This window comes from Lynx rufus, unplaced genomic scaffold (assembly GCF_022079265.1).
Source record: "Lynx rufus isolate CCGP_SWC_20201006 ecotype Redwood Valley unplaced genomic scaffold, mLynRuf1.p SCAF_3, whole genome shotgun sequence".
Classification (NCBI taxonomy): Eukaryota; Metazoa; Chordata; class Mammalia; order Carnivora; family Felidae; genus Lynx; species Lynx rufus.
Genome location: NW_025814845.1, coordinates 170,883,159 through 171,027,337, shown reverse-complemented (window position 1 = coordinate 171,027,337; position 144,179 = coordinate 170,883,159). Strand labels below are relative to the sequence as shown.

The window sequence follows — 144,179 nt, the reverse complement described above, 5'->3', positions numbered from 1 at the left end:
TTTCTCCATTCATGCATTGAAGGCACATTTAGGTTGTTTCCAATTTGGGGCTATTACAAATATGGCCACTATGAACATTTATGTACAATTCCTTGTACGGACATATAGTCCCTTTTCTCTTGGGGAAATACCTAGGAGGTAAATGAATGGATCATATGGTAGGAGTATGTTTAATATCTTGAGAAACTGCTAAAATATTTTCAAGAGTAGTTTTATAGTTCCGCAAGCAGTATTTGACAGTTCTGTTTGCTCAATAACCTTGTTAACACCTGGTATTGTGTTAATTTTAATTTAACTTTAGTTATTCTCGTAAGGGTGTGATGTTTCATGGTGGATTTAATTTGCATTTCTCTAATGATGAAGCCATTGAACAATTTTCATATGCTTGTTATCCATATATCTTATTTGATGAAGTGTCTGTTCAAATAATTTGCCCACTTTTAAAATTGAGTTGTTTTCGGTGCGCCTGGGTGGCGCAGTCGGTTAAGCGTCCGACTTCAGCTCAGGTCACCATCTCGCGGTCCGTGAGTTCGAGCCCCGCGTCGGGCTCTGGGCTGATAGCTCAGAGCCTGGAGCCTGTTTCCGATTCTGTGTCTCCCTCTCTCTCTGCCCCTCCCCCGTTCATGCTCTGTCTCTCTCTGTCTCAAAAATAAATAAACGTTAAAAAAAAATTTTAAAAAAAATAATAAAGTTGAGTTGTTTTCTTATTTTTGAGTTACGAGAGTTCTTTATATGTTCACAATACAAATATTTTTTCAGGCCTATGATTTGTAAAGATTCCCGCTCCCCCTCCCCCCGCCCCCATTACATACACTTGTCTGGTGTTTCTCTTAACAGTGTCTTTTTTTTTTTTTAATTTTTAAATGTTTATTTATTTTTGTAAATTTTTTTTTTTTTCAACGTTTATTTATTTTTGGGACAGAGAGAGACAGAGCATGAACGGGGGAGGGGCAGAGAGAGAGGGAGACACAGAATCGGAAACAGGCTCCAGGCTCTGAGCCATCAGCCCAGAGCCCGACGCGGGGCTCGAACTCACGGACCGCGAGATCGTGACCTGGCTGAAGTCGGACGCTTAACCGACTGCGCCACCCAGGCGCCCCAATGTTTATTTATTTTTGAGAGAGACAGGCAGACAGAGTGAGAGCAGGGGAGGGGCAGAGAGAGAGGGAGACACAGAATCCGAAGCAGGCTCCAGGCTGTGAGATGTCAGCACAGAGTCCGATGCGGGACTTTAACCCAAGAACCATGAGATCATGACCTGAGCCAAAGTCATACACTTAACTGACTGAACCACCCAGGCACTCCAACACTGTCTTTTGAGGAACAGAAGTTTTCAGTTTTGATAACATCTAGTTAACCAATTTGTTCTTTTATGTATTGTGCTTTTGATGTCATATCTCCCAATTCAAGGTAACAAAGATTTTCTAGTATGTTTTCTTCTAGGATTTTGATACAATTGCAGTGAATATGTAGAATGCCTTGGGTAGTATTAGCATTTTAACAGTAGTCTTCCAATCGTGAACATGGGTTGTCTTTTCATTTATTTAAATATCCTTTCGTCGTTTTCAGCAATGTTTTATATTTTTCAGTGTACAGATTTCTCACCTCCTTGATTAAATTTGTACTATTTTATTCTTTTGTGTGCAATTGTAAATGAATTATTTTGTTAATTTTCTTTTCAGGTTATTTATTGTTTATATATAATAAGACAGTGGATTTTTGTATGTTGGTCTTGTACCCTGCAAACTTGACTGAATTCATTTATTAGCTCTAGTAATTTTCCTTTAATTCTTTGAGATTTCCTATGTATAAAATCATATCATGTGACAGTGAGATAGTTTTATGCCTTCCTTTCTAAGTGAATGCCTTTCCTTTTTTTCTTGCCTAATTGCTCTAGTCAGAACCTCCAGTACAATGTTGAATAGATTTGGTAGAAGTAGGACTCCTTGTTTTGTGACTGTTCTTAATGTTAAGAATTTTTGTATCTACATTCATAAAGGATATTGGTCTATAGTTTTTTTGTGGTGTCTTTGTCAGCCTTTGGGGTTGGGGTAATACTTTCTTCATAGAATGAGGTAGGAAGTCTTCCTTCTACTTTTTGGAAGAGTTTGAGAAGGATTATTGTTTATTTTTCTTTAAATGTTTCGGAGAATTGGGTGCCTGGGTGGCTCAGTCGATTAAGCGTCCGACTTCAGCTCAGGTCATGAGCTCACGGTTTGTGAGTTTGAGCCATGCATCAGGCTCTTGGCTGTCAGCACAGAGCCCGCTTCAGATCCTCTGTTCCCATCGCTCTTCCACCCCCCCCCCCCCACTGCTCTCTCTTTCTCTGAAAAATAAATGAAAATTAAAAAAAAAAAACAATAAATGTTTGAAAGAATTCACCAGTGAGGCTTCTGGTCCTGGGTTTTTCATGTCTAGAGGTTTATGATTCTCTGTACTTGCTATAGGCCTACCTGGATTTTCTATTTCTTCTTGAGTGAGTTTTGTTAATTTGTGTCTTTCTGGGAATGTGTCCATTTTCATGTAGGTCTTATAATCTGTTGGCATATAATTGTTCTTAGTATTCTTTTACTATTCTTTTTATTTCTGTAAAGCCAGTAGCAATATCCCTAGTTATTTGCTTTTTTCCCCTTAGTTTAGCTACAGGTTTCTCAATTCTGTTGATCTTTTCAAAGAACCAACTTTTGGTTTCATTCATTCTCTCTGTGATTTTACTAGTTGTCTATCACATTTCTCTCTAATCATTATTATTTTTCTCTTCTGCTAGCTTTTGGTTTAGTTTGGTCTTCTTTTTCCAATTCCTTAAGTCATAAAGTTAGGCTATGGGCTTGCAGTCTTTCTTCTTAAAAAAAATATTTTTAATGTTTTTATTTATTTTTGAGACAGAGAGTGAGCAGGGGAGGGGCAGAGAGAGAGGGAGACACAGAATCTGAAGCAGGCTTCAGGCTCTTAGCTGTCAGCACAGAGCCCTACACGGGGCTTGAACTCCTAGACTGTGACATCATGACCTGACCCAAAGTCAGACGTCTAACCAACTGAGCCACCCAGGGGACCCTTTCTTCTTTTTTAATGTAGAGATTTATAGTAGTAAATTTTCCCCTGAGCACTGCTTTTGCTGCATCCCATAAAAATGTTATCCTACTGTCCTCTTGTCTCCATGGTTTTTGATCAGAAATCAACTTTTGTCTAGATTTATATTCTCTTTGTGTTTGGCTTTTGACAATTTGAATATAAGGCGTTGCAATGTGGATTTCTTTGGCTTTATCATTTTGGAGTTCATTGACTTCTTTGCCGGGTACATTTGTTCCTTTTATCAAATTTGGAAAGTTTTTGGCCATTATTTCTTCAAATATTCTCTAGGACTCCCATCATGCACAAGATGGTATTTTACGCCCTGTTCATTTTTCTTATTCTTTTTTTAATAGACTTTATACCAGATTTGGGTTCACAGCAATATCTAGCAGGGACAGAGATTTCCCATGTAACCCTGTGCTCACAGATGCATAGCCTTGCCCGTTACCAGCCTTCCCCACCGGAGTGGTACCTTTGCTACAATTGAGGAACCTAAACTGACACATCATTAGCACCAAAGCCCATAGCTTACATCAGGAATGAGTCTTTGTGTACATTCTATGGGTTTTGGCAAATGTAAAATGACATGTATCCATCATTATGGTATCACATGGAGTATTTTTACTGTCCTAAAAATCCTCTGCGTTCTACTTATTCAGCCTGCTCACCCCTAACCCCTGACATCACCACTGATTTTTTTTTCTGTTTCTATAGTTTTGCCTTTCCTGAAATGTCATATAATTGGAATCATACAGTATGTAGCCCTTCAGGTTGTTTTTTTTTTCACTTAGTAATATGGACTTAGTAATATGGAGGGTTCCTCCACGTTATTTCATGGCTTCAAAACTCTTTTTTTTTTTAAATCACTGAATAATATTTCAATGTGTGGATGCACTACAGTTTATTTATCAGTTCACCTACCAAAGGACCTCTTAGTTGCTTCCAAGTTTTGGCAGTTATGAATAAAGCTGCTATAAACATCTGTGTGGATTTTGTGTAGGCATAAGTTTTCAACTCCTTTGATTAAACGCCAAGAAGTGCAATTGCTAGATCATATGCCAAAAGTATTTAGTTTTGTGAGAAACTGCCAAACTCCCCGTGCAAAGTGGCTGTACCATCTGCATGGACATTTCCGGTTGATGAGTTGCACATCATTGCTACCATTTGTCAGCGTTTGAGATCTTGGCCATTCTAATAGGTATGTGGTGGTATCTCATTGTTGTTTTAATTTGCATTTCCCTGATGACATATGACATGGCGCATCTTTTCCTACGCTTCTTTGCCATCTGTGTATCTCTTTTGGTGAGGTATCTGTTAAGGTCTTTAGCTAATTTTTAAAAAATCAGATTGCAAGGTTAAAAAATTTTTTTTCTCGGGGCGCCTGGGTGGCGCAGTCGGTTAAGCGTCCGACTTCAGCCAGGTCACGATCTCTCGGTCCGTGAGTTCGAGCCCCGCGTCGGGCTCTGGGCTGACGGCTCGGAGCCTGGAGCCTGTTTCTGATTCTGTGTCTCCCTCTCTCTCTGCCCCTCCCCCGTTCATGCTCTGTCTCTCTCTGTCCCAAAAATAAATAAACGTTGAAAAAAAAAAATTAAAAAAAAATTTTTTTTTTCTTTTAATTAAAAAAAACAAGAAAGGGGCGCCTGGGTGGCTCAGTCGGTTGAACGTCCGACTTCGGCTCAGGTCATGATCTCATGGTCTGTGAGTTCGAGCCCCGCGTCGGGCTCTGTGCTGACAGCTCAGAGCCTGGAGCCTGTTTCAGATTCTGTGTCTCCCTCTCTCTGACCCTCCCCGTTCATGCTCTTTCTCTGTCTCAAAAAAATAAAGGTTAAAAAAAAATTTTTTTTTAAATCGGATTGCTTATTTTCTTACTTGAGTTTTAAAAAGTTCTTTTTTATATTTGGCCAAACTGCCCTTTATTAGATATGCCTTTTGAAATATCTTTTCCCCAGTCTGTGGATTGTCTTTTCATTTCCTTGACAATGTACTTCAAAGAACAGGATTTTTTTTTTTTTTTTTTTTTAATGAAGTCCAGCTTAGCAGTTAATTCTTTCATGGGTTGAGCCTTTGGTGTTGTAGCTAAAAAGTCGTTGCCAAATGCAAGGCATTTATATTTTTTCCCATGTCATTTTCTAGTTTTACAATGTTGTGTTTTAGATTTAGGTCCATGATCCATTTTGAGTTAACTTTTGTGGAGGATATAAAGTCTGTGTCTAGAATCAGTTTTTTCCACGTGGACATCCAGTTGTTCTGGAACCATTTGTTGGCAGGACTATCTTTTCTCCATTGGATTGCCTTTGTTCCTTGTCAAAGGTTAGTTAACCATATTTATGTGTGTCTATTTCTAGGCTTACTATTCTGTTCCATTGATCTATCTATTCTCTCACCAATTCCACAGTCTTGATTATTTTTGATTTTCAGTAATCTTGAAGTTGGCCGGTGACAGTCTTCCAGTTTTGGTCTCATGCTCAATGTTGTGTTGGCTCTTCTGGGGTTTTTATGGCTCCATATAAATATTAAAATGAGTTTGTCGATATTCACAAAATAACTTGCTGGGATTTTGATTAGGATTATATTTATTCTATATATTGAATGTATAGGTCAAGTTGGGAAGCACTGTATTCTTGACAATACTGTCTTCCCATCTGTCAACATCGAATATCTCTTCATTTATTTCGTTCTTTAGTTTTTTTCATCAGAGTTTTGCAGTTTTCTTCATATAGATCTTGCACATATTTTCCTAGATTGATACCTAAATGTTTCATTATTTTGAGGTGCTAAGAAAGGGTGTTGTGGTTTTAAATTTCAAATTCTTCTTGCTCACTGCTGGCATATAGACAGTGATGACCTTTTGTATATTAACCTTGTATCTCGCAATCTTGCTATAACTGCTTCTTAGTTCCAGGAAGTTTTTGTGTGGTTATTTTGGATTACCTGCGTAGATGGTTATATCATCTACGAACAAAGACAATTTTATTTTTTTCTTCCCAGTTTATATACCTCTTATTTCCTTTTCTTGCCTGATGTCATTAGCTAGAACTTTCAGTACAATATTGCCTTATACCTTATCTCAGAAGAAAAGCTGCAAATTTCTCACCATTAAGTATGATATTAGTTGTAGGGTTTGTGCAGATATTCTTTATGGAGCTGAGGATGTTTCCCTCTTTTCTTAGTTTACTGAGTTTTTATCACGCGTTGGTGTTAGATTTGGTCAAATGCTTTTCCTACATTTATTGATATGAGCATGTTATTTTTCTTCTTTAGCTTGTTGATCTTATGGGTTACATTAATTGATTTTCTAATGTGGACAGCCTTGCATTCCTGGGATAAATCCCACTGGTTTATGGTATATAACCCTTTTTATACATTGTTGGCTTTGCTTTGCTAATTTTTTTTAAAGACTCTTGTGTCTCTGTTCATAAGAATTATTGGTTTGCAATTTTTTTCTAATGTTTTTGTCCAGTTTTGATATTTGGCGTTTGGTTTTAAGTCATGCTGGCTCATAGAATGAGTTAGGAAGAATTCTCTCTGCTTTTATGTTCTTATAGAGATTCTAGAGAATTGATATGTTTTAAATGCTTCATATAGTTTGCGAGTGAACCCATCTTGGCCTGGACTTTCTCCTTTGGAAGGCTTAATTTAATTTAATTTAATTTTGTTTTGTTTTGTTTTATTTTTTATTTACAGTTTATTTATTTACTTTTTTTTTTTCAGGAGTAGAATTTAGTGATTCATCACTTACCTATAACAGCCAGTGCTCAACACCTCCCTTCCTCCATCAACCCTCAGGTTGTTCTGTATAATAAAGAGTCTCGTATGGTTTGTTTCCCTCTCTCTCTCTTTTTCCCTTTACCATATGTCCATCTATTTTGTTTCTTAAATTCCACAAATGAGTGAAATCATACGGTTTTTGTCTTTCTCTGACTGACTTATTTCGCTTAGCATAATCCACTCTAGCTCCATCAACATTGTTGCAAATGGCAAGATTTCATTCCTTTTGATGGATGAGTAGTATTCCATCGCGCGCGTGTGTACGCGCGTGCACACACACACACACACACACACACATACACACCACCTCTTCTTTATCCATTCATCAGTTGATGGACATTTGGGCTCTTTCCATAACTTGGCTACTGTTGATAATGCTGCTATATACATCGGGTACATGTACCCCTTCAAATCTGTATTTTTTGTATCCTGTGGGTAAATACCTAGTAGTGCAATTGCTGGATCATAGGGTAGTTCTACTTTTAACTTTTTGAGGAACCTCCATACTGTTTTCCAAAACGGTGCACCAGTTTGCCTTCCCATCAGCAGTGCAAGAGTGTTCTGCTTTCTCTGCATCCTTGCTAACACTTCTTGTTTCTTGTGTTGTTAATTTCAGCCATTCTGACAGGTATGAGGTGTTATCTCATCATGATTTTGATTTGTGTTTCCCTGGTGATGAGTGATGTTAGACATCTTTTCATGTGTCTTGTAGCCATCTGGATGTCTTCTTTGGGAAAATGTCTATTCACGTCTTTTGCCTATTTCTTAACTGGGTTATTTGGTTTTTGGGGTGTTGAGTTTGATAAGTTCTTTATAGATTTTGGATACTAACCCTTTATCAGATATGTCATTTGCAAATATTGTCTCCCATTTTGTAGGCTGCCTTTTAGTTTTGTTGTTTCCTTTGCTGTGCAGAAGCTTTTTATCTTGATGAAGTCCCAATAGTTCATTTTTGCTTTTGTTTCCCTTGCCTCCACTTACATATCTAGTAAGAAGTTGCTGCAGCTGAGGTCAAAGAGGTAGCTGCCTGCGTTCTCTAGGATTTTGTTGGTTTCCTGTCTCACATTTAGGTCTTTCATCCATTTTGGATTTATTTTTGTGTATGGTGTAATAAAGTGGTCCAGGTTCATTCTTCTGTATTTTGCTGTCCAGTTTTCCCAATACCATTTGTTGAAGGGAAGGCTATTAATTTTAGATTCAATTTCTTTAATAGACATAGGCCTATTCAGATGCTTTATCTTTTCTTGTGTGAGTTTTGGCAGATTGCATCATTCAAGAAATTCATCCATTTCATCTAGATTCTCAAATGTGGGCAGAGAATTGTTCATATTGTCCATTTGATGTCCATGGGCCCTGTGTTAATGTACTCTCTTTCATTTTTGATATTAGTAATTTGTGTCCTCTCTTGTTTTCCTTAATTATCTGGCTAGAGGCTTATTGATTTTATTGATTTTTTTCAACGAACCAGCTATTTGTTTCATTGATTTTCTCTTAATTTCCTGTTTTCAATTTCATTGATTTCTAATTTTTATTATTATTCTTTTGGTATAATTTGGGTTTAATTTGTGCTTCTTTTTCTAGTTTCCAAGGGTAGAAACTTAGATTATTTTTAATCTTTCTTCTTTTCTAATATGTGCACTCAATACTATAAATTTCCCTCCAAGCTCTGCTTTCACCATATACCACAGGTTTTGAGAACTTGTATTTTCATTTTCATTTAGGTCAAATATTTTTAAGTTTCTCTCGAGATTTCCTCTTTGACCCATGTGTCATTTAGAAGTGTGTTGTTTAACCTTCAAGTATTTTAGGATATTTCAGCTATCTTTGTTATTAAATTCTAGTTTAATTCCACCAAGGTCCAAGAGCAGTCATTATATGATTTCTATTCTTTGAAATTTGTTAAAGTATGTTTTATGGCCTAGAATGTGGCCTATCTTGGTGAATGTTCCATAGGAATTTGAGAATAATGTGTATTCTGTTGTTGGATGAAGTAATCTATAGATGTCCATTATAGCCAGTTGATCAATGGTGTTGTTGATTTCTACTCTGTATTCAATGGTTTTCTGCCAACTGGATCTGTCCATTTCTGACACAGGTGTGTTGAAGTCTTCAACTATAATAATGGATACATCTGTTTCTCCCTAAAGCTCTGTTTTTGTCTGATGTTGTTTGGTGCATATATGTTAAAGATTGTTATGTCTTCTTAGAGAATCAATTCCTTTAATACTTACTGTGTAATGTCCCTCTTTATCTCTTAAAACCTCCCTTTTTATGAAGTCTTCTCTGTCCGAAATTAATGTGGCTATTCCCACTTTCTTTGATTTAGAGTTAGCATGGTATATTTTTCTCCATCCCTTTATTTCTAATCTATCTTTGTTTTTATATTTAAAATAAGGTTTTAAAAATCCTTTTTAAAAAAAAAGTTTATTTATTTATTTTGAGAGAGAGAGAGAGCACAAGCAGGTGAGGGGCAGAGAGAAGGAGAGACCGAATCCCAAGCAGGCTCCGCGCCATCAGTGCAGAGTCCGATGTGCGATTCAAACTCACAAACTGTGAGATCGTGACCTGAGATCAAGAGTCAGTCTCTTAACTGACTGAGCCACCCACATGCTCCTAAAATAAGGTTTTTATTTTTTTAGACAACATATAGTTGGGTCTTGTTTTTTAATCCACTCTGACATTTGGCACATTTAGACCATTTATATTCAAAGTGATTATTGATGGGTGCCTGGGTGGCTCAGTTGGTTAAGTGTCTGACTTCACCTCAGGTCATGATCTTGTGGTTCGTGAGTTCAAGCCCCGCATTGGGCTCTGTGCTGACAGCTCAGAGCCCAGAGCCTGCTTCAGGTTCTGTGTCTCCCCCACTCGCATTCTGTCTCTCTCTCTCAAAAATAAATACACATCAAAGTGCTTATTAATATAGTTGGATAAATATTTACCATATCTGTTCCCTTTTTCTATTTGTTGTCTTTGTTCTTATTTTTTCTTCCAATCTTTTTCTGCCTTATGTCGTTAACATTTTTTTGTTTATTTATTTATTTTGAGAGAGAGAGAGCAGGAGAGAGGCAGGAGATGGAGAGAGAGAGAATCTCAAGCAGGCTCTGCACTGTCAGCACAGAGCCTGGCACGCGGCTTGAACTCATGAACTGTGAGACCATGACCTGAGCCGAAATCAAGAGTCAGACACTTAACTGACTGAGCCACCTAGGCTCCCCTCTGCTTTATGTCATTTTAATTATGCATTTAATGTCATTTCATTTTCTCTCCTTTTTTTAGCATATCACTTATACTTTTCTCCCCTTTATTCAGTGATTGCCCTGGAGTCTGCAATGTACACATACAATTAACTTGAGCCTACTTTCAGGTAACACTATGCTATTTCCCAGGTAGTGTAAGCACCTTACAATACCAAAATAATGCTAATTCCTTCATCTCTTCCCTAATATCATTGTTATAATTCATTTTCTTTATATAGAAGCATATCTATACATCGTTGCTTTTATTATTATTTCGAACAAACTCTTTTATCTGTTAGATCAATTAAACGTAAAAACAGTAACTTCTTATTTTACCTTCAATTATTCCTTCTCCAATGCTCTTTTTGTCTTTTAGTAGATCTGAATTTTTGACTCACATCATCTTCCTTTTCTCTCAAGAGACATATTTCTTGCAAGGCAGGTCTACCGGGAACAAATGCCCTCAATTTTTGTTTGAGAAAGTTTTTATTTCCTTTTCACTTTTTTTTTTTAATGTTTATTTGTTTTTGAGACAGAGAGAGACAGAGCATGAACAGGGGAGGGGCAGAGAGAGAGGGAGACACAGAATCGGAAACAGGTTCCAGGCTCTGAGCCATCAGCCCAGAGCCCGACGCGGGGCTCGAACTCACGGTCCGTGAGATCATGACCTGAGCTGAAGTCGGACGCTTAACCGACTGAGCCACCCAGGCGCCCCTCCTTTTCACTTTTGAAGGATAGTTTCACAGGATACAGAATTCTAGGTTGCTGGGGTTTTTCTCTGAATCTTTGAAATATTTCACATCACTCTCATGCTTGCATGGTTTCTGAGGAGAAGTTTTGTGTTTAGATGTATCTTTGTTCCTCTATATGTAAGGTCCCCCCTCCTCCAGCTTTCTTCAGGATTTTCTTTTATTTACTGTTTTTTGAAAATGAGGTACCCAGGTACAGTTTTTTTTAATTATTTATTTATTATTTGAGAGAGAGAGAGAGACAGAGCACGAGTGGGGGAGGGGCAGAGAGCGAGGGAGACACAGAATCCAAAGTGGGCTCTGGGCTCCGGGCTGTCAGCACAGAGCCGGTCGCGGGGCTTGAACTCATAAACCGTGAAATCATGACCTGAGCTGAAGTCCAATGCTTAACTGACTGAGCCACACAGGCTCCCCATACTCAGGTATAGTTCTTTGGTATTTATCATACTTGGTGTTCTCTGAACTTCTTGTATCAGTGGTTTGGTGTTTAGCATTAATTTGGAGAAACTCTCAGTCATTATTGTTTCAAATATTTCTTTTATTCTTTTTTCTCTTCCTTCTTATTCTGCTATAATCTTGTTATAAGCTGTATGTTTTACACTTTTTATAGTTGTCCCCACAGTTCTTGGATATTGTGTTCTGCTTTTTTCAGTCTTTTGTCTGTTGGCTTTGCAGTTTTGGTGGTTTCTATTAAGATCTTCTCAAGCTCAGAGGTTTTTTTTCCTTCAGCTATGCCCAGTCTATTAATAAAGCCATTGAAGGCATTCTCCATTCCTGTTACAGTGTTTTTGGTCTCAAGCATTTCTTTTTGGTTCTTTATGAGCATTTCCATCTCTCTGCTTATATTGCTTGCGTGCTGTCTACTTTATCTATTAGAGCCTTTAGCATATTAATCATAATTGTCTTAAATTCCCAGCCTGAAATTTCCAATATCCCTGCCATATCTGAGGTTGGTTCTGATGTTTGCATTAGTCTTCAAACCATGTTTTTTGCCTTTTAGTATGTCTTGTAATTTTTCTTTTTTTAACTGAGCATGATGCACTCAGCAAAAGGATTTGCTGTAAATAAGCCTTTAGTAATGTGCTGGTAAAGTGTAGGCAAGGGGAAATATTCTATAGTCCTATGATTAGGTCTCAGTCTCAGTGAGGCTGTGCTTCTAGACTGTAAGCTTCACACGTGATTTTCAATCCCCACTCCCCGTAGGTGAGACAGGATGGCTAGAGTGGGCTGAAATTGGGTATTTTCCTTCTCCCAAGTGTAAGTCCAGAAGGGGCTTGCGTAGTTCCCATCCCCCCCTCCCTTCCCTCTAGCCTCTATGTAGAAGACTAGAGTCATCCGGGATTGGGTAGTTTCCTTCCCTGAGGTCAATTAGGCTCTGATTAAAAAAAAAAAAAAAAAAAAAAAAAAAAAAAAGACAGATATAGGTTTGGTTAAATAGTTTCTCCAGAAGGCAGACCTTGTTAAGAACAGAATGGTCAGGCATATTCTAAAATGGTTCCTCCTGCCCCAACCCCTTTGCTAGGTAGGCACAAGTGGGTTTTCCTCCCATATTCACTGTGAGAACACGGTAGAAATCCAGGAGGTAAAACTCACATGTGTGAGGACCTCCTAGTGATTGGTTTCCCTGGGGTTTAAACTCTCAGACTGGTCCACACTGAGCCTTCAGCATTTCATCAATTATGGTCAGGTTTTCCCACCCCCAGCATTGGTTCCTGGGAAAGTTTTAGCTCATCAGTTTCTACTCCAGAAAACTATTATTCTCTGTATTTGGCTGCCAGTCTCTCCAATTTGGGGGGCAGCGGTTTACTCAGTGTTGTCACTTCTCTTGTGGATATAAGAATTGTTGATTTTTCAATTTGTTCAGCTTTGGCTTTATGATACGTATGGAGTGATAACTTCCAAGGTTCTTATGTACTGACCACAAACCATAAGCTGTGGGTTTTTTAAAATTGTTTTTTCTTTCTGTTCCTCAGGTTGGATTTCAGTTGACCTATTTTCAAGTGTGCTGATTGTTTCTTCCACCTGCTCAAATCTGATGATTCTTTCATTTCAAGTATTGTACTCTCTAGTTCCAGGACTTTTGTTTTGTTCCTTTTTATCATTTGTGCCTCTTTATGATTATTATTATTTTAATGTTTATCCATTTTTGAGAGAGGGAGAGCGTGTGTAAATGGTAGAGGCACAGAGAAATAGGGAGGCAGAGGATCCCAAGCAGGCTTTGCCCTGACAGCAGACAGCCTGACAAGGGGCTCGAACTCAAGAACTGCGAGATCTTGACCTGAGCCGAAGTCGGACACTGAGCCACCCAGGGGGTCCTAATTTGTGTCTTTATTGATATTCGCTATTCATTGAGATATTCTCCTTGTTCCCTTTAGCTCTTCATCTATGGTTTTCTTTAGCTCTCTAAGCATTATGTAAAACAGTTTATTTAAAATCTTCATCTAATAAATTCGATGTCTGTGCTTCCTCAGACAATTTTTGTTAATTTCTTCTGTGAATGGGCCATACATTTTCATTTCTTTATATGCTTCCTAACTTTTGTTGAAAACCGAACATTTTGAATATAATATGGCAACTCTGGAAACCAGATTTCCCTCCCATTTTAGGGTTTGTTTTGTTGTTAGTTGTGGACTATAGCTGTTTTTTAGTGGCCTTTAAAAACTATTTCTGTCAAGTCCATATTCTCTGTCATGTGAAATTTCTGAAGCCTCTGTTCCTTTAGCTTGAGATCAGTTGGTGTTTTGACAGCGATTTCTTTGAATGTCTAGAACCAACGAAAAAGAAAGAAAGAAAAAGAAGAAATGGGAAAAACATTCTCAGTATGTGTTGGGGGACATTCCTTCAGTGCTTTGACGGCCCATTTACAACTCTGAGCCCCTACTTCTTGCTTCTGCTGGGCCTAGAGATTAGCCAGGGGTGACAGTGTAGTGTCTTTCTAAGTCTTTTCTAAAAGTGGAGAGTCATTCTCATTCTTTTATTTAAAAAAAATTTTTTTTAATGTTTATTTCTGAGATAGAGAGAGACAGAGTGCGAGTGGGGAGAGTTAGGGAGAGGGAGACACAGAATCTGAAGCAGGCTCCAGGCTCTGAGCTGGCAGCACAGAGCCCAACGTGGGGCTGGAACTCACGAGTTGTGAGATCATGACCTGAGCCGAAGTCGGATGCCCAACTGACTGAGCCACCCAGGCACTCCTTCATGTCTTTTCTAGGCACACATCCTGCCTTGGGCATATGCATGACTTTTTCAGTTCCTCAGTATATGTAGTCACTTTTGAATGCCCCAATTAAAAAAAAAAAAAGCCCTCTTCCCACTTTTGGCACATCTGTTGCTTGCTGCAGCTGTAATCTTTTGTCCAGGCAGCAGCAGTTCATTTGCCTTGCAACGATTATAAGTTAATTCCCTCTATATAGCCATCTTTCTGCCCTGAATGATTTCCACGTCAGGGGAAACAAAGGCACTTTCAGGTAACCCCCACACAGGTTAAAACAGACAAACATATTTCTTCGAAAATACTGTGTGCTTTTCTCTCTCTGAAACCGAGGACCAGGCTCTCACAGTGGGAATGCAGGCTCTGCCACCAACAAGATCACTTTCGTGCCAGGGTGAGTAGAAATGCCACAAAGCTTTACTGCCATGTTTTGGTTGCCTTTTTCTAATTTGGTATTCCTTTGAATGCTGAGTATTTATTATTATCCAGAGTCCTGAAAATTTTGATTCTGACAGTTTTTACTTGGTTTTCCATTGTTTCTGAAAGCTATTTTTGCTGGGTATAGAATTCAAGGTTTACAAGTTTTCCCCCCCTTTCCTTTCAGTATTTTTAAAATGTTGCTCTGGTGTATTCTTGTTTGCATTATTTCCAATCAGAAATCTGATATCATCCTTTTCTTTGTTTCTCTGTATAATGTTGTCTTTTTTTTTTCACTGCCTTTAATATTTTCTCTTTATTACTGATTTTCAGCCATTTGATTACGAGGCACTTTGATTTAGCTTCCTTTATATTTCCTTTATATTTCATATGTGTGGGGCTTATTAAACATTTTGGAACGCTGTATTTATAATTTTCATCAAATTTGGAAAAATTTCAACCATGATTTCCTAAAAAAATCTTTTTTTGGTCTCCTGCTCTCTCTCCTTTCCTTGTGGATGCTATTTATCCATATATTAGGTTGTCCATATATGTCCAATATCCATATATTAATGTTGTCTTATAGCTCACTGGTGTCTTTTCATTATTTTTTTATCTTTCCTTTAGAATAATTTCTATTGGTATTATTTCAAGTTCACTAAACTTTTCTTTTGCAATATTTAATCTATCATTAATCTCATCTGGTGTATTTTCATTTCAGACCTTGTAGTTTCTAATCCCTAGAAATATGATTTGAATGTTATATCTTCCCTTAATTTAAAAAAATTTTAATGTTTATTTTTGAGAGAGAGAGAGAGTCACAGCATAAGCAGGGGAGGGGCAGAGAGAGAGGGAGACACAGAATCAGAAGCAGGCTCCAGGCTCTGAGCTGTGATGTGGGGCTCGAACCCACAAAGATCATGACCTGAGCCAAAGTTGGACACTTAACCAGCTGAGCCACCCAGGTGCCCCTCTTTTTAACATATAAAATACGGATTCATGGGTGCCTGGCTGGTTTAGTGAAAAGAACGTGTGACTCTTGATCTTGGCATCATGAGTTTGAGCTCCACATTGGGTGTAAAAATTACTTAAAAAATGAATAAAATACAGGTTTAAAAATTATTTTAATGCACTTGTATCTCCTGTGACTGTTCTTTGTTGACATCGGTTGGTTTTTCTCCTCATTATGGATTGTGTTTTTTCAACATTGCACTCCTGGTCTTCTTTGACAGGATTTCAGACACTGTGATTTTTGCCATAGTTAGTGCTAGATATTTTTGCATTCCTATACATCTTCATGATCCTTTTTCTGTGATGCCTGTCTTTAGTATCTATCATTTTCTGATCATTTTGCTCTTTTTCTTTCTAAATATTATACTTCTTTTCCTCTGAATATTTTATATTACAGGCAGAACCCTCCCCCCGCCCCAAAGATGTCCAGGTCCTAATCGCTCGAACCTGTGCCTGTGTTATATTACATGGCAAAAGGGACTTTGTGAATGTAATTAAGTCTCTAGATGCACAAACAGGGATATTATCCTGGATGAGCTGAGCTGGGTGGGCTCAATCTGATCACATGAGCACTCAAGAGTAGAGAATTATGTCTCTAAAAATGGATGAATCAGAAAAGTAAGTTAGAGAGATTCCAAACATTTCAGGATTCAACTTGCTATTTTTGGTGTTAAGATCTAGGCATCCATATGGGGAGAGTCCTCGAGGAGCTTAGGAAGGCCTAAGTTGCACAAGCAAACAAGGACCTGGATTCTCCCAGTAATCTCAGTGTATTTCAAAGATTCTTCTGAGAACCTCCTGAGAAGACCCCAGCCAGCCAACATTATGATTTCATCCTTGTGAGATTTGGAGCAGAGAAATTAGCCAAGGCCACGTGGATTTCTGACCTGCACAACTGTGAGATGATAAGTTTGTGTTGTTTTAACCCCCTAAGATTGTGGTGATGTGCTTGGAAGCAATAGAAAAAGAATTTATTCTACATCATGCCTTAATACGATTTATTTAAAAACGAAGAGATCAAAACTGATACATTAAAATAAGAAATGATGAATTTGAGGGGCGCCTGGGTGGCGCAGTCGGTTAAGCGTCCGACTTCAGCCAGGTCACGATCTCGCGGTCCGGGAGTTCGAGCCCCACGTCAGGCTCTGGGCTGATGGCTCAGAGCCTGGAGCCTGTTTCCGATTCTGTGTCTCCCTCTCTCTCTGCCCCTCCCCCCGTTCATGCTCTGTCTCTCTCTGTCCCAAAAATAAATAAACGTTGAAAAAAAAAAAATTAAAAAAAAAAAAAAAGAAATGATGAATTTGAAACTTTTGAACTAATCCCTCTTACTATATATCTTTTCCTTTATATGCTAGTGGTAACATATTACAAATTTTATTGTTTGTAAAATTTATTCAGAATTTCCACTAAAATATGTGGTCATCCCCTTGATTTTCTTTATGAATAAGACTTTGTATTTAAGTATCTAAATAGAAAAGAAATATACAGCAAAAGTTGTGTAACTATGAAAGACATAAGTAGAAACTGCATCACTGACTGAAGGGGTGTATAAAAAACTTCTAGACAAAGTAAGAACATGGGTAGAACTATTTAAGAATAAGTTGCCAAAATTACACAACTGTATAATTTCATCATTCTGTGCAACAGTGGCAGACACACAAATTAATTTGGCTTATTCAATTAATCAATTAAATCTGTTATATTTTGGAGTAGTCACTAGGGCAGGATATAAAATTTTAAAAAATTTTTATGAATCAAGGACTTCCACTCCCAGCTATCACAGAGTAGCAGGGACCAGACCTATCTTCTGACAATACACAACTAATAAACTGGATCAAATATACAGAACAATAATTTTCAGACATTGCTTAAAGTCCTATTGCACAATTGTATAGGACTTTGAAACATGAGAGACAGGAAACAAGTAAGTCCTGTTATTACCTTGGCTTCCCACTTGAAGGGAGAACTACAACAGGAAAGAGAATCGAAAGCAGAGCAAAGAAGACTTGATGAGGTGATGGTGATATTAACAGAGAGAGCTGAGTCCGGGGAGGTGAAATAACTGGCAGAGTTGGGCAGAGTTCTGAGAGAGAAAGGACCAACGCATGAAAAAGAAATCTGTGCATTGATCCCTTTTATTCTTTGCCTAATACCAAGCCATGGAAGCAGAGAGTGATACTCTATAAGCTAAGAATGTATGGGAAACTGTAAGCTGAACAATTTCCAGGAATGTAAATTACTCAGGAATAGGATGTATTTAGGTCCTGATAAGACAGACTGAAGAGTTCTCATGGAACACTCAGTAAAGACCCTAGAAAGGTCATGCCTTAGCGTAGATCTAAATTACCTCTAGAGTAAAAATATTCCAGGCCAGCAATTTCCAATACAGTCGCTATTAGCTATATGTGGCTGTTGAGTACTTGAAATGTGTCTAGTGGGGCTAGGGAACTGAATTTGTAGTTTTACTTAATTTTAATTCATTTAAATAATTTACATTGAAACTTAAATAGTCCCATGTGCCTAGGGACTATCATATTGGACAGTGAAGTTCCATGGCCAACCTCATGAACCTTCATAAAGATAAGTCTTGAGGAGACGAAATTGAGCTGCAAATAACTGCTTGCCAGAATACATCCCAACACTCTTTAAGAGAAGAAAACAAAATGTGAATGTCCAACAATATTCAAAACGTCCAAAAACTGATGAAAACAATTAGTAGCTATGCCAAGAAGTAGAAAAAATGTGAGCCATAACTAGGAGGAAAATCAATCAATAGAAACAGATCCACAAGGGACAAAGATGATGGAATGAGTAGACACAGGTGTCAAATTAATTGCTATAAATATATCCAGAGATTTTAAGGAAAACCATTAACATACTGAGAAGAAACATGAAAAACCAATAGGACCCTTAGGGATGAAAAAATGAAATTATCTTAAATAACAAATACATTGGATAGGTATTAAGGCCAATCATATATTGCAGAAGAAATGACATAAACTTGAAGAAAGCAATAGAACCCATTTTTTTTTTTTAATCCAGAGAATAAGGATGGGGAAAGGAAATGAACAGTGACCTAAGGGATTTTATCAGAAAGTGACATGTGCATAACTGGAGTCCTAGAAGGAGAGCAGAAGGAAGGACAGAGAAAACCATTAAAGAAGTTATTTCTTTGAAGAAAAATTTCCCAACGTGACACAAACTATGGTCTCATGCTTACAAAATCCTCAACAACCCCCAGCAGGTAAAACATGAAGAAAGTCCTACCAAAGCACATCACAATCCCATGGCAAACAAAACAAAAAAACACAACAACAACAACACACTGACAAAGAGAAAATCTTAAAAGGAGCAGCAAAAAAAAAACCAAAAAAAAACAAAAAACGACACCTAACTTACAGGGAGACAAAGAGGAGGATATAACAGACTTCTCACTGGAAACTATGGAACACAGAAAACACTGGAATCTCTTCGAAGTGCTGAGAGTGTATAAAAGCCAACCTAGAAGCTATATCCAGTGAAAATTTCCCTCGATAAATATGTTACCAAACACCACTTAATCACTGGAAATGCCAACATCAATATAGCTACTGTTTAGTGCCATGGCCTATGCTGGCTACTTTACGTATATTTACCTCGATTGATCCTCATTATTAGCATCACTTAACCAATGAGGGATCTAAAACTCACATCCGCGGGATAGCTTGGGCAAGGTTATAGAGGACAAATAAAAAGGCGACGATGTATTCATTCAGCCATTCGATAAATACTCTGAGTGTTTGTTAACTACCAGGCATTTGAGGTCCAGGTTACTACAGTTAAGAAGTCAGACAAGGCCTCTGTTTTGTAGCTGCCTGTCTCACCAGCGAGACAGAGAATGATCAAGGGAATGGCAATTCCAGAGAGGAACCAGTGCCATGGAGAAAAGCGGAGGCCTGGGGATTGGTGACCAAGGCTCACTGAGGGGGAGCCAACTAGGAGTTAGTCTGGAGAAAGCTCGAGAAGCAGACACTGAACTAAGACATGCAGGAGGCACGTCCTTGTGTAACGCCCTTTATTCTTGTGGCAAGAGAGCCTTGGCAGGCCCACGGACAGGGACAGAGGGCCCAAGGGAAGAGTTGAGAAGGAAGAAAAAGGAGCAGGAGACAATGACCTCCCATTTAGGGGTCTGTAAACAACAGCAGGCTTTCCTTGGTGGAGAGAAGCAGATTTCAGTGAAGGCCAACTGAATTACCGGGTAAAGCCTGGCTTTCTCCCAACAGACTTGGTAAATGTCCCTTTCCCAGGTTTATCCTTTTTTTTTTTTTTTAATGTTTATTTATTTTTTAGAGAGAGAGAGAGAGAGGCAGAGCTCGAGAGGGAAGGGCCAGAGAGAGAGGGAGACACAGAATCCGAAGCAGGCTCCAGGCTCAGGGCTGTCAGCACAGAGACGGATGCGGGGCTTGAACCCATGAACCGCGAGATCATGACCCGAGCCGAAGTCGGACGCTTAACCGACCGAGCCACCCAGGCGCCCCTCCCAGGTTTATCCTAATGACATAAGCCACATGCAGGCGAGATCCTAGTGAGGGGCAAAACACGTGGTCTGGCTGGCCCCACTTTGGAGGAAGGCCTGAGCCGGAGTCTGTAAAGTGTGTTCTCCTGAGGGGAAATTTGCGATTTACATATTGAGTTAAACTGGGTCTGGACGTTAGAGAGTTTGTGCGTACTACATTACATGTTATTTCCCCCAGTGCCTTTATTCAAAACGAATGAGATAATAAACCAGGTAGAAGGGGGGGGGGGTCAGACATTTATAATAGCGGCTGAAGTCCCTGTGCCCTTAATATACGCCAGACTCTGTGAGTACTTCATACAGTTGATGTTCTATGTAATTATCTCATGAGTTAGGTGTCTCTATTATTTTATAGGGAAGAAAATTGATACACGTGCAGAGTACCGCACACAAGATGGCAGTGACAGATATGGACTTGAATCCAGACCACTTGACTGCAACGCACAGACCCACAGCTCCTGGGCTCCCCTTGCATTTTAACACAAACGTGGAGAAAGCGACTCGTGCGTTCGACTCGTGGTCTGGTTTCTCTGCTTCCAAGGCACTGTCTACAAAAATGGCTCTGATTGGGCCGCACCCTTCTTTACCCAGATTCACAGAGATCCCATCTGGACCCAAGTTGAGTTCGCCATTTCACCTCCTTCATTTGTGCCGCCACGTTCACTTCCTTCAGAATCGCTCATTATCAGACTTCCCACTTTATTTTGGGGCTTATGCCAAGTGCAATCTGTGAGGTTCAATTATTTAACGTTTCTCTTGTAGGAAAAAAAGTTTCCTTTCAAGTGCTCAAAAAAAAAAAAAAAAAAAAGTGCTGGCTGTTTGTGTGGTCATCCAAGGAATGCTCTCTCAAATTTCTCCTGTCAAGAGAAAGGTAAGAGCCACAATTATATCGCGCAGAAAACGTTTTACCTTGATCTCTGAAATTTCATCCAGTTCTAGAACCTTGTACTTTTACTGCCCGCGGAAAAAATAAGGGCCAAACTTAATATAAATTGGAAAGGAAATGGACATTTTGATCCAAAACTTTGGGAACTGCTTTGGCACCTGAACACCGATGTCTAAATTAGGACCTTCAGCTTGTTTACTTTCTGACAAAGATTTGGCTACAACTTTTCTGGCAGTTTAAAGTAGTGGCCCCAGTTTAATTGTGTGGCCCAGGCAAGTTACTTTACGAAAATTGGATGAGTTAATTTATGTAACATCTTTAGCACGGGGCGCCTGGGTGGCTCAGTCGGTTAAGCATCTGACTTCGGCTCAGGTCATGATCTCATGGCTCGTGAATTCAAGCGCTGCATTGGGTGAGCTCAAGGCCCGCTTCAGGCTCTGTGGGGACAGTGTGGAGCCTATCAAAGAGGCAGTGTGTACATTACACAAACAAAACAAAACAAAACAAAAAACACAGGGGACCGGGAGTAAGCAAAACTGGGTCTGAGCCCAAGCTGACCAGTGGTGAGATTTTGTGCAAGTCACCTCCTCTGAGCCTGATTTCAAGGGCCAAATGGGGAGAGTGATACTCTTTCGCCATTTCAGAAACGTAGTTGGGATCAAGTGAGAATTTTTAAGAGGACTAAAGAAGCCACGATATACCCTGCAAAGTATTTTATTATTATATTGAGTGTTGACTTAGTATCATATGCAATTACAAGTAATTTTGCCCTAATTCTAACGCAGGTGAGGTGCAAACTCAAAGAATTACAGAAGGAAGGGAAGTAACTAGACGTTAGTGGAATGAATGAAAGAGTGCGTGTTGGATGCCATTCTCATCTGATGACCACATAAACTTATCCGCAAGACAGGTCAGCACTTGGCCACCAGTTGAGGGAGTGAAGAAAGGGTAAGAGGAGGAAAACAGTTTATAAGAATATTTTTGTAGTCTGGCAGGGTCCCTAGTGTGGCATCCCATCACATCCTAACTACGTGTTCTTTGCTGCTTAGGATCACAATTCTATAATCTCATCGGTAGATCTTTTCAGGCATTACTAAGTGAACTGCTGGGCAAAGAGTTTGATCTAGATTAGGGCCAAGAAGCAAAACGTCACCAGCCAAAGTTCAAATTACGGTGCTCCATTCTGCCGACTGCTGGGCGATTCAGAGAACAAAGCAGGAATACATTTCGATTCCCCCACAAGGGACATATATGACAGTTGTCTTTGTAGAGTGACTCACAGCCGTGTGACTCTTGACAGAACAACTTTATATCTGGCCATTTTTCAAATGAGGAGGTTGGCTTAATGAGGTCTGAGGTCCCTTTAAGCAATAAAGTACTTCTTAATTGATGTGTAAATCAAGATTACGCTCATAGGGCATATTATTTGGTAATTTGGAGCCAATTCTTTACCTATAATCATTTTAACTACTATAACCTCGATGGAGTTCAGAATTAAGATAAGAAGGACCTTTTGGAGAAGGAGTGACCACCATAGAAATATCACCTTACCTCTTGCCGCCCCACCCCCACGCCACTGGAATTACCAACAGCACTCTTGAGTAAAAGAAGCAAAACCAAGGTAAAACACTGAGAGATGAGACCATCTCGTTTAATTTTACGAAGCTGGCCCAATCCTGACAAAATCAGCCACACGCAAGAACAAAAGATCCATGTCCTCTGGTATACAGAAGTGAAATTCCAAAAATACTATTCATCGCTTTAGTAGGGTCAAAGGGAATAAAAATAAACTCAATAGACAGCCACAGTATTTGATATTATTACATTAAAAAAATTAATAAAAATAGGACCAGGGAGATTTTCTTAGCATGGTAAAGAGTATCTCCAGCAACAGCACACATTATACTTAATAACAAACACCAAAGGTATCGCCCGAAGAAAGTCCCGAAGAAAACAAACAACTTTGTATCTTTTATTTACCATTATTTTGGAAGTTTCCGCAATTAAAGCAGAAGAGAAAGAGGTTTGAAAATAAAAGGTTTCGATATTGGAAAATAAATGAAATTATATGGAGACAATAGAATTACACAAAACGCCAAAGAGTCAAGTGACGTACAAAGTAGAATTACTTAATGCTCTAGTTAATGGCTACAGGTAAAATATAGTGAAATTAGTAGCTCTCATATGTCATCATTAATAGAAATGAAAATGCAATGAAGTAAAATGATTCATAATAAAAAGCATTTAAAAAAAATTTTTTTTAATGTTTATTTTTGAGACAGAGAGAGACAGAGCATGAACGGGGGAGGGTCAGAGAGAGGGAGACACAGAATCCGAAACAGGCTCCAGGCTCTGAGCTATCAGCACAGAGCCCGACGCCGGGCTCGAACTCACGGACCGTGAGATCATGACCTGAGCCGAAGTCAGACGCTCAACCGACTGAGCCACCCAGGCGCCCCAATAAAAAGCATTTTTAAGTGTAAAAGTGAACATAAAAGAACTTTTTCTCATTTTCTAACCCTAAATGAAGGGAAGGACTTTCTAACCATAAATGAAATAAACTCTTTGGTTTGACGACAAAAAAAGGGAGGAGGAGGAGAAGAGGAGGGGAAAGGGAGGGTGGGAGAAGGGAGGACAGGGACGGGGGAAGGAGGAATAAAAGCAAAAATAAGAAAAACCACAGTGTATGGTATTTTGTTATAGCAGCCTGAGCAGAAAAAGATAAACAGAATGTTATGAAAAACTATGCTCATAAATCCGATAACTTAGATGAAATGGACAATCTCCTTGAAAGCCAAAATGCTAAAACTGAAGAAATGATGTGTATAATTCTATTTAAAAAATTGAATTCAGATAAAAATCTTCCAGTAAGAGGCCCAAATGGCATCCACGTTGAATACTACCCAACACTTAGGGAAGAAACTATATATGAATTCTACCCACATTCTTCCATAGTATGGGGGAGGAGGGAAACTTATTTTATGAGAGCAACATTACACTGACCAAAATGACATTAAAAGGTAAGGAAACTACAGATCAATATCCCTTATGAACACTGAGGCAAAAATAACAAAATACTAGCAAAAGAATCTAACAATATTCTGGAAATGCAAGGCCGGTCCTTCAACAAAAGACATCGTTTCAGTAGATGCAAAAAAAAATCTGACAAAATCCAAAATCCATTCATGATTAACAGGTCTCAGAAAACCAGGAATAACACGGAATTTCCTCAGCCTGAAAAAGGCCATTTGCAAAAACCACACAACTAACCTACTTAAGGGTAAATAACACACTTAATGGTAATGGTAAATGAATGCTTGCCCCCTCACATTGGTGACAAGGCAAGGATGTGTCTGAACTGACCTCACCACTCCTCTGACCGTCAACTGGAAGGTCTAACCAGGGCAGCAGGACAAGGAAGAGAAAGAAAAGGCATCTGAAAGGAAAATTAGAAAGACTGTGGAGGAAGAAAACATTTGTTATAAATAATCTGCAGACAACATGGCTCAATAGAAAACTTCTAAAAATCTCCGTAAGTGAATTTGGTAAGATGTCGGGATACAGGGTCTATATACAAAAATCCATTCTATTTCTAGATGTGAACAATGAACAATTAGATATTGAAAATTTTATAAGTACCAATTCCCCAGCATACATACAAAAAACCCCATGAACTGGTAACAGTACTATTGTGCAACATCTGTACGCTAAAAACTAAAAACAGTGATAAAAGAACTCTGCAACCTACAGAAAATGGGACAATATGCTGTGTTCACTCAGATTGGAGGACAAACCCTAAAACGTCCACTCTCCCTGAACTGGTCTGTGCGTGCAGTGCCGTTATCATCCAAATCCGAGAGGGTGTTTTTGTTCGCAACAGGCTGGCTCTAAAACGTGTAACGGAAAGGCAAAGGAATTCAAATTGCAACACGTTTTTGAAACAGAACAAAGTTGATTTTCTGACTTACGGAAAGCGACACGAATCAAGGCAAGGCAGTGTGGATGAAAGCAGATACACTAATGGAACAGTTTAGAAACAGGCTAACACTGTGGCTGATTGTCAAGAAAAACTTGATCTGTGGTGTATAGGTTTTATACGTACCATACGTAAAAAGTAACTCAAAGGCATCACAGACCTAAATGTAAAAACTTAAAACTATTAGAGTTCTAAAGAAAAAAAAAATCTTTGTCACCTTAAGTTGGGCGGGTTTCTTGGATGACACCACAAGCATAATCCATTAAAGTTGCTAAAGTGGACTTTGTGAAAATTAAGAACTGCTGATGTTCAAAAAGCTGTTAAGAGAATGAAGAAAAGACTGGCTCAGAGTGGGAGAAAATATTTACAGAGTACATACGTGTCTTGTGTTATAGAAATGAGTTACCTGGCTAGAAATAGGGAAACACAAATTGGTGTACCATTTCTGACTTTTTCAAATTAATAAAACTGAAACATGAGATTTTGTAAGTGTGAAGATACGGGTAATCCCACATACTAGCGATGGAACTTCCATTTTTGGAAGGTAAATCTGACAACATGTATCGTATCTTAAATATATCCATAGCCTTTAACACAGTAACTGTGTTTCTAGGAATGTATCCTAAAAATCGTACCCATCAATACTTCTATTTGCAAAAATAAAAACAAAATTCAGCCCTCACAACAGGGACCAGTGAAATAAATAGTGGATGATCCACAAACGTGAGGCTTTGCAGACAGGGAAATCTCGTATCTGATCTGGGACACTGCTCGGCACAATGTTGAGCAGAGAAATAGGACATTAAACCGTACACATGATTCCATTCTCTATGGAAAGAAAAAAAAAAGGCAACTATGTTTTCCCTGCATGGTAAGATTACTGGTGGGGTATTTTTTCCTTCTGTACTTTCTGAAAAACATGCATTCAGGGTCTAGAAGGTTTTTGTTTGTTTTTTTAAAGAAATGGTGGCCCAGAGTTAAACCAACATAAAACTCCTGGTCTCCTTGTAAATAAGAAAGCGAACATGGCACTTAAGGATCTGATTTTGCAAAGGGGTAGCCAGACTGTGTAGGCTAGGATTGAAATAAAGGAGCGCTTGACTCTTTCGTAATTTCACTTTTGCTGCTTCCTCAGTAAGAAAGGATCACAAAAGACCTCATAAGTGACATGTGGGATCCATCCTCTATCATTGGGCCTGTTAATAAGTACTGCTAGGTCATGTTGAATACTGGTTTTATTTGGACATAAGTATACCTTGGGCTTCCCCTTTATTTGGTTCCCAATTTAGTGTTTGATAATTAACCTCTTACAGTATAGGAATAGAATTCTCCTGTTAATGAATTCTTAAAAATACCTGGTAAATGCTGTTCAGGACTTAACCATTGCCCCCTAGTGGGAAAGCCCTCGAATAACTTGTTGCTATTCACCTACTACTGAGCAGAAGCATAGAACTTTAAAAGAAACAAGTTTAGTTCTTTGCTAAATTTCTCCTTTTGGAGGCATCTTTGTAGTGCCTTCAGTTTGACAGTTACTGTGCCAAAGAGGAAGTTTTGGTGGGCGTGTCTTAATTCTTACATAGAGATAGATTAAAAAGTCTGATACCACTATGCAATAAAATGGCAAGGCGACAAAACTAAAGTTATCACCAGCTTAAAAAATTACCTTCGGCATTTGAGAACACCCCCAAGGCTTTGTAAGCTCACCAAGCATTTGAGAATACTAAACAGTGAGTGAGGATGTTTTGACCTCATACGCAGTTCTACAAAATGAAGCAGGGTCAGGTTCTAAGGTTTGGGGAAAAGGTGTGTGAAAAACTTTTAGTCACGGTCACACACACACACACACACACACACACACACACACCTTATCAACCAACTGAATAAATAAGACCCAAAAATAGTAATGTTCTCAAATGCTAAAGTACTTGATTCTTGATTACCTAGCATTCACCTTTTCTCTTTTCTAGGCTTGGTTTTGTTCTTCCAGAAGTGTAGATTATCTCCACTTGAATTTAAGTGTGATTTAAAGAAAAAAAAAAAAATGCTGAAGCAGTGTTCTCCAAGAAGGTAATGATTTGTATTTCACTAAAAACACTGATCAGTAGTGTTTAGGTTTCACATATAAATTTTCCAAGACCAAAAAGATATTACTTGAAATAGTTACACACTGCAAGAACCTGTTCTCATACTTCTCATTTTCTTTAGGAATATCTGTAGCCAGAATCCTCACATTTAAGGTTTATAAAGATCCTCACTAAAAAACAAAAACAAAAACAAAAACAAAAACAAAACCGGAACAAAAAAACAAAACTTCAATTTGAAATGAGAAAAAAGTGCATGGATGTCTTTTTGGTTTTTTAAATAGGCTCCATGCCCCGCGTGGAACCCAACGTGGGGCTTGAACGCACCCCGCTGAGATCAAGACTTGAGCCGAGATCAAGAGTTGAATGCTTCATCCACTGAGCCACCCAGGTGCCCAGCATGGAGTCATTTATTCCAAAGGACTAAGGGCTTCACAGAAGACAGTTTAATGTCCAGTAGTTAGTTGTTACATGAACAGCTGTTCACCTAAATACAGAGATTTATAAGATGACTACTGCCCAGCCACTAAAGAGATCAAAGGAGATTAACAGAATGCAAGTTCCTTTTCCTACTGTAATTTTAAAAACAGGTTAAGACAGAAGGGATAGAATATGAATGTTTGTAGGTGTCAATAGAATACAAGCAACTTGACAAGACTAAGTTTATTCTAAGCAAAATTTTTATTAATAAAAAGATTAACCATGACCATATGAGATGAGTGGCTGGGCTTCTAATTTGCTACATCAAATAAGTAAAAATGGATACTTGAGAAGATCATTACAATTTGTAATAGCATTCCTTTATGGAGGCATTTTAACTGTAGTAATGTTTCTCTTAAACATAAAAAACTAACCCTTAGTGTCATGAGCGAGAATCATTATAGCTATTGCTGAATCCAAAGAGAATTTCCAAGAGCTGTTTGGTGGTATTAATCTTAAGATCTACACCCAAACTTTAGGGAAACGATCTTCCGCGTAGATCTGGAAAGCTGCCTGATCAGAGACGAGCATCAGTGTTTGATACAGTGGCAGGAGAACATCCCACTCCGAGTCAAGTGTGAAGAATAAATAACAAATTAGGAATGCACCCAAGATCCCCAAATAAGTTAGTAAAAGTGCCATTACTTGAAGAATTTCCAGACATAGAACGTGTTTAAATACAAATTCCAATTTGTTAAGTCCAAAAGATACAGTAATTTTATTACATAAAATTTCTCCTGTGTGCTAAAAACGTTGACTTACAAGACATAATATTCGTATAAGTATAGAGGGAATTACGGTCGAATTGCTTCATCATCTTTCATTGATGAGAATAGAACCATAGGTAGTGGATATATATATATATATATATATATATATATATATATATACACGAAGCACTCAGAGTCCTCTAAAATTCTAGGTTGTCTATTACTGCTCATCCAAAACATCCTAACCATTCTCTAATAATATACATGCCTACTCAATTTATAGTTTTAAAAATAAAGTCCATTTTCTTCTCCATTAAAGCTTCTGCAAGACTGACAAAGGTACATTCTACCCATTAAAAAATAGGAGTACTCTTCATCTTTGGAAAAGGTATCACCACTTAAGGAAAATGTAATCATTTACAGATTACTAAATTTTTATTTGAGGCAGCTGTTGGGAGTCCATTAAGCACTTTCTGAACACTGAACCTTTAAAGTTTGTCTTTAATATTATTAATACTTTGGAAAACCAAAAATAGAGGAAAAACATATCTATGGCAAAGTACATTTCATTCAGATCTGATAGCAGGAAAATACAAAAAAAATATTTAGTGCAGTGTCAATTTTATCTATGTAAATCACTGGAGGATAGTTTTATGTCATGTCTTATGAGTGAATGACGAAAAAAGTTTTAACCTGTTAAGAAAGTTTTTTAAACCTTTAACTTTAGTAAGGCAAAAATGAAATTAAGCACTGTAAAAAGTCTTTAAAAATGAAGTTCTACAAATTTGGTTCCCATTTACAACAATTTCATTAACAGATGAGTTAAGTGTAGATACAATGTATCCAATACTTATAACCACAGGTAAAAAAAAAAAATCTCTAATAGCAATTTATAGATTGTGAAATCCTTAGTAATACCAATATATATTCAAAACATGTTCATACAGAACCAAGACCCCTTCTTCTCCATGTAAAAGAACACTTGTTAAAAATAGTTAACAAAAATACCGATTAAACAATGGAAACTCATTTCATTTCACTGCGCCCAAAAGTATGACACAAAATATTGGCTTAGAGAGGTAGATTAAAAAAGAAAAAGAAAACCAGATTCTCCATTCTTTGTCACTTTTATTCAGTAGTAGTATTTTTTTTTTCCTTATTTTCGGTGCCAGACACGGCAAGGAGTGATTACAGCCAACTGTTATTTAAAACATTTGTTCGCAACATATACCCCCTTTACCACTGACCCCAAACTGACTCATTTTGTGTGCTTTCGTTCTTTCTTTTTTTTAATATACCACCACCAAGACTGGGTGGAGGGGCAGGGGTGAGAGAGACGGAGGGGAAGAGTCCAGGAGGCCAGAAGAGGAGGAATGCTACAAGCCACAGTAAGAATGAGCTGTGTTTAATTTAAAAAAGGGGGAGGGGTGTACCCCACAAATGATACAGTAATGAGGATACACAATTAAATCCCATAAGCATGACTGAAGGCTCTCACTGTGTTTGACGTCATCACAATGGAAGGCATAAAAAGTGGAGGAAATCAATGTTGACACAGTCCAATCTAGTCCATTAGGCAAGATGGTGCAAGAAGTCATTTAAATTAAAAGTGCCCTACCCTTACCTACATGGCTAGCAGACATGGAGAACACCGCGGTGAGAATCCACAGAGATTTCTCCATGTAGCTATAAAAAATGTGTTGTCGAATGGCACACTGTCAAACACTGGAAAGGGGCGCCACAATGGACCTCTCTCGTTTTTAGGTACGAATGCTAGATTCAACTATCTCAACTAAGCAGGAAGTGGGCTCTTCGGCTGGGAATGCCAACCCTAATTCACTTTGTCTTGAAATATATACAGATTGTTTGTAGTAGCTACAGCAATGATATTTTCCTTGGGGTGCCAGGCCGTATGAAGTATTTTCTTGTTGAAGTCTAGGCTGTCAACGCTTATTTCATCTTTCTTTCGCTTGCCACTTGCACAGACTTTGCGTGGCTTCAGAACCGTGCGAGGTTTATTGTTTTCCCGCGACGCTTCTAGGGTTATGTCTCGCTTTGTGTTCCTGTCAAACATTCTGAAGAAGTTATTGTAAGATCCGGTCATGACAACACTGCAAAAGCAAACAAGTGTGCAGTCAAATAAGTGAAAAGAGTTTATTTCCAGTACAACGGTTCAGGGATGAAACCCAGTCCAGTGTGCTCCACAGGAAATAGGGACTTCGAGCACATCTGGATTTAGGAAGAGGGCTGCTGACACCAACCCCGAGACCATCCAAACAAACTGGTACTAGTCTGGGGCTAGGGCTAGGGAGCTTGGTTTTCTTTCATCGACTCCTTTTCATGACTACCCAAACCACCACCAACGCGGGAAGCATTCTCAAGGGCAGCTTCTGATTACTAGTACTGACGTCACCTTTGTCGAACATTTTTGCCACTACAGACTGTTACGTGACTGACCAAACCTGTAGCTTTCTGAAGTACCAACCGTGGGACCACAGGTTCTGAAACCCCCAAACCCCACGGTATAAAACCGCTCATAAGAAACCAACGCTTTGTTTTGTGATTTAAATGATAAACTAGAGAACTTGTTCCCAGGATGCTGTCTGGCTGGGATCATCCTAGCTTATGAATGGTTTAAGAAATCCGCTTCTGAGAATACTGAGTAGCATATGAAGTTTTTATGAACAGAAAGTCGTTTTACCTATAACATAAAATACATCTGAAGCACTTTTTTTGACCAATATATATTTTTTTTAATTTTTTTTTTCAACGTTTATTTATTTTTGGGACAGAGAGAGACAGAGCATGAACGGGGGAGGCGCAGAGAGAGAGGGAGACACAGAATCGGAACCAGGCTCCAGGCTCTGAGCCATCAGCCCAGAGCCTGACGCGGGGCTCGAACTCACGGACTGCGAGATCGTGACCTGAGCTGAAGTCGGACGCTTAACCGACTGCGCCACCCAGGTGCCCCATTGACCAATATTTTTAATAGCAGCCGTTTAAAGGCCTGCCAAATTTTAATCCTACCCAGGGTAGCTCTTTGTCAGTTCAACCTTCCATCTATCACCGCTCAACACTTACTAAGTTTTAAGTATCCCAGTAAGCAAAACCTAAGTTTGAAACCGTTCATTTGGAAAGGGTCTGGTGCTATTATTACTTCCCCCATTCTTCCCACATGGTTTAAATTATTATTGTAAATAAGATCACAGGTTATCAAGGAACTGTTTACCACTTGAAAACAACTCTGAGTATTTGCACATATTGTACGTTACACAGTACTGTCAATTCCCCCAAAGGACATTTGACAACATTTTAATCAAACTTAAATAGGTGCATATACCTGAAGGTACTAAAACTGTATTTCTTTTAAAAGGATTTATGTAATTTAGACCGGCATCCTTGTATTATTTGAATCTGTGAGGTTTTAATGGATTAGGACACGCAGGTCTATTTAAAAGGTTTCGTTAGGCCAGCATTTCTGTGGTATACCTGCCAAAAATGTGTCACCTGAATCAAGTCCCGAGGAAACATTAGACAACACTCCAACTGAGAAACATCCTATAAAATCACTGGCCTGTTTTTCAAAAATGCCACAGTTGCAGAAGACAAGGAAAACACGAAGAACTACTGTTCCAAATTTAAGAAGACTAAGGAGATAGGACAACTAAATGTTACATATACCTTTGGATTGGCTATTTGATCAGATTTTTTCCTCTGCTAGGAAGGACGTGACTGAGGAAGGCTGGGGCGGGGGGGGGGGGGATTTTTTTTTTTTAATTTTTTTGAAGTTTATTTTTGAGAGACAGAGAAAGAGAGAGTGCAAGAGCGAGCAGGGGAGGGGTAGAGAGAGAGGGAGCCACAAAACTCAAAGCAGGCTCCAGGCTCTAAGCTGTCAGCACAGAGCCCCACGCAGGGCTCGAACCCAAGAACTGTGAGATCATGACCTGAGCTGCAGTCAGAGGCTCAGCTGACTGAGCCACCCATGCACCCCGAGGCTGGGGAAATTTTAATGGGCTCTGTGGATTAGACAGGAGGACTGCACCAACGCAAGTTTCTCTGCTTTAGAGGACTGCCCTGCCATCACATGGGAGAAACTATTATGTTTTAGGAAATACTTATTAAATTTAAATACTCATTAAATTAAATTTAAGGGCAATGGGGCATGTTTGGAATTTACTCTCAATTGGTTCACAAATAATGTGCGTCTGTTTAAATGTCTTTTTTTTTTTTTTTTTAGTTTATGTTTATTTATTTCTTTTGAGAGAGAGAGAGAGAGAGAGAGAGAGAGAGAGATCCCAAGCAGGCTCTGCACTGTCGGTACAGAGCTCGACGTGGCACTCGAACTCACAAACCGGGGGATTGTGAACGGAGCCGAAATTCAGCGTCAGACGCTCAACCAACTGAGCCACCCAGGAGCCCCTACCTGCATGTCTTTAGAGAGAGAGAGAAAAAGACCCAGCAAAAGAGAATGACCCAGCAAACAGTACCAGGAGAACCTGAGTAAGGGCTAAATAAGACGTGTCACCCTTACAAGTTTTCCGTAAGTTTGAAATCATTTCCAAAAAATTATTTTAAGGTTAAGGGAAATCAACAATTTAAACCGTGTGAGGAAGAACTAGTTGTAGCAGTGTGCCGTATTCTATTCTATCAGTGTCTTCTTTCTCTTCCTACTTGCTAATTTCTCCTTTCCTCTTCTTTTCTTTTTCCACACTTCTCCATGCCTCGGGGTTAGTGCATTCAAAGGCAAAGCTTGCTTATTCCTAGTCTAGGTGTACTCTGGTCAGCCTATTACTGGGTGTCATGTTAGAATCAGATAAAAGTACTTTTAAAAGTCATACCAAAGACAAATGATCTAAGTTCTATCATCCTCTTTAACACATTAATACCACGAGACTCGAATTTTATCAAGCTTCACCGATTAAACTAAAAGTACCTCTAATTACCTTGAAGGCAAGTTTAGGTAATCCCCAAATTATGTTTTCTTGTACCATGTTCTGTTCTATTGAAACTAAAACCTGAAAGATTAAGACTTATTTATCCCTGGAAATAATGATACACATATTCGTGACATGGTAAAAATGAAGCATACCATGGCAAAGTTGTGGATTATAAAAATCCTAATTACTCATGGTAATATGGTTAAAATTACAGATGATAATTACCACTTCCATGAGATATTAATGTAGTGTCTGGAAAAACTGGTGTGTAGCATTCCAAACGAAATATTCACTGACTAAATATTTCTAAAAACAGTTTCATACTTGATGAACAAACTGAAATTTCACCATTTTAACTACTGGCATGTCAAAAATGTCATTGATCTGGTTCACAAAGGGAAATATTTAAAGACATTTAAGTCATAATTTAAGATCCTGAGACTTCTTTGTGCATTTTCATATTTATTAGTGAAACAGGTTTAATTTTTTTCTGCTGTTACTGCTATAAGATTACTGAATTTATTTCAAGGAAACTGAAAAAAAATGAAGTCAGGATTTATAATTTGTGTCAATCTAAAAGAAGTTGTATTTTTAGTGAATGTGGCAACCATAGAAGCGAAATAGCAAATTTCTTTCTTCTAATGAAATGCACAATTGAATGAGAAGTTCAAATTAAAATCAATTACCTGTCAGATCCGTTCCAACAACATTCAAATTTGTCAAATATGCAGTCATTTTCATACAGTGAACAAAGTTTACTTCTGAGGTATTCATGAACCTGAGTTTTAAGTACAAATGCATTATTACAGATATATTTATTTACATCTTAATATCTGCTGATTGATATTAGGAAAACAATTTAAATCCTTGTTTTTTTAAAAAAGAAATATACAGAGATACATACACACTTTATTTAATCTTATTAAAATTCAATTCTCTTGGTAACGATAAAGGCAATAATTTTATTCTTTTACAAACAAATGAGCCCCTTTCCAAGAACACACATTTTCCCATTGTAGGACAGAGAAAAATACCCTTTGGGGCATGGCAAATGAACACTTTATAGGCCTGACTAATTATTCAGGCTAGAGAACATTTGAAAATGGTACAGATAAGAGAATGATAATTAAAGACTATTATTATTATATCTGTAGTTGAATATGTTAACACTTGGTTTTCAACCAATAAATTACTGATAAAGAACTCAGTATTATGTTTTACTTCCTTTTTAAATAACTACTTCCTGGGCATAAATAACTGAAGCCCTATATTGTCATTACATACCCATACTATGCGCAGCATATGTGCCCCTGGTTTGGTGATAAATTATCAAATGACCCTTGAACACCATGAGGATTAGGGGTGCTAATCCCACTGCAGTCAAAATCCATATAGAACTTTTGACTCCCCCAAATTTAACTACTAATAGCCTACTCTTGGCTGGGGAAGGCTTACTGATAATATAAAGTTAACATGTATTTTTTTTAATGTTATATGTAATATGTATTATATACTGTATTCTTATAATAAACTAGGCTAGAGAAAAGAAAATGTTATTAAGAAAATCATAAGGAAGAGAAAATACATTTATGGCACTATACTGTTTTTATAGAAAAACAGTCCACGTGTAAGTGGACCCACGGAGTTCAAACCATGTTGTTCAAGGATCAACTTCATATAGTTACTCGAGGTATGCATCACTAAAAAAATTGGTTATTACTTGATATTCCTTATGGAGTATCAAAAACTAATGAAGAGGTACTGGTTTTCTGAAGTATAATTCTGTATTTTACTCACTAGTATCTCACAAGGGGATAAGCCAGAAAAATCATTAAATCTGGTATTTAAAAAGTATTCTGAGAAATGATGCATTTTTCTCAAATTAACACCGTTAAATTACAAAGGACATTCCAAAGCTTTTGTTGTGACCAGAGGGAGGGAAAAAGGGGTCTCTATCTTACTGACTTTACTTAGAGAGCCTTATAAAATAAATAATGACAGAAAAGAGCAGGTACCTTCTAAATGCTTAGAATTCTCTATTCTTTACCAAACAACCTTAAGTCACTTTAAGTGTCCATTTCAATTAAGTATAGTGGAATGATTCAGCCATGTCTATGTGACATTAAGCACAAATTTGTTAACACAGAAGAACTGTAACTCATGTAGAGTTAGAAGGCAAAAAATTAATAAGCTCAAAATACCCTTTAGTCACACAGCTCAGAAAGAGGATTATACAAATTCAGTTAAGAGTTGAATCTGCATACATTACATTTGAGTATAATGTGACTCTACTCTGAATCACTAATTCAGCATAAGCAGAAAACCTGCAAATCTGGTAAAACAAGGTAAATCCTAACAGTCCAACAAAGTTTTAGAATGCACATATAAGGGTTTCTCACCAAACAATTTTAAATGTATGAAGTTAAGGTTCAAATCAATTACTCTCAATGGCAATGGGGTGGTGGTGGTGAGGAACCCCAGGAAATAGATTACAATCTTGCAGGTCACACAAATGTAACGTGAAAACAAAGCAGTATGTATTTGCTTTTGCTTCAACATAGCATTTATTTTAAAATTTCAAATACCATTAAGAAGAGTCTTAAGTAGTTTACGTTTGTCAAAGAGGATTAAAAAGTTAGAGAAACGTTGTTCTAATTTTATGGAAGACATATAACATAAAGAAGGTACCGTTTATAAGTTCTCTATTCATACAACAGTGTTAAGTGTTTTCTACACTGTAGCCTAGGGCTTCACCCAGGTTTCTGCTTGCCCCCCACCCTGTTCCCAGCTGTGCACACCTTCGTTCTCTTCTCTAGAAGAGACAGGGGATCAATGGTAGTGGCTGGCTGATGAGAAGAGAAACCAGACCTAACATCCTACAACAGATAGGCAACACCTAGAGCCGTCTGCTGGGCTTTCAAGCCCTTCTCCTTTAGCTTAAGACAACAGTTATCAGCCAAAAGGCAGAACGCCGGTCCACCTGACTGGGCACGCCCAAGTTCAGCTTCAGTTTTAAACTACTACTGTGCACACTCCAACCAGGACATCTCCAGTAGGACTGGCCATTCTCCCCAATCCTCTTCCCCACCTAGACATTAATAGAGAGCTTGCTCTCCCCTCCTCACTTTAAATGTAGACAGGGGTGGGGAAGAAAAGTTGTTACTACTGAACCAAACTGGTAGCAAAATCACACTTTAACTGAATAGACAACACAACCTACAAAAGTATACATAAAATTAACATTAGGCGAAGCAACGTACTCAATGGATGTCTGAAGGAAAAAGCCTATGGGCTGACCATGCTGTACTGGGAGTAACATGTAGTACAAAATCCACTATAAAGACTTAGAAGTAAACAAGGTATATGCTCATTGAAAGAAAAAACTGCAAATACCTGGTATGTTTCCACAGGCCTGTTTTCCATATTTAAGTCCCAAATTTTGACTGACAAATAGTCTCTAGTCATCATATATCGACCACTATGGCTGAATTTTACATCAGAAATAGAGGAGATGATTTCAGAAAAAAAAGACCTGTTACTGGGATCTTCAGGTTCTTCAAACACTAAAAACAAGCAAAAAAGGGCAAATTGTATAATATTCTGGCTCGGACAAAGCACTTGCTGAGACAACCATTCACAAACTTCCTACAAGTGAGTCAGAGTGACAGGCTAGTATATAGAACTGAAAAACCTCTCTCTGGCTACAAGAACATAACCTCCCTGGAGGTTTCTTAGGAGTGATTTAGTGCCGACGTCGAAGACGCCCAAGTACATAGCGCACACCCAGAGCCCTACGGCTGGTTTAAGGGAGCTAAGCTCCCCCCAGGGCTTCGGGCTCCAGAGTGCACCAGGTCTGCGGGTTCCGCATCCTCCACGACTGCCTGTACTGCCACCGCAAGAAACACACCGTCCAAATTCATTCCAGAGTCTACTGTTTTAGTGGCCAGGTGAAACTGTTTTGATAACAGGCACGTACCAAATGAATTTCACGTCTACAGTAACATGAAGACAATAATAATGTAAACCCTTAATTTTTTAACCTGGCGCTTTTTCATTTTTTTTGAAACCAAGGAAAGCTCTTCTCAGAAAAGTCTTCCGAGAAAACTCAAAATAGAAAGTGACAAAGGGAGGGCAGGGGGAAAAGAGAGAAGGGAGGGGGGAAGGGAAGGAGGAAAAAAAAAACCAATTACACTTGAATACAGAGTTGGAGAGCCTAACCCCAGGTTCCCAAAAAATCATATTCCATTTAAAAATATATCCACTGGGACATCGACAGACATGCTCCCAGGAGGGCCTTCACGTTGTTCCAGTGGAGTAAGCTCCAGAGCCTCGTGTAGAGTCAGGCAGCTTGGCAAAAGGCACGGGAGACCCTGGGCACACAGATTCCCAGACTTACAAACCTACGTAAATGCAGTCACCACATCTGACACTAGTTTCAAAAAACCAGAAAATGTTATCATTTGAAAAAAAGACACAGTAAACTTACGTTTAGAATGCCTATCACAGAGGGCAGAGGCCCTCATGTCACATAACCGAATAGTTCCTTTACTGCTGCTGTATACAAACGTGTTGCAGCTGTTCGGATGGAATTCTGCTGCTGTGATCACCTCTGTTAGCTCTTCCATATTGGCAGGCTTGATATCCACAATATCTGAATAGCATTTTATTAAGGAATTTCCACTTAGAAAAAAGGGCAAATATAATCTTGCAGTTCTCAAATCTAAAATTCATTCATAAACTTAATTAAGCACAAGTATTAATTCTGAATTGCATTCTACTCCTTAAAGGAGTATAAATCCCAGAGGGATTCTAACGCTTGGGGAAAAATCTTCGAAGAAACCATGGGTGAATTCTATATCCTGTTAGAATGTAGCAGGGCCTTTTTTTCCTGAGTGTGACACAAATCCCAGAAGCCACAAGGAACCGATTGATAAGTTATCTTCCTAAATATTGACAGGAGCTAGTGTACATTCCAAACAAAAGTAAAAAACTTCAAGGGGAACCTATCTGCACCACCAAAATGGAGCTGATGTACCTAACGTAAAAACTAGAAAAGAACAAAAAGAAACATAAATGGTTGATAAATAGTACTTTTCACTAACGAGACTGGTAAAGGGACTAGACTGGAGGAAAAAGGCTCTTTTATACAATATGGGTAGAGTATAAATTCCAGTAAGGTGTTAATTTTTCAAATGAGGTCTATTTAAAAATACATACAATGACACTCGCGGTAATAACTGCTAACATTTACAAAACCTTAAAAAATAAAAGGAAGACAAACTTAAATATATTTATATACAACCCTAGATTTGTATGCACATAGTATGCTGTGTATGCCAGGTATGTATAGTATCATACACTTGTACAGAAAAATCTCAGAAGGATAATATGAACAATGAGAATGGCGTTGGGAAAGGTATTTCTATTGACTTTATACCACTATTGCATCATGACTTGTATGAATTTTTTTCCAACTCTAGTGAGCATATTTTTATAATTACATTTTTAAAGAATAATACTGCACAAATTTGTTTTTTTACAAAAAACTCAACTATTAAAAACATTAATTTTCACAGGGACTGCAACAGTATTTAATATACACAGTATTATATAGCAAAGCACTTAGCGCTAATTACTGAACTTACTATACGTAATAGTACTTAAAATTCCAAGAATCCTATTTAAAATTTTTTTAATACTTATTTCTGAGAGAAAGAGAGAGACAGAGTGTGAGTGGGGGAGGGGCAGAGAGAGAGGGAGACACAGAATCCGAAGCAGGCTCCAGGCTCTGAGCTGTCAGCACAGAGTCCGACGCGGGGCTTGAACTCACGAACTGCGAGACCATGACCTGAGCTGAAGTCAGACGCTTAACTGACTGAGCCACCCAGGCGCCCCCAACAATCCTATTTTTAAATCAATACATTATGCCCTTTATCAAAGAACTTCCCCCAGTGTTTAATCACTTAAGCACAAAGAAGAAATGTTATAGGGACGCCTGGGTGGCTCAGTTGGTTGAGTGACCAACTCTTGACTTCGGCTCAGGTCATGATTTCACAGTTCATGAGTTTAAGCCCCATGTCAGGCTCTGTGCTGACAGTGCGGAGCCTGTTTAGGATTCTCTCTTCCTGTATCTCTCTCAAAATAACTAAATAAACTTAAAAAAAAAGTGGTATAGTAAGAAGCTCCTATAAGCAGAAAAAATAAAAATACATGAAGGAGAGATGAAGAAATAACTAGTGGGCACAACATGCCTTCTTTACCGAACACCAAAAAAAGAAACCAAATGGATACTAAAACTCCTGTCTGTAATCTCCAGATGCCAAAGATTAATCCGTAAATCATCTGCAGATAAATATGTTTCATAATCACTATTAATAGAAATTGAGTTGATGTGATATGTATGAGCATTGGCAAATATTCTTCGTGGACTGGCCTCAACCATTAGATCCATGGGCCTAAAGACTGGCACCTGTCAATACATGAAAAACAGTCATTACAAAATGCTCATTTATTTACAATGGCACTTAAGGTTCAGTTCTTTACTCCAGTTTTTGAGGGAACACTACAAATAGCACACAGATTTAGTTTTATACAGCAACTGATATTGATCCTTAAAGTGTTGACATGAGAAGAAAAATAATTTGGTCAATTTACCTTCTTTTATACTATTAGAATTTGATGTGTGTTCTAGTTCCAATCTTTTGCTTGAGATTTACAAAGCTAAACATTTTCCCAGTTTGAAATGGCTAAAAAGGAAATTGGCCCAGAGCACCTAATTCTTGGTATTTTTCAGCAGGAATCAGAATATCTGGTCCATTTCTGCTTTTTTGATCTCCAAAGAAAATTAATCTTGAAACTTAAGGTTGTGTTAGCTAACACTCAAACCATGAGAGCAAAAGAGTATGACATACTATAAAACAGTCTTGCATTAGGTCTTGGGTCAGCCCCCGGCACAGAGAGACCTCTATGTGGGACATGGTTGTTTAAAATGGGAGTTTTTAATGTCCTACCTGGTTACAGAATTATTGGGAGGGGGCAGATTACAGTTAATCCTATTTAAGTTCTGCTAAGTATCTAGCATATATAATATGAATACAGAACACTATTTGTCATACCATCATTCTTTCGTAAGTAGTACTTACTCGTAGTGTAGTGACTGTAGTAGGATCTCTATACCTTCCATCCTCCTCTTTCAAGTTATACCCTTCTGGTCTTTTGTCCCTTTCACTGATTTTCCATAATTTTATTGTTTTATCTGCAGAGAAAAATGAAAAAGTCCTCAAAAAAAGAGTAATACTAATGGAAGAAAAATATATAGGTACATTAAAACATGCTATTTCCGGGCACCTGAGTGGCTCAGGTGGTTGAGTGTCTGAATCTTGGTTTCGGCTCAGGTTGGGCTCTGCACTGACAACGTGAAGCCTGCGTGGGATTCTCTATTCCTCTTTCTCTGCCCCTCCGCCCACTCAGGCCCTCTCTTTCTCTCTCTCAAAATAAATAAATAAACGTTAAAAACAAATTTCCTATTACCTGATGAATAAAAACACATATTCATAGAAATACAATACAGAAATCACAAATTTACGTTAATGGTACTCATAAAGTACCATTTGATATTAAAATCAAGTCACAGCCAGGTCCTTTATCTTTTAAAAATTATTAACGCTATGGGGTGCCCGGGTGGCTCAGTCGGTTAAGCATCCAACTTCAGCTCAGGTCATGATCTCACAGTTCATGGGTTCAAGCCCGGCATCGGGCTCTGTGCTCACAGCCCAGAGCCTGGAGCCTGCTTTGGATTCTGTGTCTCCCTCTTTCTGCCCCTCCCCTATCCACACACACTCTCTCTCTCTCTCAAAATAAATAAACATTAAAAAAATATTTAAAAAAGTAATTAAAGCTAGAGGGGAAAAAAATTATACATCTATGTATCTGTGCATGTAAACACATATATGTGTGTACATATATATACACATACATATATATTTACTTGATATTTAATTTTCAATAGAGAACAGAGTTAAGAAAGCTTATTATTTAGAATAAAAATGATAAAGGAATATCTATCTCCCTTTGTCCCATACTTCCTAGCAGATCTATCAAAGACTTCCCATGGGTGCCAGGGTGGCTCAGCCAGTTAAGCCCCTGACTTGATTTCTGCTCAGGAGCCTGCTTAGGATTCTCTCTCTCCCTCTGCCTCTCTCCTGTTCACGTGTGTGTGCGTGCACTCTCTCTCTCTCTCTCTCAAAAAAAAAAAAAAAAAAAAAAAAAGAAAGAAAAGAAAAAAGAAAAAAAAGAGAAGAAAGACTCCACAAATTCCTTCACAAGACTGGATGCCTTTGTTTAAATCTATCTTCTCCCTGCTGTACTAGGGATTTAAGTCAAGTTGTTAACAGGACTGAAAAAAAAAACAAAAACCGACCAATTAAAAGCTATGTCCCCAAGTTCTTCAAGACAAAATTCCTAGGTTATCAAGAACATAGAAAATAGTATTTTTTAAATAAATGCTTATTTTAAGTTCAGAGTTACAGTAAAGTTGCAAAGGTAGCACAGAGTGTTTCCATTATACCCTTCACCCAGTTTCTTCTAATGTCAACAACTTATGCAACCATGGTATTTATGCAACATCCTATTTAACCATTTGTTACAATTAAGGAATTAACATTGTACATTACTATTAGCTTAAACTCCAGACTTTACTCAGATTTCACCAGGTTTTCTACTAAGCCCTTTCTACTCCAGGATCCAAACAACACTGTATTTAGTTGTCAACTTTCCTTGGTCTCTCTGACTTTAACAGTTTCTCAGACTTTCCTGATTTTTCATCTTCCTGACCATTCTGAGAAGTAGTAGTGAGGTACTGTAAATGTCCCTCAGCTGGGTACGTCTGTTTTCTTTTCTCATCAGACTGGGATCACTGGTTTTCAGGAAGGTACCCGAGATGAAGTAAGGTACACATGTATACATGATATCAACATGACTTTTCCACTGGTGATGTTAGCTTTACTCACTTGGCTAAGGCAGTATCTGCCAGGTTTCTCCACTGCAGTTACTCTTTCCCCCCTTGTCATACTCTATTCTTTGGAAATGAGTCTCTAAGTCTGGTCCACACTTAGAGAATCAAGTTACAGTTCCTGTAGGGAGGAGCATCCATCCATATATTTGAAATTCTCCTGTAAGAAGTATCCCCTCTCCCTGCTTATTTATTTGACCAATCATTTATTTAAATCATTATGGACTCAAGCACGTTTATTTAATACTTCATGTTATAATCCTAAAACTGCATTCATATAAATGTATCACATTCTTAATGGTCCTTTCATAAACAAATGGGTAAAACAACTTAAAAAAAATAGTGTATGGGGGCACTTTATAAAATTCTGTCACATACAGGGGTAGCAGGGACTCTTCTAGCCTCACCACCTCTCTCTGCCTGGTAGGGAAGTGTGTCAGTTACCCCTGTGGATGCCCTTTGCAAAGATGAAGTGTAAACAGAAAAAAATCGCTAATTTTGCTAACTTGTAATCTAATATTTCATCTAAACCCTAGTAATGTTTAGAGTTATCTTGCAGTTAAAAATTCTCTATGTGCTATGTGTAAAATATATATATACTGTATATAACATATAATATATACTATATATAAATCTTATGTAAAGATTTATATATTTTAGGATATTTTACTTGTCCCCAAATGCATGATATAAATAAGTCAAGCCTAAACTCTTCATTTTTTAAAATTTTATTTATTTATTTATTTATTTATTTATTTATTTATTTATTTATTTATTACGTTTATTTATTTTTGAGACAGAGAGAGACAGAGCATGAACGGGGAAGGGTCAGAGAGAGAGGGAGACACAGAATCTGAAACAGGCTCCAGGCTCTGAGCTGTCAGCACAGAGCCCAACGCGGGGCTCGAACTCACGGACTGCGAGATCATGACCTGAGCCGAAGTCGGACGCCCAACCGACTGAGCCACCCAGGTGCCCCTAAACTCTTCATTTTAGAAGAATGAAAAGCTTCCCCTCACCAATTCATAACTATCGTATGGCCTGTTCAAATTCACCATCCTTACTAGAGATATAAAGAAATCACAATATATGTATCAAATTTTTCAAATAAAATGTAGTCTGTGGTTCCTTGTAGTGTTTTAGGAAGAAAATTATATTTTAAAAAATCATGAAAAACTGGGTAAACAGATTTTTAAACATTAAATTTCAACATTTTTTAAGTGATATAAATTTGTCACTTAAGAGGTTAAAAAAGTTTTTAATTAACTAATTTAGAATAAAAATGATAAAGGACTATCTCCCTTCCTCCCATACTTCCCAGTAGATCTATCAAAGACTCCACATGGGTACCAGGGTGGCTCGGCCAGTTAAGCAACTCTTGATTTCCGCTCAGGAGCCTGCTTAAGGTTCTTTCTCTCCCTGTACAATTTGAGTGCAGTTCATGGGAACAAGGCAGTCAGAAATAAAGTATTTTAGGAGCACCTGGGTGGCTCAGTTGGTTGAATGTCCAACTCTTGATTTTGGCTCAGGTCATGATCTCGTGGGTCGAGTTTAAGCCCTGCACTGGACTCTGTGTTAACAACGGGGAGCCTGCTTGGGATTCTCTGTTTCCCACTCTCTGCTCGCCCCTCCGCTGCTCACTCTCTCTTTCTCAAAATATAAATACATTTTTTAAAAAAGAAAAGAAATAAATACTAAAAACATTTTTTTAAATGTTTTTATTTATTTTTGAAGGAGAGAGAGAGACAGAGCATGAGTGGGGGAGGAACAGAGAGAGAGGGAGACACAGAATTCGAAGCAGGCTCCAGGCTCTAAGCTGTCAGCACAGAGCCCAATGCAGGGCTCGAACTCACGAACTGTGAGATCATGACCTGAGCCAAAGTTGGACGTTTAACCGACTGAGCCACCCAGGCGCCCCAAGAAATAAATATTTTAAATATTTTTAAAAGCTTGTTCATTTTTGAGAGAGAAAGTATACACGCACCTGAGCAGAAATCAAGAGTCGTATGCTTAACTGACTAAACCACCCAGAAGCCCCAAGAAATGAAATACTTTAATAACAATTAAAAAAAACCAGAAACGAAATTCCTAAGCTCTACAGTAGTGACTTTTCTAGCTGTAGTTTTTGGCCTACTGGAGGTATGAAACAATAATCAAACTCCATAGAGCTGCATGCAAAATTATTTAAATATATATGCTTTTCTATAAAGAGGATTATTGGATTCCTCAAAGAAATCTGTCTTTTCTAAAAGGTTAAGAACCACTGCTCTTTGGTGGTTCCCTACATTGTCAATACTAATTAGTAAAGGGTGTTCCAGAAATCCCCAAGTCCCAGTGCCCCTCTCACCATAAAAAGAGGGTTGGGAGAGGGAAGACCATGCTACCAAGTTTCCTTTGTGGGAATGCAGCTTTATTATTCAAAAGCTTCTTATTAACAAGCTGTTAAAACACTGTTATTTACTAGTGAACTCTGTACTACTCATATATTCAAGACTCATGGCCAACAGGTTAGAGATGGACATTTCTGCAACATGGAAGAATCGAGGAGAATTCAGAGAAAGCGAAACAAGATGAAAGAGAAAAAGAATAAAGTCACTTAAAGAAACATTAAAATGAACTAAAGTTATAAGGAGGGCACTATGAAGTGACTTAAGTAAGAACAATATGGGGAACACTGGACAGTGTATGATGGGACCATGGCAAAGCAATGCAAAGATGAAAATGAGATTACTTTGGGTCAATCAAAGCTGCGATATTTAGTTCTATTCCCTACCATTCTCCCACAGTAGTTTCTCATCTTTTAGGAGAGTAAAGGCCCATTACAAGTGGAGGAGGAGGAGGTATCATTATGCTTAATCTCACACAGACAACAATACCAAATTATATAAAGTTATTACTCAGAGTTGAGATGTTGACGTTCTCCCATGAGTACTTTCTTTTAAAAAGAATAAAGCTTTTCAGATATAGTTTAAGTTCTGCTCCTTCCATCCTTTTCCCATCCCACCACACCCAGACAAAGCAGTATGTGAAATTCCCATACCTGTTTTATCCTTCCACAGTGAGCTCTACTTTTTAGTACAAAAAAATAATGCATCCCCAAATAACTATTAGTACTCTTTAATAATAACGACAAAAGATACCTACAATGCACTGTGCAGTGCCCTTTAAAATAATGACTTTAAAATTTACACAGTAAATCTATTTGGGAGACACTTGATTCTACAGAAAAATACTACATAGAGTCATATTCCTAAGACCCAAACACTGGAATCCCCATTGGTCTCCCCCTCCACTGAGCCTCTGTAAAGTTTTCTGTCTAGGAAGGCTCATCTGATTATACACTGCTTTGCTTATTTCAAATCACAGAGAGTGCATGGAAGACACATGTGGATATCAAGTGAGAACTGAAAGATATTTGAGATTTATTCCATAAATGAACTGAAATGGGATTTGCTTCTGAACAATACTGAGGAGATGGAGAAGCAGAAGCACCTGAAAAAAACAACTGGCTATGAACTGAGAACTGCTGAAGCTGGGTGATGGGTATGCAGGCTCCATTATTCTATTTCAACTTTTACTTTAAAAACCTCCCTTTATAAAAGAATAGTAATTTATCCCGTAAGAAGTGAACTGCCAAAATTATTAAGAACAAATATCCCAATATATGAGGTATGTATGCCGCAGCACACTTACTTGGGGCATTTACTTCCAAAAGTAGAAACCATATAAATGATATGATCAAGTATTATTTTGATGTGAAACAGCAGTATCTGAAGTGCTGTTGAAATAACTTAGTTTACATCTAAATTTAAAGTGAACCAAGATTAGAAGCCAACATACAACATGAATAAACACATTTCCTTCATCTATAATGCCCTAAGTTATAAGCTTTAAATCATTTTTATTTCTATTTATTTTTCCTTTAATAAGGAGAAGAGAGGCAAATGCAGTTTATGTGAGAAGAGATGGGGTAGAGGGTTTCAACGTGCTGGTTGGGGAGAGCTTTGACGATCCGAAAAGTGGTCACCTAAGAAGCAGCAAACATTTATGGTGTCAGCTAATGGCATCATTTTATGGAATGTATTTCTAAGAACTTGATACAGTGGGTGATAAAGCCTAAATTGGATGAAAGGGTCACTCAGTAATCTCCACCACATCACCCCAGAAGTCTCATGACTTTATCATCTGCAAATGGGAAAGGACAGTAAGGTCTAGGTACTAAAATCTAATTTCATTAATAGTGCCATATACAGCCTCAAGAAAGTTTTAATTTAAATTTTTACAGACAATGGCTAACTAGAACCTGGATGTACCCCCCTCAATCACTCTTAACGATTCTCTTCAGACCCAAGCCCCCAAGGATAAACCAAGTCACAACAACTTATATAAAAAAAATTTAGAAGAACAAAAAGAGATATTCTTAAATTCTGGTAGTCATTACATAATTCTAATTCTTAGTTAATAACTTTTCTCGAGCAAACAAAATGGTGTAAGAAGAATCTTCTTCCATCCATGAGGCTTGTTGGGAAGAAGGCAGTATGTCGATTCCAGTTCGTGTCCTTAAAGAACAAGTATCAAGTAGAAAGAGTGCTCTCCCAAAAAGTATCCTGGAATGGAGACCATCCTTTGACAGATAGTGTGTATTTATACTGAAATACTCTTTGGAGAGCTTAGGCACACTTTAACGAGCACTCACTATGCACACTAAGAGTTATCACATTTACTACTCATAATGATACTGTAACATAGATACTCCTATCTCCAGTTTGCCCATGAGGAAAATCTGACTCAACTATTATGATCTGCTCAAGGCTACTTAAGCCAAGAAGTGGCACAAACGGTACCTGATCTAAATCTAATAGTAAAGTCTTTTTTTTTCTTCCCTACAGACTGTGTGTGTACTAAAAGAAAACTAACACCTAAAGGATCTCTTTCATGGAATTTAGAGAAACTAAAAGAGAATACAAAAGGGAAGACAAAAAAGAATTTACACATTCCATGTGGGAAAGACATATTTCCAAGTGTCTATTTGCAGAAATCTCTGAATTATTCTACTTTGTAAAGGTGAAAGTATCCTACAGAATAGGTGTACACAGTGGGCATATAAAAGGAAAAAATTTTAACACTTACCATTGGTAGACAATAAAAACTGAGCAGCATTTTTCTGGGGTAACCACCTAATTTTGTTGATCTTTTCTTCTATTTCTAAACTTTTCAAGTAGTCAAACTCTGGTTCATGGCTCTGAAAGGTGCTGTAAACATTATATTCTCCTCTGCTATGAGACTGGATTTTGTTCTAAAATGGAAACAAAAATATTTGGACGACTGTTGAGAAATATTTCAAAAAATAATCAAACATGTAATCAATTCCAACAGACCTTGCAAAATTCTGGTTAATTATCTGCATCTTACATACAATTGCTTTTCATGTTTAAGGTCTTCAAGGAATAAATAAAACAGCTTCACCAAAAAGGAAAAGCTAAAGACTAATAATTAAGCCCAATATAATTGGGAAAGGGTACGGATCAATCTGATTACTAATTTACCGTTATTTAGTAAATAATAAAGGACTACTGGTTAAAAAAAAAAAAAAAATCTAAGCATCCTTAAGGAGGGAGCTCATCCAAAAAGGGAAAAGTAAATAAAAGCTTATCAGAATCAGCTGGCTGAGGCACACTTTCTTTCTCTGCCCACTTTAGGGTCAATCCTCAGTTATTTAATATGATGCACTATTTTCCTCCTCCTCTTCTTTCTCATGCCTGCCTTTAGGTCATTTCACCACTAAAGAACTCATTAAGAGCTCTCATCAATGTCATGGCCACCACAACTCCCACCCCAAGACCACTGTCACCTGGCTCTGTTACTAAGTCCACATTCAGCATTAACCAGCAAACCACTCCCCACAAACCCATCAACAATTGTTTACGCTCCTTAAATTAGCCTTCTTATATTTATAAGCCTAGCACACACCGATGATTTATTTCATTTAGTATCAGTGAGTGAATATGGTTTAAGCTACTGGATAAAGAGACTGCTGGTGAACTTCTTTAGTTAACATTAACACCTTAGAAAAAGTCAGAGTTATAATCATGTTCAGAATTTTATCTTTTAACCTATTATCACATGATTAAAAATCTTTCCATCAAAAACACTGAAAGTTTAGTTCAAAGAAGAACCTATGGGAAAATAGTTCACAGGAACGATATTACTGATAGTCAACTATTTTAAGGTAAAACAGAATTATCAAGTGAAATGTTTAAGATTATCTAAGAATGGCTCATTGGTTATTATTCTCCATACAGAAAGAAAACCTTATTGAATCTTTTTTTTTAAATTAGGACATAGGTCTTCTTAAAAAAAAAAATTTTTTTTAATGTTTATTTTTGAGAGAGAGAGAGAAAAAGAGAGAGAGAGAGGGAGACACAGAACCTTAAGCAGCCTCCAGGCTCTGAGCTGTCAGCATAGCAACGCAGGGCTCAAACTCACAAACCACAAGGATCATGACCTGAGCTGAAGTCGGAGGTTTAAGTGACTGAGCCACCCAGGCACCCCTTGAATCAACATCTTAAAAGCCTGTTTTGGGTTGTTTTTTTCTGGTAGCTTTATTACCTGGATCGATCATTCATGGTCACAGTTGTCTCTGTACCCTCCAGTAGCAGTATTAAATTATTACTGAGTTTGCCAATATTAAGAATGCAGGGCATATGACAAAATATAATCCACATGGGGATTAGAACCTTGATCTCATTACCATAACCTTACACCAAATCAGATAACCCAATCCATTAAATAAGTATATGCTAATATCACTTCAGAAAAAAACATACATCCTCTACCTAAAATTACTGTTTCAAAAGGTCTGTCACGTTACTCTCCAAAAAAACTATCATAGCAATTCAATTTTTTTTTAAATGTTTTATTTTTATTTTTGAGACAGAGAGAGAGAGAGAGAGAGAGAGAAAGAGGGAGAGAGAGAGGGACAAGAGAGACAGAGCGCGTGAGCAGAGGAGGGGCAGAGAGAGGGAGATGCAGAATCTGAAGCAGGCTCCAGGCTCTGAGCTGTCAGCACAGAGCCTGATATGGGGCTCAAACTCACGGACCAGGAGATCATGACCTGAGCTGAAGTCGGACGCTTAACTGACCGAGCCATCCAGGTGCCCCATAGCAATTCAATTTTTAATATGAATGTGTTTTGAACTTGAGCAAGTGAAGTGCACATGTTTCCTACTACCTACAATAGAGAGATTTAATAACACAGATTCTCTACCTTCAAGTAACTTGTGTATGTGAAACTTTAGTCAAAAATAGAAATTAGGGCACCTGGGTCGATCAGTCATGTCCGACTTTGGCACAGGTCATGATCTCGCGGTTTTTGAGCCTGAGCCCCAATCAAAGCAGGAACCTGCTTTGGATTCTCTGTCTCCCCCTCTCTCTGCCCCTCCCCAACTTGTGTGTGTGTGTGCGTGCTCTCTCTCTCTCTCTCAAAAATAAACATTAAAAAGAGTTATAAAAAAATAATTTTTTTAAAAAGCAGAAATAAGGTCCATTTAATTCAGGTAAGCAATATAGAGAACCAAGGGCAAACACATACACTTCTATATGCAAAAACTGGGTCTCTATGGGTCACAATATATAAAATGATAAGAAAAGCACAAACAAACATATCTTCTAAAACAGGAAAAAAAACCCCATCATCCTAAAGACTCAGTAATTATTACATGGGTCTAAACATGATTACATGATACAAAAACAAAATCATGGAGATGACTGGCAGTCTTAATGGATTTCAAGAAGCATTTTTTCTTTACAACAGGCAAATAAAAACTACATCACACAAGAAGAAAGTCATGTCTACAAAGTTAAACATGGCAGGCTGGGCTCACGTCTTAACCATATTCCCGAAACTCCACTAAAATTACAGTAAAATAATTTTTTTAATTATTTATTTTGTGTGTGTGTGTGTGTGTGTGTGTGTGTGTGTGTGTGTGAGAGAGAGAGAGAGAGAGAGAGAGAGAGAGAGAGAAAGAGGGAGTGAGTGAGCGAAAGACTATGTGGGCATGCACACGCAAGCAGTGGAGGGGCAGAAAGAGAGGGAGACAGGACTTGAACTCACAAACCGCCAAGATCATGACCTGAGCTGAAACTGAATGTCTGATGCTTAACGTACTGAGCCACCCAGGTGCCTACATAGAAGAATTTTTAAAGACAAATCAACAAGAACAAAGAATAACAGCAGAGATGACAGCAGCAGTAACACACAGAAGAGGCCATAAAACAGATGCATGCACAGAAACTGACTTAGTGGATTCCAGAGAGCTGAATCTTTAGTGAGCAGTGAGATTTCCCCTAAAACTTGGGGAGGGATGTTTACATTATTATAATGATCATGACTGTGAGCAAGTATGAACGAAGTACTTTGAGCAAATATAAAGAAAAGGAAACATAATCCCCCTGTCCTCAACACTGTGACACTTGAACAAGAATGCATCAAAGTATGTCGTTTTAAAAATTAAAAAATTTTAAATTTAAAAATTTAAAGAGTAAAGGGGACTCTTGATTTCGGCTCCTACCCAAGTAGGAAACATGCACTTCACAAAAGATAATATCCAAATGACCAATAAACGCATTAAAAGATGATCAATCAGTGTTAAAAAAAGTATAATATGACATACACAAAATCTCCAAAATATTTGAAAATTTAAAAAGACCGATAATAAAATATTGGCAAAGACGTGAACAACCAGAATTTTCATGTACTGTTCATGAGGATAAAATCGGCAAACCACTTTTTATTGTGCTGTCCACCTCATGACATAGTAATTTCATGCATGACTATGTGGACCAAAAAACATGATCAAGAATGTTCAGCAAAACTAAAAGGCGATAGAATGGGAGAAGATATTTGCAAACAACATATCAGATAAAGGGTTAGTATCCAAAATCTATAAAGAACTCATCAAACTCAACACCCAAAAAACCACAAATAATCCAGTGAAGAAATGGGCAAAAGACGTCATGAACAGACACTTCTCCAAAGAAGACATCCAGATGGTCAACCGACACATGAAAAAATGCCCAACGTTACTCATCATCAGGGAAATACAAATCAAAACCACAATGAGGTACCACCTCACACCAGTCAGAATGGCTAACATTAACAACTCAGGCAACAACAGATGTTGGCAAGGATGCGGAGAAAGAGAAACCCTTTTGCACTATTGGTGGGAATGCAAACTGACAGAGCCACTCTGGAAAACAGTATGGAGGTTCCTCAAAAAATTAAAAATAGAACTACCCTACAACCCAGCAATTGCACTACTAGGTATTTATCCAAGGGATACAGGTGTGCTGTTTCGAAGGGGCACATGCACCCCCATGTTTATAGCAGCACTATCAACAACAGTCAAAGTATGGAAAGAGCCCAAATGTCCACTGATGGATGAATGGATAAAGATGTGGTGTGTGTGTGCGCGTGCGCGTGCACGCGCGCGCGCACACACACACACACACACACACACACACGGAGTATTACTCGACAATCAAAAAGAATGAAATCTTGCCATTTGCAACTACGTGGTTGGAACTGGAGGGTATTATTATGCTAAGCGAAATTAGAGAAAACAAATATCATAAGACTTCACTCATATGAGGACTTTTAAGATACAAAACAGATGGATATAAGGGATGGGAAGCAAACATAACATAAAAACAGGGAGGGGGACAAAACATGAGACTTTTTTTTTTAATTTTTTTTTTCAACGTTTATTTATTTTTGGGACAGAGAGAGACAGAGCATGAACAGGGGAGGGGCAGAGAGAGAGGGAGACACAGAATCGGAAACAGGCTCCAGGCTGTGAGTCATCAGCCCAGAGCCCGACGCGGGGCTCGAACTCACGGACCGCGAGATCGTGACCTGGCTGAAGTCGGACGCTTAACTGACTGCGCCACCCAGGCGCCCCCATAAGAGACTCTTAAACATGGAGAACAAAGAGAGGGTTACAGGAGGGGTTGTGGGAGGGTGGAAGGGCTAAATGAGTAAGGGGCATTAAGGAATCACTCCTTGAAACCACTGTTGCACTATATGCTAACTAACTTGGATGTAAATTTAAAAAAATAAATTAAATGAAAATACCAAAAAATAAAAATAGTGCTTGTCGAAATAGTAAAAATCCATCCAAATTAATATTTTTAAAAAATTTTAGATACCAACATAAGTGAATATAACTTATTTATCATATAAAAGCTCATTGGTTATCATTAGTCACATTGTATAGTATGGAGAACAGAAGAGAAAGTCGCAAACTAGTATGAGGAATATGGTCTTTCCTATTCCAGGAATCAATCAAAATTATAAAGGAAATCCTGCTCAATGTGGGAGGTTGTAGTCAATAGTTGGATAGAGACAATTTATCCAACTGGTAAAATAGCACTGCTTTAAAAGAAAAAGAAAGAAATCTTCTACCAATCAAGCTGTTTGTGAAAAACAAGCCTTCTCTTTGTACTGCTTATAATTCTAAATACTACATCAATTAAGGACAGCAAAATTTAAATTCCTTTCTCTTGATTACTGAAGTGAAAATCAATCTCCAGTAGTGATGAAATTGTTCTGCCCACCTAACTATTCAACACCTTTCACTCTCAAAATAAAAATAAAAATGGCCTTAAATTATACTTTAAAATGTTAATTGGGTGAGTTTTAGGCATCCACCATGCACATTTTCATATTTTTAGTAACACACTGCTTTTAAAAACTTGTATTTCTAGTAACATTTTAGTTTCTAATGTATCCCTGAGTTGCAGTTATTATGTAACTACTAATCACTCTGCTTAACTAACTTATTCAAGTCCACCTTTTCCTTCCCACCCCCCTTCCTTATATCACCAACATCTTAAAACAATTATCTTTGGGAGCATTTTTATTAGTGTCTAATTCCCTCGTAATTTTCAATGTGATCTTTGCTATATTTCCAATGTCATTCCTGTGATTGAATAAAATAGCCAGTTTTATTGAAATGTCTATTTTCAGACTCTCTGAGTTGTAAACATCCTCTACATTATTTTCTATAGAACAAATTTGTTCTTCATATAAAGGTGTCTCCAAAAATTTTTAAACAAATTCTGCCTTAATTGCATATAATTATGAAGAAAAAATATCAGACTGATAAGTTCAAATATATATATGGATTTGAGGTTCTTTTTAGTGTATTTATATATTTTCAATAAAGAAAATATGAAAACAAAACAAAAAACAAAAAAACCAAACAATAACAAAAAATAACGCTCATAGACGCATTATTCTTAATAGCCACAAACTGAAACAACCAAAATGTTTGCACCTACAACATAACAGATAAATTGTAGTAAAGCAACACAAAAGAACATTCATTACATAGCAATGAACATGAGCAAATTATATACACACAAACGTAGTATTGAGCAAAAAGGCCAGATACACCCTTATTATGATTCCATTTATGGAAGGTTCTAAAAGTACAGATCAAACTCAGTGTTAGAAATCAGGCTTATAAATAGACTTTTCTTTAAGGGGAGAAAGGAGAAATTAATGACTTGGAAGGGGAATGAGAAGGGCTATGTGGAAGGGTGGAAAGTTCTATTTCTTGACCTAGATGTCTGCTATGTGATAATGTACTAATGCTTTGTATGCTTTTGTGTATTATTTCAATACAGTGTAAAAAAATGTGGCACACAAAAGGTGCAGCCACTTTGAAAACAGTATGTGGGTTCCTCAAAATAGAACTACCCTGTGATTCAGCAATTGCACTTTTCAGGATATATTTGAAAGAATTAAAACAGGATCTCAAAGAGATTATTCACAATAGCTATGTGAATAGCAAACTAATAGTAGAAGCAAACTAAATGTCCAGTGATGGATACATGAATAAAGAAAAATGTGACATACAAACACACACGAATATTAGTCTTAAAAAAAGCCTATCTTATGCCACTATATGGATGAACCATGAAGAGATTAAGCTAAGTCAAACAAGCCAGTCAGAAAATGATAAATACTCCATGATTCCACTTACATGAGGTATCTAAAGTAGCCAACTTCATAGAAACAGCAAGTTAGAATGGTGGTTGCCAGGGGCTAGGAGGAGGAAGAGGGTAGGAAGTTGTTGTTCAGCGGGTATAGTGTTTCAGTTATGCAGGATTGGTGGGGGGAGGGGCCGCATGGGGGGGGGTTGTCTAGCAATCTGTTATACAACATTGTATATATGGTTGGTAATGCTGTATTGCAGACTTGGAAAACGGTTGAGAAGTTCCACCTTATATGATATTTTACCACAGTTAATAATATAGCACACAAAAAACAAAATATATATTATAAGAACACATTTAAATCGTTACCTATAGGGACAGATGAATATACCTCTATTGTTATCTACAGGGAAAGGTACATGAAAGCATGTGAGAAGCAGTGTATGTGCACCTGCATGCCTATGTGCACAGGTTTGGAGCTCATGAACTCAAGTATGCCCCTGAGGTTTAAACAAACCAAAACAAAATATAAAACCGTAATATTCAATGGTGTTAGAACCAACCAACCATTTGGAAAGAAGATTGGAACTTTGTTTCTTATACACAAGTAAACTCCAGAGGGAGCAATTAAATGCTCAAAAATAAACAAAAGCAACAAAAGGTAAGCACAATGGTGAATTTCTATATATTTTAAAGTGAAAAAGAACTTCTTACTATAAAGACAAAAGTAAACAGCAGAGAAAGACTGACAGCTAACAAGATGGCTAGTATAGGCCAGAAAATTATGTATTATATGAGATGTATTATAAAAGGTCCTTAAAAATCACTACGAAAGGGGAGCCTGGGTGGCTCTGTTGGTTGAGCGTCCGATTTCCGCTCAGGTCACGATCTCGTGGTTTGTGGGTTCGAGCTCCGCATAGGGCTCTGTGCTGACCACTTGCTCAGAGACTGGAGCCTGCTTCGGATTCTGTGTCTCCTTCTCTCTCTGCCCCTCCCCCACTTGTGCTCTGTCTCTAAATGTAAAAAACAAAAATTTTTTTAAATAAAAAAAAAATCACTATAAAAAAATATCAATACCTTTCCTTGAAAGATGACAAAGGTCAAAAGTTGGCAATTTATATAAAACATGGTCAGTAAATATATGTAGAACTGCTCATTATTGTTAGTAATCAAAATTGAAGAATAATGTTTGGTCCTTAGACGAATAAAAAATGTGATAATGACCATCGTTTTAATGATGAGAATATGGTTCAAGTCATATACTACCGGAAGAAGTATAAATATTTACACAGCTTCTCTGGAGAATAATTTGTCAATACTTATTGAAAGCCTTAAAAAATGTAGATATTCAACAATTCCACTTCAAAAGTATAACCTCATGGAAAACCATGCCTGCAAAGATGTATGAACAACTTAATGCATAAACAACCTCAATATCCATCAAATCAAGTGAATTATGAAATACTATAGAGCCAATTGCATTCAACAGCAGATCAGTGTGTCTCAACCATATTAACTTATATCAAGCACAATGCTTCCTGCTACTCGTCTTCTACAGCTCCCACAAGCTCCATGTTCATTTAACTTTTGTCACTTAAGTTATAAAAGCAGACTGGACACGTTCTTCCACACTACACATGCCCTCCTTTCCACTCAATTATTGCCCAGTTTCTTCACCTCCTTGACTGAAATTAACCTGATCAACATCAACAGATACAAAAACTTATGGAGTCGCATGTGCAACATGATTCTAATTCTGCAAAACAAAAACACCCAGAATGCACACAGACACAGACTGGTCTTTATTCATGAGATGAGATGATTCTGAATGTTTGCTTATTGGGGGGGGGGGGCGCTCCCAAGTAGTCTTTGTGTTGACAAGGGGCTCAGTTCCATCTCACAAACCATGAGATCATGACCTGAGCTGAAATCAAGAGTCGGATGCTTATCAGACTGAGCCACCCAGGTGCCCCTGAGATGGGATGATTTTGGATTTTTATCTTTTTCTTTGTGAAAATGATACAGTTTTCATACTTTTCATGATAAACCTATTAAGAATAATCAAGAATTAAAAACAATCTCTGAAAGAACATCATTTGACATTCTGTAACAGCTAATTCTAAATATAAATAACTGCACTGTGCTTTTACTAATAACTTCCTTCTTTTAAAAGAAACTTTATGAAAATGTAAGATTTACTTTGCTCACTGAACAAAACATAACACATTTTAGAAAAAATTAAAAATGTATTTTACTGTAATCTCATATAAGTGACAATGGATATTTTTTAAGCTGCTAAATAGAACACTAATAAAATTTAGTTAGTGTTTATTAATGATTCTTTAATCTTGTAATATATTTGCAACAAGCAAACATTTGCTTTTTATTTCAAAGTGGTTTAAAAGAGTTTGACTCTTGTAGGGTGGCTGGGTGACTCGTCGGTTAAGAGTCAGACTTTGGCTCAGGTCACGATCTCACCGTTTGCAGGTTTAAGCCCTACGTGGGGCTCTGTGCTGACAGCTCAGAGCCTAGAGCCTGTTTCTGATTCTGTCTCTTCCTCTCTCTCTCTGCCCCTCCCCTGTTCATGCTGACTCTTGTGTTCTCCCTCTCTCTTAAAAAAGTAAACATTAAAAAAACTAAAAGAAAAAAAAAGTTTGAGTCTTGTGAAATGACAGAAATGGTAGATATCTGATTAACAAACCACTATCAATGCAAATATATGGAACTTTCTAGAATAAAGCAAGATAAAACACAATCGATGTAAACAGAAAACAACAACAAAAGAAATTTCTATCATTTTCTGATCACAATGATGGTGGTGGAATATTTCAAGATTTTTCAGCTCTTATTAAATAGTAAGTTGTGACCCTTCGCTGAATGCCTATTATATACTATACTAAGCAACACACACTTTAGACAACTTAGACTCTTATGGAGTTGGTTTCCTCTCTAAACAAGATTAACACACAGATTAGTCTTTATTCATGAGATGAAATGATTCTGAATGTTTGTTTATTTTGAGAGAGAGAGAGAGAGAAAATGAATCCCAAGTAGGCTCTGTGATGACACGAGGCTCAGCTCAATCTCACAAACCGTGAGATCATAACCTCAGCCGAAATCAAGAGTTGGACTGCTTAACCAACAGCAGATGGACCCCACATCTTTAACGTCCAATCGATCCACATTATTTAGACACAACATGATATGGCTAAACATACAATGGCCTGCAATCCAAAAAGCCGAATGTTAGTTTCTCAAATTAGGAAACCTGCAACACCCTGTATTCTGACCAAGTTATTTATTTTGAAAAGAGCAAAAGGAGTTATTTGAGAAAGAAACCAACTTCAATAAATTCTGAAACCTGTATATACAATTCAATTACAATATGGAAAAAATAAAAAAGATTAGTTCAACACACTTAAGGTACTGAAAAAGTAAAATACAGTAAAGACTAGATATAACTCTATAAAATAATGTTCTGTCTGATACAGATGCATTTAAAATAGTCATTGTAAAAAGATTATCAGTATGTATGTTGGAATAACCTGCCTGTCAGTTTGGGGGTGGGGAGGGAAGGTAGAGGAGGGGAAGATCTCTAAATTACATAAAGCAGAGTAATAAATTTCAATCAGATATTGAATTGAAATGGGAAAATATGAAATATGGGTAAATGTCTAAATAATTTAGAGGCAGGAAATCAGCAAACACAAACAGAAAAAGTAAACGAAATTTAAAGGCAGCCAATCTACAAAACTGAGAAACACAGCCTCCTGAAAGAACTTACTCTCCTCACAATACATGGCCTATAACAAATCAATTTATTAAATACACCATCAGAAAAACAGGACATAGAAGAAACAATTTTAATTACTGGAAGTATCAAAAGTTTAGGTAAAACTAAAATCCGGTAAAAATACCTTTTTTAATCACCAATTTGTCGATTTTATTTCTTCTCTGTATTTAGAAATTTTTGGTTCAAGTATAAATTTGTAAAGTTTACTGGAAGAGAATTGGCCAATATAACTTAAAAATGCTCACAACCTTAGATCCAGCTACTTAACTTCTAGAAGGTTCTAAAGAAGTAATAGGTGCTTCAAAGTTTCAACTACAAGAATGTTTTTATAGTGTTATTCATAACAGAAAAAGAAAAAAAAAGATCAGAAAGCAAGAAATAAACAATCTAGGTAATCTCTAGCAATAGAGATTACATTAAATAAACTTCAATACATGTCTGTAACGGAGTATCATGTAATCATTAAAGATGAGGATTTAGAATCTTTAACAACATGAAAGGTCTTTACATATGTGAAGTATGTGAGGAAAAATAACATACCACCCTAAATATAATCTCATTTTAGAAAGACAAATCTTTAATACACACCAAAAGTGTTGGGTTTTGTTTGGTGGAGTTATAGGTACTTTCTTGCCCCCTGTCCATGTCTCCTAAATTATCTACAGTGAATATGATGTTTTTAATTAAGAGGGAGAAATTACTTGTGAGAAAAATACAATTAAGAAGTGTTGTATGTGTGAGGTTGAGAAGATGGCAGAGAGAAGAAAAAGTAAATTCTAAAATTCCTGGGTATTATTAGTTTCACAGATTTGGATCTGTTTTTTGTTGTTTGGATTCTGGGGGGACAATATAAGAAATATGGACAATTCAAATTTCTGGGCAACAGGTAAAGTGAAAAAATTACTTTAATATGTCAAAAACATCCTTTCAAGATCTCATCCAGTGTTACGAAAAATAACATTTAGAGGAATCCTACTTTAACAGTTGTTTAGTGACATTCATACTGATAACGCTTAGCAATCAGAAATGGTACTTTAAACTGATACTTCACTTCTGGAAAATATAATTCTTTTGAATTTTGAATTCTTTGAGCTGGAACCTCAAAAGATTAGTAGGTAGGTGACATGTGTCTGACAGCTGGTTGGATAGAAATGTGGACAATAGACAGCTGAACAAGAGAGGTGGCTGGATGAATTCATGAACAAACAGAAATGAGGTATTTAAACTCTCAATCCAAACTCTTTCTAACTTTTCCCTCCTTAAGCCTACCACAGAGAAGACATCATTCGTTAATGGCTACTATTAAAAAGTCAAGATCAAGTATTTTCCCCATTACGATAAAGTAATGAAACTGATTTTCCTGTGTGACTTGTATCACTTAGGCTCATTACTTAGAGAAGTCAGATTTTTTTTCATATGTTAAACAATATGCAGCGTTGTGGATATTCATTCCAATGTATACAGAAATTAACTATTACCGACTTCACTAGCTATGTGATCGTAGAAAAGTTATCTTCTCTAATCTCAATTCATCCATAAATTGGTAATAAATTGAAATACAGGAGGTGTGCACACATCTTCATTATTTTGCTGTGAAGATTAAATAAGATTTTGCGACTGTGGCAGAGAAACAAGACACGTGGATTCTAGAAGTAAGGGTTCATCTCTTTATTAAAGTGTATGACTTTGGATGATTAAACCTATTGTCTGGGACCCCAGTCTTTTTATTGGTAAAAAGAGACTGCTTTACCAGGGGCTGTAAATTTGGGGCCCATATACTACCTATCCATGGATGAAACCCAGGAATTTTGTGAACCTGGATGTGGTGGAAATTTAAATATTTTTTCCTACTAATGTCTAGCTGAAATTCAGCATTTCTTTCATTTATGGATATAGGTGATAAAACACCATATTAGCAGCATCCATCACTTTGTCACTACAGACATGACATGCTCTTAAATCACACCCCAGTTGTTACCCACAAAAACTTTTGTTTTTAATTTTATTTACTTTTTCAATTTTTAAAATATTTTTATGTTTATTTATTTTTGAGAGACAGAGCATGAGTGGGGGAGGGGCAGAGAGAGAGGGAGACACAGAATCCGAAGCAGGCTCCAGGCTCTGAGCCGTCAGCACAGAGCCCGACGCGGGGCTCGAACTCACAAACCGTGAGATCATGACTTGAGCCGAAGTCAGACAATTGATTGAGCCACCCAGGCACCCCACAAAAAACATTTATTACTCAGTAATAAGTGTTTTTAAAAACACTTTGAAACGTATTTTTCAATATAGTTTCCTTCCTAATCCGATGTTATTATATACAATTAAAACATTCTGAGAAGTCCACAGAACTGACCAGGCTACTGACGAAATCCATGACACCAAAGGTTGAGAACCCCTGCAAAAGCTTATACATTTTAGCACTTAGTTTCTGTGAATGCACCATATACAAATAAAGCTCAATATGGGCAAAACAAATTTCACAGTTATCTCTGGTAGAGGAGGGTAGTAGTAACAGGAAGGACAAAGAAGGCTTCTAAAGTGCCAGTAATATCCCATTTCTTGATCCAGGGAAGAATTACACAAGTGTGTTTGTTTTGTGAAAATTTATAGAACTGTACACTTGTGATTCTGTGCATTTCTCTGTATGTATCATGTGATCTATCTCAAAGGTATTTACATTTAATGTATCTTAAATACATTTAAGATCTATCTGTTTAAATGTATTTTTAGATATAAACTTGAAGCTGTATTATGGAGCTTTTATCCTTATCCTGGTACTGGAATGCAGAGAATTTCAATTCGACATTTTCTATCAAATGAGGTCCCCAAAGGACTTTTAAAAAAAGTAAAAGTGGGATCTCGGGCCTCCAGACATTCTGATTTAGTGGGTTTGAGACACAGTCCAGTAATCTGCATTTGAAATGCATGTTCCCAGGCGATTCTAACGTTTTATTCTTTGAAAAACACAAAACTTAGATCAAAGAGTGAATGAAAAATGAAGACAGTTAAGCCCGGTAGCTAAGAGAAGAAACCTTATTTTATAGATACTTTGATTTAGCATAAACCACACTGGATTTTCTTGAACTTCTCATGTATTCTTTCTATAATATTCCTGACAGATGGGCATCCAGATCTTGTGTGTTTATTTCCATATACAAAAGAAACTGATCAATTCTTCCCACATAAATCCCTAAATATCAAGACTACACAGTCTCTTCTCCTGGCTATATAGACTTGGTTCCTTCGACCGTTTCTCACCAACACTGCTAAATTTGCTGTTCTGATTGCTGCTCAGTAAATACTATGTAAAGCGAATGCTTCCACATCACCCTAGAAAAGTGGGTTCTCTCTTCACTTAAACATCAAAGTAAATCAACAACCCCTTTGTATGGATGATACCGAATCTGTTAAAAACAAATCTTGTTGTTGTTTTTTTTAAGTTTATTTATTTTGAGAGAGAGAAAGAGCAAGTGGGGGAGGGGCAGAGAGAGAGAGACAATCCCAAGCAGGTTCTATACTGTCAGCACAGAGCCCCACGTGGGGCTCAACCTGCTGAACCTCATGACCTGAGCCGAATTCAGGAGTTGGATGCTCCACTGACTGAGCCACTTGGGCGCCCTTAACAACATCTTGGTGATTTTGAGCTCCATTCTAGTCTTTCCAAATAATTTACAAAGAAAATACATATTAAACCCCTACCCATTTTTTTTTTTTTTTATTGGAAAGGGAGAGAGAGGGAGAGTTGAGAGTGCATGCACACAAAAAGGGGACGGGGAGAGGGAGAGAATTTAAAGAGCAGGCTCCAGGGGCGCCTGGGTGGCGCAGTGGGTTAAGCGTCCGACTTCAGCCAGGTCACGATCTCGCGGTCCGTGAGTTCGAGCCCCGCGTCGGGCTCTGGGCTGACGGCTCGGAGCCTGGAGCCTGTTTCCGGTTCTGTGTCTCCCTCTCTCTCTGCCCCTCCCCCGTCTCTTTCTGTCCCAAAAATAAACGTTGGAAAAAAAAAAAAAAAAAAAAGAGCAGGCTCCATCCATGCTCGGCATGGAGCCTGACACAGGGGGCTTGATCTCACAACTGTGAGATCATGTCCTTGAGCCAACATCAAGCTTAACAATTGAATCACCCAGATGCCCTAACCCCCTACCCATCTTTTGTGATAAACATGATTTTAAGATTTCTTCTATATCTTAAGGAGTTTTGGGAATGCCACGTTAAGAACAACCAAAAAATGAGAAAAAGCCTAGAAAGTTACTAGCACTCCTAGAACACAGAAAACAAAGGCTCTATATGATAATCTAGGAAGAAATGTAAAAAAGGAACATCTCCCTTCTCACCTTTCTCCTTAATTGTCCCTTAAAAAAAAATCTCCCCCCTACACACACTTTAACCTATATCAATCAGAAAGCCTCAGAGAAAAGTGAAGGTCTGAGCAATCCAAAGTCAAAAGAAAAATCAGCAATTCCAACAACTGCCGCCCACCTAATTTGAATACCCATAAAATGAAAGATCCTTTACAAAATACAGAACACCAACACCACCTAGTCTAACAGTTACTTGGAATCTCCCAAGAAAAACTATTAATATTTTCATTATCAACAAGAATATATCCCGCCATCTACTTTGTTGTCAAAAGCTATTACATAAAAGTTATGAAAACAGTAAGATTGTTCACCTATTTTAGGACATGCCACAAACATTGGACTGGGTATCAACACTTACTGACCACAGGACAAGTGGAATGCCTCACGGAAATCACCTTACCCCTGGGCCTTAATTTCCCTACGCGACCTACTTCTATCACAGAGATTCTGTCAAACAGAAAACTATAGGAACGTATTAGTTATAAAAATAGTATTAAATGACAGCAAAAAATGTTTTAGCATCACCGGGGTGAAATATACTCGAACTGAATGACAGCCCTCTAAATGACTACCCAGTTTCTTTGACTGTGGAACAGATGGACAGGCAGCAAGAGGTACCCGACAGGATGACAGGAAGGGGATCTGCCACACTTGAAGGGTAAAAGAAGTGAGACAGAACAGTGAGTTAAAGGTGTCAGTCTGCCATGCCAGTCAAGTGAAGTTTAGAAAGGAACCCCGCCAGCCACCCAGTGAGAAGATAAAGCCACGAGAATGCAAATGCCACTGTTTTGTACACTGAGCTGGCATCATTATCAGACACTAAGAAAGGCTCACTGGACAGGCACCAGTGCTCCCTGGAATGTATGTTTAATAGCTGTAACTGTTAGAAGAAGCTGGACTGAAATTCAGAGATCTAAGTTCTAATTCTAGAGCTCTGCTATTAAACTAAGCAATACAACCTTTTGATAGAAACCTTTTCTGGGATTATCTAAAAACTAGAAAAAGATCATCTTTAAGTTCTCTCCCACTTTCCAAACTAGAACACTATTTTACAGATGTAACAGATGTGGATTCATAAAAATCTAATCTAAATATATTAGGTGCTGATATAAAGGTGCCTCTAGACGTAAGGCACAGACATTATCAGTGACGTAGGCAGTGAGTGTCCTAAAGACAGCCCTATACTACACGCTCCATATAAGACAGGGCTTAAAAATGTGGAAAATAAATTAGGTAACAGGCACCAAATTAATATTAACAAGATAAAGTTTTGAAGGAAGAAGTAAATTATTACCTCATCATTATTTAATCCATCGCTTAAAACATACTGATACTTGTACTAAGTAATTCTCAAGATACACTACTAACCTGAGGTTCTAGATAATGCATCTATCTTGAATTCTTAAATGCAGTTAAGAAGGTCAGATACATGTGAAAAAGAAAGTCCTTTTTTGGTACCAATGATCCTTCTCAAAAAGTCATTTTGCTCATTCCTTGTTATAAGGGTATGTATCTTAAATATTAGCACTTTAGAATCTTCAATGGAATTTCAGAAAAGAATCAAAGGAAACCTATTCCTCAAATCTGGGGCCTTGTTTGCCAATACAAGTAAAACGTTCGAGCAGTTGCAGTAACTCTGTGTTAGATCTTTTATTCCAATTTATCGTATATCAAACCCCTACTAGATTTATCGAAAGCTCCAAACACCTTTCTTTAAAACAAAAGCTAAGTTGTAGACAGTCATTAACATCCAGTAAAAAACCAAAACCAAACAAACAAAAAAAACCACTCAAGGGCAGAGAATGCCAGCTCTAACTTCTGAATAACAAAATTACCATTCATATTTTGGTTATCTAACGTGAAAGGCACCGAAGAATATTAAAAGATGACGCGTCAGAAGTTTTGAGTCCTAGCTGTTAGTTCTGTCACACTAATCAAGTGGTCTGTTAATATCCTAACTTTCTCATTTGTAAATAGAAAGGGAAACTGTAATGATCTAAGGTTCCATTTCAACTCTAAGTATTTCAAGATTCCTATGGTCAAGATTTTAGTTGCTTGAAAATAGGAACAGAAAACTGATTTTGCTTCCCCCCTTCCCATAAGAACAGTCTTTGTCAAGAAAAGCTGGAGTCTTTTCATATTGTCTTCCAACCAAAAATAAATAAATAAATAAAAGGAGACATATTTAGTGTTTGTGCATCTTCTAATCAGACACTATTAATCATTTCTTTTAAAATTAAATTACCTACCTCACTGGGGTGTTGTGAGGATTAATTCATTAGTGTTTGTAAAGCACTTTGAGATCCTCAGGTCAAAGGCGCTATAGAAGTGCAAAGTAGTAGTATTATTACTAGATTCTTTGCTTATTTAAGGAACTTCACAATCCTTTAAAACCTAACTCTCTGTTATGATTTAGACATCTATTTGTAAAACCCTGCAATTTATGCATATTACTTTTAACTCTTTTTGGATATATAAACAGGGACAGGATGTTTCAAAACAGATGATTTTAAATAATGTCTAACTTTGATCTATGAATGGACAGAGAAAGTAAAGGAAAATCTAGTGTGACAAATTTTAACATAAAATTTTAGTGAGAAATCTTGTCAATCGGATTTAGAAGTGTGCCTAAGCTGTACCCGAAACAAAACAAAACCCACTTTAATCTCAAGAGTCTGCAATGAGAAATTCCTTTCTTCAAAGAGAAAAGGAAAACAATTTTCAAATCAACTCTGCTTGAAAAGGGGTACTACTGAGCTTATAAATTACATTACATGGGTATACATGCAATTGTCATTTAAAACAGTTTTATTTAAACCACAGTAACAGTATTAGTATGAACTGATGTCAAAATAACTCAACAGCTTTTTCTTTAAACTAGCCTCCCACCCCCAATTACACAAAGCAAACTAAGCATTGAGAAGAGATCAAAGCAATTTTGCTTTATGGGGTTTTAAGAGAAAAAAAATGAGGGCCAAGGCTTCAAAACCAGTTAAAATCTTGAATTAACACCACTTCCCACTCCTTTCTCTAACCAAATCTAACAAAGCGCTGTGTTTTTATAGTCAAAACCACACACACACACACACACACACACACACACACACACACACACACACACACAAAGCTAAGAGAAGCAGAGCCATCTATCCATTGGGATATTCTGCTTGATAAACATTAAGGGAAAAAAAAAAAAAAGTCAAAATCCTCTGATGAAGTACTCCAGTGCAATACAAGTTCTAGCCCCCAAAGCAAACTGAAATTTAGATATATTAAACTTTAAACACTTACCTCCTGCTCCTGCTGAAAGATGACGACTCTACCACCTTTATCTCCTGTTGCTAGTAATTCTCCAGAATGATTAAATTCTACTGTAGAAATTATATCTGCTGTATAATTGAAACAAAAACAAAGAAGAGATGATTTTAGTTTTTCTTTCCCAACTTACACAGAACTTAGCATGTTTTCCCTAACACATTCCAGGCCTACAGATGAACCTACCATCAGAAATAAGTAAATCTAAGGTTCTTTCATGAATATTTTAGTTCTCCAAAAACACATTCTCTCTAGAATAAATCAGTATGAATCTACTGTAACAGGAATACAAATTATACTTAAATACTAGTGGTTTACTGGTATTTCACTAAAATCTTGAGTGTAATCAACAATTTGTGAAACATTTTATAATAGGACCATTAAACATTATAATAATTATCTTGATAATTTTCCTTCTTATATACTTTTGATAAGCTTCTTTATGCGAACCCAAAGGTGGCCTCGGAAACTAAAGCAGATATAACTAAAATGGGGGAAATTTTTAAATGTAAAAGTAACTTTAGATGAAATTTTAACAGTCATAAATCAATAAATTCAAATTATGGCCTCTCAAACAAAAGTCTGCAAACAGAACACACACATATCAGGAACACTTTGTGCTATGCACCGTCAATATGCACAGCTCTTCTTGTGGCTCTCAACCACCACACAGGCTACTAGAAGCAGTCCTGTTACACCCGAAGTCAGTGCTAATTTCACAGTAAATTCAAATAAAATTATAGGGTATTTCACTTGCTTATTGACACCAGAGTCATTTTTCTAAGGGAAAAAAATCTAAGTTACAGAATTAGGTATTAAGATAAAGCAACTACACTGGAAAAATTCACCACTGTTACTAACAAGTTCTTCACTATAAAGCATTATGCCAAATTAGGAAAGATTTCATCATATGCAATTTAAATAAACTTTTTTTTTTTTTACAAGAGAAAGGCCATTTTCTGACCTATATAGTAGCTCACTGTGACAATTTAAGAATGTTGATTTGCTATAATAAAGAACACTATACACCTTCAATTTTAAAAATTACTGACCAACGTATCTTTACTAATAACCTGTCCAACACTCCATTTTGTAGTTTTCTTTTTAGTGATTTTTCCAAGAACAGCTTGATTTTGGAAAACTTTCTTTGCTTCCTTCATTGTCTAGGTCCAAGGCACTTTACCTTTTTGGAATACTCTGAGAGCCTACCGAAAGTTACACGTGTCGTGCCAAAAAACTGCATGCTTAAGTGCACACAAAAATGTGCATGTAATTTCAGAAGGTGTGGACAACACCCCACTTCCAGATTAAAAACCTTATCCCAGGGGTGCCTGGGTGGCTCAGTTGGTTGGGCGACCGACTTCAGCTCAGGTCATGATCTCGCAGTTTGTGAGTTCGAGCCCCACGTTGGGGTCTGTGCTGACGGCTCAGAGCCTGGAGCCTACTTCAGATTCTGTCTCTCCCTCTCCCTACCCCTCCCATGCTCACGCTCTGTGTCTCTCTTGTCTCTCAATAATAAATAAATGTTAAAAAAAATTAAAAACAAAAAACAAAAAAAACCACCTTATCTCAGAAGCCCACCGTGGTCAGCGGTATCAGGAGGAAAAAATAAATTTAGTGTTCGTATATGTAACATAAAAGTGTGAAACTGAATATATCAGACTAATCTATAAAGACAAACATAATTATTTAAAAAGCCATTCTATTTTGCTCATCAAGATTAAGTGTACTCTTAATCCCCTTCACCTATTTCATCCATTCCCCCACCCACCTCCCCTCTGACATGCTTTAAGTGAGTACCCTCAGTTATTTTTTTTCTTTTTCAACATTTTTTACTTGAAGCATACTTAAGAATACAGGGTTCTAAAATATATAAATATATACTTTAAAATATATTTATATATTTTTCTAATACATATATTCATACATAAATATGTACATATATATAAATATATACACATATATATGTGTGTATATGTGTGTGTATATATATAAAACATTCCATCCAAGAAAAACAGAATACACGTTTTCTTCAAGTACACACAGGAGAATCCCCCAGTTAAATCACATAAAAAAGAGACCTAACGAATATGACAAATTTAAGAACCCTTGAATCATACCAAGTACATTTCCCAATCACAACGGCACAAAACTAAGTATCAGCAATAAAACAAAGCTGGAAAAGCTACAATGTAATTATTAAATATTTAATATGTAAATATTAAACAACATACTGTTGCACAAGCAATGAACCAAATAAGAAATCACACATAAAAGCCATTCATTGGGTGCTCTGTATTCTGTAGTGAAGGTTTAAAATCATACAAGAGCCCTGCACTTAAAGTACATTAGGGTACACTTTGAGAGAGAAAATAAATAGAAGCTAACAATACCAGACACAATATATGGAGTCACTTCTTACCTGAAGGTCAGGTTCTTTTTAAAATCAGGGAATAAGGTTAAAAACCATACATCATAAAAATTACCTTTAAATTCAAACCACTCAGACAAGCATCACTTTGGACACGCAAATTCTTTCTGTTGTCAGTCCAGCTCAGCCAACTGCCCCCAGTGCATTGCTAGCTTATGGTTTCTTTGGCTAATGCACCAGATGAACTAGTTAATTTGCATACAAAGTCATGCTGCACCAAAAATACTTCTCTTTGAACTCTCAACTTGGTGAAATGCTCACACCTAACACCAACACCAGATTCACTTTCCTGTTCACACAATGGAATAACAGGCAGAGTTGGCTCAGTATTTAAATTACTTCATCTTTTGGGGCGCCTGGGTGGCGCAGTCGGTTAAGCGTCCGACTTCAGCCAGGTCACAATCTCGCGGTCCGTGAGTTCGAGCCCCGCGTCAGGCTCTGGGCTGATGGCTCAGAGCCTGGAGCCTGTTTCCGATTCTGTGTCTCCCTCTCTCTCTGCCCCTCCCCCGTTCATGCTCTGTCTCTCTCTGTCCCAAAAATAAATAAACGTTGAAAAAAAAAATTTTTTTTAAATAAATAAATAAATTACTTCATCTTTTTCCCAAATTGTTGCGTTCACCTAAATTAAAGAAATTACAACTCTTGTTAGTTAGATGAGCTGTTAGGGCTGTAACTTAATAAGGGATAAGTCAATGATCAGTATAATTAGCCTGACTAGCCTTCCTGCTGAGCACTGGAAAGCAAGAGGGACTTGTGCTTAATTTCCAATGGGGGAGAAATCTTGTCTTTCTAAAGTGACCTGGACAGGAGAAAAATCTAGAGATGATTAAGTCAACAGGGAGGTCATTATAATAGTACTGAAGAGATGTGGGATAGGAATGGTGGTGATAGGATTCTGTATCTATGTTATCCTCAAAAGACAGAACAAGAATCAAGTAATAAAACAGAAGGCTTTATTATAACACCCCAAGGTACTAAAGATAGTACTGGTTATAGCTGGTTATAATGCAGTCACTGAATATGTGACAGGGTGGGGAAGAAAAGAGAAGTGTGTCTGTGTGCATGTAAGAGAGAGAAGGGAGGAGGAAAAGAGAAGGGGAGGGAAGAAGAGAAACAGACTAGTGTTTTAGTGCAAACTGTAACAGGAATAAGACGACATCTGTTCTTACAATGGTCACTTATCCCAGGAATGGCTATTTTACAACTAGAACCCCAAAGTAAAGTGATGTCATAAATGCTTAATACTGAAGCAGCTTCACAGCAAGGGTACAGAATTTTAACAGGCACACTTGAGACAGGCCGAGGAATCCTAGAAACAAAACTAACAACCAGCCTATCAAAAAAAAAAAAAAAAGGGCCAAGAACCAAAGATACTATATACCATAGAAGTCAACCCACTTTAAATCAATGAGGTAAATCACTGAGGAAGGAAAATATTGGGTAAAAGGCATACAACTTTCTCTATTTATACACACTTTATTATTATTATTTTTTAGCGTTTGTTTATTTTTGAGAGAGACAGAGTACAAGTGAGGGAGGGGCCAAGACAGGGGGAGACACAGAATCTGAAGCAGGCTCCAGGCTCTGAACTGTGAGCACAGAGCCCAATGCGGGGCTTGAACTCATGAACTGTGAGATCATGACCTGAGCCGAGGTCAGACGCTGTATCACCTGAGGCACCCAGGCACCCCTCAATTTATAGATATTCTTTAAAAAAATTTTTTTTAATGTTTATTTATTTCAGAGACAGAGCATGAGTGGGGGAGGGGCAGAGAGAGAGGGAGACACAGAATCCAAAGCAGGCTCCAGGCTCCGAGCTGTCAGCACAGAGCCTTTCAAAGCGGGGCTCGAACTCACAAACCATGAGATCATGACCTGAGCCGAAGTCAGTCACTCAACAGACTGAGCCACCCAGGTGCCCCCATTTATAGATATTCTTAATACATTGGTGTCTGTTATTTTTCATCTTGCTACAAGCCAATGAACTAAGAGAAAATCTGAGAAACAGCCAACCAAGCCACTGCTTAGCTGAACAGTGTAAAGCAACAAACAACAAAAATCAAAGAACAAAAACTTCCTCTTTTAAGGAAGAAAAAAAAAAAAAAAGATTATTTCCTATGGCCAATAAAATGTTATTTCACAATGAAAAAACTGTCCATGTTAATCTTTTTATAAGAACATCAGTCAATTGCCCCACTATGCCCGAAGTCAACACAGAGCAATTTTAGGCATAGATCGAATTCCAGGCAACAGCACTTAAAAGGCACAAATTTTTAGTAAGAAAACTTAATATACACAATGTTTTTGACTCGTTAAATCTTATAAAATCAAGGATTAAAATGTATTCTATAAAATGGAATTCTCATTTCTTCCAACCCTTTCCTTTCTTTGTAAACCACTGGCAGCCAGGTTTCATTCTCAGAAGCTGAAATCACTGCTTTCTTCTGGGGGCAGAGTGGTGGTTGGTGGCAGTACGAGTGACAACAGTAGTATTACTGGTCTGTTTCTATTTCACCAGGCACAACATTTCTTGTTACCTGTCTTCCCTATTTCCTAAGTGGTATAATAAACAAAACAGGGTACAGCCAGAAAACTAACAGATGGTATATATCAATAGTAGTAATTAACAAAAATTACTATATATTAGGTGAGCAAATAATTATTAGCTCTGACATGTGGGTGAGGGTGAGAATGAGGGTTAGGGGTTAGTTTCTGCTTCTGGCCATGAGGGAGAGACTAAGACAATCTGGATGCATCCTCTTGCTGGGAAGGACTAGAAAACGGAACAAAAATGTTGTCGGACTGTGAACCCTTAGCCAAGAGAAAGAAGTGAGTCATATTTAACGCCCTTTACTTTCTGGACAGGGCAGTCAGACAGACAGAGCAGCAATCTCACTTAGTTGTGGAGACAGAAACTGGGGGTTATGGAAAACAGAAATCAGGGGGAATTTGAAGCAGAGCACAGAAAGAGAGAGGACACTTGGGTTCTTTAATTGAATCTGAGCATTTGTGGTGACACTCCACAAGGCCTAAAAAAGAACCACTAGAAAGCTTTTGAGGGCTCAGAACTATTAGGGGATCCCTACCAGCTGGAGTAGAGAAACCTCATAATTAATGAAGCACCAAGTAAAGTCTTCAGAAGAGCATCACCTTAGTAAGTGGAACTACATCAACACAAAAGACTGAATTTGTCCTAACAAAGCTAAAAACAGACTTTGAAAGAATCAAATGTATCTCAGGCAACTTAACTATGTGCTAGAACAAAACCCAATACTCAACAATGTAAATTCACAACGTTTGGCATCTAATCCAAAATCACCAGTTATGTAAAGCAGCAGCAATATGTGACCCATGACCAGAAGGACCCGAAATGACAAAAATGATGATGGAATTAAGGTCCTATCAGACAAGAACCTTAAAACAACTATTGTAAATATGCTCCAGAACACAGAGTGAATTATAAACACGTTGAGAAATGTAAGAGAAAAGACAAGGAACATCTAGAAATGAAAAATACACTACCTGAAATGAAAGATACACTGGGTGGCATTAACCAACTAGATACTGCAGTAGGAAAGATCAAGAACTCAAAGGGCTATTACAGGGGGGAAGAAAAAAAAAAGCAAGAGCAAAGCAGGAAAAAAGAACAAAGACCTGACTTGTAAGATAATATCAAGTGTTCTACCATATGGATCACTGCAGTCCCAGAAAAAAAAAGGTGGAAAATACTGAAAAACAAAATAAAAAAGCCCCCCACCAATATGTAAATGTGAGCATGATGACACTCTATGTAGAATAATCACAATAGATCAGTTATAAATGCAGACTTATACAGGTATACAATAGTGGTAACTCAAAAAACATCAACGGCCTTGCACTGGTGATGTGACTGGAAAATCATGAAGAATTCTTTGTAAAATTCTAGTATTTCAAAGTACAATGTTCCCTTGATTTACATAGCAAACATCAGTATATACATTAAACCCATGCAAAATAATATATGATAAATAAAACAGATTTTAGGCTTAGAAAATGTTAGTAAGTTTTTTCCAGCACCAAAAACATTTGGCAGAATATTCTAAGTCATGCAGACCATGGGACGATTTTTTCTTGTTCAAGATTGTCCCGCAAACTGCCAAAGAGCTAGCACACTTGGCCCATGCCTAGTAAATGCCACTAATGCTTCCAACCACTGGTTAAATTAAGTAAAAAGAAATTCAGTATGACAGTTATAGTATGTATATAATGATAAAAAGTAAGCTAAAGACGTTAACAGCCATGAATCTTTCCACATATTTTTACTATATATATTTTAGGATTTTAGAAATAAAGGAATTGACAAAAATTGTAACTACAGAAGACTGACATCCCTCTCCATGCCTGACAGATCAAAAAAGGGAGAAGGGAAGAAGGGGGAGGGGAGGAGAAAGTATACACACTTGAAAGATCAAACTGATACACACATACAGAGAACTTTATACCAATACAGAAGAACATGTATCTTCCAAAGAGCTATGCAATTAAAAAACTCATACACTGAGCCACAGACAGTCCCTTAAAGAATTCTAATTTCAAATTTAAAGACCACATTCTCTAACCACAATAAAATTAGCTAAAGATTAAGAACCACCGATTCTAACTAACCACTTGATAATCTTACAACTCTAAGGCAAAAGATAAAAACCAGTATTGCAATAAAAATACTTAAAAAGATTTACAGGAACCTAAGTATAAAAATATTTGGTTTTTGTTTTTGTTAAAAAAATAATATAGTGATCATTTTAACCAACTTAAAGAATAAAAAACCTGAAATCCCATCACTAAGAGATAACCGTAGATAATAACTAAACAGTCTTTCAACAAACATGTGCAAACTGTAAAACAGGTATAGATGTATTTATGTATACTATGATTTGTGTAAGATCTGCAATGGGATTTAACTCTTTTAATCACACAAACTGCTCTGTAAAAAAAAGACAATCATCACTCTTAACCCCATTACTGATAGACTATGATTTTAGTATACATCCTTCCAAAGTTTGTCTATGTGTACCTTACATTCTCAGCACAAAAAAATAAAATCTATTTGTACTGAGAAAGAATGCTGCTTACATTACATCATGGAGATTAAAAAAAAAGATATAAAGCATGTTTGATCCGATTTGTACACAACATAAATGAAACAATCAGAGCATTATGGAATTTGTTTCCAAAGCTCAAGACAGGGAGGGAGACCAGGTTAACATGCCTATAACCATTACCGTAAGAGTAACATGAAAACCCTGACAACAGATGAATCTGTAAGTCATGAGTTATCACTACACACTATTTGAATGACTAAGATTAAAAAAAAAAAAGATGACAATGCCTGATAAATATCACCTTTCCTCTCCCCAATCCTTTACCCCTTCTGTATGTACTCCATCAGGGGGGAAAATGTATATTAGATCTCTGGAGGGGTATAAATACATCAGAAGAAGCATAGATAGATAGATAGATAGATAGATAGATAGATAGATAGATAGATAATGAAAGAAAACTGTGACTTTTACACAATAACTAAAGACAAGTGGCTAAGAAAAATACCTGTATTTCCAAAAACAGCTCGCTCATACAACATGGGGAAGACAATTCACAGAAGAGCAATACTGGTAAAATATAATAAAATATCCACTCAAATTAATTTTTTTATTTATTTTTGAGAGAGAGGGAGAGAAAATATGAATATGAATGAATATGGGCAGGGGAGGGGCAGAGAGAGATGGGGAGACAGAACCTGAAGCAGGCTCCAGGCTCTGAGCTGTCGAGCCCGATGCGGGGCTCGAACCCACGAACCACTAGATCATGACTTGAGCCAAAGTCTGATGCTTAACCAACTGAGACACCCAGGTGACCCTCAAATTAATTTTTAAATAACACACCATTTTCTATCTCTTAAACTAGAGGAAAAATATAAATTGCTCTACCTGCACTGTAGAAAAGTATATCTTGTTATTTTGGAAAACTATTTCATAATTTATACCAACAGCCACAAAGCATTCATTCTCTTGGAACTTCATGTCAGTTCCAGAAATCATCCTACTAAAATAATCCAAAAATTTTATTTTACTTTAAATTTTTTAAATGTCTATTTACTTCTGAGAGAGAGAGAGAGAGAGAGAGAGGAAGAGAGAGCAAGCTGGGGAGGGGCAGAGAGAGAGGGAGACACAGAATCCAAAGCAAGTTCCAGGCTCTGAGCTGTCAGCACAGAGCCCAACACAGGGCTCAAACTCATGGACTGTGATGTGAGATCATGACCTGAGCTGAAGTCGGACACTGAACTGACTTGAGCCACCCAGGCGCCCCAATAATCCAAAAATTAAAAAAAAAAAAAGTATAAAGATGCTCACTGATGTCTAGACCGTTAAAGAATAGAAGAATAAGAATAGAAGGAAACATCAGATGTTCTTATTTTGCCAATATCTTTTCACATTTTGCTCTAATTTTTCTTTAAATCCTCCTCCCTTTTCACACTTTCCCTTGGCCCTTCATTAACTACTAGGTAAGAACAAGAAGACACCTGGAGATGTAGTCTCAGCTCTGCTATTAATAATTCGACCTCGAGTGGGGCACCCGAGTGGCTCAGTCAGTTAAGTGTCCAACTCTTGATTTTTGGCTCAGGTTATGATCTCAAGGTTTGTGAGAGTGAGCCCCACATCAGGCTCTGCACTGACAGCCCGGAGCCTGCTTGGGGTTGTCTCTCTCTGCTCTTCCCCTGCACCTCCTCTCACTCACTCATTCACTCAAAATAAATAAATAAACTTAAAAAAAAAATTTCAACCATAAGTTAAGTCAATTGTGAACTTCAAAATTTGCAATGAAATTTCATTTGCCAAGAAACACTGAAAGATGATTTCTCTCTTCAGAGAATTTATCTTTCACAGAGCATATATAACACGTATTCATACACTTAATACATTTAGGGAGGAAGAAAACAGAATGATGGCTGAGAAAAATAACGTGCTTTTATCAGAAAACTTCAAATATGGAAAATTAAAGACCTGTAAGACAACACGTCTGCAAAAACTGCGTTAACTCCACCCATGACCATGGATCTCTGTCAGGGACCTCACTCTGACAAAATGGATCTCAGATTTATTTCTTTGTAACCTGGAATTCACAACAATAGTGACTTAATGAAAGTTACTTTCTGTAAGTTATAAGCCAATCAATGTGAAAACAGAATGGGACTGAAGCAATGAAGCATGATTCTGCTCTGCTCAACTCCCACCACTGCTACAGCAGGAAACTATGGTGCTGGATATGCTCACATCGTTGGAAACTACTCACTACACTTCTATGAGATAGGGTCTTTCTCACTTTTATACATAAAAGTCACAAACTACTTAACTGCAAGTGATGATACATATACACATAGCAGAGAAGTTCTCCATTTTTCAAAACACCTGGGGAGTTTTCAAACATCACTGAACAAAAGCTACACAGCATAAGAATTAACTGAGCTGAATCTTTATTTTCCATAAATTAATTTTAGTCTAATTTTAGATTTACATTAAGAGTTGCAAAGACGGTACGGAGAGTTCCCATACACCTTCACCTTACATTGCTATGGTTTACCTGTCACAAATGAAGAACCAACACTGGAATATTAACTGAACTCCGCACTTTATTCAGATTTCAGTCATCTTTCCCTAGTACCTTTTTTTCAGTTCCAGGATCCCATGTAGGATTCCATATTGTATTTAGTCATCTTGTCTCTAGCTTCCTCCGGTCTGTGACACTTTCTCTTCGGTGGTGACCTTGACAGTTTTGAAGAGTAATGGCCAGGTGCTTTACAGCATGTCCCTAAATTTGATATTGTTTTTCTCCTGGCCACACTGCCATTATGCCTTATTGGCAGGAAGACCACAGAGACGAAAGGTCATTCTTACTACATCATGCGAAGGTACATCTTATCAATATGACTTATTGATGATAACCTAGATTATCTGGCCATGATGCTGTTTGCCAGGTTTCTCCACTATAAAGTACCCGTCCCCCAGTAAGGTACTCTGGTAGGAAGTCATTAAGCACAGCCTACATTTAAGGGATGGAGATATTAAGCACTACTGCCTTGAGGAGGAATATCTACATATTCAGAATTCTTCTCTAGGGGAAATTTGTCTTTTCTCTCCCACTTCTTTATTCAGTTATCAGTATGAACTCATTATTTATTTATTTCATATTTTGGGTTATAATCATACTATGAAGTTTACTGTATTGTTCAAATTATTCCAGATTTGGCCATTGAGAGCTTTCAGGTTGGCTCCTGGGTCCCTTTGTGGGATGTTCCCATCCTTCTGGGTTTTTTTTTTTTAAGCACTTCAGGAACTTTAAAAAAATGTAACTTTCATATATTCTGAATATTACCACAAATTAAACATGACTTCTAACTTCTTCATTCTATAGTTACATACTAAAGTTTAAGAACTGAACTTTCTCGGTGAGTTCTGAAGAGAAGAATAAACAATACTGGGAACAAAAGGTGTAAACACAGTAAAGGTCAGCACCATAACTAATTCTTATCCATGAAGTATCTGATCCGGAGGAAGATATCTGTGCTGAAACAGATTTCTCATTTGATCAACTGAGGTTCTAAAACTTAAATTGTATGTTAGCTTTCTGAGAAGTTTTAACATATGCCTGGCAACTTGAACCTCAGAATATTAATCTGGTATTCACTGTTCTTTTCTTTTCAGATGTTGGAGAGGTAGGAATGAGAACACAGCGGGTATACTCATCACCTTTATCTCTGCTAAAGTCAAAATGTTCTGGCACACAATAGCACAGAAATTAATTCTCATTTTGATCTGATCTGCTTCAACACTCAGAGCTCTAAGCATGCTAATTTGCCGGTACCTGCGTGGCTCCATTGGTTAAGCATCCAACTCTTGATTTTGGCTCAGGTCATGATCTCACAGTTGTGAGATCCAGCCTTGCACTGGGCTCTGCCCTGGACATGGAACCTGCTTAAGATTCTCTCTCCCTCTGTCTCTGTGCCTACCCCCATCCCTGCACATGTACCCTCTCTCTCTCAAAAAAAAAAAAAAAAAAAAAAAAGTAAATTAAAAGCATGCTATTTTGTCTGGACACAATCTATTATCATGATCTTTTCTCCTTTATTAGTTCAATATACCATAACACAGCAAACACTGAATTTTAGGAATCACCCCACAAAGCTATTAAAATATGATTAACCCAAATTTCTTCTCAAAGGCAACTAACTACTCTCCAATGTAAGAAAGTATTTTCCTGGATAATACATCTATAAAATGCTAGTTTCTTGCTGAAGGGGTAGACTAGCTTTAGGTTATTTCCCATTATGATGCTCCTTTATCACTGTTGACCTCTAGAGGGAGCTCAAAGTTTTTGTTACCTTTTCTGAAAGGTCAGGTCCACCCCTTCCACTAAAGTGCTATGTTCAAGATTTAAGAACATTTTATTTCGGCCTAAAAAGCAAGTTAAGTATGTGCCATCCTTTTAGCAATCTCTTGCTCCTATGAAGTAAGTAAGGCTTGACCTACTCACCTGTTCTTGGGGAAGTGGGCCCCAACCATTTCTTCCTCTCTCCCTTCCAGACCATCCTGAAGTTTTCTTGCCTACTTGGCACTGACTAGGGGTTATTACCGTAACCTGAGAGGCTGAAAGGAGGACGGCTATAAGAACTGGCGCCTAATGTTCCCCCTTGCTGACTTGTTACTTTCAGCGGAGCAGGCCAGTGTGTCGATCTTTCTCATGTCAGGGCACACACAGAATACACTGTTTGTAAGGCACGCTAGTGTAAAGATAAGATTAGGCTGTTCATGTCTGCTCAGGAACTCTAGTCAGCTAAGCACCCCCCCATCCAGCTCAGCATGCACCCCACAGGAACTGAGGGATCACTGTCTTAGCATACCTGTAATACATTCTTGGGGCCGTATCTATAAGAAACTTGTGCAGGAAATGATGAGAAGTCAGACTGGACTTTTCTTCACTTCACCTGCCTGTAAGACCCTGAGGAAGTAACTAAGGCTCTTAAAGATTCAGTTTCCTCATCTTTAAATACCTATCTCACAGAGTAGCTTTGAGGGCTAAACAAGCAATAGATGTAAAGAAATGAACCTTGAATCAGGCACGTGATAGGCAGGAGATGTTGGCTGGGCTTTGGGCTTTGCTGCACAAAGCAGAAGCAAGCATTGTAACCTTATCTGTTTCTAGGCTATTGAGGCCAATCTAGCTTAGGTAAAGTTCTCCAAATGGTCCAGCAAAGCTCCCTGGAGACTGAGGCTGAAGCCCTAAGTAGTAAAGTGTCATAACTGACCTGCTTTGCTGCTTCTTTGCATATACAGATACTCTAGACCTAAGACGGGGTTACAGCCCAATAAACCCATCATAAATTGAAGTGCATGTAAATGCACCTAACTTACCCAACATCGTAGCTCAGCCTAGCTTACCTTAAATGTGCTCAGACCATTTACATTAGCCTATAATTGGGCAAAATTATCTAATTCAAAGTCTGTTTTGATAATGTGTTAAATAGCTCATTAAGTTATTGAATAACTAAACTGAAAGTGAAAAACAAAATGATTATATGATAGATACGGAATCACTGTTAAGCATATTCGCTGTTTACCCTTGTGATCACATGGCCAACTGGGAGCAAATACCCTACCATCTATTGCTAGCCCAGGAAAAGATCAAAATTCAACGTACAGTTTCTACGGAATGCATATTGCCTTCGTACCATCATAAAGCTGAAAAATCGTAGGTCAAACCATCATTAAGTCAGCGACCGTCTGTACACTCAAGAAGCCTCAGGCTGCAGGTTAAGATTCTGTACTCCTAGGTCTCTGGACTAAAATATCACTTTGATTACATTATGATTTTCAACAATAAAGTAAGTGCTAACAGCCTTTTTAAACACCTTTTTTCAACCTCTGACTCAGTGAACAGGAACATGTTATGTGATAGGCTCAAAAAAGACCACTGGCTATTGATGCTCATACAGAACCTACATTGTAATGTTGCCATGAGAGTCAGGGTCCATAGGGTAATTTCCAGAGATGTGTTCTGGAACCAGTCTCCCTTCTTTTTAACTTGTTCCTGGATAATCTGATATCATGTTTGGATAAAATGGAATGGAACCATACCCTCCTGCAACAAAGAACAGAAAGATAAACAGTTGCTAATACATTTACTCTATAGGTGTGATCGTAACAAACAAGCCTTGGTGTATTTATGTTATATATAATGTTAGAATGAAGAACTTGAAACTGACCATTCTAAACCTAAAGTGACCATCTTTATTAGATGTTCACTAACTTTTAAGTGGCTCATAATTCAAACCACAAAGCAAATCACCTCATTAAAGTTGCCTTATCAAAATATGATGCAAATAGTTTCCATGGAGATTATACAGAGCAGTACTGCACAAAGCTTGTGCATCTATGTATGCATGCCTTAAGATATTTTTTTAACTAGAATGGGCACCTGGTTATTAGTATCTGCCTAAAATATTTACAAACTAGGATTATTATGGCCATGCTAGAAGAACCAGAAAGCCCTTCACTGTCCATCTGTCTTCGCAGAGTCACGCCCAACTCCACTTTGTTTTGATAGGATTCGTCCTGCTCACCTACAAACCCGGTACAAAGGGGAAGTCTATTTACAGAAGAAGTTAGAGATCATTAAGATATGTTACAGAAAATTTTACAGACTTTACCCCAATGATTAAAGGGAGCTCACTGTGCCGTTTTAAATACGAGTAATCCAATTACACATGCCTTTAGATTACTCGGACTGAAGTGAAGAGAACTGGGAACTGGGAGAAGGGTAAGCAGAGGGAAGTCTGGAGACCAATCTGGAGTCACTCCAGAAATCGGGGTAAGCAATGACAGTGATATGAGCCAGGACAGTACAGTAACAATATTATCATAAGTAGCAAACATCTAAAATGCACTTATTGTATGTTAGGTATTTAACCCTCACAACAAACCTATAAAGTTGGTTTTATTAATATCACCTGTTCCATTAACTAAACCATGGAGATACAAAGAGGGGACAGAAGTGTACAGATTTTAAAATACATTTACGAAGTATACGATGCAAGGCTTCTCAAGGCTTGATCATTGATAAGGTGTGGAGAGCTAAAGATGAAAGCAAGAAGAATAATGCCCAGGTTCTCATGGTGGTTGAATGTACTTAGTAACATTAATAGACTGATGTTTGACTTATATCAAGTATTCTTTAATGGCGTGTAAATGGCAGGTTTAAAGAAAGAAGTTAACTTCCATTGGTCATAAATGATTTCACCAAAATTCTCAACCAAAAGGAATACATCACATACTATTACAAAAAAAAGACATTTAGTCCAGAAAATTCTTTTTCCCCATCTTTTCCCTTTTTCATCCTTTTTCTCTCAGCTGAGGCAGGTTAGTTTGTTCAAAGTGATACTCCTGACCAGTGCAAATTATATTTGCACTGCAATTCATGGTCTCTACTAAACTTTTAAAATAATTGTAATCATGCTTTTCCAATGATTTGAGATTTTCACAAGATTCCATTCTCAAAGACGCAATTTCTTTCATGAATCTCATTGAAAAATAAAGTTCTACATTAAAAGTTTTTCTCCATTTACTTGAACTAAAGATTTATTCCTCTAATTCTGGAAACTGGTGTTTTTTATAAATCTTGTGCACTTGTTTTGCTCATTTTTAGGACGGTCATTCCTTCCACAATATTTGAGTGAGCACCTACCACATGCTAGGCACTCTAGGTCAAGCTAGCATTTCTAGCTGCTGGGGGTACAAGAGTAAATAAATATCCCTGCCTTCATGGAACATACGTGCTAGTGACGGAGACGTATTATAAACAAATAAATATAAAATGTATGAGGGCAGTATAAATAGAACAGAAATAAAAATAGAAAAATACAAAGACCAACAAGAGAAGAAAAGTAATGAGGGTGGGGCATTATTTCGGGTAGAGTGGTCAGAGAAAGCCTCTCTGAGGAGGTAACTTAGGCAGAGACCAAACAGGGAATTAGTCATCCAAACTTGTAAAGGAAAGTATTTCAAGCAGGCAGCCTAAGTAGAAATGTTGCTATATTTGACAAGACTAATTACATAATAAGGTGGTAGAGGAGATGGAGCATTTGGCCGAGGCCAGATATACATACAGCCTTCGTAGGCCATGGGAGAAGGACTGTGGCTTTGTTTTAAGAATGAGAAGAAGTCCTCGCAGAATTTCTATCTTGTTTTAAAGTGATTATCTGTTGTGCGACTACAGCACAAAATGGGGGTGGGGGTGGGGAAGGAGAATGGTTCCTAAATTACTGCAGTAGCATAAGCAAAGATGATGACGGTCTGAGCTAAGGTGGTGGCCACAAAGATGGACAGATTCAGAACACATTCTGAAGAGAGCACTGCCAGAATTAGCGGATGGATGGAGGTTATCAAAGGAGGATTCCAAGGTCTTAGAACCCAGCCCAATGGAGGAAAAGCAGTGTCATTTACTGGCAAGAGACACACCAGCAAATAGCAGGTTCTGGTTAAGAAAGGAGCCAAGAATTTCATTTTTATAACTTTAGTGTGGATTTCAACCACACATGCAGTAGAAATGTCACATGGGCAGCTAGATAGATTTGAGAGCAGCTTAGGGAAGGAAGGAGAGACACAAATTAAGGCATCATCGGCTAACAGAAGGCATTTAAAGACTAGATATGATTTCCTGGTGAATGATTACAGAAAACAAGAGGTGTGGCCTGAGGGCTGGGCCTTGAGCTCTCCCGCACCTAGCACTAAGCTAACTAGTAAAGGACACTGCACAGGGAACTACCAGTAAGGTAGGAAGAGCTTTTGCGGAAGCCAGGCAAAGTGTTTCTAAAAGGAGGCAGGGATGAACTGTGTCCAAAAAGTGTCCAGATCAAGTAAAGTGAGGGCTGAGAAGCGTGGATTTGGTGGCATGAAGATTCTCTGTGCGATTTCAACAAAAGCGGTTTCAGTGGATTAACTGTCCTTAAAATAAAAGCTGTTTTCTGTGGCTAGCTCTGGAGTTGAGCTGTAGGAGGCTGTAATCATTGCTCTGACACTCTGAAATTTAGCTTATGAAGGACATTCTCTTCAGATCTGCCATGAACGGAGATTTTCCCTTTTATGTATCTTGGGTTATTCTGAGAAACAGAGGGTTAAACAAACAGGACTCTGAAGCTGATTCATCATGCTTCTGAGTTGCTGACTTCCCAGCTGCCCGGATATACTAAGAGTAGAATTTTTTCAAGAAAAGTACTCGAGTGACACACTTTCAATCATTACAAGCCTGAAAATTGCCATTCTGTTATCCTGCCTATGTGAAGTTTTAGCAATTTAAGATTCTTAGGTTGTAACAGCTTTCTCCTCAGGGTTTTCTAAATGCCACTCCACTATCTTTTAGCACCGTGCTGTCCAATAAAACTTTCTACTGTAACAGAAATGTTCTATTTTGCACTGTCCAACACGGTAGCCACTAGCCACGCATAGCTATTGAGCACTTAAACTGAGGAAATGAATTTATTGTATTTTACCTAACGGATTTAACAGCCACACATAGTGCTAGTATACAGAAGACAAATGAAATGCTCATCTGATACACCTTCCTTTGCAGGTAACTTGTTTCTTGTCAGGATACTTGTACTATTTATTTCTATACCTTAAAGTTTTGAAATCTTTGAAATCCATTAGGCTATTCCTAGGTATGGATTTCATTTATTTTGCTTGGTATGCACTTTAATTATTTGTAGAAGAATATTAAAAGACCCTATCTCATGGGGGTTGTAGAGAATTTCAAATGAGTTTCAATGTGAAAAATACTTGGTACATAATAAGTGTTCAATAAATGTTAGCTATATATTCCCTGAGCCCTTTTGACCTGTTCTCTCTAGGAAAATTTTTACTGTTTCTCTGACTTTATCTTTTATATGTTTGCTCTGATCTCTCACTCTGAACCTTTATTATACATTGGATCTACTCTTTGTGTTTCTTCTACTTATGCCTATATAATTTTCATCTCATTTTCTCCTCTGAACTGTGGGACTATTTCTAAAGCCCTCTGCTACCACTCCAAAAAGTTAACAGCTAAGAAGCACAAATTTCACTTAAGAACTCTTTCCTGCTCTGATTTTTTTTTTTTTTTTTGTTCAAGTGTTCAGGAGTCTCCTTGAGAACAGTAATTAGTTGTTTTTTAAACTGCAACATTTTCTCTTGTTTTTTGAAATAAGTCCCTATCACAGGAAATCACCTGCTCACACTGGTCACCTTCTTTTAGACTGAGCCTGTATGTGTCCACCTTTTCATGTGTTCATCTTTATAGAGAAAGGTCTATGTTTATGTAACATTTGGGAATTGTCTTAGGTTAATCAGAAAACATTTAGAACCAAGTTCAATCCTCTAGGGTGGGGGTGTGTGTGTTCACATGGTTACTTCCTGTATTAGTTTCTCAACTGCTGCCTAACAAATTACCCCAAATTTAGCAGCTTAAAACAACAAACATGTACTCTACTCCCTCTGTTTCTGTGGATCAGGAATCTGAGTGTGGCTTAGCTGGGGGCATCCAGCTCAGGATCTTTCACAAGTCTGCAGTCAATGTGTCAGCCAGGGCCTCTATCATCTTCAAACCTGATGGTGGAAGGGTCTGCTTGCAGCTCAAGTTCAAACACGTGACTGCTGGCAATCATCAGGTCTTCACTGACTGTTGGCCAGAAACACCAGCTCCTTGCCTCATAAGCTCCACAGAGAAGCTTACAAAATGGTAGATTGTTTCCCTCAGAGCAAATGAAAGAGGACAGCCCCACATGAAAGCCAAAGCCTTTTTGTAACCTAACCTCAAAAGTTTTGCCATCAAGTTAATCCATTCACTTTTGTCATACTTGGAGAAACCACCAGGTCCAGCCACACTCAAGGTCAGGGGATTAGATAAAAGACATGAATACCAGGAGGCAAGGATCATTGGGGGGCAATCTTAGAGGCTGCCTGCCACACTTCCTTGGTCACCATATAGATTCAGCAATAAGTGCTCAAGTCACAGCCCTGCAGGCCAAATAAGGTAGCTTCAGAGCAGGAAGTTTCAACTCTGTGCTTCACAGTTAGTCTCTCTCCTGCAACCATGTGTAGCTAGCCCCTCTTTACGGATATTCTCCTTGGTGAGAAGCATTGAGTCACTTAGTTTTCAATCCTTGCTTCAAAGTACAAAATCTCATACCAATCAACTACCCTATGGACCACCCTTAAATTCTAGCTCAAAATAGGTCTTTCCTCATACCCCAGGATGGCTTCTCAACCACAAAAATGAACACCAAGCTAACCAGAAAGAACTTCCCTCACTATATTTCTTTCTCATTTGTACCTTTTCCTGCCAAAATTCTTTTTAGTTTAGTTGTGGCATGCTTCCAGGGTTTCCAAGGAGACTGAACTCTCCCATTATCTTGTTGGTCATTTCGGTGTGTGTTTGTCTGTTTTAACACATGGACTTAGATCATCATCTTCCACCGGAAGTCAACACAGCGGATTTGTTTAAGTAAAGCACTTTACACATTCTTTAAAAGACTCTGTTTTGATAAATAGGACAGGAAATGCCTGTTGGTTTTCCTACCCATGTAATTCAGTTCTATTGTTGGATAAAACAAAGATGTTTTAATCTACATCATCAATCCCCAGGAAACATCCTACTATGGTAATTTAACTAAATTTTGATGATTTCCAAAAAATGCAATGTCACCAAGCCTAGCACAGCAACATTTTAACAATATACCCATATAATCTTAAAAGGAATCAGACACACAGCTGCTCAGCAGCACAAACTACCACATCACACATGGTTGTAAAGAAGCCCCTACAACTACATGCCAGCAGTAGATACCTTGCACTGCGAAAAGAACCTAACATTAATCAAACACAAACCTTAAGTCAGAACACCAACAGCATTCTAACTCACAAACCAAAATATCCATTTTTTATTTAACAATGTAAAAAGTTTCCCTACCACATTACTCCTTTACCCCATCCACATTCCCCTGGAAATAATTTATTTGCCCTATTTTCTTAGAATCCTAATAAACAGGTTAGGAGAATCAACAAAAACTAAATCAGATGGCAACAAATTTTCTCATCCGATGATACACTGGTATAGGGTGTACACTCTCCAGGATAATCAGACTTCAGGTTTCTTGTCCTCTGCTGATGAATATGCAAGAAACAGAATTAAGAAGGGACTTAACACAATGACATTAAGCACAAATAACATACTACTGCACGAGGCCTAACCTACACAAGCAGCCAACCTGTACAGACAAGGTAGGGCAGAGTGTCTGAGGGATAAACCCTGTATCTGAGCTCTCATCAGATTTCTAGGTGATACGTTCTTGGTCAAAGAAAAGGGATTTTCAAACATCTTAGTACTCTACTTAAGGAATACAATTACTTATAATCTCAGCAAAGTTGCAGAACACAAAATCAACACACACAACTCAACTGTGCTTCTAAACAATAACAATGAACAACCCCAAAAGGAAATCATGTGAACAATTCACTTTATGATAGCATCAAAAAGAATAAAACATTTATGAATAAATTTACTCAATAAGGTGAAAGACGTATACTGAAAATTATAAAACATTGCTAAAAGAAAATTTAAAAATAAATGGAAAGACATCCCTTGTTCACGAACTAGAAGATTTACTACTGTCAAGATATCAATACTACCCAAAGTGATCCACAGATTTAATGCAATCCCTATCAATGTCTAGGTCCATTTATTGCAGAAATAGGAAAATCAATCCTAACATTTGGAATCTGAAGGGACCTGAATAGCCAAAACAATCTTGGGTAGGGGGAGGGGGGAGTTGGAGGTTTCACTATTCCTTATTTCAAAAAACACTACAAAGCTACCATAATCAAAATAATGTGATACTGACATAAACGCAGACACACAGACCAATGAAACAGCATCCAGAGATAATCACTATTCTATTCTGCTTATGGTCACATGGGCCCCCACATATGGTCAAATGCTTATTGACAACGTCTTTTCGACACCTGGTGCTAGGAAAACTAGATATCCACATGCAAAAGAATGAAGGTTGACCTCTTACACCATTTACAAAAATCAACTTAAAATGGATCAAAGACCTAAACATTAGACATAAAATTTTAAGAAAACAGGGAAAAAGGCCTCAGGACATTGGATCTGGCAATGATTTCTTGACTATGATGCTGAAAAAAGGATAAATTGAACATCATCAAAATAAAAACTTTTCGTGCATCAAAGGACACAAAAGTGAAAAGGCAACCCATGGAATGAGAGAAAATATGTGCAAATCATATACCTGACAAGGAATTATATCCAGAATATATATAGAACGCCTGAAACTCATCAATTAAAAAAAAAACTAAAAATAGGCAAGGGAATTGGAAAAACATTTCTCTTAAAGGAGATATACAAACAGACAAAAATACATAAAAAGATGTGCAACATAACCAGTCATCAGGAAAATATAAATCAAAACCACATCGAGACACCACTTCATATCCGTTAGAATGGCTATTATCAAAAACAAAAACCAAAAATAGTGTTGGGGAGAACGTGGAGAAATTAAAACCCATGTACACTGCTGGTGAAAATGTAAAACAGAACAGCCACTGTGGAACAGTATGGTGCTTCTCAAAAAGTTAAACACAGAATTAGCTTATGATTCAGCAATTGCACTTCTGGCTACAGACCCAAATACTCTAAGGGACTTGAATAGATATTGGAACACCAATGTTGAATAGCAGCATTATTCATGATAGCCAAAAAGTGGGAACAATCCAAATGTGTATCAACAGATGATTGGATAAACAAAGTGGTATTAAATACAATGGAGGAAGGAAACTGACACAGTCTCTAACATGGATAAGCTCTGAGCACTGTTATGGACTGAATGCTGAGTTTTTTTTACCTCCTCCATTCTATATTTGTATCTTTTTTTTCCTGCAGAGAGAACCCTAGTTCCCTAATCTGTAGCTATCTTTTGTCAGAATATGAAGGTGAAAACAATCTGGATCTTTGATGAAATAAGCCCAGAATTCATGTTGAAATCCTAACCCTCAGTGATATGAGGATGTGAGGCCTTTGGGAGGTGATTAGGTCATAAGGGTAGAGCCCTCATGAATGGGATTAGTGTTATTACATAAGACATCCCAAAAAGCTCTCTCACCCCTTCTGCCATATGAGGACACAGTGAGAGGACAGCCATCTGTGAACCAAGAAAGCCAGCCCTGATCAGATACAGAATCAGCTGGCGCCCTGATTTTGGACTTTCCACAACTGTGAGAAATAAATTGTTTAAGTGACCCAGTCTATGGTAGTTTGTTATGGCAGACGGAACAGATTAAGGCAAGGACATTATGCTACGTGAAATAAACCAGTCAAACACTGGTATATTGAAGACAAACACTGTATAATTGCACTTTTATGAGGTACCCAGAGCAATCAAATTCACAGAGACCGAAGTAGAATGGGAGTTGCCAGGAATTGGGAAACGGGAGAATGGAAGTTACTGTTTAATGGGAATGAAGTTTCAGTTTGGTAAGATAAAAAAAGTTCTCAGGCACCTGGCTGGCTCAGTTGGAGAAGCATGCAACTCTTGATCTCACAGTTCTAAATTCGAGCCCCATGTTGGGTGTAGGGATTACTTGACAATAGAATCTTAAAAAAAAGTTCTGGAGATGGACGAATGTGCACATACTTAATGCCAATAAACTGTACACTGAAAATGATTAAAAAAACAGTAAGTCTAATGTATATTTTATCACAATAAAAAAATTATCTGTTATCCCTGACAAGAAATCCCAGTATAGAGCAATTAAATGCAGGGTTAATCCACTGGTTTATCTCATCAAAGATCCAAATTCTTATCATCTTCATATTCTGACAAAAGATAGCTACAGATTTGGGAATTGAGGTTCTCACTGTAAAAGGAAAAAGATACAAATATAGGCTGGGGGAGGTAAAAAAGAACTCTCCGGTATTCAATCTAAATTGGCAGATCTGTAGAAATTAATATTTTCCTAATTCCATCACAAACTATTTTAGTCATCTGCAACAGTAGGTAGAAAACTCAGGGTCACTCTTGTTTTATCCATAAAGCCATCCCATATTATTTTGTGCATATTCCAGATACCTAATTATTTCATCCATATTTCAAAGGTATCTCTAAAAGATAAAGGCACCATTTTTTTTTTAATTTTTTTTTTAACATTTATTTATTTTTGAGACAGAGAGAGACAGAGCATGAACGGGGAAGGGGCAGAGAGAGAGGGAGACACAGAATCGGAAGCAGGCTCCAGGCTCTGAGCCATCAGCCCAGAGCCTGACGCGGGGCTCGAACTCACGGACCGCGAGATCGTGACCTGAGCTGAAGTCGGGATGCTCAACCGACTGAGCCACCCAAGCACCCCAAGCACCATTTTTAATATAACCAAACACTATCATACCTGGGGGAAAAAGGCAAACAGTACTTCCTTAATATCAAATATCCACGATACTGTATATGTTCAAATTTCTAATTCGTATGTAAGATAATTTTTTAAAACTTTTTTAGCTGTCTGAATTACAATACAGTAAGTTTTACAAACTACAATTGATATATTTTGTAAGTCCCTTTTGAAAAAACAGTTCATCCTGTACAAACTCAAAAATTAAAAACTGCAAAATCCTTTTAATTTCCTAGCTGTCTAGAAAAAAAATGACATTCCAGTAGTAAAGAAAACACTTAGCACCTAAAATGGCTTCTAAATACCATTCCCTATGAAAAGAACCCAAAACTTCTTAGAAAAATATTGATTCCAAGTCTGAGGCAGAAAAGTTACACTCTTGAAACATCTTGTGTCAGAAAAATAGGGAGTGATCAAAGACTAACTTGGGCATGCAATGGGGGCACAGGAGGGACTTGATAGGTCTCTCTCACAGACCAAATTTAGGACCATTTAAGCATCAAAAGGAACAGGGGCACTGACAGATTAGAGGACATTAACAGATTAATACACAGAATAACAAAAGAACCTGTAAATCCACAATGGTACTAAAAAAGGGAGAGAGTTGGGAGATTAGGAAATTCTGCGGCACCAATGTAATTACTACCTACCTCAGGCAAAGACCATCAATGAATGCTTATTAATCACAAAAAAAAAAAGTTTTTGCTTTGTTTTTTTTTGAGAAATCTGGCAACCACTACATGATCAGGTGATCAAATTAACAATCGTCAATAATAGGACAAATTTACATGATTTGATGTTCTGCCAAAAATGTTTAACCTGGATTTTATATGAGGAAACAGCAAAATCCAGAAAGTATGGTATTTTAGAAAACAAGCTTTGACTCTTCAAAATTAACAGAATGCTTTGACCGGATCCTGGACTAAAAAAAAAAAAAAAAAATTTTTAAGGACAGTTTTTGAGCCACTTGCGGAGGTTTAAATATGGACTATATAACAGAGAGCATTTATGTTAAATTTCTTGGGTATGATAATGTTATTGTTTAAGAGAAAGTCTTCTTAAGAGATTAATGCTAAGTTATTTAAGGGTAAAGCATATGCTGCTTCCAACATGTTTTCAAAAGATTTGGGGACAAGAATACAGGTGTAAGTATGAGAGAAGAGATAAAGCAAACGTGCCAACATGCTTGTAATTGGTGAATATGATTAAATAATAGTTATAGTAGTATTTTCCAACTTCTTTGCAGGCTTAAAAATTTTCAGAATAGAGGTGGCCTAGGTGGCTCAGTCGATCAAGCGTCTGACTTCGGCTCAGGTCATGATCTCATGGTTTGTGAGTTTGAGCCCTGTGTCAGGCTCTGTGCTGACAGCTCAGAACCTGGAATCTGCTTCAGATTCTGTGTCTCCTTCACTCTTTGCCCCTCCCCTGCTTGTGCTCTATCTCTCTCTGTCTCTCAAAAATAAACAAATGTTAAAAAAAAATTATAAAAAATTTTTTTCAAAATAAAAAGTTGGGACAAGGGAGAGGCAGACTATAGCAGCTCTAGATATATTCTCATACATTACAGCAAAAAAAGAAAGAGAGAGAGAGAGAGAGAGAGAAACAAAGAAAGAGAAAAAGAAAAAACAGCAGCTCTCTCTTCCTTGGGTTTCTTTTTAAAGGGCTGCGAAGCCTTTCAAAGAACCCTACCACCCCTCCACCCCCACCCCTGCTCCTACTCCCAGCAAAGAGCTCTTCCTATATCATTGTATAGGTCTAATATTATCTGTCTGACCTCATTTCATATTTAGCTTAGCTATAAAACCATGAATCCACCTACAATGACAAAAAATGTCAGACTGGACTTCTCCCACCTAGGCAGCATGAAAACCAAGATCTAAGCTGGCAAGTTCCTGCCAAACCATCACCGAGACAGATCATCTCCCCTATTGTTTTCCCATTTTGTTCTCTACAGTTATGAGTTTCTTGCTTTCTCTTTCCCTCTGTTTTGATGTGCTCATTTGTTTTGTTTGCTAAATCCCACATATGAGTGAAATCATAATGTATTTGTCTTTCTCAAACCGACTTATTTCACTTAGCATTATACTTCCCAGCTCTACCCATGTTGTTGCAAATGGCAACATATATAACAGGCTATATAATGGCACTCAAAATGGGGGAGGAGGATTCTTGCCTCCTAAAAAGGAGATGTAGGCCTATCCCGTCCCGCATCAAACAAGACACAAGAAAACTAAATTTGAAGACATTAGTTGTTATCATTCTGTTACTACTCTAGAACCTATGTCATTATGGATTAACCAACATTTTATCTGACAATGAAAGGTGCAGTAACATTTTTATTCTTGAACTTTCTGAAGAAAATGTCTAATATTATGTACAGATGAAGTAGGAAGGAAAGAGCAATGCACTAAGGAGTAAACAGGCCTGAGTAAAAGTTCTAACAATTACTAGCTATAACAGAGACCATCCCTGCAACTGGCCATGCCCCCTTTTCTCCTTTTAGTAAAAAAAAAAGAAAGGGTCTCCAGGTACCCCTGTCCCTCAGCAAAACCACATAGTGTTTTAAAGAAAATGAGAGGTTAAAGAAAATTAGAAAATTCCTTATTATTTTTTTTTTATAATTTTTTTTTCAACGTTTATTTATTTTTCGGACAGAGAGAGACAGATCATGAACGGGGGAGGGGCAGAGAGAGAGGGAGACACAGAATCGGAAACAGGCTCCAGGCTCTGAGCCATCAGCCCAGAGCCTGACGCGGGGCTCGAACTCACGAACCGCGAGATCGTGACCTGGCTGAAGTCGGACGCTTAACCGACTGCGCCACCCAGGCGCCCCGAGAAAATTCCTTATTTTAAAAAATTAGAAAATTTCCTAATTCTGACCATGCAGACAAGAGCATACTACAACACCAAGACAGAAGAAACCTGGGATCCTGGAAAATCACTGGCAAAGGCAGCTTATCCACTCTGGACTACTCTCTACCACTGTAGGGATTACAGGAGAGAGAAATTAGCTAATTTGGGGAACCACTGTATGGGTCTTTTATAGCAGCTTGGCCTATAATAAATAATAGCTTGTAGGACTCTGGGTACTTCTCTGGGCCTCATTTTACTGGTTTACAAAACTGGAGAGAATGATTATGAGCGCTATAAATTCTTTAGCATACAGTATTTTCTATTTTAAATAAAAGTATGTACATTTAGTAAAATTAAAGTTTCAAATATTTAAAAATGGGATGACATGTGAAAACACCTTGTTCAATTTACCTGCCCATTCAAAATATAATTACAAAATGCCCACTAAGTGCCAAATACTGTTACGTGCCTGCAACTATTCAAAATGCTAAGAATAAAGTGATAAAACAAAAGTTTATTCCCTTGTGCATGAAACTGAAAATGTGAGAGGAAGCCTACAATATGCAAGTCAACAATAAACAAACAAGATTATTCCAATAGCAAGAGTATTTGAAAAAGAAAAAAAAGCAGAGAACACAGAGTTATCTAGGGTTAGGAGGGGAATCAGTTAATTTACACAGGGCCACACAAAAGTCTAGGTAAAGTTTATTCCAGATTTAAAAGGGCAAGTCTGAAGCCCTCAGCAAGAACAAGACGGTGTTTGTTCATGGACCACCAAGAAAGCCCAGGTGACTGGAGCTACTAGTGAGCAAGGAAAGAAAGAAAACATCTAAGGCAGGCAGAGGCAGCATGGTACTGGGCCAGCGTTCGACTAGATCTAGCCCAGTGGGGCTGGGCCAGCGTTCGACTAGATCTCAGGGTCGTTAAGTTGAAACCACAATGGGTGTAGAGATCACTTAAAAATAAAATCTGTAAAACCGAAAAAGTATAAAACTGTTTTATTACTAATATCAGGGGATGAGAGCTCCCCCTGAAAAACAGAGAAAAATTACTACTCCCTCTATGTCTTGGCTTCAGGAACAATAATTCCCAACAGAAAATTATGATCTTAGCTGCCCTGCAATCAGTAAGTGACTATAATCTTACATTCTACTTATAAATGTCTTTACTCAGACATAAACATTTTAATTAATTAAAACCAATTTTAGGAGTAGAAATAAAACTTAAACTCATTTGCATCTAATAAAGCTAACACCTCTGATATTTTAAATACATGAATAAATTTCACATATGCACTCATCAACAAATATTTCATGAGCACCTACTATGTATGCCACACATGGTGGCAAGTGCTTTATTAACAGTAAATAAAGATCCACCCTTTACAGAGCTTAACAGAATATATGTCAGTTTAAAAATGATAGTAATAGGGGCGCCTGGGTGGCGCAGTTGGTTAAGCGTCCGACTTCAGCCAGGTCACGATCTCGCGGTCCGTGAGTTCGAGCCCCGCGTCGGGCTCTGGGCTGATGGCTCAGAGCCTGGAGCCTGTTTCCGATTCTGTGTCTCCCTCTCTCTCTGCCCCTCCCCTGTTCATGCTCTGTCTCTCTCTGTCCCAAAAATAAATAAACGTTGAAAAAAAAAATTTAAAAAAAAAAAAAAATGATAGTAATAAATTTTTAAAAATCTCACTGCTTTTGGCTGATTCCTTAATGCCTAAAATTTAGGTTTGAAAGTGCAAGTTAGTGTCTTTTATTTTAACTTGTCATCCTTTGCTGTACTTGAGGGAAAGAACTACACAATATTTTAAAGTTTAGTATATTAAAAACAAATAGTACACAACCTTAGAATTTAGATCTAAGAAAAAATCGTCTGCTTTTATATAGAAAAAAACAAATACAAATTCTGTGAATTCTACTGTTTCATGGTAGACGAAGTGATTACCAAGTGTTCTGGGACATGAAGGAAAATTGTACTATAAACATTTTATTGATACACTTGTTAAACACAGAAATTCAAAACTCATTTCTCTCTCCCCTCTAGATCCCACTACAATGACAATAAATGAATAAAAACAGTTTAAGACAGTAAGAACAAAGGAACATTCAGAGAAACAGCCGAAGGAAGACAACAACAAATGTGATGGAAAATGGAAAGCAGGTAACTCACAGAATAAAATAAACTGAAACCTAAGAACGTATGGAAGGAGTTGCCAAGAGAGGCAAGCAGATTCACCCTGCAGACCCTGCAAAGGGTCAAGAAAGGACAACAGTGAGGAATAAGGCTCCAAACAGGACTACCAGTTAAAACATCTGTTTAAGATGCAAGAAGCCCCATTCTCAAAGAACCACTTTAACTTTCTGAACTGGCTGGATCAAAGACAGTAGTTGGGAGCTAAGGCTGATGGTGAAGCACCACACTGAAAACAAGATTAAGTTAGAGGGCACGTAAAACAACGAGCTGCTCAGTCATGTTCTTGGCTCCCAAAATATCCGCAGCCAGGCTTGAATATAAGTACCCCCACACACACACACACCCAACCCCATACAAGCTTCCTTCTGAGACAGGACACTGGAAGTTCCCTCTCACTGAAACAGTGAGAGTCCCAGGTTTAACACCTTACTGTGAAGCTCACAGCTGACTAGATCTGTCAGTGCTCACGGCATTTCCAGTCTATTTCTCAGCTCCTCATTCTTAAATGCTATGGACAACCAAGGATTACCAGATAGTGCAATCTGCTGACATAAATAAGAAAAAAGGAACGAGTAAGAAATGGAATGCCAAGATTAGAAAAAATTTAAAACATTAGTCTTCTCAGAGCGCCTCAGTGGCTCAGTCAGTTGGGCCTCTGACTTCAGCTCAGGTCCCAATCTCATGTTTTGTGAGTTCGAGCCCCACATCGGGCTCTGTGCTGACATCTCGAAGCCTGTAGTCAGTTTCGGATTGTGTCTCCCTCTCTCTCTGTCCCTCCCCTGCTCGTGTGCTCACTCTCTGTCTCTCAAAAATAAACGACCATTAAAAAAAAAAATCAATCTTCTCAAAAAGAAAGGTTGCTGAAAAAGGAACAAAGGAGCTCTTAAAACATAACTGGAAATGTAAAACATCTGTGAAAGAGTTGAAAACAAAATTGAGAATTTCTGGAACACAGAACAAAACATAAAGAGAAGAAAAAAATTGGAGGATCGGTGTAAAAAAGCCCAAGATCCATATAATAGGAGTTACAGAAAGAACAAATAAAATAGAGAAGGAAAAACCTAAAGGAAAAGAATCCACAAGTTGAAACGGCCCAATGACGACTAGCCCAGTATCAAGGCACATCATCCAAACAGGAAAAAAGAAGAGTAAACAGCATGGCATCAGGCTTCTCAAATGCAGTGACAGACACTAGCAGACAAAAGAAATGCCTTTCAGGGTGTCTGGGTGGCTCAGTCGGTTAAGCATCTGACTCTCGATTTCAGTTCAGGTCATGAGCTCATGGTTCATGAGTCCGGTTCATGAGTTCAAGCTCCACATTAGGCTCCGTGCTGTAAGCTTGGGATTCTCTCTCCCTCTCTTCCGCTCGTGTGCACACACACTCTCAAGATACGTTAAAAAAAAAAAGAAGAAAAAACTCCTTCCGAATTCTGAGGAAAAATTATTTCCAATAACCAGCCCAACTTTGAAGTGGGAAAGTAATGTAAAGACAACTTCTCCAGGCAAGCGAAATCTCAAAGCGTGTACCACCCATGAAATCTTCCTTGTGAAATACTGGATGGTACGCACCACTAAAATGAGGGAGCAAACCAAAAAAGGAAGTTATGGAATCCAGGAATAAGGAGATCCAACACAGAAGAAGCAAAAGGAATTCCCATGATGGTGAAGTAAAAATAAGAACGAAGGAAAGGACAAGGACAACAGCTATGCAATAAACTTAGAAAAAAGCCAGGCCATATCGAAGGATAGAGCTCAAGGCAAAAGTAAAACTGATAGAACATCTGATGTACTTCAATATACTGACAGGAGATTTAGTCACCTGTCAGAAAATCTAAGGTGGTTTCGTGATAGATTCACAGAAAACAAAGCAAATCACTCTAGACTGAAACAACAAAATGGAGAAAACACCAGAAGGTGGGGTGTGTATGTATGTTATCTGATTCTTTTGACAATGAAGAAAATCATATTGAAAGGTGCAGAAAGAAAATAGCAGCGACAGACTAAAAACAACAACAAACTAAAATCAAGGTAATTATTAACTCTGGAGAAAAGAGCACAGCAGCACAGGGTATATGGACACAATCATGTCCACTCTTATATGAGGTTCCTATGGCTACCGTAACAAATTAGCACAAATTTGGTGGCTTAACAACACACTGAAGTTCTGGAAGCCACAAGCCCAAAACTCAGTTGCACTGGATTCAAGGTACGAGCCTGGCTAGGCTTCTTTCTAGAGACTCAAGGAAGAATTTGGTTTCTCTGCTTTTTAAACTCTGGAGACCACCTGCATTCCTCGGCTTAAGACCCTTGCCCTGTATCTCCAACCTCTTGCTTCTGGTATCACATCTACTACTTCCTCCTTAGATCTTATCTCCCTCTTTTCCTTGCAAGCGTCCTTGTGATTACATTTAGGGCCAGGATAATCTCAAATAACCTCCTTAGATCAAAATCATTAATTTAATCCCATCTCTGCTCCCTCTCCGGTGAAGTAAATTCACTTGTTCTGGGGATTAGGATGTGGGTTTCTTTGAGGGGCAGGGGAGAGCATTACTCAGCCTACCACAACACTGAACACTGGTTTAAACAACAATAATAATGGTACAGCAATATTGAGAAAACAGGAGCAGTAAGAGAGGCAGAACAGAACTCTTAACTACCATTTACTTCTGAGGACATCTAAAATGGATAAACAGCTGCTATGTACTTAGAAATAGGAAAATAAACCAGTTGAAAAATGTGGGGAAGGGGACTCAAGGTGATTACAGGTTAAAGGGACAGGAAACTGGTTCCTTTTCCTCATAAGCATTTTGAATTTACCGGCTTGTTCAACTATGTACCTGAGCTACACAGATAAAATAAAAATCAACTTAAAATAAAACTAAGATTGGGTGGTTAGGAAGAGAGAAATCCTGATAGGAGACTGAAAAGGTACCTCCAATGTTAACAAAGCAACAGAAAATCATAAAGAATTCAAAACTTAATCATTTATACCTATTAGAACTTATACTTATTAGAAATCTGTTAGCAGTTATAAAATAACCAATTAAGGCATTAAAGTTTTATTTCCTAAATTCATCTTTTTCACAGCACTAGGGGGCCAATCTATTTAAAAAAGCAAATTACTAGCAAAAGCAAACCTTTATGTATACTAAGATATTGGCCTGAGCTAAACTTGAAATACAAACACAAATTCAATCTAACAATTAGGGATGGCTAACATGCAGTACACTGTGATGCAAGCTGCTCTTTTAACAGCTAGTACAAAGCTCCCCAGGAGGTGTTTATTCATTTATTGAGCAAATGTTAAATGATGTGAGAACAGCACAATGAATCTATTCAGTCTGTCAGAAATGCTGAGTAAAATAATTAAGATACTACCGTACCTGTTCTCCCTTCCCCTACAAAAGGCTATAAACCAGCTGCCTTTCCCCTGGAAGTGTAGATTGTACACCAACACACCAGCAACAGCAGCAACACGGCCCTCACTGGAGTGGGTGAGAAATGAAAAATCACAGGCTCCACCCCAGATGTACATGCAGAATCATAATCTGCATTTTAACAAGATTTCGGGGAAATCCATAAGCACAGAAAGCTTGAGAAGTACTAGTATCTGCTAATAAAATCCTTTTGACAAAATAAAACACAGCACAACTTCTACATAAGGAATCAAAGAGAGAAATAAGGGTGTTCACCGGTACAATAAAATGTTTTCTCTTCAGACTCCTGTAAAAATTTTTATGGGCTCTACACCTACTCATCAGTCTGCTCAAGGTCTGGTAAAGAATTCAGATCATCATATAACACGACAGAAATAGAGAACATCGCCAAAGAGAGGCGGAAGAAAGGGCTTTTTTTTAAGAGCCTCAGCAGTTAAGAGTCAACACTTTTAATGGGATTTTCCTGAGATCACACTTTCAGGTGCTCCCAAACTCCCATTTCTTACCTGCTAGAGGAAAATGAAACCAGCAGCGAAGGCTGCTTTGGCTCTAGTGCGTTCAAAACCCCACCCCTCAAGTAGAGTATCCAATCACAGGAAAGAAAGAAAAAAAAAAAAAAACAATGGAGAGACTTGAGAACAACAGGAAAATGGAACAAAAAAAAACAAAAACCCCTAAAGAATGAGCTTGAACTTCTATTTTAAATTTCTCAAATAGTCAAAGTGCCAGACCCCTGCCTAACCCAAATTCCGATAAAACTAATCTTCCTACTTCTGTCTTTGGATTCCCCAAACTCCTAACTCAACCAAGCTAAAGCTGTATTCATTAATGCAACATATACTTACTGAAAGTGCCTGTACAACCTGCCCCAAATCTCAAAAACAACTAGTTTATCTTGATTTGTGGGCTTGAATAGGCATTTACTCCATTAATTTTTAATGTGTTATTTCTGTTAATCATGCAATAAATAACTGCATCAACTAAATTTTCCAAGCAGTAAGCATATGCCAAAACTAAGCACTCCTATACATTTAATCCTCCGAATAACAAAGCCAGTACTACTAATCATCCCCATTTGCAGATAAGAAAACTAACAAGTAATAGTTCTCAAATGTTTTTTTCTTACCCTCTGCCTTCCATTGCCTGGCAAGAACAAAAAACCACTTCATTTAGAAAAGACTTTCCCATCTACTCTAGACCCAAATTACTTCTTTGAGCTTCCATACAACTTTCACTAGCTATGATGATGGAAGGTGGGGGCGGGGTGGGGGGAAAGTTTACCTATTACAAATCAATACGAAAAGTACCCCCAAAGAACAATAAAGGACATGAACAGAACCTACATAGTTAAACATGCTCAAACAAATAAGTGGAAAGATTTTATTGAATGGTATTACTGTGCTAGACGTTGTCAACAGGTTAGGAAATGGGTACTCCTATTCACTGCTGGAGGAAGAGAAAACCAACACCAACTTTCTTTTTTTTTTTTAAAGATGCCCGATATCACTTTTTATTTATTTATTTTTTTTTTAATTTTTTTTTTCAACGTTTATTTATTTTTGGGACAGAGAGAGACAGAGCATGAACGGGGGAGGGGCAGAGAGAGAGGGAGACACAGAATCGGAAACAGGCTCCAGGCTCTGAGCCATCAGCCCAGAGCCTGACGCGGGGCTCGAACTCCCGGACCGCGAGATCGTGACCTGGCTGAAGTCGGACCCTTAACCGACTGCGCCACCCAGGCGCCCCCAACACCAACTTTCTAAGGCAATTTGGTAACACATTACATAAGCCATAAAAAGGTCGTATCTTTTGACCGGCAGCTCCATTTCTAGAAACATCCCCTAAAGTATTAAGATTCTCACAAAGATGTTCATCATAAATTTACAACAGCAAAAACTGTAGAAAACTAAAATGCCCAAATTAAGTACAAGAGCCATTTATCTTTCTAGATGTTAAATAGAAAAAAAGCATTATACAAAACTACACATGTAAAACAAGTTTTTAAAATGTATATATATTCACAGCAGTAAAAGGACAGATCTACACCAAAATGTTGAGATGTTATCTAAAAATGGTGAGATTATGTGTGATCTTATTATTTTTTTTGTTTACTTTATGGTAGTTCTAAAGTGAGAAGAACCAAGGCTCAACCACTGGCTTCCCCACTTACCACTGTGGCCTTGATCAAGTTACTTTGTCTAATCCTTGATTTCCTCATCTATAAAATAAAAATACCTATCCTCAGAGGCTGGCTGAGAAGATTAAATGATAATGCATGCAAAACAACAGTGATAGGCAGTTAGCTAAGTTTCTCGAGCGCTTATTTAAAATACATCAGACAGTTTATGTTTACATTCAGAGAATTATTTTTCCTTAAATAAAAATACTTATTAATGTTAATAAATTACCACATAACAAGAATTTAATGAAACTGTATTCTCACCAAACTGAGCAGTGTAAAAACTGTCACATTTTGGCATTTGTACAATGTTAACAAAATTTCCAAGAAATCTGGTTGAGAATTAGAGATGGTAGACATAACAAGGAGCTAATGTATTTACCAAATAGTCAAAAAGACACATAAGGAGGGGGGGAAAAAAAGACACATTTGGTCTTTAGGATCTAGCCTACTAATGTCTAAGTTTAGTCCTAATTAAATAATCACCAAAAAACGACCTAGTCACTACAGACATCATTAGGAACGGTAAGATCTAGATGGAAAAATACTCAAGGTCTAATTTAATGAGGGATAAGACACAGACTTCAGGTATCAATGAACCCAAATTGTTATTTAAAAAAAAAATTTTTTTTAGTGTTTATCTTATTTTTGAGAGAGAGAGAGAGACAGAGTATGAGAAGCAGAGGGGCAGAGACAGAGAGGGAGACACAGAACCTGAGGCAGGCTCCAGGCTCTGAGCTGTCAGCACAGATCCCAACATGGGGCTCAAACTCACAAACCATGAGATCATGACCTGGGTCAAAGTTAGCGCTCAACCGACTAAGCCACCCAGGTGCCCCCCCCATTGTTATTTTTAAAGATTTGGATATGTGAGACATTATTACTTTATTATTAGACATTGTTATTTCACAAATTTTACTCAGCTTTAAAATCTACTAATTGCACATCTAGATGCACATCCCAAATATGTACAATCTTCTCAGCAACTCTTCAGTCTGAAGCTACAGAAACCTCATAGGACAGTTAAAAGAAAATGGTAGCTACCTGGCAATTTTTTTGATCCTAAGACAAGGCCTATAAACCTTGCATATCATGGATTTCTGGAACGTATTTTCCCACTTTCAAATCTGAAATGATGAACATGCTCTGTTAAAGTTAACAATTTGCAACTGCGAAACACTTCTGAAACACATAAAAAATTTTGACAGTATCTCTAGAGACACAGAACCTGGGAGAAGGGGGTTAAGAGGGAGACATACTTTCACTCTGTATCTCTTGCACTGTTTGGATTTACCATTTGTATACGTAAACTAAAAAGTTTATTTACTATTATTCATTTGTCAGATTCAGTGCACAATTCAGCTCTTTTACTCTATTTACAAAACTGTGCAACCATCATCACTATCTAATTTCAGAACATTTTCATTACCCCCTTAGAGAAACGCTGTACCCACTGGCAGTCACATCATCCACCAGCCCTACCAACCACTCATCTACTTTCTATCTCTATAGATTTGCCTCTTCTGGATATTTCATACAAATAGAATCATATAATATGTAGTCTTTTGTGACCAACTTCTTCATCTTAGCATAATGTTTTCAAAGTTCATCCAAGCTGCAGCACCTAACAGCATTTCGTTCCTTTCTATGGCTGCATAATACTCCATTGTATAGATACACCACCTTTGCTTTATGCATAGTCAGTAGATCGACATTTGGTTTGTTTCCACTTTTCTGCTATTATGACTAACGTTGCTATAAACATTGATGTAAAAGTTTTTGTGCACACATGTTTTCAATTCTCTTAAGTATATACCTAGGAACAGAATTACTGGGTTCTATGGTTAAATCTATGTTTAACGTCTTAAGGAATGGCCAAACTGTTAAAATGAAGGTCTTGAAACACACAGGAAAGACGGAAGAAAGAAAAGGCTTATACACTACCATGGACATTTAACTTGGAGAGATCTTCAAAGATACTCATGAGTAAATTCGATTCACAGCTATTTGAAATCACTGAAAGACATATTTATGTCTTAGACTTGAGATAAAGATGATTCTTTCATTTAATTCCAAGAACAACTAAGTATTTGTACTACATCACTATCTCAACGTCAAAAAGCATGTCAACTGAGGGGTGCCTGGGTGGCTCAGTGTCCGACTCAACTCAGGTCATGATCTCACGGTTTTTGAGTCCAAGCCCTGCGTTGGCCTCTGTGCTAACAAGGTTGGAGCCTGAAGCCTGCTTCTCCCGCCCTCCCCTTGCCCCTCCCCCTGCTGGCCTGCATGTGCGCTCACGTGCTGTCTCTCTCTCAAAAATAAACTTTAAAAACAGTGCCAACTTAGAAAAGGGAAAATAATTTCTTACATCCCAACATTACCTGTAAATTTTTTACATAGGATTTGCAAAGGATCTCCCAGTAATGTCAACAGGTTAATAATAAATACCAAAAGCCACAAAGTTATGGAAAAGGCTTATTTTAATAATTCTGACCCTCCTAATACACCTGAAGTGAAGGATCTGTTCTATTTCCTACACATTCTCTACAGCACTGGGCACTCAATATTACATATTCTTGTTCACTTGTGGATACTAACTAAGGTCTCACCTTAGCTCTCTACCCTTTCCCTGTGAGAACAAAAGATTTAAATTTGTAATCAAATAGTTATTTTTAAAAACTGAACCACACAGAAGAAACATGGAAGCCTAAAAAGCAGAACAGTTTTACTGACTCAATCTTAAATTAACGACGCTCAACTCTGAGCTTCAGTGTCCTTGTGTACAAAATGGCAGTGTCTACCTCAAAGGTTGTTGTAAAAAATACAATCTTGATCATTCCTGGTCTACAACCCCAACCCCCAATCATTTAAAGAAAGTATTTCTGGAGCGCCTGGGTGGCTCGGTCAGTTGAGCGACTGACTTCGGCTCAGGCCATGATCTCAAGGTTTGTGAGTCCGAGCCCTGCATAGGGCTCTGTGCTGACAGCTCAGAGCCTGGAGCCTGTTTCGGATTCTCTGTCTCCCTCTCTTGTCTACCCCTCCCCCACTCATGCTCTGTCTCAGAAACAAACATAAAAAACAATTTTAAAGAAAGTATTTCTGTTGTTCCTTCCCACAGAACCCGAGCCATGTATAAAAAGACATCTATAAAAAAAGCACACACTAGCTAAGAGGTGGAAGCAACCTAAATGTCCATCAAGGTATGAATGGATAAACAAAATGTGGTATTTACATACAATGGAATATTATTAAACCTTAGAAAGGAAGGAAATCTTGTCACGTGCTACAACATGGATGAACTCTGAGGACATGAAGTTAAGCCAGTCACAAAAAGACAAATACTTTTTTGTCTTAGGATTCATTTGTAGGTTATCTAAGGTAGTCAAATTCATAGAAACAGAAAGTAAAATGGTGGATACCAGGGGCAGACAGGAGAATAGGGAAGTGTTAACAGGTCCAGTTTCAGTTTTGCAAGATGAAAAAGATCTAGAGAGTTTCACAATGATGTGAATTGTTAACACTACTCAAGTGTATGTTTAAAAATCGTTAGTAAGGTAAGCTTTGTTATGTGGTTTTTGTTATGTATTTTTAACAATAAAAATGCATTAAAATTAAAAGTAGCTTTTTATTTTATAGGCTAAAAAATATTCCGTTTGAAGAATTGGTTCTGCTGCTAGAAAAAAATTAATTCTCCTTTTATGTTAAGGGGGAAAAGCCTACCAGTTCCTATAACCATTTTTGCATGTTGCATCCCTAGATAAGGAATTATTTATTGCCTACAATAGCCTTTCTCTCTTGCAATAGAGCCTTCCCAATCAACGAGTCAATAAAAATGTACTAACTATTCCCCTTAAGTTATCTTAGAAACACATCTATTCCAGACCCACAGAACTCTTACTTTGTGGTAAGCTGGAAAAAAGGAGACGAAAAGGTTCCACTTTCACACAAAGGAGACCTAAAGCTCTACAATGTCAGGTTCTATAAGTTAAAATTTTTCCGTATCTTTAGAAAATTTAAAAATATTTCTTACCAATCCCTTTTATCTACTTTGGTATCTCTCTTAATACAGGCTAATGAAGAATTTAGATTCCTTCTGAATGAAGTATAGAACAAGCAGCTGGTTCAAAACTCAATATAGTCCTCTAACAGTTTTACCCATGGTTATAGAGACAAATTTTTGATTAAAAAACAAGGAAATTAAGATGGAAACACACTAAAGTTGTCAAGTCCAGTACCTTAGAGAAGAGTCATCCCTCTGTTATCATAGAAGAAACAGTAAGCACTGAAAGGATTCCTAAGAAAGAATACCCTCTTAACAGTCTAAAAGTTATCATTTCCATATAAAATATCCTCAACTCCTCCAAATTTCAGTAGGCATATAACCATAGGCAAAACTTGAATTAAAGCAAAGGTTCTTAAACACAGTCATTGGTCCATGAACCCCCACCCCCGAACTGTATAAAAGATATTATTCAAAGATTTCAGAAGAGAAAATCCCAGTTTTCTCCAAAGAAGTCAACCAAAAGAAACTAAAATTACAAAACTACAACTCCTGGTATAGTGGCTTATAGAAAAGCATTCAATCATGATTTGCCAAGAATTCTACATATGACATTGGCAAAGACCTAGATGACATTTCAATCAACTACTGCTAATATTAACTAAAAAATATATTATAAAAAATTAGTTTTCCTTTTTAATAAACCCAGCATTTGAACATGGAAGAGAAACTGGTGTAGCTAGTTTTAAAAGTCCTAAAGTTCTTTGACAGATGTTCTTTAAAGGGTAGAAAAAGAACCACAAAAGTACTGAAAATACTAAGCAATCAAGAGTTGATACTGAATTCTTAGAATGAGAAATTCAGCATCTATTTTAAAATAGACTTATGTTGTGCTTTCAAGTAAAATTTAAAGAAAACACCGTTCCCTCTCTTTAGTAATAGAGTTAGTAAAGTAGAAAGTTACCAAGGCAATTTTATGCCTTTCTTCCAAGAAAAAACAATACACCAAACTCCTACATGTTGGGCTCAGAATAAAACACAATGCCAAGGGCACCAACTCATTTCTAATAACCAGGCAGCAACCCAGAAATGGCACCATGCCAGGTTCTGAGGAACTCAGTAATCCTTCATTAAGTATTAATGTTAACAGGACCTGAACAGATAGTGGGAAAAGACCTCAAAAACCTTTAAAGCTGAAGTATTTTGGCAAACATGCACTAGTATGTAATCTTTGTAAGGGAGATTAAGTTTAAAAATAGATAATTTTAAAGTCCTAAAGGTATCCTTCCTTCACCAAGATCACCAGATTGAAAGAGCTTAAGCAGATCTAATTTGGTATCCAAAGAACAGCAAGGGAGTAGGCTGAAACAATATCAAGTCACAAGAAAGCTTTTATGGGAAAGCTTTGGACATTCATGCACAAAAGCAGCATATTACTCTGATTACTTACCTAGTGGTCTGTGAGACTCTCTTAAAGCATCAATACAGTGAAATCTACTAACAGACTAAACCAACAACTGTCAGGTACTTCTGGGTGGCAGGATTTCCTTACAATTGAAATCTGAGGGTCCCCAAAGGCCTTTCAAATTTTAAAATATTTATCAATTTAAAAATATTAATAAGCCCTACACATTAACAAAAAAAAAAAAAGATTTTACTTCCCCTGCTCCCCGAAAAATTAGTGAGAAGAATGGCACTGTTTTTACACTGCTGCAAATCTGGCTTAACAGAAGATGCCTGTTGTCTCTTGATTGTTTCTGCATTCAACACACCACAGTGTGTTGTGTTAGATGTATGAAGAAAATCCACGTTCATTCAAGTACGTGGTTGAAAAAGGAGTATTTTAATAGGCTTTTCAGGTAATTATGGTTATCCCTTTGATACTACACTAAAACTGGACAAGCAGTAGTTTCTTAAAGGTTTGTGGAATCTGAAACCATATCAGCTGTCTGTTCCATTAAAATCCAATGCTGTGTCTTGCATTTTTACTCATGCATCATTTTTTAACCTCACAAGCATTGGATATTTGCAAAACACTGATTCAGAGTTATACAGAGCTTCCAAATGTTGACACCTTTCATTACATAACATCAAAAAATTGCAGTCACTAATATTACTACTGATCTTATCTGAAAATTCTTTGAGTATTGGGAAGTTATCCAACTCAGGATGGCAGATACATGTCTTCCAATATTCTCATTTGTGCTTGAAAGCTCAAATTTTATCATGGGCAACAGATACTGTCCACTGAGGCAACAAATTCACTGTCCATTTGAGAAAATTTCTGCCGAATATCCAAGTCTGAATAATCATCACTTATTTGTCCATAGTTATTTCTAACAAAAATAATGTTCCATGAAAGCAGCAGCTAGTTCACCTTAAAACCCAAGTGACTGCACCAATGCTTTTCCTCCAGACAACCGCTGTGCTCTGGTCTGCAGTAGAAGTGCTTTGGTGTACCTTTCATTTCGTCACAAAGAATGTTTAACAGACATGTACTCAAGAGTCAGATTTAATAAAATTAGTTTTTACTGCATCATCAAAGACATTCATATGTAAAACTGGCATTTTTAAACTACTGGTACATGGTGAAGATCACCATGACTACTGGTACCATTTGGTGTCACGGCCTTGATTACGCCAAGGCACCAGCAGATTTACCCACATTGCTTTTGTACCACTGCTGCAAATGTCAACACAGTCAAAAAGGCAAGCATCATATTATTATGAAAATAGTTTCCACTTCACAGACCTTCTGAAAGAGTTGAGAAGTCATCAGACCACACTCTAAAATAGCTGCTTTGACAATGGCGTGGACCTCTCTGATCAGAAAAATGCACATATGTACAAGTATACACAATATGTGACATACGACCTCAGAAGATTTAAAAAGCCCTTATAGCCCACTTATAGAACATCCTAGCTTAAAAATTCCATTAGAAAATCCAGAAAATCTCCAAATTGGATTTAATTACTTCAAAACAACGTCTACTGGACATTACAAACAACTCTGTTAAACAAGTCACATTCCAACAACCTCAAAACACCCTCATTTAAACTAAGAGAAATAGCAAGCTTTTAAATTAAAAAATTACATTATGGACATTAGAAGGGAAATTAAATTTGAAGTTAAGAATCCCAGTTCCATCACCTGCTCAAGGATACACAATTAATCTTCCTAGCCTAGTTTCCTCATCTATAATCTGGAAAAACAACATCTACTTATTTCAGTTTTGGTGAAGATTAATGAAATATATAAAGCAGCTAACATAGTACTTGGCACATAGTTAAGCGCCCAATAAATGCTGACCGCTGTGATTAAGATGACCAGGCCATCTCTTCCTCATGCTGATTATGTAGTGATAATAATCAAATTCAATTATTTATAAGAAATGTAATTTAAGTATCACCAAGACTTTCTCTTTACTACTACTAAAAAGGCACTTGTGGACCCTTGGTTACTAAATTGTATTTTCCATTATCACCTAAGGTAAAGAGATTATAGTTGAGGAGATTAGCTAAAACATCTATGTCCAGGGCACTCACTTCCAAATGTCCCCTCTCTGTAAAGAGAGCTTTCCTACTATTCTTCCTTTCTAATCTTACATTCTAATAAACTTTTGCAAAGAAATAACAAAATAAAAAATAAATAAAACATCTATGTCCAACCATTCAATTTTCCTATTAACGACAAAAGAAACTTAAAATATAGCTTATCTTTCCTCTTGCAACTCAACTAAGAAAATACGGATGTGCAAATACATAATATATGGGAATCTTTTTACTGACTTAATAACAAATTCTTTGCTTCAAACAACCTCTCATCATGCTGCTTATTCCACGATTTCTAGAATTTTAAAATTTAGTTCACTAAGAGTATCAGAACATACCTTAAGTTCAGCTCAGGTCATGATCTCACAGTTTACAAGTTCCAGCCCCATACTGGGCTCTCTGCTGTCAGCTCAGAGCCTGCTTCAGATCCTCTGTCTACCTCTTTCTCTGCCCGCCACCACCCCACCCCCCAAAAATTAAAAACAAAACAAAACAAAAAACAAGGATACTGCCTAATGCTAGATAAATACAATCATTCACATTATTTAATGGGCAAATTTACGCTAAGTGATTTACTGCATGACACAAGACTTCTATCAGTAGTAATGTGTGTTAAGGGCAAGGAGGAGTATCACATGTGATACAAGAATGTTAAATAAGGCCTTTCCTACGGGTCATTAGGTTTTGGAATATAGCTTATGTGCCACTATTTTGAAATCCACACATATCAGGGTTCTACTATTTTTTCCTACTAATGGCCTTAGTGCCTAAATCTAATATGCAAACTACTCTAAGAAACCCAGAACACAAATGATCTTAAATTGTTTACACTGTATGTAGCATTAGATATATGGAATGGATTTAAAAACATTAAATTTCATGTGGTATCTCAAAAATTGTTTTTCACAATTTTAGTTATATCTTTATTTGGGGAATATTTAGGCTCTACTATTGAATTTTTTCCCCCAAGAACCAGTCTGTAAGTCTAAGTCCTACCAAAAGTAAACAGGAAGCCAAGCGTTGAAAAGATGCTATGCCTGTGGATCCAAGTTTCATAAAAACAGGCATCGTGTAATAAACTCATATCCTAAAACAATTTCCTATAAAAAATTAAGAATGTCAAATACGGAAATGAGGAAAATTATACTCGCATTAAAATGATGTATATTTAAAATTACTATTTAATAGTTAACAACGTTAACTATTAAATAATGAAAATTTACATTAAATTAAAATAACCATCTTGAATGGTTAACAATAGTCCCATATTTTTTTTTTTTTTTAATTTTTTTTTCAACGTTTATTTATTTTTGGGACAGAGAGAGACAGAGCATGAACGGGGGAGGGGCAGAGAGAGAGGGAGACACAGAATCAGAAACAGGCTCCAGGCTCTGAGCCATCAGCCCAGAGCCCGACGCGGGGCTCGAACTCACGGACCGCGAGATCGTGACCTGGCTGAAGTCGGACGCTTAACCGACTGCGCCACCCAGGCGCCAATAGTCCCATATTTTTAACCAAAAATTACAGACTTCAGATTATCCACATGTATTTGAATGTTTAATATTTCCACAAGTAAAATTTAAGCAAATAACAGATTACCAGGTATTGCTACTGCAAAAAAAAAATTAGGAAAAAATTCCTTACTGTTTCACTTTAAATGATGATCTTGGTTTTTCTAATTTGTTTAACCAGATTTTAAAAATACAATCAGTGTTTCTATTACTAAATACAGAGGACTAGGAATGGATCAAGTGATGTATACATAGGACAGCATGAGCCATAGGTTGATGATGCCAGGTGATGGGGGTTCAATATATATCTGAACGGTCATAACAATGTGAGCACTGACTTCTTTTTTTTTTTAATGTTTACTTTTGAGAGTGAGACAGGCAGAGCATGAGCAGAAGAGGGGCAGAGAGACAGAGGCAGGCACAGAATCCCAAGCAGGCTCCAGGCTCCAAGCTGTCAGCACAGAGCCAGACGTGGGGCTGGAACCCAGGAGCCGCAAAATCATGACCTGGGCTGAAGTTGGACTCTCAACCGACTGAGCCACCCAGGTGCCCCTGTGAGCACTGACTTCTTAACCCATAATATGTGCTATAACGTTGGGGTATGGGGGTGATAATGACAACAGCTTAATCTTCATCTACTAGAAAGTCAACTGGAAATGTCTAAAACTGATGAGAAAGAGAAATATCATTTTATTCACAAAAATTAAGCACTAAGGAATACAACTAGAGGAGTTCAATTTAATTGCCTTCAGAAGGACGAGGGAGGATTAGGGAGTGGGTGAAGTGGGGATGGCCAGTGTTCACTCTAAACCCTTTTTAGAGTACAGTATTGATTTAAAAACACACACACACACACACACACACACACACACACACACACAAAACATACACCTTTTTGGGTGAAAGCTAACAAACACACACAAATCACAAATCAACAGAAAAATGACCAGGATAATCAGTCAGTACAATCACCACCCAGGTCAAGACACTGTCTCCATGAGGCCCCCCCAGACCCTTTCAAGAACGACTCCCGTCCATCACTTAAAGGTAACCACCACATACTGGCTTTTACAGCAATTATTTTGTAGCTATTCTTCAAAGTTTTACCAGTTTAATATGTGTCTCTAAGGCTATGGTTTAGTGCTGAATGTTTTTTGAGCTTTATATTAGTGGAACCAAAGAATATGTATAAATCTCTTCACTTTGGCTGAGGAGAAATTCTTAGTAACCTTTAAGGACAATTCCCTAGTTTTCACATTCTCCAACTCTTCCTTACTTACTGTAAGTGTTCAAATAATAACAGCTAAATCCTTTATAACACGCTTACTATGGGCCAGGTTTCTGTTTTTTGGATATTAACTCATTTAATCAACAAAACAACAGCCTAAGACAGATTTTACTGTGATCTTCATTTTAGAGAGAGGAAAACAGGCACAAAGAAGTGAGTTACCTTGCCCAAGATTACATAGCTAGTAAAGGACTGAGTAGCATTCGAACTATGTAGCCTAGAACTGGTGTCTATGTTACCTATAGTCTCATGAGAGAAAGTTGTCAGTGAAGGAAAATTTTCAAGTATAGATGATAAAATGTTACTACTACTACCACAAAGATTAAAATGAAAACTGCAGGACAGGAGACCATCTGAATGATAAGAGATTTTAGTACCTCACCCTTCTCTCTGACAAGAAGCTACACCAAAGGTAAACCACTTAAAGTGCCCAAAAAGACCTACGCACAGAAGAAGTATCCCAAAAAGTGTCTACGTGGGCCAAAGGTCTAAGTATCTGGTCAAACATTAAAATTCTTAGTTCTGCAACGTACATAATGAAAAATTCTAAGCCTTGATTAAGTAGAGACTTCTTTCTAAATTAAGGCCCCCCAAAGAGCCCAACGTCTCACACAATTTAACTTCGCAGTAATAATGTTGAGCTGCTTCTTTTCTAAAACATCTTTCAGAATTAACTAGACTACAGTATAAAGAACAACAGAAATCATGTAATCCAGTCCTGTCACCTTAAGGCTAAGCTTACTGGAACCCAGAGAAGCACTTATCCCAAGTGACATACACTAGTTTGTCACCAGGATAAAAGCCCAAGGTCTCCTGACTTCTTTCCATTACACAGCTGTAGAACATCAATCCAGTTACAAAGCCTGCTGAGTAAATACCTCTACGATTTCCAGAAGTATGTCTCAATCATCTTTTCACCCCATCTCTTTCCCCTTCAAAGCCTCCTAACACTCACATTCCCTCATTCAACAAATACTCAACACCTACTGTGTGCCAGGCATCGTTCTAAGCACAGAAGTTTGTATAGGACGTTCTGCACAGAGCACAAAGATGCATTAGTCCTGCACTAAGCTTACAGTATAACCGAAGAGGTTTAGGGTAAATTATAAATACAAAGTGCTATAAAGAAAGACTGTAAAAAATATTCCCAAAAAAGGAAGAGAAGTAAAAGAGTTACAAATGTGACTTGAAGGATTCTGATAAGCGATGAAGTATGGGAGGAGTGTCAGGCATTCCAAGGTGGGAAGAGCAAAAACAAAGACCCTAGATAGAGTAAGAGCACACAAAATTTTTTTGAAGAACAGCATCCACTGAGCTGGATCATGAACTGTATCAGCAATGAACTGAGAGAAATAGGGGTCATACTGGTGACAGGTCTGGTACTCCAGGCTGAAATATTTGAATGTAACCCTGCAGATGCAGTGAGCACTGAAGATTTCTGAGGAACATAAAACTGGGATAGCATTTAAGATCAACTGAGAAGCAAAACGAAGGACGAGAAGCAGGAAATTTTAGGAAGTTTAGGAAATTTAGGAAGTTACTGCAACCTGAAAAGAAAGATACTGAGAACCTGAACTAAGCTGAAAGTGGGTATGGAAAGAAGATTAAAGCATTACAGAAGTAAAAATGGTATGCCATGACAGCTAACTGCACGTAGGAGGAAAGACAATTTGGAGCTTTTGATGGTAAAGAACTTCCAATGCATCATTAACAGAAAACAGGCAAGCTGAACTAAAGATTTAGCTAGATGTAACCTGTTTACAGATTACAGTCTAAACCAAAGGAGAGGGGCGCCTGGGTGGCGCAGTCGGTTAAGCGTCCGACTTCAGCCAGGTCACGATCTCGCGGTCCGTGAGTTCGAGCCCCGCGTCGGGCTCTGTGCTGACGGCTCAGAGCCTGGAGCCTGTTTCCGATTCTGTGTCTCCCTCTCTCTCTGCCCCTCCCCCGTTCATGCTCTGTCTCTCTCTGTCCCAAAAATAAATAAACGTTGAAAAAAAAAAATTAAAAAAATAAATAAATAAATAAATAAACCAAAGGAGAAAACATATTAATCTTATTTTGGAAAAGCAAATCTTCCCTTAGTAACATAAACATGATACACTATGACATGTAAGCTGCCGTATGCAAAAATCCCCAAATTGACGGAGTATCATTTGAAAACTGGGTGCTTGTTATGCTTAATACACTAGCATACACATACGTGCTAGAGTAAGTCATATTTTTATTAAAATGTACATACTAAGCCTCAACATGGTAAGATGATGGGGTTGTATGTTAAAGTATTATTTAACAACCTCAAAAGAAAATTATTCGATGAATCAATAGCAAAATACAGCTCCTAAGCATTAGGAGGAGAATTACAACCGATCCCATGATACATATCACAAACTATCATTTGATTCAGTTAGGTTAAGTTTGGAACCATCAATTTCTTCTAATTAAATAAAACTCATGTAGTCTTTCTGCCTACCATTTAACAAGTAAACTGCAAGCTCCAGACACCTCGCAGCCCCAGTGCTCAACATTTAGGAAGCCCCCCAACAGATCTTTCATACAAAAATCAATGGCAATCAACAAAAGAAGTTTTCTAGTATACACCACTCTCATAACTTGGTGCATATTACACAACAGCACAGAATGAATGGTCCAATATCCGAGTGCCTACTATTCAACAGGTAATGGAATCACGAAATGAGTCACATATGGCTCCTCCCTTGAACTTAGGATCTCTCAAGTCAAACACCATAGGCTTCACCAGAAAACCTTGATTTGTACCATTTGTGTGACCATCAGTAACTCTCTTAACTAAAGCGTCTAATTTCTCATCTGAAAAACAGATGAGGACTCATGAGAAATGTGACAGGGCTCTGTAAAGTATCACAAATATAATGGATACCAGTTGGCTCCCCAAAGGACCCACCAAACTGATCAGACACTTCTTTGAGAAAGACATGGGCACGTGCAAATCCAAACCCTTCACTGGCTCAATACAAAGTCATCATCCTATCATCAAAGAAATCCTCAAAACAAACTGCACTGTAGGCAGCAGGTGAGAAACAGAATCTTAATAGGACAATACTGTTTCGAGAAAGATGATTTATAAACTTTCACTAGACAAATTTTTTTAAGTTTATTTATTTTGAGAGTGACAGAGTGTGTGTGTGAGCATGAAAGGGGCGGGATCCCAAGCAGGCTCCATGCTCTCAGCGCAGAGCCCCAACACAGGGCTCCATCACACAAACTGTGAGATCACAACCTGAGCCAAAACCAAGAGTCGGACGCTTAAATGAGCCACCCAGGTGCCCATAGGCATTTTTTTTTTTTAATTAAAAGTACATTTTAATTCATTTGAATTTTGTTCAAAAATTCCTACTGTAATTCAAGACAGGATACCATTAAAATTCAAACTTTAAATAATATTTCTGAACAATGAAATAACACAAATACTTTATGGGAAATAATGCCTCCAGCACCTAAGACCACCTCAAATGAGTGCAAAACCCTAACGTTTCAAAATGTTAAGCTTTTGAAATACACTAAGAAATTTGGGAGAAGACTTAAATACTTCAACCGATCAAACTGCACCAGAATAAGCTCCCAGGAGGCCATGCTATATATCCACAACACTGCTGTTTTCTTATCCACCTAAATTAATCCTTACAAGACAATAAAATGTATCATTTGAGTCAGCATTTCTTCACAGAATGTCAACCAACATCACCCTCTCAAAGTACACAAGTTAAAAAACAAAACAAAACTAAAAATCTTCCTTCAAAAAAGATATTCATTTTTGAAAAATGTTTCCGAGCTAAATGCTGATACGTATTTCAACACAATTATCTAAAAATGATTTACAAACATGAAAATGCATCACCGTTTATTTGTATGAGAAATGTATACAGCCAGGAAACCTTTATGATACAAGCCTTAGATTTTTCTTGTGACGGTTTTAAATACATCATCATCCAGTGCTCCTTTCATTGAATAGAAATAAAAAATAATGATACAAGGTATTAATAAAAAAAAAACCTGAAGACTATTTTCCAGAAAGATGACTTTAAAACTGTTCCTCCATTGCTTATGCAATAAACACAGTATGTTCTTAACCTGGAACAGACTCAGCTGCAAAGAAATCCTTCAGTAATCAAGATTTTGGAGATTCCATATTCAAACTTTGCATTATTAAATGCTTTCTTACCTTCTGCTACGTCATCATCTACTGCTCCTTTCACCTGAGAAAAACACCACTGAATATCATTCCCTCCTCCAGCTCCTGGAAAAAGAAAACATACCAATTAAAACTCAGTTCTGTTCATGTTTACTCTCGTAAACACAGAGATGGTATCCATGGTTGGCATGATACTAATAGCCTAGTACTGCCCACACATACAACCACCAGCCCAGAGCATTAATTCGGAAGGTTAGTCTCCAATAGCTGGCACTGCATTTAAGGAGAGACAGAGAGATCCCAGGTATGAGATAATCTAAAGGCCATGTACTCCCATTAACATTGCACATGTGTTCAAAACTTCCATTTTCCCTTCCCCTCAAAGACAGTGAAAGCCTTACAGTCACGCAAGACCTACCAGAGAAAAGTAAATACCACCAATTAGACAGTTTTCCTTTAAGCCTACAGAAGGGTTAATAAGGTTAAGCTACCATAAAACACGGAACGAAGAGAAAACTTCAGAAACATTACTGCCCGGGTGAGGAGTAATGATTCGTGTGAACCCAATCACCAGAGCACACACACAGCAAACACAACACTCACCACCCATTTCTTTGCATTTCATTACCAGCACATCACGGGCTCCAGACAGGAAAAGAAACCGAAATAAATGCTCAAGAGCCTGTCAGAGGAAGCTTGTCTTGCCTCCCTCCACCTTATCCCTCAGAGTCCAAAGGACCTTGCAAACAATTTTGCTCGTTTGTCATCATCTTGTGCAAAACAATTTTAATTTCACTTACTCGACAAGGCCAAAGGAGCAACTTGTTTACAGCAAACCCTAAGTCAATCCAACATGCTAACTTTTTTAAAGGTTTGATTATTTAAAGATTATCTAAATATTAGAAAACGCATGGAGAATTGGTTTAGTTCCTCAATGTTTCTATTTCACTTCCAAGCACTAAGAAGGAAATGCCCTGGCTCTATGAAGGAAGAAATTGAATCAAGAACTAGAATTGGTTCTAGTAGAAGCAGGAAGATACTCAGCAACATCAAAATGTATAAAGATAATCCTCAAAGCAATCACCTTTTCCTTCCTTCACCATCATTCCTTGCTAAATATTCCAAGCCGGTTTTCTCCATGCATCTTTCCCACCCCCCCTCCCAAGCTTTTACCTAAATCAATCCCCTTAGCTATTTATATCGCTGAACTCCACAACTATTTTAACTAACTCCACGAAACCCTTTTGGGAAAAGGACATCTGCACAAAAACTAACATACAAAACGGAAAGTTTAAATCACATTTTTCATGCAACTTGGTGGATTAACAAGGCCTTGCACTCTTTGGACACGAAGGGTAAGAAACGAAAGGGAGCTGGTTCGAGACAAAAAATAAAGGTTCATGGTCTCAAAAATACATGTATCCACAGTGGGGAAAAAATACACATAGGTCCCCATTGTATTTTAACTTGTAAGGCACTCTTCCCTCTCAGTACAAAATACGTTAGTATAAACACCCAAGAAGGCTTGCAGCAGGAAAAAAAAAAATTGGAATTATATGGAGAAAGATCCGTATAAAAAGCTCGGGGGGGGGGGGAGGACGGGGAGGAGACGGTGGGGGGAGCAGAGGTTACACCGGGTCCAAAGGAGTAGGAACAAATCTGCACTCGCCCCCACCCCGCCCCACCCACGCCTTACCCCTCGGCTCGCCAGCACACACCCCACCCCCACCCATGCCCAGGTTCCAGCCCTCATTTAAAAAGCCATTTAGGTATCACTGCCGCCCCTCGCCTCAACAAACCCTCCCCACCCCCACCCCACCCAACTTGACCAATTCCCTGAAATCCGAGGGGCGCCCCGTGGCTCTACGCGAGGCACAGACGGTCGCTAGGGGGTGATGGAGGGAGGAGGAAGGAAGCGGTGCCTTGTCAGTGGACGAGGGTGATTTCTCCTTTACCTGCCATGTTGCGCTGCAAATGGTGACCCTGCTGGGTTCCTCGGGGTCGCCGCTTCCTGAACTCACCCCCCTCACCTGGGGATGGGGGGGTAGGGAGGGCGGATGGCGGCGGATGGCACCTGTGGGGGGAGAGGGCGGGGGTCGGGGAAGAAGGAAGGAGGGGCGGGCAGACCAGTCAGGAGGATGGTGGATTTCACTCTGGGGCTTCCCCGCTCTCTCTCCTTCTCCAGCAGTGGCGGCGGCAGCTACGACAGGGACGGCGGCGGCGGCGGCAGGGGCAGGCGACTCTACTTTCAAAATGGCGCCGGCTGGCCTGGCCAGTGACGTCACCCAGGGGCGGAGCGGCCGGGCCGGGCCCGAGGGGCGGGGCGGGGCGGGGCGAGGGCCGGGGCGGAGACCAGAGGGGGCGGGGCGGGAAGCGGCCGGCCCGGCTCCTGGCTCCCGCCCCTTCCTTCTCCGCCCCGCGCTGAGCCGGGGCGGCCTGGCCTTCGCCGCGCCCTGGTGCGCGAGCTGCTCGTCTGGTGTCTTGCCGCGCTCGTCCTGCCCTCTGTCCCTGGCCCAGTCCACGGTCCCGCGCACATCAGTGTCCCAAACCCTCGCGTCATGTGCATGGATTCCCGGGCGGGCTCAGCCGTGCGGTTACCGTGCTCGCTCGCGGTGGATTCGCGGGATCCTGTGTCTTTGAGCATACTGTGTTTCTACTCAAAATAGTGACACTATGGCCGATGAAATGAAAGACCGGGGTTGGGGGGGGGGGTGTGTGTGCAGACTTGCGGCTCGGCCAGGGGAACAGTTCCTGGGTCTGGGAAAGACGCAGCTGGGCTGGTTCCATCTGGGTGAAATAAATTACCTTCTGATGGGCCCCGGCAACTGAGGCAAGAGCCCTTGGCGACTGAAAGCGGTTCAGTGTTTTCCGAACAGAAAACTGAGTTTGCTAGTAGCAGAACATGGCCGAAAAAAGCGGCCCAGGTCTGTCCTGCCGAAAAAGTGGAAGCGGTGGTTGAGGAAAGAACTGGGCCCCGAAGCCAGGCTGCCAAATGGTGAGGCCGGCCGTGATGAGATGTGGGTAACAATCCTACCTCATAGGATTGTTTCTAAGATTAAATGATTTAGAATACGTGATAAATGTTTGCTGCTGTTATTATTAGATTTGTATTGAAAGCATCTTCAATAGTTAAGAGGTATAAGGAAAACGACCAGGAAACACTTGTCATCAGCCAAAAGGAGATGTATATGTACGTCACTGAAAGATGCATTAATGATGCACTCACTATAAACTGGACACTTTGCAGATCTCCCTTAATCCCCACGATGCTCCTAGGAGACAGATCTCTACTTTCCACGTGAAAAATATCTGTAAAAATATCCAGAATTTGACCTTAAGGCTGAAAGGAGTGGTCAGGCATTGAGAGACCAAGGGGAAGTTTATAATTATTTACACCTTCTCTCCATTATCTCCACTTTCTACCTTGTTCTTGATTTCCAGAACAGTTCAGTTGTAAAATAAGTCTCAAAATGTCTCCACTCAAAAAAGCTGTACCATTGTATTATTATTCCTCCATTGCTATGTTAGTATTTCTCACTTAACCAAAGAACAAACCCAAACTAAAAATCCACCCTGTATTTTCATCTTTCAGCTACCTGTACAAACAGGTACAAAACTTTAATGCACTGTGCTGTATGTACTTCTATTTTGGCTGATTTTGTAAATGCATTTCTCTGCATCTGCCTTTTATTACTTGTTTTCCTTTTTACGTTCTCTGCCCTTGTTTAATAATTTAATCCTAGGCTCTCCAGTGAGCCTCAATCAGAACTAAGAAGGAGAGACAAAGAGAGAATGAGGGACTAGACCAATAAACCAGAGGATTGGAACCCCTATACATAAGCCATTTTCTTCAGTTTTTGTCACGTGTAAGATTGGTATATTCACACTTCCTGAAAAATGATTTGGTCTACATAAATGATCTGTTCTTCTGGGAAGCCAGTAAGGCTTGCCTAGAAACTGAGATAATTACAACAAGTTCATATAGCACTATGTGCTGGGTACTGTTCTAAGAACATTGTATGGAATCTTGGGACAAGCTGAGATGGGTCCAGTAATCAAGGATCAGTGACCCTAAGCAGTAATTTCAGCAGGCCACAAGCTGCCTCCCTTTCTTCTGAATGAATGGCTCTTGGGAAGAGAGGCCCAAATACCTATTAGCCCAAAGACAAGGGTTGCTACTGTAGTAGGGCTCTGTCCCTACCATTTCATGAAAAGGCATCAAGGTCACTAATGATCTTCCAATGGTTCACTTTGGTTTTCTCTTTCTCTGCTTCCCAGCAGCATTTGAAACCACTAACCATCCCATGCTTTTTTGAGACCCTTTTTTGTGTGTTACAGGATTGGTTTACCTCCAGTCTCTCTATACACCCCTTTCAGGGTGCTAGCTCCTTCTCCCAGGCCAGCCTCTAAATGTTAGGACGATATGTCTTCCTGGTCTCTGCCCTGCATATGCTTCTCTGTCCCAGGCAACTTCATCGAGTATTTATAGGTATAAATACCATGTATATACCAGTCCCTGCCAAATCTACATCTCCAGCGCTGTCCCCACCCTGAAACTGCAGACACACACTTCTACCTGCCTGCTTGACATTTCTACACATGTCTAATAAGCGCTTCAAATAAGCACTGGCAGAACATAAGTCTTGATTCCATGTCTTCTTCATATCTAGGATGACGCTAGTTTTCCCCTGGAATGTCACCATCTACTCACCACCCCCCTGCCTCAACAGTCCCACTTACCCATCTCTCTTTCCTTCCTCAGCCAGCAAAACTCTTTCTGATTCTTTAAAAACCAATTCACGGGGCGCCTGGGTGGCGCAGTCGGTTAAGCGTCCGACTTCAGCCAGGTCACGATCTCGCGGTCCGTGAGTTCGAGCCCCGCGTCGGGCTCTGGGCTGATGGCTCAGAGCCTGGAGCCTGTTTCCGATTCTGTGTCTCCCTCTCTCTCTGCCCCTCCCCCGTTCATGCTCTGTCTCTCTCTGTCCCAAAAATAAATAAACGTTGAAAAAAAAAAAATAAAAAAAAAAATAAAAACCAATTCAGATGTAACTGCCTTCAGAAAGCTTTCTCTGATATGTTCCCTCATCCCCTACCTTCTGAAATAGTTTCATAAAATCGAATGTACTTCTCTCTTACGAGATCATGTTAAAATTATCTAAATATGTGTCTGTTCCTAGACTGAGTTCTTTGAGGTAGGAAATATGTCTTATTCATCTCCATATCACCAACCACCTAATTTATTGGATTAACCAATGAATGAATAAATCTCCCTGGCTTGGGAAGGAAACCACTGAAGTGTCGCCTCCTTAAAGCTTACTATGTCGTGGGGTGCCTGGGTGGCTTGGTCGGTTAAGCATCCGACTTCGGCTCAGGTCATGATCTCGCAGTCCGTGAGTTCGAGCCCCGCATCGGGCTCTGTGCTGACAGCTCAGAGCCTGGAGCCTGTTTCAGATTCTGTGTCTCCCTCTCTCTGTGACCCTCCCCCGTTCATGCTCTGTCTCTCTCTGTCTCAAAAATAAATAAACGTTTAAAAAAAAATTAAAAAAAAAAAAAGCTTACTATGTCGTGAATGTTTTCACTCACCCTTCCTGACCCAGGAAATAAAAGGCATTTTACACATTATCTTGGTCATTCGGATCTATATCTGTTAAGCATGGTTGGTTAAATATGTAAGTTGTTTATAGATAGATTCATCCCAACTACTTCGAACTGGTCCTTTGTCCCTGAATACATATCATCCAAGAGAATCCCATAGGACATCATTCCCTCATCCACATGATCCATACACATTCATGTAAACATTTTTTCATGTAAGCCCCTCGCCAGAACTTCAAGACCTAACCGTGTGTAAGATGCACAAAATAATAGTTCCCTGCAAAACTGAGTTCAGCCTAGGAACACCAAGAGGAAAGCTCTTCCTGGTAAGGTCCCGGAGAATCTATGAGTCTCGGAGGTGTTTTGTTTCAAATCTAAGCTGAGAGGTACTAAGGACACCCACAATCTCAACAAAGAATGGAGCTAATGGGATCTTGCAAGCTGGCTTTTTAAAGAATTTTATAGAACGAGGGGAGAATCACTTGAAAGTTGTGTGTTTCCTTGGAGTTAAGATGAATACAAAGTCTCCTCCACACTAAATGAGAAGTTCAGATGCTTCTCTCCTCTAGGCAGTTAGAATTAGGGGTGTCTAGGGACACCTGGGTGGCTCAGTTGGTTAAGCATCCGGCTCTTGATTTCGAGTCAGGTCATGGTCTCACAGTTTGTGGGTTTGAGCCCCACAGTGGGCTCCACGCGAACGCTGTGCAGAGCCTGCCTGGGATTCTCTTTCTCCCTCTGTCTCTGCCCCTCCCCTGCTGGCATGCCCTCGAATGCTCTCTCACTCTAAAAGTAAATAACTTAAAAAAAATTTGAAAAAGGAGATTATCTCTCTGCCCCTCCCCCTTTCTCTCTTTCTCTCAAAAAAAAAAAAAAAAAAAAATTAGAGGTATCTAGGAAGGACCATGAACTCAAGGGTAAAAGGAGAGTGATACAATTTAAAATTTTGACAAACTACTTACAGCCATGCTTTCTAACACGGAATATGCTCAAAGGCTTTATAGGGAAAATTATAAGCAGATGTCAGCTTTTTACGTACGTCCTTAATATCTACAAATTTGGCCTACAAGGCAGTTTTCCAAAACCCTGCATAGTCTAGACGGTATTGACAATTCAGGCCACAATGTTCAAGGTATAGTATGCACTATCAAATCATGAAAATATCCTACACTAGCAGGTGTTCAAAAATAACAATAGTGAAGCCACCAGGAGGATTATTATGTAGCCAAATGTTTGTAAAACCAGAGGAAGTTGCTTATGCTTTAGGAACAGGATACAAAATACAGATACAATATGATCACATTTGTACAACAAACATACACAAAATACATAGAGCTGAAAAAGACAGGAAGGAAATGTACTAAGGTGTTCACCAGAAATGTCTCGAGGCAGCGGCAAACTGGCAATTTTTTTTTTCTTCTTTGACATTCATGTTTCTCCAAATTGTCTATAATCAGTATATATTAAGGGAAAGAATAAACTGAATTTAAAAAGTCCTTTAAAAGTCCACTCTACTGCTGGTATAAGAGCCTGATGATAAAATCTATGTTATAGGTTTTCCACATTGAAGGAAAAGTTGCAGTCCACTATAGCTGTGTTCACAGATATGATTTAATTCATGGTTCAACCATAAAACAGAGAAATAGTTTCTTTTCGTCTCTTAATAGTGTGAATATTTAAAGATGAAAAAAAGATCTTCATGAGTAAACTCATGTCACTAACCTTGAGTTTGTAAATTGCAACCGAAAATGTTGTTTTATGCTTTTGTTGGAGATAGTCTATAGATATATAGCTGAATATCTCTTCGATATGAGATGCAAACTCTGTGAAATTAAACATTATCTCTGAAATCTATTTTCAGTATTGCTTATTAGATGGTCATAAATGCTCTGCAATGTTGACAAACTATTATCCAAATGGCCTGTTTGTTTGAAGTATAAGTCTACTTCTGTGCTGCCTACTTTTTAGGTGGCATTTGAGCTTAGCTATGACACTAGTATGTGCTTTATGCCCAAATAACAGAAACGTATGGACCCAACACGGGAAGGAACTTTAGGGATTAACTAGTTCAATCCTCACAATGGATGAACTCCCTATTCAACAGGCCCTCCAGTGTTCGTTCAGCCTTTGCTTAAAAATGTCCAATTAATCAAGAACTAAGATCTATTCTGATTTTAGACAGCTATACCCACTAAGTAATTCACCCCTATATTGTAAAGAAATGCACTTCATGGCAACTTTATTCTATAGACCCAGGTTCTCCCATCTGGGACATCTTTAACATGAATATGAAGGTCATCTGGATATTGGAATATAACTATGTCTCCCAAACGTTCTCTTCTCTACAATAATCACCCTAGCTTCCTTAAAGCTTCCTTCCTTGACCCAGCTTTGATCTATGTATCAATACATTATCTCATTCAATATCCTATTCAATATCCTAGACTATTCATATAGTCATGTTTTCCATTTTTTTCCCAAAGGGGGTCATATTTTAAATTTTAAATAAAATAGGCAAACAAGCTTCCAGGTGAATCTGATAGGTAGTCAAATTTGAGAATCACTGATTTAGTATATCCACAGATTGGACTGACATGCCATAAATTGTCTGATTGAAGTCATCAATAACAAACGTTGAGAGACGGGATACTTAAGCATACCCACAAGGCAGTGTTTTTTCAATCTATTTTCCATGAAATATTAAGTACTCTGTGGGGAAAAAATGATTCTACCAGTCAAAAAAGTTGGGGAACACTAGGTATAAAAGGGTTCTTTACTATGTAATGTTTAAACGTACATTGTGAATACACAGCAAATGAGATCTAACATGAAACATTCCCCAAGCTTATGGGACAAAAATCATTGATCCACAAACCAGCATTATCATTCTACAGTTAAGTATTCACTTGAATGGAGAAGGACCTAAACCCACATTTCTCCATATTTTTTTTCATAAATAAAAAAATATTTCACTGCTCTTCCTTTCTCTTTTTATCTTTCCCTAAAGACGCTCTGATGTTCTTTCGCTCATTGGCAATGGTGTGTTGGAGCCTCTCATATTGTCTCTCAAGAGCTAGTTGTTAAATTTTTAGGAATTTTGTGAGCCGGTTGTTAAAAACCAGACATTACTAAAAAGGAAAAATTGTAAACTGACAATCAAATTATTCATATTATAAACAAAGATAATGAAACACTCATCACTTCCTAATCATTTTGTCATTTTACTATTTTCTATGCTTTGGAGGTTATTTACATCTATTGTACCTGTGGGATAGAAATTGGGCATGATGAAACTATTTATACCTCAGAAAGCAGCAAATGCTAGAAAGTAGCTCACCTCCCCATACTCCTTAAACCCCTCCCCCCCCCCGCCAGAAGGCTGGTGATGAGATGTTTATTAGCACATCACCACTCATAGATTCAGTGACTTCCACATAAGTAAATGTCTTTTTCTGTTGTTGAGACGGCAAAACAATGATGTTAGAATAAGTGTAGTCATGACTGATGGCCAACCAACATCAAAAGAAATCTATGCTCACACATAAAGGCTGTTTTTGAGTTGCGATAAAGATCGATCTGGACATGCTAGAAGCTGTTCCATATTCATTTCTCACCACACTGTCAGCTAGGCATCGCTCCTGTATTTCTTTCCAGAAGTCAGCGCACAACTCTGGCCCGATGTTTGGTAATACACTTTCGGGCTTAAGCCGTTGTTTCTGTGCTTTAACCTCATACGTCCAGTATATGAGGTGTATTGTATCTTGCCATCACCAACTGCCTGCTCATTTCTAGCTCAAGGCATTCTGCACCGAGTCATGAGAACCCCTTCGGTGCGAATACTTCTTCCAGGCCTCCTGGCTGGACATCCCGCACTGTCCTTCATTAGTCCTCTGGACTCATTGACAACAGTGATGAAACAGTACTCCGTGAGTCCTTATCACACACCTTTCCTCCTTCACATACATTCTTAGCCTGGAACATTCGACCTGAAATATCAAATCCTTTGATGTGCCTCCACCAGACCTTCTATTCATCAGTTTTGCATTAGCTATTCAGATAAACTATTGGGTCTGAGTATATTCAAGAACCTAGGATTCCTCGGGGCGCCTGGGTGGCTCAGTCGGTTAAGCGGCCAACTTCAGCACAGGTCATGATCTCGCAGTTTGTGTGTCCGAGCCCCACGTCGGCTCTGTGCTGACAGCTCAGAGCCTGGAGCCTGCTTCGGATTCTGTGTTTCCTCCTCTCTCTGCCTCTCCCGTGCTTGTGCTCTGTCTCTCTCTCTCTCAATAATAATAAATGAATGTTAAAAAAAAAAATTAAAAAAAAAAAACAAAAAAGAACCTAGGATTCCTCTCTTATTGATGACTGGACCCTGCTCTGCTGTATCCAAGTCTGGTCCATGTTGTTTCCAGGCCCCTCCGAACGAGAAAGAGTTTGTCACTCAGCCATTCAGAAAATAGCCTTCGATATTGACACACACCTCGCAACGTCTTACCTTAACGCACTTCTGAATTAGAAGCCTGGTCCAACATTGAGTCTGCCTGGGAACCCCGGAAGTCCCTGAAGAGTATGGGGGAAAGTGTATGCGGGTCTTCCTGTGTTCACCTCCCAAATTTTTGAGTGAGCCAAAGGTCTGCTCGTTTCAGTTTTTACCATAATTCAGGCTTCATACCTCATGTTGTTATTCATGACAATGAGATCAACAATAGGTTTCTGCATTTGGACAGTACGTTAGCTTTATTCATAACGTCGTGTACGTTATCTCGAAGACCTTTACGACATAGATGAGGACACTGGGTTTCTAAGAGGTTAAGGTGTTCGTTATTAAATGCCGGTAGCTTCCTTGAGGTCACCCGGGCTCGTCAGTGGAGAGTCTGGGAGCTAGAAACTGGTTTCTGGCTCTCAGTCCACTCAGTATAGTGCTCCTTCCATTTTCCCAGGAAACTACTGTTTATCTTGGTCACATATCTTGACCCAGAGCACTTAGAGGACATAAGTCCTCAAACACACACATTTAAAAAAATTTTTTTTTAAGTTTATTTATTTTTAACAGGGACAGACAGCGAGCATGAGCTGGGGAGGGGCAGAGAGAGAGAGGGAGACACAGACTCCGAAGCAGGCTCCAGGCTCCAAGCTGTCAGCACAGAGCCTGATGAGGGGCTCGAACTCACAAACCGTGAGATCATGACCTGGGCCGAAGTCGGACGCTTAACCGACTGCGCCACCCAGGCGCCCCCTCAAACACACACATTTTAAAAACAATCAAACTACAGTTGGCTGGGTAAAAATTCCTTGGGGATGAAACATAGAAACCCATCTATGAAGCCCCTAAATGTGGCCCGGTATGACCGTATCGCTCCTCCTTAGACAGACTCCTACCCCCGAAAAAGGTTATGTATGCTTCCGCAAACACTTGAAGACAGCTTTGGAGAAAATTGAAAGCTTAATGAATCAAATCCAGCTCATACTTAATAGACCTGCAAAAACCTCTCTGACATGGTATGTTGGTAGCTTTGCAATAAAAATTTAAATTTAATAACTTCTTAATTTGGAAGGCAATAAAGCTACAACAGAAGTTAAACTTCAAAATTGCTTTCAGCGAGGGAAACGAGATAAGACGCCACTGGGCAAATGCTATTTGAGGCACCCACCTCCATGATTTTTTTTTTAATTTTTTTTTTAACGTTTATTTATTTTTGAGACAGGGAGAGACAGCATGAATGGGGGAGGGTCAGAGAGAGAGAAGGAGACACGGAATCTGAAACAGGCTCCAGTCTCTGAGCTGTCAGCACAGAGCCCATCGTGGGGCTCGAACTCACAGACCGCGAGATCACGACCTGAGCCGAAGTCGGACGCTCAACCGACTGAGCCACCCAGGCGCCCCTCTGTGATTTAACCTCCTCCACCTCAGCCGTCCCGTCAAGGTGCAGAAGGAAAAATGTGTGATTCTTTTGAAGGTCACGTGAGAATGCTATTCCGTGTCCCGCCTATGTTCCCTGCCAGAGTCCTTTCCAACCTGAGAAGACTTCTCTCCAACACAGGTATCTACCTCCACAAGTAAGCCTGTCTAATCACTGGAGGCTTCATGGTCCCAAGCAAATCATCCGAGGGAAAATACAGCTTGTGTTTGAAGAAGGAGGCTCCTAAAAATCAAGACAACATGAGCAGGTAGTGACAGTGCCATCAAAGTTGGGAGACAGGTCCTCGGCTAAAATCCTGTTATATCCAGGAATAAATGGGCTTAAGCTGCATCCACATAGCAAAAGTCTACAGTAACAGCAAACTGAGGGGTACCAGTGGTTGGCAAGCCACTAAGAATTAAGATCATTGTGGGCACCTTGGTGACTCAGTTGAGCGTCTGACTCTTGATTTCAGCTCAGATCGTGATCCCAGGGTGGCGGGATCACGCCCAGGTCCAGCCCAGGTCCACGCTGAGCGTGGAGCCTGCTTGAGATTCTCTCCCCTCTCTCTCTCTGCTCCTTTCTCCTGCTTGTGCTATATCCCTCTCTCAAATTAAAATAATGATAATAATTAGGATAATTGAAGTAATCAGCTGCTATGTTAAGAAATCGGAAAATGAGGTTACCTCAGCTGAGTGGACATTGGAGTATTGATCACTGAAATCTATGTATTTTATAGGGATTGTATTAACTTGACTGAGTTCTCCTTATTGGTCCCAATGTTGATTGGAAATGGAGTCCTAAAATTTAGCCAACGTCAAGTTTTGTAACAGGAATTCACTCTATATCAGTCCAGAGCGATTACAAAGGAGTTTACCAAGTATCTCAGAGTCTGGTAACTACCTTGGACACTTTTAGAAAAAAATAAAAAGCAGAAGGTCCAGAAGACATTCGTAGTTAGCCATTTGGAAACCGCATTACTGTCACATAAGGAAATGTACTCTGTTCTTGGAAGGTCCCAACAGTAAATTTTTAACAGGCTAATATAAAAGCAGCACTTACAGAAAACTCACTAGAAATGCCGTTGTCATCACTGACCAATCTGTGGCAGATATTTAAACCCAGCCCTAAGTAAACAGGGCCTAATCGGGAAAGAGGGCCGGCCTGTCTTTCAACAAGCAAAAAGTCACAGAAATCAGAGCATTGCTTTCTCAAAAAGGAAAACCACTGGTGGAAGGAGAAATAGCGCTCACCTGAGGGACAACACTATATCTCTGGGAGAGAAGTCAACTCAGAGGCTCCCCTACAAAGGGCAGTTTTCATACAAAGAAACTCTATAAGGAAAGAGGTGGAGAGTGAGGTGTAGGACACACATCTGGGGCCTTATTACCTTTGGAGGAGTGTTCTCTCAAGTATCCATGTGTTACCCTCCAGGGATGCTAGAATCCAGATGAAAGGATGGAAAGATATAAGGAACAGGATTCAGAACCAGCAAACTTTTCTCTTTTTGAAATGTTTATTTTTGAGAGAGAGAGAGAGAGAGAATGAGTGTGAATGGGGGTAGGGGGTCGGAATGGGAGGGGCAGAGAGCAAGGGAGAGAGAGAACCCCAAGCGGTCAGGCTCCATGCTGTCAACACAGAGCCCGACGCGGGGCTCGAACCCACAAACCATGAGATCATGACCTGAGCCGAAATCAAGAGTCAGACGCTTAACCGACTGGGCCACCCGGGAGCCCCAACAAATGAGTTTTAGAGAGGAAAAAAAAAATTTAGGTTTGCCTGTTGTCCTCTTTTACTCTCAAAAGTGTCTAGGTTTAGATGACAAAGTGGACGGTCGCCGTATTAATGAGCTCTAGCCATTGAAGATGAGAGAGGCCTGGCCATTCAGGAGGCCTGGGCCCATGCCTACCCCACCACGACCAGCTGAGAGACTTCAGGCAGAGACATCACCAACCCGGGTTGCTTTCTCACCTATAAAATGAAAGAAATAACTCTTGAGTATCTCAGTGATCTCTTCTAGCTCTAAAATCATGACTTTGTAGGAACTTTTTTTTTGGCCTACTCAATCCCACCTCCTTATTCACCTTATTCCTCACCTCTGCCGATGAAAGGAGCATCACTTTTGAGATGTTTCTGCCTTTTCTCTGGACCTCTTCACTCTTGCAGATTTAACTGAGTCATCTACCTCTTCAAAATCAGCTTGAGGAATTTTTTTGGGCCACCACCTCCTCTCTGTCTTCTGTTCTTTCAGTAAAGCATACCCATGAGGTTGGATGGAGTTTAACGATTCGGGGTAGCTTTTGTTTTCTCCTGCTTCTTGTTCTCCCCCATCATAACCTCTGAGTCAAACGAAATCTTTCTTAAGTGGTAGCTGAACAATACATTTCTTAGTGACATTCTAGATAACGAGGTGAAAGGCAATTATTAGCTTAAAGAGGAAATTGTTATACCCCACACAGAAAAGACAGTGAAAGTGTCACAGAAAGACACAGAAGATATAGGGGGTTGCAAGCGGCTGGAATACCCAGACTGACAGAATTATTCTCTCAAGTACGGAGGGGCAGAAAAGCAGGATTTCTCAACTTCGGTTTAACATCCAAATTATCTGGGAGCTTTAAATAGTATTGATGCCTTGCTCCTACCCTCCAGAAATTCTGATTTGATTGATCTGGGGTATGGCTTTGGGCACACACTGCGATTCTTAAAAATTCTACATATGATTCCAACATATGGCCAAGGCAGAGAACCGTTGCAAGAAGAGAAGTTAAAAATAATGACAAAAATAGCTGGATCTCAAGTTTCACCTTATAAAGGTATGGCCCTAGAACTTGGAATCTAAAACGGTCACCATGGAGATGGGCCCCAAAGAATTGTGGAAAGAAGATCCATTCCAGATCTTTCTTTTTCTATCTATCCCATGTCTATAGCAGGGGAATTCTAACTTGGGGTGAATGAGCCCCGTGATACAGCCTGAAAAATATTCTATGCATGTGTGAATGTGCCCTCTTCCAAGTGGAGGGCCCACAGTTTTCCTCAGGTTTTTAAAGGGGTCTGTGGCCTAAAATATTAAGAACCACTGCTTTATTGATGGGGGGAGGTCATATGAGATGCTTCAAAGTAAATAGTAAATATCCTTATATTGGTAGAATCTAGGCCCTTTAAGATGATTTCCCATGAATCAGCGCTCCTGGTTAAAAAAGGTATCACTCCCAATCAAGTGTTGTATTTTTATTAGACCCGACACCCTGATGAAATGGGGTGAATAGCACCTGTTCCGTCCCACAACTAGCAACAAATGTGTTGAAAAGATATCACTGCTGCAAAGCAAGTGCTGCTTGTCACCCTCATTCGCATTATTACAGCCCTACGGATGCAAGGTCACAATAATACAATCGGATACATTAGGATGACCGTACTATAGTTGAGGGAACTGGAGTATGATGCCATAGAATGTGATCTATTTCCATTTATTTACAAAGAGTTTCCAGTCACTTAAAAGCTGCTGCTGAGAACACGACCGCTTCTCCCAACTGCTCACAGGAGACATATTTTTGAAGAAAGGGTGATGGTTACTCCAGACCTTGCAAATGACACGCAGGTTACTTTTGTTTCACGTGCAAGAGTCACCCCCGGTTTTCTTCATCCCTCTGCAGAAAGTCTGAGACTACAGTCATGAAGCACATGCCATTTTATGCCACCCCCATCAGCTGGCGCCTCTTGAATGATTGCGTGCTCAATACAAGTCCTGCTGGTTACCAAAGGAGCCACGTCTTCCAGGTCGTGCTTGGAGGTGTGCTTCGCAGCCTTGGATCTCAAAGAAGGAAGGGCTTGGATGTCCTGCAGCGTGAGCTTCTGGTCCTTCCAGAGAAATCAGCTCTGTGGCCAAATCCAAAATGTCTATGACTTCCGTTTTGTCACTCCAGCTCCTAAAAATTCCTGAAAAGTGCTATGGGATTTGTGCACTGTCTCTTTCAATTTTTTTCGTCAGCCAGAACCTTGCAGTTTGGCATTTCCCTGTTAAATCCTGAGCTTTCTCGTGCAGCTCAACGGCAAGGACTCGTTTTGCCGGTGACTCATTAGAAGCCCTCTCCCTAGCACCCCTGTGGGCAGTGGTGTTGAGGGATATCCCTTCCTCTGTCACCACACAGAACATCCCGGGGGACTGTGCGACCAGGTCACTGATCTTGTCTGGCTGTGTTGGTACCAGAAGTCACATAGTGATATAAACAAAGCACAGGGGAACAGAAAGGCAGACATGTGACACCCTTACCATCCTGGAGGGGTTGAACATGTTTCTGCATCAGAAAAGTTGACTGAATGGCCTAAATGTTGTGAAATGTCACAGGTGTTTTTTTTTTTTTTCAGTGAGAGTGTCAAAGCCACAAAATTTTTCATCAACATAGGAAAGAAAAACAATGAATAACTGGTGTAGTTCAACAGACGACTGCCGTGCCTTCATTGACCCATCCTTATTTGGCTGCTAAGAGATGCTAATCTCTGTAGGTCTCCCTTGGACTCTTCCCCCCAGTACGTGGCTTCTTCTCGGATGCCCTGACTACTGAGTGGGAGGGAACTTGATCCAGTTAAAATAGACCTACTTCCCTCCTTCGCCCCAGCCTCCTCATCCCCAGTTTGTACCGTTATATAACACATGAGGACACTCTTTGACTTGGGAGAGAGAGAAAAAATATTTGTGGGGGTATAGAAGTGGCCTTTGTCATTTGATTAGCATGTCCCAAATGTTAAGAGGACTATTGGGCCAGCCGGTCAGCATCAGTCTAAAAGGTGCAGTCAACCATCGCTGGAGTATAGTACAGTTCTAGAGTTGAACAACCCCAGCCAGGTGACAATACCAACCCGGTGAAATATTAAATGGGTTCTGCCACCACCAAAGTAGAGCGTGTCCTTGAAGAAATGCAAAACCCTTCCTGGTTTCTGTACCCCTGGTAACTTGAGGATTTTGTGGCACACGCAAAGGTCCAGGGGCAACTTTACTCAGCTCCTGTCTGAACCCCGAAAGCAGCCAGCTGATGGTGGTCTGAATAATGGACGTTTACCTGAAACAACTTATCTGAAGTTTGAAACTATGCTCTCTGCCTCCGAAGATGTTGTCTGGTTCAGAAAATCAGAAAAAAAAAATACATGTCATAAATTGCTTATTTTAAACAGAAAGACATATGCAATATGTATTTATTTCTTTAAAAAAAATTGTGTCTCAGGGCACCTGGGTGGCTCAGTGGGTTAAGCGTCCAACTCCGGCTCAGGTCATGATCTCGCAGTTGGTGGGTTCGAGCCCCGCATTGGGCTCTGTGCTGACAGCTCAGAGCCTGGAGCCTGCTTCGGATTCTGTGTCTCCCTCACTCTCTACCCCTCCCCCACTTGCTTGCGTGCGCTCTCTCTCTCTCTCTCTGTCAAAAATAAACATCAAAAAAAAAAAAAAACCCAAAAGCGTTCCTCTCTAACTCCTCTGAACACAAAATCAAGCTCTGTATATTCTCCTTATATCAGCCCAGCAAACTCCTCTGATGATCTGCATGCAGTCTTTTGAAACAGTCAAAATGATGTACCAAATCATACTACATGAGAACTGTTAGAAATATCTAACATAGTGAGGCCTGGGTTTTGTCCAGAATCATCTGGAAAGATTTCTTCTTCCTTTTTTTTTTTTTTTTTTTTTTTAAAGCTACAAATGTATAGATCCTATCTCAGACCTACTGAATCGTTCAGCAGGGGAGTCCAGGCATCTGTGTCTTTTAAAATCCCAGTGCAATTCTGCTGTGGCCCATTGGAGAACCAGGATTTGAGAACTGCTAATTTAGTCCACTGACCCCCCCCCCCCCTTGAACGAGCCTCATACAGATGAAGAAAGTGCAACCCAGGAAGGTCCCAGGGCAATCACTCAACACACGTTTAGGGGAGCCTGCTATGTGCCAGGCACGATTCCACGTGCAGAGGCTACATCAGTGAACAGAACAGGAAAAAAATCTACTAGTTTAATGGCTTATTCAAAGTAATTGATTAAAGTTATTATGCACCCACAACGTAGTTTGTTAAGCTATGTTCTGGAAATACAAAGATACAAGAAGCATTGTCCCTGCCTTCAAGCAGCTTATAGACTCTTCAGAGACAAGTATGGAGCCAGGTGATTATAACATAATAAGAACAAACCTAGGGGCGCCTGGGTGGCTCAGTCGGTTAGGCGTCCCACTTCGGCTCAGGTCATGATCTCGCAGTTTGTGAGTTCAAGCCCCGAATCGGGCTGTGTGCTGACAGCTCAGAGCCTGGAGCCTGCTTCCAATTCTGTGTCTCCCTCTCTCTCTCTGCCCCTCCCCTGCTTGTGCTCTGTCTCTCTCTCTATCTCTCTCAAAAAAAAAAAATAATAAATAAATAAATAAAATAAACATTAAAAAAATTAAAAAAAGAAAAAAAAGGAAAATCCTACAAAGTGGAGATACATACCAGGCAGGACAAAACCCTATGGGAATAGGGAGGTCTAGAGGTTATTTTTGCCTGTGATGCTTTTAACTTCACTCTCTATTCTTATGTAGTTTTATTGTTTAGTCAGTACAGCATTTAGTTAGTCATTTGGGAGCTGCTAATAAGATGTTCGCCTGGAATGCTGATTTATGTTTTCGGTGTGACTGACAAAATGAGGCCTACATGATTAAACTACACTATAACTGCATAAAATTAAGAGCTATGCTGGTAAGGTACTGATAAAAAGTGCTATTAAAGGGTAAGCAAACAGTACTGTGGGTTGGACGGGTGAGGGGGGGTGTCTGAGATGGGCGGGGTAGGGAAATGAACTTTGCATATTTACAACACTCCAAGCCCTTCACACCTGCTACCTTATTAAATCCTCACAAGAACCTTCAAGGCAGTTATTATTACCAGCCCTTCCTCCTTTTATAGAGGAAGATACAGAGGTTCAGAGAGGCCGCATAACTTGCCCAAGGTCACACAGCTGGCACTCAAATTCAGTCCTCAATGCCAACCTCAGGATTCTCCCACTTCACCGCCCAAGGGCCCCGCGCTTCGCCGGGTGCAGGGTCCAGACTCAGACCCGTTTTTGGAAACGCTAAGTGCTACCCTCTGCACTTGATTATTCGTGGGGTGGTGCCCTGGAAAGGAACACGAACCATGCACGGTTGTCCCGAACCTCTCAGCGCGGAGCTTGCCTGGGTGTTCTGGTCATCACCCAGGGTTCATTCAGCCAGAGGAAACCATTGTTTGAGGAACCAGGCGCCCACGATGGATGGATGGCCGGGGGGAGATAAGATTGCTGACGATGGCTGCGAGGCTGCAGCAGGGGCCTGCTCCATTCAAGCAGGAAAATGTGTCACTTCCTCCTGGCTCCTGTATCATTTCTCCGCGGGGGAGGAGGGGGGGAGGGACCCGCGCCTTGAAAGAATTTAGAATGGGTCCGGGCGGGGTGAGGGGAAGGCCAGTCGGAGTGGAAGGGTAGGATTTAACCGGCTCTGGCTACACCCTCTTTAAAAGCCCCAGCATATTTTTACTTCTTGGCTCATTTTCAGCCTACCCTTCTGTGTCCTCATTCTTTTTTTAATTCAGTGCTGGAATCTCAGCGCATTTGCTCCTCCCCCACCTCCTCATATGCAAAATCTCACTCCTCAATCTTTGCTGCATCTATTTTCCTGCAAAGCTGAAACATTTAGAGCAGGCTGAATGCTCTTCCCCTCTACAGAGCCCCACCCAATAGAAATGTACACACACAATAGAAATGTACACACACACACACACCCCGCACCTAGCGCCTGATTCCCACAGGCGACTTATTTTAAAGAGTCCTGGCTTCGCTCACGGCCGCACTCAGCCACTTCTCTCTCCCTGTCCCATTGGAAAAGTCATGAAAGGAAGGAGAAAGTGGGGTTAATGCTACACCAGTCTGAGTTGGTGAGGGAGCAGCAGTACAGCCGGTCCCCGACTTGCCATGGTTCGACTTCGCATCTTCCCACTGTACGTATTCCACACGTAGAAACCATACTTCGAATTTTGAATTTGGATCTTTTCCCGGGCTAGCAACGTGCCACACGATCGTGTCTCGTGATGCGGAGCCGTGGCAGCGAGCCCCAGCTCGCAGTCAGCCTCGCCATCGCGAGGGCCAACAACCCGGGTACTCGGAACCCTTCTGCACCCATAGAGCCGTTGTTGTTCACTTCCGGTACGGTGTTCAATCCATCCCACGAGCCGATCAACAGTCTGTTACCAAACGGGCTTGGCGTGAGCCGCTTTTGCCCGGCTGCAGACTCGTGTCCGTGTTCTGAGCACGTGTCAGGTCAGCTCGGCTGGGCGTGCCGGTCGGTAGGTTGGGAGCGTTAAATGCATTTCGACCTCGCGGTGTTTTCAACTTACGATGGGGTTTCCCCGGGACGTAACTGCATCCCAGGTCGAGAAAGATTTGCGATTTAGAAATGGAAGAGCTTATTGTGCTCTTAAGCACTTCCTTTCTGCAGCTGAGAAAACTGGGCCCCCACACAGTTGGAAGACTTACTCCAAGTGCCCCACAGCTGGTTAGGCGCAGAACCCAGGCCGTGACCTGAGCGCCCTCGGTGGACAGGGCAGTGTCATGCAGACGGGGCCAGAGGTGGCGGCCTCACACAGGCGTCTCCAGTGCCCGCAGCTCTTCTTCGCTGTTTTGTAATCCACCACGTGTGCATAATTGCACCACTAGGGCTTCCGTGGCATTTAAGGACCTTATCGGGGACCCCCCCCCCTTAACTCACTTCTTCCCTCAAACATCCCAGAAAGCTGGCCTTGCCGCTCAGATGCACGGTGAGTGTCACGGGCAGCAACTCCGCTCACCTCTCCGGCTCTAAAGCCACCTAGACTTTCGCAACCACCGGCTTCCCTATTTGCCTTGTTCCTTATTTGGAAACAGCTGAGCTTTCCCCAAAACATGTCAGGACAGTCCTAATTGGCAAGGTGTGTGTCAACACTTCTAAACTCACCGGCCAACTCACATTGTTCGCCTTTCAAAGTGGTTCCAGGGGAGAAGCCGGTTCCCTTCCCAGCCCTCGCTCTCGATGCCACACACGCCCAACCCACGGGATCAGAAGGGCTTGTGCGGGGAGAATTTCCTGTTCTGCTGACTCATCTCCTGCAATGACATGGAAGGCAAGCTTAGATTTTCTTTTCCAGCTTTTAAAGGGAAATGGGAGTCTTGCAAGGTCAGGTCTCTTGGAGATGAGATGATGCGCCAGCAACGCCTGGCACATAAGACTACATGAGCGGCGAGTGTATTTCTGATGGCCCGAGAGCCCACGCAGAGCCGTGCGGATGGGGTGCAAGGCTGGGTGGGGGTGGAGCACAGCCAAGGGGCTCTGAGCTTCGGTCTTGGAGGGAGGCTATTGGCCAGGAGGGCAGTTTGAAGGGGGGCAGGCCCCGATTTCACTTGCGGAGTGGGTAACAATGCAGCAGTCAGACTTAGAATCCCATATGCTTTCTGACTGAGAACAAAGGCATTCCGTTTCTGGCCAAACCTAAATCGAGGGAAGGATGATTCAACTCAGTGTAGGAAACAGCCGGAAATCCGTCAATAGCATTTACATTTGGGAGGTGATAGAGCCAGATTTCTGCCACACAAGATTGGAATTAAGGGAAAAAAGGGACCTGGGTAAGATTTGTGCATTTCAATGTATGTACATTTTACTTAAAAAAGTATACATATAAATAATGGAATAGGGGGTGGGAATGATAGAACATGGGAGTCCATTATGATATTCTATTTACTTTATAAATGCCTGAATTTTTCATAATAAAAACATGTTAAACACTTGGATCCCATGTTTGGCTCTAATTTTCAATGTTTCCTTATGCTCTTTATTTCTGTACTTCAGAATCTTCCTTTGTAGTATAGGGATACCCGAATGTGTCACTTCTTGGTTCATGGGTGTTTGGAGTATTTGTGCAATCACGAAAGTCCTTTGTAAATTATAATGTCCTACTGAAATGTGGTGATTAGAGACAGCTCATGATTACTTAATCATAATAAAGAAAATATAGACACCTAAGGGGGCACCTGGGTGGCTCAGTTGGTTGATTTCGGCTCAGGTCACGATCCCACAGTTCGTGGGTTCAAGCCACGGAGACTGCTTAGGATTCTCTCTCCCTCTCTTCCCCTCCTGCTCTCATGCTCGCACTCTCTCTCTTAAATAAATAAACGTAAAAAAAGAGAATATAGACACATAAAAAAAATTCAAGCCATACAAAGGGTATGACATTGAAAGGGTCCCTCTCCCAGTACTCTCCTCCACAAGCAATTCACTGTTGTCACAGGAATTCTATGGATATGAAATTTCACGGTAAGTAACTTGAAACTTCTAGGCCAAGGAGTCTCAGACTTTAGAAAAGATTCACTGAGGTGGAACGCAGAACTCCAGGTTTCTCTTTTCCTTTTAAAATTTTATTTCGAAAAAGAGAGAGCATGCGCCACCAGGGGAGGAGCACAGAGGGGGGGGGGACAAAGGACCCGAGCAGGCTCCCTGCCTACAGCAGACAACCTGGTACAGGGCTCGAACTCCACAAGCCTCGAGATCATGACGTGAGCCTACGTCAGAGGCTTAACCAACTGAGCCACCCAAGCCTACCTGGAACTCCGTGTTTCTAACCAGCCTTTTAAGGGCACAAGAATCCCCTAAAGAGATTCTTTAGAGATGCAGATTCTAGTCAGTACATCTGGGGTGGGACCCAAGATTCTGCATTCTAACTGGCTCCCACATGCTGCTGTTCCAGGATCACACTCTGTAGGTTTCTACTCTGCCTAGAAAACTCCTTAGGTTTATTTCCAGCACTTGCTGCAAAGCAGTAAAGCATATAGAATTTTAAGAATGAAAGCAATATTGAAAAATACCCATTCATAGACAGACAAACATGCCTTCTAAAATAAAGCAACTCAGACCTGTATCTCTTTGGTCCCGAGCACCAGTGAACATCCCCTCAAAGAGGGCATGTTATAATTTCATTTCTTCTGGGCTCTAGAATCTGGAGCAAAAATAAAATCCTCTGTGCCACCCAGCGGGTGCCTCCCAGGGGTAAAATCATAGTTTTGTACTGAATGACAGCCCCCCATTTTATCACTTCGCTGCCCTTTGCTGATGACGATTGATCTCAGAAGATCTTTTGAGCTTTTACTCTCAGCTTTTTGTGGACTGAAACTGAACTACAACGTGAGGTTTATAATTTTGGGCCCCTTGCAAGGAGAGAAGAGGTTCGTTTGGCAGACATGGTAACTAACGTTTTGGGAAATATTACGAACTGCACCTTTTTTAATATTTGGAATAACGCTTAGGAAGTAGTCTAAATCGGACGGCAGTGGCATAAAAATTACTCTGAGCTGAAGACATCTGACAATCAACAGATCCAGAAAGAAGCTTTGTCTGACTGCCTGCCCTCCCACCTTCACACATGTATCTGACTAAAAGCAGAAACTCCTGGGAATGAGATTGTCATATTCCCCTCTTCTGGGCAGTTTGACTCCCAGGAAGGATATCTAGAATGAAATGATCATAAATCCCCTCTCCAGGGAAGATTCAGGCCCCAAAGAAGATAAAGAAGACCGCTCTCACACTTGCGTAAATAAACATTATCGCAGACTATCTTATCTCCCTTTTTTTTTTTTCTACTAAGAGCCCATTTGTTTTTCCTAAAGAAACCATTCGTTTTTCCCCTAGGAGCTTTCTTCGACCCATTCCTTTCCCCTTGTTAAGTTAGGTACATAAACCCTCAGTTTAGTTTGGTTTCTTTGTGAGCTCTCAAATACCTATGTAAAGAAACATCATCTTTTCTCCTGCCAATCTGGCTTTTGGCAATTTAATTCACAGGCCCCTCGCACCACCCCTAAGAGGGTAGAGGAAAAGTTTTTCCTCTGTGACACCTATATCACTGATACATGATAGAAAATTCTTGATGGAGAACATGTATTACTTCATTTCTATCTCAAAATTTTCTTAAATTAAGGTAAAATGCATGTAACGTAAAAGTTACCGTCACAATCAATTTTAAGAGTGTAACGCAGTATTATTAAGTATATTCACATTGTTGTGCAACCAATCTCCAGAGCATTTTCATCTTGCAAAACTGAAACTCTGTATCCATTAAACAACAACCTCCCATCCTCCCGTCCCCCCCAGCCTCTGGGATCTCCCGTTCCGCTTTCTGTGTCCATGAATTTGACTACTCTGGATGCCTCACATAAGTGGAATCCTATAGATTTGCCTTTTTTTTTTTTTTTGTGAGTGGTTTCTTTCACTTTGCGTAATGTTCTCAAGGTTCATCCACCTATTTGAATTTTTTAAACAAAACGGATATCCATTCACAGAGATGTACCAGAGTGACACTTCCAAGAAGTTTCCTATTGTCAGATTTTATTTTCGTAGGGATAAGTCTTAACTTCTGTGCGTGCGTGCGTGCGTGCCTTGTGCCTGTATGGCTTGTTTTATATTTCCAGCCAAGACTGGTACTTCACCATCTGAAAGGCTTTAAGTGATTCATGTCATTTTACCTCACACTATTTCTGTTAAGTCATGGAGCCAAAATAAATAAACATTTCAGGAACAGTAAGTCGTTGGTTGAAAGTCAGACTCGAGGGCTGTTCTGTTTATGGCCCGATTGGCTGTCGTACCGTTCTAGGGAGCTAAGTCTCGGTTGTAATCTCCGAGTGGGTCAGCTTTCTGGTGGCGTGTGTGTTCTAGGGTGACAGCACCCATCTAGCCCCCACGACCCTCTTGATTCACAAGGGGACGCATAACCATAGGAGGGTTACCTATAAAATTAGTCAAGGCCATGTCCTGTGGGCTTTGGGACAGTGGCATCATCTCCACAAATAAGGACACATTCGTGTCCCTGGCTTTCTCCCAAATATCCTTCAATTTCTGCCAGAAGGGACTGAGAGAAATGAGGCTCCACCTTCCTGGAAATTGCTTTATTTTTATCATTCTGAATGCTGATCCTCTGAGGAGGCAAGGCCAGCGGTCCCCCAGAGGGGACTGTAATGGAGAATGGTGGGAGAGGACGGAACTAAATCCTGGCCCTGGGGCTGCCGCTCATGCCCCTGATGGAAACCCACTGGGGGCTGTACCCCCGTGCCTGGGACATGCTGGGCACATGGTAGACACCCAACAACTACATAGTAAGAGTGAATTTTCCCACGTGACCTTGGACAAACCAGTTAACCTCCCTCGTCTTCAGTTTTCTTTCTGTCAAATGAAATAACGGGGTGGAATGCGTTCTGTTTTTCCTCTCAGCGTGAGTATTCTCTTATTTGAGGAAGAACTTTCCAAATTTCACTGTTATCACTTCTATGTCAGCATGTTCAGGGTAGGGATAAATTCCAAGAGAACGGTTTTAAAAATTTCTCTTCCCAGGGAAATAACATTGGTTTTTCTCCTTAGGGTAGCACTTGAGAGTTGAGACTTGGGTGGGGAAGAGGAGCAGAAGTTTGGACACTAGTTATCAACCTAGCCTGAGTCTATAGATGATTGCTTGTCACTGCCGGAGGTCATCTTTTGGGACATTGAGAATATTGTGTTAAGAAAGACACTTAGGAGGTCCTGTGTGGCTCGGTTGGTTGAGCCTCTGACTCTTGATTTTGGCTCAAGTCATGATCCCAGGGTCATGGGCTCAAGCCTGGCATCGGGCTCTGCAATGAGCATGGAGCCTGCTTAAGATGATCTCTCCCTCTCCCCCTGCCCCTCTCCTGCGCACGCTCTCTCTCGCGCTCTCTCTCTCTCTCTCTGAAAAAAAAAAAAAAAAGACAGATGGATGTTCTCTTTTTCCTTTGAAAGGTTCTAATTTAAAACCCTCATCATGAATGAGAGGAATCAATAATCCAACTATCCAAGTAATCCAAATTATCCAACAATCATGACATACGATTATATGCATTTGGAAAAACACCATGACTTTTTACAGTTTATTAAATATATCAGTTATTCAGGACTTTGATGTGTGCTTAAAGCAATTTGCTTTCAAAGGAAGGAAAAAAAGAGGAAGTCTGTGATAGGCAAAGTTTTCTAGATTGTTCTGTGAAATGCTGGGTAACTTACCATCCTGCTGCCATCTAATGGGACAATGAGACAGCCTGTTGTGGTCGTAGTTTACAGGGATATTTTCAGTATGGGCAGGTTCGGTATAAAATGAAAGTGTAAGAGTGGCTTTGCTCAAAGTGATGCTATTTTCACTCCTGGTGAAGAGTGTGTACTTGTTACCAAACCCTGAGGAAGATATAATGAAGCTGGGAGTAAAGCCACTTGGGAGCCCTGACTTGAACACTACCGTTTTCTGTTTAATTATCAAGCGATTTCATTATTTAAGAGCCACCGAAGGAGGCACACAATTTTGTCGGAAAGATAGTCAAGACGCTTGGCACAGAGCCCACGCCTGGGGGAGGAAGTCAGTGACTGGGATACTGGAGTCGGGGTTGAGAAACAGAAACTTCGTTTTTATAATAGACGTTTTATATTTGAAAAATTTACAAACCATGTGCAGATAGCACATTTTCCACTTTCACAAAGGGCGGTACCTCATTACTCAAGCTGTCAGGATAAAGTGTGGTATAAACACATGGGCCAAATTGTCCACAGGCTAACATGTTATAAAGCATAACAAAATGGTACAGAAAAGTTGAAAAAAACATCATGGCACGGTGAAAAAAAAGGTTCAAATAGCCCTCAAGAGGGACTCTGCTCCTGTCTAGTTTGCTCATCACAACAGGTTATTTCTCTTTTTCGGTCCCCAAATGCCCCATGGGATAAGAGGGGGGTTCGTCTAGGTCACTGGTGCTCAATCTCGGCTGTATAGTCGAAAAATAGTTTTGAAAAATTGTGCTGTTTTGGGGCACTTGGGTGGCTTAGTCGGTTGAGCGTCTGACGTAGGCTGGCTCAGGTCACGATCTCACGGTTTGTGAGTTCGAGCCCCATATCCGGCTTGCTGCTGTCAGCGCACAGCCCACTTCGAGTCCTCTGCCCCTCCCCTCTCTGCCCCTCCCCAGCTCATGCTCTCTCTCTCAAAAAATAAATAAAAAACATTAAAAAAAAAAGTGCTGTTTGAATCCCACTCCTGATGGATTCTGAGGTAATTGGCCTCAAGACACTGGCCCATCAGTGTTTCTCAACTTTGTGTTTTTGTTATTTCTCCCCTAAGATCCTTTTTAAAGATGGATTTTCCTCGTTACCCTCTGCCATAAACATGTACCACCACCTGATATGCCGTGTGTATGTTTACGCGCTGTATGCGCATCTGCACTCTGTGCATAAAAGAGTCAGGTGGGTTTTTTTGCTCACGTTGTGAATTTACGTCCTAGATGAACTTTGAGGCCCCTTATAAATTTGAGAATTGTATAACTCTTTAAACTGAACTTATCTGAAGTAACAGAAACGAGAAAGGGGCTATGCACTCCACGCATATTCCGACACCGTCTCTGATATTCAGGCGTACAAAACCCACATGGGTGTCCGTGCCCTGGTGGGTTGGACAAGACTTACTAGGTCAAGACGTTCCATTCAGTGAAGGGAGCAGACAGGGGGGCAAGTGCAAACAAATATCAAGAAGATTCCCACCCTCCCCTCGTGGGAAATTTCTTGACCGCCATAGCTAGGCATGGGGGGTGGGACTGCCTCCCACAGGGGTGATCTGCCAACGCTCGGAGTGGTCGAACGCAGGTCAGGTATGAAAGCAAATCCCAGAATTTGCTGGGAGTTTGAGCCAAATAACCTTGAAGGGCCCCTTTAAACACGACTCGAAGGCCGAAACAAGAGTAACTGGAATAAATGATAAAGCAGTCTCCCCTCCCAGGACTTCCCCAGTAGATGGATGTGTGTTAGGTCGTACTAACCACCTCCATTGGCACTGGCGTTATTTGTAAACTCTCTGGGGTCCTCCCACTCGTAAAAGGGGTTTAAGAGACAAATACCAGCGATAGTACTTAATGAATGTGGAATGACTTGCAGAAAAATGTTTTACATTAAGCCCTTTCATTCTGAGGGAATCATTTACATGCAGGCTGGACCCCCCCCCCGCCCCCCACAACAGCATTTGTTTCCTTTAACCACAACAACAAAAGGCTCAGACGAGCCTAAAACTTCCGACGTGGATGTGTAGATAGAGAGTCCTAATTTTATTTTATTTTATTTTACTTTATTTTATTTTTTTAATGTTTTTATTTATTTTTGAGAGAGACAGAGACAGAATGCAAGTGGGTTAGGGGCAGAGAGAGGGAGACACAGAATCCGAAGCAGGCTCCAGGCTCCGAGCCATCAGCACAGAGCCCAATGTGGGGCTCGAACCCACAGAGCTGTGAGATCATGACCTGAGCCATCGTCAGGCGCTCAACCGACTGAGCCACCCAGGCGCCCCGAGAGTCCTAATTTTAAATATCAGCCTTGGGGCCCCTGGTGGCTCAGTTGGTTGGGTGTCTGACTCTTGATTTCGGCTCAGGTCATGATCCCAGGGTCTTGGGATCGAGCCCAGTGTTGGGCTCCATGTTGAGCATGGAGCCTGCTTAGGATTCTCTCTCTCTCTCTCTCTCTCTCTCTCTCTCTCCCTCCCCCTTTCTCTTTCTTTCTTTCTTTCTTTCTTGAGAGTTCAAGCGGGGGGGGGGGGGAGGGAGAGAGAATCTAAAGCAGGCTCCATGCCGTCAGCACAGAGCCTGATGCGGGGCTCCAACCCACGAACTGTGACATCATGACTGAGCCACCAGGTGCCCCCCTCCTCTCAAAAAAAAAAAAAACAGGCTTGATCTGAGGTGCTTACGATGCCATCATTTGAGGACATTGATCCTGAATGCTGGGGCTTCCTTTCCCTCTGGCCAGAGGGCAGTTCCAAATTCCTCACCTCACCTTCATTTGAATGCACCTGCGAGTATTGAGGAGGGCACCTTTTGGGATGAGCACTGGGTGTTGTATGGAAACCAATTTGACAATAAATTTCATATATTGAAAAAAAAATGAATGCACCTGCGAAAACTCTTTTGGTCTAAATTTGAAGATTCAGGGTCAAAGGAGACAGTGGGAAGTAGAGGGAGATGTCAACCTCAAAAATTAAAAAATAGCAAATAAAAAAAGTAATCATAAAACTGGAAACTCAGGTTGGCCTGGGTGCCATCGAGGGTCTTACAACACAGTTGGTAAATCCGATCATTTTGAGGAAAAGCTAAGTGATAATACAAGGTGTTATCAAAGAGGAAGTACAGATAACAAGGAATTTAGAGGTGGGAGTGCTCCCTGAGATCTGGTGTCAGAGACACCGAGGGATGTTGGGGGTGGAAATATCTGCATATATAAAAGGCAGGAATAAAAGCCAGCTGCAGATCGAAAAGGAACAAAGTAAGTTGGGTTAAACTATTCAAGAGAAAGTTAGAAGTTTCTACTCTTAAGTCTGGTTCTTCAAGCTCCTGCCTCTGGAGCTGTTCCTCTGCCTGGTGGTAAAAGTCCAGAAGAAGATGATGTGGTATAAAGGCACCTGGGCACCTTTTATGGCCTCCAGATGGAGATGGAAAGAACTCCCGTGCTCAAAATGAGTCATTAGCGACTTGCTGGTGGGCATAACCCAGGACACGCAGCAGTTCTTGGGGCTAAATGTGACGGGGCAGCCGGGTGCATCTCCTCTGGCAATGATGTAAACACCTCACTGCGGAGGACCCCATGTTCACTGGTCCGGCACAATGATGGGGAAGCCTGTCTGGGCAGAACATATGTAACCTACGGAATCAAGAATTACATTCCTGACGTGGCGTGGAAAGATATGGACTATGCCATCCAGGAGGCTTTTCAAGTATGCAGTGACGTGACCCCCTGCAATTCAGACAGATTAGCCCCGGTGAGGCCGACGTTAGGATACATTTCACACAGGATGCTCGCGCAAGGGGCTCCAATCCTTTGATGGCAGAGGTGGGCCCATCAAGCTTATGGAGCCCGAGCTGGCATTCGAGAAGCCTTGCGTCTCGGTGAGGCTGAAATCTAGGTTAAACACACCAAAGGCATAAACTTGTTTACTGCTGTTGTTCATGAGCTTGGCCATTCCAAAGATCCAAAGGATATCATGTTCTCCCTCTACAGTTACGTTGACTTTACCAGATTTTCTCCTCCCTACGGATGACATCTGTGACGCCCAGTCTTTGTAAGGAGACTCAGGAAAGCACCAAGCTATGTCGCATCCTTACACTAGGGGACCAACCACCTGTGGCCCCCATTTCAATGTTGATCCTATCACTGCAGTTGGAGGAAAAAATTTTTTCTTTAAGGATGGGCCCTTTGGTGGAAGTTTCCTGAGCTATAAAGCCACTTATGAAATTGGAACCAGGAGTCAAGTTTTTCTTTTTAAAGATGACAAGTACTGGTTAATCAGTGGTTTAGAACCACAGCCAAACTACGCCAAGAGCACATCCACGTCCTTCCTTCCACTTCAGCCCTTCCTCCTTGTGCAGAAACAACACGGGAGGTGAGACGAGAGGAGACAATTTGGGGACCTTGGTTACTCCATCTTGATTACTGAGGCATTTCTGGGAATTGGACCTATTCCAAAGGATACAACTGTTTCTTCCTAGGATATAATCACCTTGAATATGACAGGCTGTCCAAGCATGTCGCCCAAAGGCTAGGAAGTGATTGTGGGTTTGGTTGTTGGGAATGGTGTAACTAATAGTGTGTCAACTGACTTCAGCTTATGACATATTTACTGCACATAAGAGCTTTGTGCCTAACATGCCTTTATATTGTGGTATCTTCAAATAATAAGGTAATATTTATAGAGAGATCACCGATTACTGGTTATGAAAATATAAACTGAAATATCTGTAACATTTTTCAATTTTGGACACCCCCCCCCCTTAGGATATAGTCTCTTCATTTTCAATTTTTCCTGTTCAGTTTGAAAATAGAGACCATCAAAGGCCAAAAGGATACCTTTTGGAGAATACTTAGTAAGCTGATTTTTAAAAACCTTTGGACAGAGAAATTACAACCATTCCTCTCTTGCT

At 39.2% G+C, this 144,179-nt stretch overlaps 1 protein-coding gene across 2 annotated transcripts; it reads right to left on the bottom strand.

The window, feature by feature from the left end:
• Positions 1 to 29,260: 29,260 nt before the first annotated feature.
• PPP2R2A (protein phosphatase 2 regulatory subunit Balpha) lies at positions 29,261 to 115,937 on the bottom strand. 2 transcript variants are annotated; one of them, XM_047092422.1, is made up of 10 exons: positions 115,652 to 115,937; positions 113,727 to 113,801; positions 65,542 to 65,639; positions 47,227 to 47,392; positions 40,229 to 40,341; positions 39,378 to 39,555; positions 37,573 to 37,737; positions 36,480 to 36,649; positions 33,773 to 33,864; positions 29,261 to 30,260 (listed from the first exon to the last, which is right to left on the bottom strand). In XM_047092422.1, the coding sequence occupies exons 1-10, from the start codon at positions 115,656 to 115,658 to the stop codon at positions 29,981 to 29,983; spliced, it is 1,344 nt and encodes a 447-aa protein (XP_046948378.1). In that variant the 5' UTR covers positions 115,659 to 115,937; the 3' UTR covers positions 29,261 to 29,980. The 2 variants fall into 2 exon arrangements, with proteins under 2 accessions (XP_046948378.1, XP_046948379.1); XM_047092423.1 differs by lacking the exon at positions 115,652 to 115,937 and adding an exon at positions 79,030 to 79,168 and having other exon boundaries at positions 113,727 to 113,780.
• Between the last annotated feature and the right edge of the window lie 28,242 nt (positions 115,938 to 144,179).

Coding starts and splice junctions, on each gene's coding strand:
- PPP2R2A (XM_047092422.1), bottom strand. Junction 65,640..113,726: donor AGATGATGACGTAGCAGAAG/GTAAGAAAGCAT, acceptor TCAATTATACAG/CAGATATAATTTCTACAGTA. Junction 36,650..37,572: donor CTGTGATAGGCATTCTAAAC/GTAAGTTTACTG, acceptor GCTTGTTTTTAG/TGTTTGAAGAACCTGAAGAT.